Source organism: Setaria viridis, chromosome 8, assembly GCF_005286985.2.
Source record: "Setaria viridis chromosome 8, Setaria_viridis_v4.0, whole genome shotgun sequence".
NCBI classification, from domain to species: domain Eukaryota; kingdom Viridiplantae; phylum Streptophyta; class Magnoliopsida; order Poales; family Poaceae; genus Setaria; species Setaria viridis.
In genome coordinates, this window is record NC_048270.2 from 2,622,238 (window position 1) to 2,730,143 (window position 107,906).

Below are 107,906 nucleotides of genomic sequence, written 5' to 3' on the forward strand. Positions count from 1 at the left end.
ATATTCCAACATTGGAATGGGAAATAGGATCAAGATTGGATCTGCACAAAGATCTGCCTTCTCCAATTTCCAAAAGAATTTTGAATCAGATGGTAAGAAATTTGTTCCCAGATCCTTTCTCTACTGATGTGTGCACAATACAACTTGTAGCCCTCACAGTTCCTCACCCCTATTAGATGCGAATCCCCATGCATTATTCTTAATTTTGTTGTTTCCTGTGTGCATGAACATAGAAATATGCAACAAATGAAGGTGATAATCACTTGCTACATGCACAAAGGCACTGCAAAAGACTACTATACTTGATGGCATGGCATAGGTAATCTTGATTAAACTATAAGTAGTCTATGTTTAGCATCTCTTGGAGCATGAAACAGCATGAAACCACGAACGATTGAGTTCAGCTCGTTCGTGGAATCTCGGCTACAAAAGCCGTGAAGGGTACTCCATTGCCGCTCGATGCGAATGATGAGCCCTTGTTTGCAAAAGTTGAATAGACTTGTAGAGGCGCATGTTTCAATTTCCTATGGTCTCATCTCATGGGATGAGATCATGAGACTTTGTAAACATATGTGAGTGCTGAGTTCCCATTGCAAAGGTTTTTTTTTGACCACATTAACTTGATGAGATGACCTTGTCAAAAACCTTAAACATGGAGAAAGAGAAACACAAGTATAGAAATTTACACTCATAAGGCTCTTCTATTATTGGCAACAGCATATTTGCATGTATTACATTGACCAAGAACGTAATCTAGATACTTTATTTCAATGCGAATTTGTTAAACATGTGGCAGGATGTACTAGATTGTAACTACACGGGTACTGATTTGCAACAACTGAATAGTGCATGCACTGGTTATGAATTTTGACCAAGTGCACAATATTTAAAACATGACCATGCGAGTACCAGCAGGGAACCACGCAGCAGGTCCTTTTCTTAACTCAATCATGGAGCTCACCTGCCCCCCAAAGCTTTTGATAATGTAGGTTTGGTTTCTCCATGCACATGAATGATTTGGTATCTTGCGGAATTGAATACAAGATAACTCAAGACACATGCTATTGCCCCTGGCTTTGTTTATTGTTGTGGTGGTCTCGGTTCCCTTTTCGTACGGCCATGCTTGTTTCGCCAAAGTCCATGCATGTATTGGCGCTGAATAACCTCGAGCGCCATGTTACCCTCACTCTGCTCACAAATGCCGCCCGTCGAAATGTGCAATTAAGCTTTGCTGATTTTGGTCCTTTGATGTGGTATGCATTAGCTAGCCTGAAATTATACTTACAAGCTATAAGATCTATCCTTAAAAACGAAATGTGAATATCATGGAAAATGCTCATATATGCCCTGCAAAATTCTAAACTGTTACAGTGAATCCTGCTTGTTCATTGCAATCATACGGGAGGAGTGGGGGAAAACCCTCACTGTAGAATGCAGATTATATTCTGTTGCATAATTGCCATTCTTTGCTTGCCTTTTGGAAGGAGGCAAGCAGCATCCTGGTTCCTGGAGCACATCTCGCAAGATCTCGGCGGCTAAACTTTCCATCCTTTTGCGCTGGGACCATTCCTCCAACTGATGTCATTTGTTTCTTCTTCTTTTTTCTCCCCCTTCGAAACAACTAATGTCATTTCTGTGGTTGCTGTTCAGCTGTTCTACTCGATGGAGGCTCGCTCACGTTCAGGACGATCTGGAGCGACGCGTATCTTTGTGCGCAAAGCAGAGGCGCGGAAGACGATCTGGAGGTGAGCCGGGCCTTTTTTCCTCGCGCACTGAGGAGTGAGGAGTGAGGTGATGATGGGGAGAGGAACTGGTATGTTTCGCAGGCGCCTTTTTTTGCCGTCGCAGGACCTGCAGGCCGTCGTGCCGCTACACCTTGTGTGTGTATCTTTTCTTGTGTGTCAGCGTGCGTGGAGATAAAGGCTTGAGCTCAGTGGCGCGGCAGGGGGACAAAGCGGACGCAAGCAAGCGCTTGTGGCGAGGCGTGACCGTGTGAATAGTGCCCGAATCTCTCTGTGTGTGCATGAAACTGTGATGGGCTGAATGGCTGATGGCCTGCTTGGCTGTTGGCTGCTGCCGAGAAGTGAGCCAATTGGGTTTGAGGTCACGGTGAACGCTAGGAAGTTATTACTCTGTTACCCTGTTACTCATGACCGCATTATTCCTTGCCACATTTAGTTTACGTCGTTTTCCCTAGTCTTTTTCTTTTTCGTCAGCTTGTGACTGCTGGTTTAATTACTTTTACAGTGGGATGAGGTGCCAACAACACCGGTGGGCACACAACACATGCATAAGAGCTCAGAAAAGAAGAACAGGGAGGGGTTTACGATTTACCGCCACGTCAGCATCCATGCAGTGCAGTGCAGGTACGTACGTGCAGCCTTCTTGCCCCTCTCTCTCTCTCAGTGTTGACAGGCCAGAGGCCAGTGCAATGATGATCAGCCTTAGCTCTCACGGACACAGGACTACGGGAGGCAGCAATTGGAGGAGGAGCGGTGAGACCGAGGCGCTGGCGTAAGCCGCGGGTAGTGTGCGGCAGGTGCCTTGTCCAGGCCGGTGTGCGCCATGATCGGGGTTCAGCTAGAACAGGAGCAGCTCGCCGGCCACTTGGCTAGCTCTCGGCGCAGCTCCTCGCCTCCTCGCCATCGTCCACCCGGCCCCCCACCCCACGGCGGATCATCAGGAATGATGCAATGGAACGCTGCTGGTGTCTTGCATCATGTGCGTGTACCGTGTGTGACAGCATGATCCACAGTGCCTCAATCAACTGACCTTGCTGCTGCTGCGACTGCGAGGTGACTGTGTGTGTGAGAGTGACCATCAACCATTGGCCGGCTCGCCTGCTCTCCGGGAGGGTGAACACTGATCAGGACAGGCTACGCTACGCTACGCTACACAGCAGATGATGGCACATGCGCCTAGTCTCTGATGGTTCCCAACAGGTGGTAGGGGCTGCGCCAAATTCCCAATCAGGTGACACTCCTGACCTCCTGAACCAACCAACCTACCAGGCAAGCGGCGGTGCGTCACCGGATTTCCGTGGTGGGCCTGCCTGCCGCCTGGGCTGCTGCTGATCGGCGCATGCCATATGGGCCTCTCGCATGGTCCCTCCCGGTGGTTTCCCATTCGCCATTCCATTCATCATGCATGCGGCATGTTTGTTTGGAGGAGAGAGCATGAGCATCCGGTGGAAAGCAGAAAAGGTGGCATTCAAACTGTTCTGGTAGATCCGGCTGATGATTGATGCATGGAGACTGGAGAGAGGTTAGTTATGGAGCTCGTTATTGTGCTAGCTGCATCCTCTGCCCTACTCTACTCTATCATCGTGCATCCATCATCTGCCGCTGGAGGTCAGGTCAGGTGCCCATCGATTCTTCGTCCTTCATAACGTGTCCTTTGTGGCTGTGCTGCTCGATCATCGGCTGATGAGGTCTGTCCACTCCAAAATGTGATCTCTTCCCTCATCAATCGCTCACATGGCGCCGCCGCCGCCGCAACTTGCATTGTGATCTAACATGGTTCGATCCAGGCCCCTGACTCCTTTTAGTTTCTCTTCGCATTCGTCGCAGAACTTCGTGGCACAAGTGATAATTGCCTTTGGGCCAGATGTGGCGCCTGCATGTTCCGAAACATGGACGTCCCATCCCCTGGTTCCTTTGCGGCACAATACAGGATTAGATCCGATGGAAGCTGATCACGCGACAATCAGTTTGCCCAATGCTCCCTAGTTTTTCTATGAATCCCGTGTGCAATTTGTCACTGCTGGGCTAAGCTATCTACATTGGACAAGGATCATGGTTCTCTAGATATGCTTAGGGGCGGAATTAGAAACTCACATTTCTCCTTATTAGGTGGGCAATAGCTTTTTAAAATAAACTTAAAATTTGAAATTTTCCAGTGGAAATGTAATAAGTTCACGTGGTCAATATCAGTATATCAGTAATAAAAAATTGTTAACTTGACTAATACTTTACATATAGAATGTCATTATCAGTACAATTAGCCTGATTGCTGGATCTTTGTCGTTGGAGAGAGAGATGGAGTGCCTCTGAACGGAGGGTAAATTAAGAACGTTTCTACTTTTCTAACCAAACTCTGTTTTACACAAACTCATTCCGTACTCGGCGATAGCCAAACAAGTTTTCAGTTAAACACACGCTAACTAACTTTCTGATCTAAAACTGATTTTCCTAAAATCCTGGCTAAAATGCGGTTTGTTAAAATGGATTTTTATTAGAAATCCAAACACTGTTTGTTACAATGGATTTTTATTGGCTGTGTCCCTATGCTCATTATTACTATGTAATCTTCATATACTGGGACCTCCGAGACAACAACATTATTGGCGCAACTGACTCTTAAAAATCTATTTGAATTTGTTTAATGGAAATGTACTTGGCTTCAGGGGGCACAGGCCCCTATGGCCCCGTGGCTACGCCCCTGTGTTCACATATTACTACGTGTTTGGTGGTGCAATCTATGAGCTAATATTCATATACTGTACAAGAACCTAGGAGATAAACAACATTGCTGGAACCTTCGTAACGGACTTCTAAAAATGTTTTTATTGCTCTCAATCACACGACATAAGAGAGAGTAGCCTAATCTGTGTATGAACTAAAGAGAACTAACAGAGGAGATTAAATGGAACACTCTACTTCAAGTCGAGATGGCCTCGTCGCTGTAGTACTGCTTGAGCCAGCGTGCTATGATCCTCGTCTCCTTGGCCCGCACTTGCTTCAGCCAGTCGGGGTCGTCCTCGCTGGAGAATCTCAAGTCTACGTGGTGTGCACCTGATCATCGCATCGTGTACGTAAAGATCCAGGTCTTAGATCGAATACAAGCATAGTGGATGGAATGCATGCGTTGCAGTGAAGAGGAAAATGAGCAGGAATACACAATACATTATTATTACAACATATATTGGTAACTCAATTTGAAAAAAAAAGGGGAAGTTTGTATGAAATTGACTGACCTTTCGGCTCGACCAGCGCAATGATGCTGTCAGAAATGCTCTTCAACACGCTGGAAATAGGCACAAGGGAAAACATGTAAGTATTTTACCTCAATGGTTGTTCAAGTACCAACCATACATATTTCTATATATGCTATATGTAGCTTTCTTTGCAAATTGATCATTTTTGTATAAATTTGATTTTAACTTGGAAAAATCTACTGTATTTTCATCGACTCCAGATTATTACCCGCCAGTGCTCCACGGATCCCGCAACCCGTTGAAGAAGATGATGTTGCTAGCAGATCTCTTCAAGACATTCCCAATGTCCTGAAACAATCAAATAAAGAAGACATTATTTCAACAAACAAAAACAAAAAAGAAATGCAAACCGGGCCATCCATGTTGATCAAACAGCAAAAAAAGAAGAGCCCAGCCCAATCCACGGCCCAGTAGGTACGAATCTGCTAGCAACCAACTTACGTATCCGCCGAACTCGGTCTCGATCCAGAATGGCCGCGGCGGCAGGCCGGTGGCGTTGCGGCAGCTGGCGATGACGTCGGTGAAGTTGAAGGGCCACGGCGGCTGCAGGATGCTGTCGTTGCTGAGCCCGTAGGTCATGAGCACCATCTCCGTGCACGCCTGCCAGTTCCACCCGTCGTACATGCCGTAGGGGTCGTCGTCCTCCTCGCCGCGGAAGCACGCCGCCGCGCCCGTGTGGTTGTAGTAGACGTCCATGGCGGCCCGGACCCTAGCCAGCGTGCCGTTGCCGCCGGAGCTCGGGTCGTCGACGGCGCGGCACATCTCCCGGACAGGGTACGCTGGCAGCGCTGTCAGGAACCCCGACGGCGTCGGGTAGTCCGTCATCGCCGCGTACACCACCGCGCTCTCCAGCAGCGACGGGATGTCCTCCACGCTGCTACCACTGCATCCATGGATCATGCATGCGCCATTAGTATTCAAATCATCACACTTTAGAATATGAATAACATTGTTTCTATGAAATCCCTTCAAATTTCTTGCATGCATGTTTTTGAATCTACTGTTCTTTTGTCCTTTTCTTTGTGAGCCTTACTTGCACATGTTGAATGTACGTTTGAGCAGTGCCGAGCCTTCTTTGGTGGCGAGCAGACTGTCGAGTACAGCCCACGAGTCACGAAGCACTTCGTAGCAGTGCTTGCTCTCGCTCTAGAAAAACAAAGATCGTCATGCAAAATTCTTTGTACGTACAAATTACGAATAATACTGCATGCAGTATACCTTGAAGTCGTCTGTCATGCGGTCGTAGAAGGCGTACGGGTCGGCGAGGCCGTAGAAGCTGAGGATGGGCGCGGACGACGCGACGGCGCCCATGACGATGTGCGGGTACTTGATCCGCATCCACGCCGCGAGCATGCCGCCGTAGGACCCGCCGAGCACGAGCACGGGCGCCGCCGGCGCGCTCAGGTTGGCCTTGAGGCTGAGCACGAACGAGGCGTAGTCGGCGAGGGCCTGCGGCACGGTCAGGTAGCCCTTGGTGGCGGCGTCCCTGTACGCCGCCTCCTTGCCCCCAAACGGCATCGACTTGCCGTAGTACCGGTGCTCGATGAAGACGAGCATGGCGCCGAACCGGGGCGCGGCCTCCCACATGAAGCCGGTGTTGTTGGTGAAGAGCTCGACGTCGCCCTCGTTGCCGGCGTACAGGAAGATGGGCGACGTCTTGCCGCGCCAGAAGGTGCCGTTGATCAGGTACCGCTGCTGGAACGTGGCGTAGCTTGACGGCGCAGAGTTGAAATGGTCCAGGCGCTGCGTGTAGTGCCGCGTCTCGTACTGCACCATCGGCGGCACGGCCACGCCGCCGCCGCCGTCGCCCGCCGTCGCGTGCTGGCGCCGCAGCGGCGAGGTATAGCGCCTCGCCGGCACCGTCGGCGGCCGACTGCTGCCGCCGCTCCATGCGGCGGCGGCCGCGGCGGCTTGGCACCAGATGAGGAGAATGAAGCCGGCAGCGATCATCGTCCTCTCCATGAGCAGATTTGATTTGATCACGCGTGGTTTGTTAGATGAAGTACAAGAAGGGGAAGAGGATAGAGATATACTCCCCGTTGCGAGATGATCGGTGCATCAGTTACGTCAATCGGCAGTTCGTTGGCACGCGTAACGCGGTGGTTTTAGTTTTCGGGAAAATTGGATCCGCAGCACCTCGCGAGGTGCTTGACGTCCAGCACCTTGGAGGCTTGGACCCAACGAACCCCTGCACCAAGACGTTCGCGGATGTTGAATTGAGACGGCCGCGGCGCCAGAAACACAGGGGCTGAGACTAAGCGCTTGTTTAAATCTGAATCTTTTGATGGTGTTTTTCTGAATTCAGAGTCTTTTAATGGTAAGGATCTAATTTTCCCTTAGTTTTTGGACGCTGATGATGGCATGTTTTGACGGCCTGTTCGGCCATTCCCATCCAACGTGGCATTTTTTCAATTACTCCTTACTTTTGGTTGACCAACACCTAATTCCGAAGACGAAGAGAACGCCGTTACTTCCCTGTTTCCGTTCCAAGATCCACCCCAATCAAATGAAGCGACTGCACTCGCTGGACCGAAATTGGTGGCCCAAATGGACCATGGAAGCTGCTAATGGACTCCCACCATCCAATCCAGTGCTTCTCAAAAGTTAGGACTCTCTCGGCTAGCTTCGGGCTGCCGAGGCCCAACAGTTAGGACCCGTTTTAGAGGTTTATTTTACACACATTAAGATGAAAATAAATTAGAAGGCGGGTGAACTTAACTTCACCAGCTTAGGTCTTATCACCAAAAAAACTTCCTAACAGACCGATTTACTATGTCTCTATCATCAGTTCATTGACGAAGCTATTTTGGGAGAAATCCTCCCAAACCGCCCCTTAGTTCTATTCCAGCACTTTGCCACACCCGTGCATATGTGCCTCACATTGCGGCCACTGTCACGTAGGTCTAACATTCCCTCTCAATGTCTACAAAAGTACCACGCTAATAAAAAAGGGGAAATATCACATTTTTTTATCACCTAATGATCTCAAACGCATGCCAAATGCATTAATAAATATGTAAATGCATTAATAAATATGTAAATTCAAAACTAAAAAGTAAAGAAAATAGTATGTTGGTTCCCATGTGAATTCGGAAGCTTCAATTATTGTCATCTTCCTATATTTGTTTATAGAACATTTCAAGTTGCTTTCGGATTATGGCTGCCATAAAACATATATGATTTATTTGGAAATTGGTTACAAGGAATAGAAACAAAATTAGGCCTTCCAGTTTTGGTGGGGCATGTTGGTCTATTTGGCTTTCTAAAAAATTAATCCTTCCGTCCTGAAATATAAGGCATCCTAGAGATTTTAGGACATATTAGTAGTAGTAGCAAAAGACGCACGTACCCCTAACTTAATGGTAGTTGCAGATAATAAGGAACTTATTTTTAGTAATAATTCACCAATCAGCCACCCTTATGTTGTTAATTATAGAAAGAATTAAATGGAAATCATCCAAATATGTGGGGGTCTTACTCTGAAGGTTCCGCTGATCGGTTGTATTAGTCCTTGGATCAGAAGGCTAATATAGTTATCAACACAATTCAGTATTAAAGCAATAAAAGACGTATGAAATCAAATTTACCTTAATGCAGCGAAGGGAAGCGTAGGTGCCCATCCACTATCAAGATGGTTGAAACACCTGGAGACCTATACCTGTATAATGAAAGCAAGGCTGAATACACTTATGAATGGTACTCAGCAAATACTAGCGTTGAAATTATATTATATGCTGGGGAGATCAAGGGAAGGGTATGAGGTTTGATAACAAATCTATTTAACGCAAGGTGAGGTGGAATTTCAGAAAAGAACAGGAAGAAGCTATTTTTATTATGTTGTTAGCTCTGGAGGGGGAATCGTAACTCCCCTACCAGTTCCCAAGTTTTAAAGAGCACCAGAGGTTGTCAGGATCCTTCTGGGCCGGCTTATGCCTTATTTCAATTTTACTCTCTTAGGGCCACGACCCCTTTTCACCATACCTAAGTTATGATATGATTGCTAATCAACGGGAGCTTTGACCATGTTGACTCATGATCGTGAGCTTCGGCTATCCAGATAGATTTATGACTCTGCATAGAGGTATACACTTTACCCATACGTCCGATCAGCCCATACCTTCGCGAAAGGCGGTACTGACCTACGAGATCCATAACCGCACGTGCCTATCTCTAGGCAGTGTTGACACTCGTTATTGACACACTTTTAGTGCTATTTAGCTAGTGTTTTCATGCTTAATCTTATACTAACCTGTCACTTGGCACCTGAAATAACCCCATTATTGCATATGTGTTGTATTTTGGAGTATATGGAATTATGACAAGAAATATGATATAATCAAGGGGGTTTGCATAAAGAGCTTAATGGATATTTGGACATGGGTCGTTGAGGGAAGCCAGTACAAGGAAGGAGAGGATCGGAAGGGCCAGGAAGGGCCCAGGCTGATCGGTCTAGGACCCTCTGAGCCGATCGGCCTGGTCCATTCCAGGACCCGGTCGACCTCCCATTTCTTCAGCGTGAAGTCTACGATGATCTCTAGGATTTTTTCACCAACATTGACCCAGAGCCGCCGCCTATGAGAGCCTATAAATACCCCCTCATGGACTTCAAGGAAGGAGAGTCGGGGAGAGAGGAGAAAACACCGCGTAAACAACCTCTACCACCACCACAAGGAGGAAAAACGAAGAGAAGATTGGATCTATAAGAAGCCACGCGAAGCGGAGGACTAGAAGAGGAGGAAACCCTCTGAGCCGATCGGCTCAGAGGTGCCCAGGGCGATTGGCCTGGGTCTTCCCTGCCCCCGTTCGTCATCATCTTCGGTCCAGTTGATCTGGAGGGCATCCTTTACCTCAAAATTCGTCAACATGTGTAAGATCATGGGGGTAATACCTCTATTTGTCCTCAATGTTGTATGGAGATCTTGATTTTTAATCACCGAACCTCTTGTTTAAGATCTGTTTGTTATTTATCATATCTTGATGATGCTCTTTCATGTAAAGGCTGGCTAGCGCTACTTTGGGTTGCTTATTTGCTTACCTAGAATGATCATCAAGCTGTGTTCTTATCGCTCAATATTTGAGTACACTCGTGTAGTGACAACGTGCGAGAGGGAAAGTGTTGGGCATGGTTCACATCCACTCACAATAATACTTAGATCCAATTCTTTCATGCATGGTGACTACATCTATAAGTGATCCTAGATCTCTAGAACAAGCATTTTATCTATCTTGTTACATCCATACTCTCTATTTGTTTTAGTCTAAGTCTCTAGTTCTTTTGTTAGATCAATCTTATCATATACAAAGAACCTCCGATTACATAGATTAGTACTTAGTTAAGAGTGCAAATCAACTTGTTCCATGGATTGATAAACCTTGGAGATTACTCTAAGGGAAGAGTTACAATTGATCCGTACGCTTACTATTCATAAATTGACGTACTAACTGCCGTCAACAGACAACATTCCCTAGGTCCATCCACGGATATGCTGGGGTCTAAACAGGGATGACTAACATCCGTTACGCGTGGATATCAACCCAGGAAATGTGCACAAAGTAAGCAGGGCATCTTCCCTTAGGGTCTTCGACCCTCTTAGTCAACCCATGCCAACCAGACCTAGGACTTTGCAAAGGTCCTGCTCCAGCATCTTCGTTGCCCACCGTGGCCCCTTGGGATGGATTTTTAAGTTTAGCTAGCGGGGTGTGAATCAAGGCCTCACATAACAGCCACTCCCGAAGGTTGTACCTTTTTGGCACGTATGGTTGCACGTTTCACTAGAAAGACTTTCCCGTGAGCCAATCCTTATGTGACCGAAGTAAGCTTTTGGGATAGGATCCTCCACCGAGGCTGCCCCCTTACTTCCTTGCCCTGTCCTTAATGGGTTCTAACTTTTTAGTTGGTTGATTTATTACTAAACTCTCACCTTCTAGTGTTTCCCATAAAAACATAATGATTGTGATATTCTTAAAAAAATTTATTTCTAACTGATGCTCAGTCATTGATCTAGTCGTGACCGGGGTCATTAATAGAATTTTTGGTTGGAAATGACTTCAAGTCAAGGTGAAGGAGGAAATAGAGGGGTTGTCCCTATGATTTTCAGAAATCATGCAAGTCAAATTATTATCTCGGTATATTTTATTATCTACAATAATAGGACAAAAATATGATCAAAGAGGTTAGTGCTAGGACTTGCCTTCATTGATGTTTCCTTAACGTTTCCTAGAACGACCAGGGTGTTGACTCCTCGTCCTTCTAGATCCTTGGCTTTGGGGTGGAGCCTGGTCGTCTACCGGCAAGGCAAAGACGTATAAAATAACAATCAGTATAAGCAATACACCAATCAATATCTAAGGAATGAAAAGGAGGATGAGGGATATTTTGGGAATTACTTGGCATTTAAAGGTGAATTCCCGAACAAAGGATGAAAGGATTATTAATTATTTAGAAATAAGTTTCTAAATAATTATTGGATAGAATGGTTGCGGCCTGTTCGCTTCAGCTTATTCGGCTGGCTTATCAGCCATCAAACAGTGTTTTTCTCTCACAACAAATCAGCCGTTTCATCTTTTCAGCTGGCTTATAAGCTGAAGCGAACAGGCCCTTGGATTTTCAAAAGAATTGAACGAATTTCCTAAGGTTTTGAATAGGCAGTATAACGGCTGGGTTTGGATGATAATTTGGGATTTTGTATGGGCGGCACTATGGCTAGATGGGGTTACATATTAGGGTTTTGGTTGGGCATTATAACTGGGATGATATTTGGGGGTTTAACTTGTGCAGCACAATGGCTATAAGGAGGAATAGACCGGAGTTTCGAATAGATCCTTTAGGGGTTGGGGTCACTAGGGGATTATAGAATGATACTTGAGAGCTTGTGCGACAATTGGTCTGTCCTGGTACTAGGGGATAGTACACATGGCGATAGACGCAGTCAGGCAAGATTAAGCAGATGCATGGCAGCAATAGGGGTCAACGGCCATAATAGGGTAGCGAGGAACAACCAGCTGAGTGTTGTTAACAACGTGGGTAAAGTGGTTAGAGGCCGCACGATACACTCGACTTCAACCCGTCCAGTGCCTAGGAGTTAGGGCACGACAGCGGGTGGAGACGGTGCAGCATCTTTCCTAAAAAGGTTGGGGTTCTAAGACCTTAGTATAGCAAAGCGACATTTGGTGTACACATAATAGGGCTTTTCTATTATGTGGGAGGATGGTAATTTTGGAAAAGGTCTTGAATGGGATGAGCAATGGGAAAGGAGTGCATGGATAGGCTTAGAATATTTTTAGTATTTTCGGAAATTTTTGTGGAATTTTTGGAGTAGAAGAAGGGCTCTAAGTGAGTTCCTGTTTACACTAAGCGGGTGGATCTAGCACGCAGGCTGACGCAGGGGCGGGGTCCGCGCTAGCACTGTTTTGTGGACCGTTTCGTTGGATTTTGTGGACCGGAGCAGGGTGTGCCCTTGGTCTATTGGACCAGGTGCACGGAAGGTGGGGTTGAGGAGATAGACGGGTTAGGCAATGGTGTCATGGCTGGGCCCGCCTGTCGGGTTTATGCGGAGGGAGTGGGGATGACGGAGGGGATGGCAGGGGTTAACGGAAGTGGCAGTTTGCCAGGGCCGGGCGGCGCCGCCGGGCGAAGCGCCGGGAGCTCGCCGGAACAACGCTCCTGGTCGCCGCCGGCCTCACGGCCACCACCAGCGGAGAGAGGAGAGTACGGGGAACTCGCTGGTGGTGTTGTGGGGGTAGGGAGAGGACAGAAAAGAGGGCGCTAGCGACCTCTAGGGGACAGGGCACGACCCGGCGAGATGTGAGCGAAGAGAGGGGGGTAGGGGGCGCTATTTATAGGCGGGAAGGGTGGTCGGAGCAAGTGCCACGTCGTCGGGAAGGTGGATGAGGACGGCCGGCTTGCCGTGGTGGCGAAGAAAGGGAAGGGGGGAGCTCTGAAACACCAGTAATGGTGGTGCAGAGGTGAGGCAGCCGGCGACGGGGTGAGGTGGTGGGACGGATAAGGGAGGGGGGGAGATGCTTGATTAACGGCGAAGCAAGGGGGGGATAATGCACCGGCGGCTGGGGTGGAATTATTGCGGTGGCGTTGAGTGCCAGCGGGCGGCGCGTGTGCGTGCACATGCGTGCGCGTGCCATGGCCGGATGGCTTGGAGGCAAGGCGAGCGAGGGGAGCTGAACCCGACGGGACGCTGCGCGGAGGGTGGCCGGAGCGGTGGCGGGGAGGGAGGCCGGCGACGGTGCTGGCGTCAGCGCAGGGCAGTGCTGACACGGTGGAGAGGCAGGCCGCGTGGGCCGAGCTGGGCCAAAGCGGGAGGAGGTGGACTGGGCTGCATGCGGAGAAGGAGGCGGAGGCGAGCCGGGCTGAAAGCAAGAGTAGGCTAAAATGGAGGTTGTGGCCCGTGAATGTTTAGGATAGTTTCTGATTTGTTTGGAATAGGTTTTGAATCCAAATTTGAAATGGAATTTGAAGTGTGGCTTGACATGGGTGTAAAATTGAGACTTTTTCGAAGGGGTTTTGAGGTTTAAAATTGGTTGGATATGACTATAATTGAATAGAGGCTTTACAGGGTTTGGGTTGGGAAATTAATATTCAAAGTAAGTTCGAATATTAATTTTAGAGAAGGAACTATTATCCTTAGGTTTGAAGAGTTGGATTTAGCCTGAGTTTCTAACAGCAAACAAATGCATCACACATGTGAGTTAAATGCATAGCTTGGTTTACAAAAATAGGTTTGAATATTTCGAGGAAAGGAGTTTAGTTTGTATTTAAAGAAAAATTTTAAAAAGTTCGTATTTTTAATGTTTACAAAATATGCCTACAATGTCTTATATTTGAGGATAAATTTTGAAGGTTTGGATGCAGATCATCTAAAGAGCTATGTAGTGGATGCGTATTTGGTTGCCTTTACAAAGGAGAGTGTTCGTATAACAACGAAGCGGCCCATGATCAAGTCTAGTGATGGTAAAAAAAGAACCACAATCAATGGAAAGCTATCATCCTGTATTACTCCCTCATTGCAAATTATAGATTATATTGAGTCTTCTATAAGTTAAATTTCTCTAGCTTTGATCAAATTTACTGAAAAAGAACACAAACATATACAGTATCAAATTTACTTTTGTTGAATCTACGATGAAATATGTCTTTATAGTGCATTTATTTGTTATTGTGGATGTTAATATATTTTTCTGATAAACTTGGTCAAGTTCAAAAAAAATACTTAGGATAGTGTTAAAGTGAAGTATAATTTGGAACTCAGGTTCTTCCCTACATTCTAAATTACAAGTCATTTTAATTTTTTACAAAGTCAAACTTTTCTAACTTTAATTAAGTTTGTTGAAAAATATATTAACATCTATAATACTAAATAAATATGCTACCACCATATATTTCTTAGTGGAATCAATGAAACTAATAGGATGCTATAGATGTTGATGTTTTTTCCTATAAATTTTGCAAAAATTCGGGAACATTTACTTAGAACAAAACTAAAACATCTTTACGTTTGTAATAGAGGGGGCATGGTACTGTTTAAGAGTCAAACCCAAGTACCATGTTAATAAAAGAGAAAACAATCTACACAATTGATTTTTTATGATTGTCTGACAATCCGTTAAACAAAGAGACCACACCAAAAATGTTAATTATCTAGTTTGAAAACTAAAAGAACAAAGACCACAATATTCCAATTCATACATGACTTTGGTAAAAAAAATTAATAAATTATGAATCAATGTTAAATACAGGTGATAAATAGCTAAATTCATAATGAAAATAAATATATTAATTTTCATTTGTACTGGGAGGTAAATCTAAAAAAAACTACCATGTAAAACATAATTATTTAATAGCTATAATCTTGGAAAAAAGAAAAATTGCATTCTTTTTATATTAGTTGAAAATAAACCTAATAAAATTTCAAGCAAACATAAATTTTAAAACTAGCTGAAATCGTAGGATTAAAACTTATGAAAAATTAGTCAGTCAATTTTAATCACTTGATTACCAAAATAAAGTTAAAATAAATCACCACATTCGTCTAGACTCCTTTAAATGACCATCTTGACTAGTGATAAAAGAAAGATCTTCAATATTATATTTGTGGATCCATATTATGCCAACATAGATTGATTATATATGCAGTAGAGCTTGCAGTTTGTATTGAACCAAAGATTTCCTAAAGAATACAAACCAATGAACCCACCATCCATAGCATGTCTCCTTATGGTCCGTACTAGCATCCCAAATCGAATGGAATGGAAAATAGTATTGTAAAATAAAATAAACACGTCAAATATGTTGAATGACATTCTTATGCTTCTACGAGACAACAATCGGTACCTAGAATTAATTCATCTAAGATGCCCTAGCAACTTACAATATAAGTTGCAGAAGGAAAGAAAATTTACTATCAAGTATCAAGAAGAAACTTATTAGTTCGATCGAGTCTGACTGCATATTCAAAGTTCAAATTTGAGTATGTAGTTAGAGAAATTGGTCAACATCGATGTGTATAATTAAGGAAAAAATCTTTTAAAAATAAGAGAAGGACTCAAGATACAACGATCCACATGGGAAAGATAAGAGATGCATCAAACAAGTGAAAGATTGTGTATAATGTGTGGGATATATTGCTTGAGCCCCTTGGGCTGATTATATAGAAGTACATGGCTTGGAGGGCAAGTAGTCTCTCCTAGAGATAAGGAAGGTTATCCCGGGATTACAATCAATCCTAAACTAACCATATCTGGAGTTACCTAATATACTCTAACATCCCCCCACAGTCACAATGGGAGTGCGCAGATGATGAGACTGGAGAATAAGCCGAAGAGATGACTTCCCCCACGCAGTCGCAACCGTTGATGCGTCGTAGATGTTGTGGCTGGAATGGGAGCCAAAAAGCTTTGTCAAGCAGATGGTAGCCTCTTAGTGCCGAAGTAGCCGAGGTCGAGGTGGGTGTGATCCAAGCCGTGGAGGAGGGCGCGGGTCCGAAGCGTCAGTGAAGGCACTCGAATACACAAAAGCAGTAGCTTTTTGTCAACAGGGTCAGCAAGACGATGAGCCGAGCCTGATGGTAGATGGTGCAGCTAAAGAGCGCAAATGAATCTTCCTTCAGCAGTGTCGGCGGCGATGTCCACGAGCGTGCGACAATAGGTGCGGACTTAGACCGAGAGCCAGCGTGATGAGGACTAGCAGCATGGGTGGCGCCACCGCCTTAAAAAGGCGGCGGCGACGACGAGGATGGCTTGATCACAAGCGGTGCCTCTGCAGCCTGAAGGGCGCAACGACAACCTCGTCGTCGGAGTGTCGATGATGAAGCGACGACGGGACGGCAGGGCGACGCAACCCGATCTCTGATCGGGAAAAAGAAAAAAAGTAGCAGCAGGAAGAGGCCCACGGAGAACCGGTCTGACCTCCAACCACGCTGGTCAGAGCGGTCGGATGCGCCGGTCGGAGGTGCCGACGGAGCAATCGGGAGCGGTCGGGGCGGCTGGATGCGCCGATCGAGGCACTCGCCCGCGCAGTCGGGCGCTTGCCGTTGCGGTCGGAGCGCTCGCCCGCGTGGTCGGGCGCTCGTCGGAGGGCGCCCGCCACCGCCGGGTGCCGCTGCTGCCTGGAGGAGCACCCGCCGCCACCGGGACGGTCAGGGGCGTCGAAGACTGCGCTGGTCGGAGCGGTCGAATGCGCCGGTCGGAGGTGCCGACGGAGCAGTCGGGGCAGTCGGATGCGCCGGTCGGGGCACTAGCCCGCGCGGTCGGGCCCTCGCCGTTGCGATCGGGTGCTCGCTGTTACGATTAGAGCGCTTGCCTGCACGGTCGGGCGCTCATCGGAGGGCGCCCGCCGCCGCCAGGTGCCGCTGCAGCCTGGAGGGGTGCCCGCCACCGTCAGGGCGTCGGGGCAGTCAGGGCGGCCGGGGGCGGTGCCAGGTTGCGCCTGGAGAGGCGCCCGCCACCGCCGGGTGCCGTTGTGGCCTGGTGAGGCAACCGCCGCCGCGAGGGCGCGGCCTGGAGGCGCACCGGCCACTGTCGGGGGCTGCCGTGGCCTAGATCTGCTTGGTGCTTGACCACGATCGGCACGGCGGATCAGAGGGATCGGCTGCGCATCCTACGAGGGCGCTGCTCCCGGCGGAGATTGATCTCCCCGGGGGCGGCACGATGGCAGCGGAAGTCGGAGACCTAGGGTTTGCAACCTAGACTCGTGATACCATGAAAGATTGTGTATAATGCGTGGGATACATTGCTTGAGCCCCTTGGGCTGATTATATAGGAGGACATGGCTTGGAGGGCAAGTAGCCTCTCCTAGAGATAAGGAAGGTTATCCCAGAATTACAATCAATCCTAATTAACCATATCCGGAGTTGCCTAATATACTGTAACAGCAAGTTTTGGGGTAGCAACAACACACACGACTAGAGATGATACAATGGTAAGAAGATGCCACATATTAGTTGGACAAATGGACTTGTGGTTGATATATAGTTGTTTGCTGACGTAGTTTGCCACTGTCGCGTTGAAGTGATCCGATCAATGTGTATTAACTCCTCTCGTAGTGCACCATCGATGAGACGGCCACACCAGCCTCATCCGTCATTATCACATGCCATGCTACTACGTAACACCTCTCTAGCATTGGTGCTTGCCTTTTGCTGCCATCACTGATTGCTTGTTGGCACAAAAGATGAAGAGTAAAGCGGCGAGGACCACTCTTTTCATGGCTGACATTTGATACACATATGAATATATATGATACAAGAAATAAGAAGGAAGTGTGATCGATGTAGCTTTTGTTCTTGTGATTTATAGAGACATTTGTAGTTTGGTAGAATTTATCACTATTGGATCAAGTAATCTGGTGCCACCACTGAATTGTAATAAGTTTGACTAGTTCAATTGATTTGATAGCCAACTTGTGATGTGATGAGTGATCTAAGAATAATTACAAAAAAGAGCCAAGCACCCAACAATTATGTACTACGGGCTTCTAGGCCTAGATGTCCATAGCTCAAGTCGAACTAAGACTTCGCAGCTCAAGCTACAAGTGTGGGTAAAGTGTGGAAATAAAAGACTGGTGTTTCTATCCATGTAATCTTGCTGTATTTCACTATTTGAGATGAGTGCGGAGCATGAGAAATGGACGAGAACGAGATGAAGGCGGGTGGGACAAAAACGAGATGGAAGTGGGTGGGACAACTATTCAGCCATTGGATTGTAGTTGCACACATATGTCAACACACTTGTGGCCGAAGCAAGATTCAGTGGTGTACCTTCAGCAAGACACCATGTACTTTACCTCTCCTTTCCCGTCATCCAAAGTCGACCTAAAGGTTTCCGTGTTTCCTAATTGTGGCGAATAGCTAAAGGCTTATCCTTTTTAGCAACGAACGGCAGTCCACAGCCTATGTGCAAGGCCGTTGTCGGGCCCTTAATTGAGAAGGCTTTCGGGCTAGGCTGCTACTAGGTTGGAATATGAAGAAGCTATCTTACTAGTTTACTATTGCTAATTGGAGGCTCCTTTTAAATCTTCCACATGAAGCCACCTAGGATCCTAGGTGAACACTCTAGAAAAAGAGGGAAATTCTAGAAATTCTTAAAAAAAAAGCAAAACATCTAGTCATCAATTTGCCATAGCCATTGGATCTATTACTACGTTTTCTAAAAAACTACACACCTCTGCCATTATGAAAATTGCCCAAAGTAATCCCTAAATCTATATCTAAATTACCCACCTCTTCCATTATACAAAATAAACTAAAGTAACCCCCTAATCTTCATCTAAATTACCCACTCATACCATTATAAAAAATTAAAATAACCCCATAAATTTTCATCTAAACTATCCAACCGCTAATATATAAAAAATAACTTAAAGTAACCCCTTAAATTTGCATCAAAATATCCACATGTGCCATTATTAAAAATAACGGTAATACCAAACTTTAATTCAAATCACCTTCATTAAAAATATACCCCAAGGTACACCAATATCTGATTATAAATTATCTATTTCTTACACTGTTGGTATAGAAAATAATACTTAAGGTATATATGAATGACATGTATCACCATTTATAAATATATAGAGGAAGTGATGAGAATATAAATTTCCAAGTTAAAATATAGCTCAAACTTAGGATCTATTAAATTGAAGTGCATACCTGTGGTGCAAATTGAAAAAAAGTAAGATTATAAACATGGATGAAAAGGTGATAGAGTAATTACTGACTAAAGTCTATCATAATCAGATAAAGATAGTAATATTTTATTAGAATATTTGACAAATGAGAGAGAGAGAGAGCTCAAGGTAATGGTTTTGATTGTTAGCCATATGGCCTCATTTTTTTCAATTGAAGGCTCAATATTAATAATTACAAGAGCACACTAGAAGAAAAGATAAATCTTAGAAATTGTCAAAAATCAGAAACATCTGGCCATTAATCCAGTAGACTTTAATAATCATAGCTATTGGTTTATTATGTTTTCTAGAGAATTACCCACCTAAACCTATATCTAAATTATCTACCTCTACCATTATAAAAAATAATCTAAAGTAACTCAATAGTATTTATCTAAATTACCCATACATATCATTATTAAAAAGAACTTAAAATATCCTTCTAAATTTGTATATAAATTACCACATATGTCTCGTTATTAAAAATAACTTAAAGTAAACACCTGAATCTTAATCTAAGTATCTGGACATTCATTATAGAGAAATATCCAAAAGTAAACCAGTATATAATTCTAAATTACCCATTTATATCATTGTTAATATAGAAAGAATAAGTTAAGGTATAAATGCATGATGGATGACCATTTGTACATGTATGGGAGGAAGCGATAAAAAATACCGATTTTTCATGTTAAACACAATATATGGAGGTGTGATGCAATATGAAAAAGTATGAATGTGGATGAAATAGTGTAATGTGTAATTACTAATTAAAAGTTAATAAAATTGACAAAGATAAGTACACATTCATATAAGTATTGTATTAGAATATTAAATAAAATAGAGAACCATGCATAAACAATTTTGATTATTAGCTAGGGGTGTAATTTTTAAATAACTCTCTGATACAATGCTTTTAATTTTTTTGGCCGTGCGAGAGCATGGGTTGCTGAATTAGTCTTATTATAGAAGGAAGACAGTTCTAAAAAAAATTATAGAAGGAACGCTGATAGGGTACATGGTACAGTCTACGGTAGCAAAGCCCATAGCACAAACAGCGTGACATTCTTTTACTACGTGAGACGGGCACGACCTGCTTCCTGCCCAAAGAAGGCTAGCCGAACTAGGATCCGACCGTAACAAAATCATATTCTTGGACCTCTGCCGAGCTCTACCCTGCCCGCATTTATTTGGAAAGGGCAAAAAAATATCTCCACCTGCTGACAACAGTTTGCCCTTCGAGCGATGGAGAAACTGCCTACACATCCCCACCTTAATAGCTCAATTGCAAGAGGAAGAAAAAGAAATCAATCTGACAAGAGTGTTTACATTTCTAGTATATATGGGCACATGGGTTTATACCCAACTCTGTTCTGCGTCTCCACATAATCACTATCGAGTGTTCCTACTGAAAATGTCTTCTACAACTCTATTAGTATGGTCCCTACCCTTAGTTTTGAACCGCTGATCAATCATTATGTCATCATCAGATCATCAAGCCATTGGTATACTCCCTCCCTCCGTTCCAAATTATGAGTCATTCCAACTTTCTTGAAGAAAAACATCTCAAATTTAACTAAATTTATACAATAAAGTACTAATATTCATGATATCAAATAAATATCATTAGTTTCTTCATTAAATATATTTTCATAGTATATCTATTCGGTGCCATAAATCCTTAGATCCTCTCTATAATTTTGATCAAACATAAAATAGTTTGACTCTCCAAGAAAATTGGAATGACTTATAATTTGGAACTGAGGGAGCTGTACTTACCAGTTCACTAACATTCTAGCAAATGCTCTCTCACTTCCTGAACGAACCTGTGGGCTTGAAGGCAACTGAGACGGAGCAATGAATTGCAGCAGCTCTGAACTTCTGATCCACATCACTTACTGCATCACCATTGTACTTGCATTGGTTTTTACTGCGTGATGGGAGTGCAACCTTTGACCGCGCCCTTTAATTAATACTAGCTAGGTTTATTGTCACAGCAGTGGGCTCAGTTCATGGATCATCTCGCCATCTCAGAAACAGGTTAAAGATGGGAGCAGCACGCGCAGCAGCAGGTGTGTGAGGTCTCTCCCTCGTCTCGAGTGCGAAATCATTGTCGTGGAATCCCATACCCGAGCACGACTGGCCACGGATTTATAGCGTTGCCTTGCGCTCGCAGTTGCAGCGCAGGCAGGCGTCTCCCGGCCAGTTCGGCTCTTTGCTGTACACTGTTCATGTCTTTAAAACAGCAGGGGTCTCTTGGTTTTTCTTTTTTTGAGGAACCAACTCTTGGTTTTTTGCAAGTGTTGGATCTAAATCTTATCGAAGCTGATCTTGCCATTAACAGTACATTATAGGATCGGAACCAACTCACGTTTAAATTATTGTCTTGGCAAACTGATTTCGCCAACGTTATAGCTGCCCTAATTTCATCTGATCTTGTTCTTTAGGTAATACACTTTTCCTGTCGCATCAGCTCTACAATGCAGTAATAATACAAGCTTCAGAATCTCTGGTATTGTCAGGTGCTGTTCCTTTTTTCTTTACTCTGAGTCAACCCAACAATGCCGCGAAAGCTTTTTGTCAGATCACACTGGCAAGAGTAAACTTCTACTTGACTAAACGATCAGAGCCTGCCCCCGTTTCATCAGCAAGAGATCGAGGAGCAGAGCTGCACGCAGCTAGATACTAGCAAGATACGTGCTCCTCCAGGAAACCAAAGCTGCAACGCAATGGATCTCCGATTCAAAGCTTGCTGGTGACTGGTGAGACGTCATTTCACAACTTACACACCTGTTTTTTTTTGGAATAAAAACTTCTGAACCGAAAGGAAAAACAAGAGTGTTGCTTTGCTTGCTTTTGCTGTGTGTGAGACATCAAATGTAGTGAAGTTAATGTGCTGCTGGATTCCTATAACTTCATTGCATGGCAAAGGGGGCATTGAAGGTGTTAGGCCTGCGATGCAAAGACATTGCACGGCATCGCCGTTCAATTAAAGCATGTATTTACCTAAAGTGGCACACCTCCTATTGGAATCCATTTATTCAGAAAAACCAGTGGCTCATTTGATGCACATTTATTTTGATAGATGGAGTCCTTTAAGCCTCTGTGGCTACCTAGGCCATGAATTCTGAATTCTCTATTCATGAAGATCATTCAAGGTGCTGAGATTATCAAATCTTATGACAATAGCTATGAATTATCTATTCATGAAGATCATTCAAGCAAGGTGTTGAGATTATCAAATCTTATGGCAATAGCTATGAATTATCTACTATTCTGAAGACTATTCAAGGTGTTGAGATCATTAAATCTTATGGCAATAGCTCTGTTAAATGGATACTCATGCTGTCTGGTACTGCTAGCATTAAAAAAATACCAGTTTAGTTAATATAATATTCCTCGCCGATTTCTAAAATAGTATTGGAGGAAACACGAATCTCTTGAATTAATTCAATTATAAGCTTGTTGATTTGCCAAAACCTACGTTGGCATTGGTTTCCTGTGGAGGAAAAAAAATCACTTCTTCCGTTCATACTTCTAACTAAAGCATGATACTACTCATGATAAGACGTTATTCATCAAACCTTTATTTTATCATGATAAAAACAATTAAAATATGATGTCGGAGGCTCAATTAATTTATATGACTTGTGTGGTAGTAGCCGAAATAAATCTTGGTAACCACACTTTTCCCTGGGCTTGAGGGTTTTTTTTTCTCCTTTGGTTTATATTGCTAATAATGAACTAGTTTAGCTAAGAAAATATTCATTGATCTTTAGTACTCTCCCCTTAGTTTATATCATAGGAGATACTGATCGAATACTACTCTAGCTAAGTTGAGTTATTCATTGATCAAAATTTCTAAATACAATTATATGTTACTAAAGCTAATATGATAAATTTTAATTATGGATTTGTATCCTCTCTTGGTTTATTTTGCATATATTGAATATACTCTAGCTAAATTGAGATATTCCTTGAACAAAATTTCATGAAATAATTATGTAATTAAAACATTATAAATTTAATTATGAACTTATGTATGAGGTATAACTAACACTATAAATTTAATTATGAACTTATGTGAAAGCCGGAAGTCTCAGTTACGAGCGTCACCGCTTTTGCTCCTTAAGCGTAAGATACCACTTTCCCCTCGGTTTATAACTTGATTTCATCACAAATATTGAATGCCACTCTAGCTAAGTCGAGATATTCGTTGACCAAAATTTATACATGTAATTATGTACTGCAACTAACATATGGTACTCTAAAAAACATAAAAAGGGACAGAAGCATAAATGAGATGTGAAAGAGAGAGGGGGAGGAAGTGATAGCAAGGGCCAGAGGAGCAACTTTGTTTCTATGTATTTATACGAAGTAAATAACAGCATTGACCTTTCCTTCCTCCATCCTCCTATATAACAAGGCCCTGGAACCCCTTGAAGCCCCACCACCACACATACCAGAGCTGCAAGCCTGACGCACCTCTCCTTGCTTCCTCTTCACTTCTCAACGTTCAGGTAAGTAACTTCTGCCATGGCTGGACTTCTCGATCTTGTTTCTGTTCTTTCTCTTGCATGCCTTCTTTACCAAGCACTAGTCGATCTTTTGACCGTTGCAAATCTTGCCGTGCAGTGTAGGCGAGCCATGAGCAACGGCAACGGCGGCAGAAGCGGCGGCGCGAGGGGCGCAAGGCTGGAGCTGCAGCTGCACCTGTCGCCGCCGCCGGCTGGGAGGATGGAGGTGGACGGGGGCGACGGCAGCGACTCGTCGTCGTCCCCGAGCTCGTGCGTGTCGTCGGACGGCAGCCCGGGGAGCAAGTCGCCGATGGTGATCGGCGCCTGCACGCGGTGCATGATGTACTGCATGGTGGCCAAGAAGGACTTCCCCACCTGCATCAACTGCAAGCAGCCCTCCCTCGTAGACCTCCTCCACTGCGCCGGCGGCAGCGGTGGCGTCGCCGGAGACGACAAGAGGCGCGGCAAGGGCAAGTGAAGGAAGGCCGGCCGCCGTGCCCCGTCCAGTGATGCTCATACGGATGGTTAGCTCAGGTTGTTCGGGCACTGATCTTGAGGCGCTCTGGGGGAGTGATCGCCGTTGGATCATCCACTGGACGGACATAGCCTACTTGGTTATGTTGTAGGCTAGTAGAATAGTTGCTGATCTTAGTTGTTGTCTTTATGACGTTGTTGTGTTGCTTACCGTAGTATGGGTACCATGCGACTGCAGGTGGTTCGTGCTGTTGTGGTAATGGTTTTAGTTTTAATGACAATGCTCTATTTAAATAAAGATTGAGCAATCTATGAATTATTTTCTAATGAGATGATGTTGCTTAAAACCGGCTAGTATTACATGCACATAAGAGTTTAGACTTTAAGACATCTATTTGCTGATGTTGACTGATCAGAAAGATCAACAAGCCATTCAATAATTAGTTAAAGTTGCCTTCATAAAAATCACATGTGGTGTGGTTGCTATAATAATAACTTATAGCCAATATTCTTTCATGTATTGTCACGGTAATCTATAGTTTGAATATATCTCATCTAAGTATAAATTGTACTGTTATTCTTTGATATCTTCATCTCCACCTTACCGTGCCTCCCACACCAACCACCACTAACCACTAGATTTATGCTAATTTAGGCGCTCCAATGAGCCTCCCCTGGCGCCAAACCTTCCCAACCCGCCTTTCTCTGCCACCACGACAGGTGGCACCAACTCTACTTTGGCTGTTCATCTTACACTCACCACCATTGTCAAGCCAATATAATATCCCAGGCTTTCTTTCTAGCCCCGACAAAAACTACCCAAGCCAAAACAGTGAAACTCTAGCTTCACCAAGGAACTCCAACTAGAAGTTGTCGGAGCATCGTCTAAGTCCCACCACCATTAGCGAATCTAGAGATTGGACCGCTACCACCATCAATAGATACTAGTCAGATTTTTGTTTATTATTTCATCCTTCCTTCAAATTAATTAATCCAAATATTGATTGTTACAACCATTTGTTTTTGAATATGTGGAGCTCTCGCGATTTGAGCTAAATTCAGATTGTTTGATTTTTTGAAACACATCTAAGTATAAATTCAGATTGTTTGATTTTTCGAATATCTCTACTAGTTTACTACTGATATGCCTTACCCAGTAGAAAACACTTATGGATCACACACATGCCTCTACTTGTTTAACATAACTAAAAAATAACTTATGGTTCACACCCCACTGGCCATAAATAGGTGGCACTTGTCCTCATTGCCTCAACCTAGCAGCCATCGGAAGCCTCCAACGGGACCATCAGTCTGTTCGCTTCAGCTTATTCAGCCGGCTTATCAGCCACCAAACAGTATTTTCCTCTCACAACAAATCAGCCATTGCAACTTTTCAGCTGGCTTATAAGTTTTCTTCCGACAGTGCCACGGTCCATGACTCAACAATCTACTTGATGCAACTCTCCTCCGATCACCGGTGCTCGTCGGCGCTGCTCGTCGGCGCTGCTCGCTCGCGCCGGCGCTATTGCTTCCTCTTAGCTTCTCATCGTAATATGAGGATGAGGAATTAAGGAATGAATAAAGAACCGGGCTCCAGTGTATAAATCCACTCACATTCCCTATCTCAGACATGCAACACATGGCCTCTTTGCCACAATGGCACACCAAGTCGGCCGGACTTAAATACACATTTTGATAGTAACTGGATCTCGATAACATCGCAGGAATAGCTTAGATTGTTTACATTTGATAAAACTATGTTATTCAAAAAAAAAATATGGTTCACACACATGCCACTACATTTTAACTCCTGATTTAATTGCCTTACCAAAACATTTGTTATTCACACAGAAACTATCCGTTCTTTCATGATGAATCGAAATAGCTTTATCTAAATTAACTGAAAATCTAAACTACTCTAGAGTCTTTTTTTGGAAGCACTCACAACGCCCGATTTTTTAAAATATAGATCTAACAAATATCCTAGAAGAAACCTTCCATATTACACATTAGGACCCGAGTAGAAATCCCCAAGATTTATTTCCTTCGATTCGAAAAAAAAGGATTTATTTCCTTCGTTTAGACATGCAGGTGGCCGTTTCCAAAATCCTTATTCGGCGCGCGTGCGCACGAATGGACACGCGGCGCAAACTGCTTGCTTACACGTGGGGGACGGGCAAGTGGGCAACCTTATCTCTTCCGCTCCTACACTGCGTCCATTTGCCTCTCGGTCTCCCCCAGTCTTCCCTCGCCCGGCCTGCACTTCTGCTCGCCCGCTCCAATGCCCTCCTCCTCCCGATCTCCCCCAGTATCCCCTAACGCTGCACTACGAGGCGCAGTTTCCGCATCCAGAAAAGCAAAGAGATTAGAGCTGTTAGGGCTTGGGGCTGCTAGGGAGAGCGCCAGAATCGGAGGTGGCATCCTGTAGGGACAGACGCGAACGGCGAGCCGGCGACTGGCCTAGAGGTGGTGGCACCTCAAATCCACTCGATTCCTTTTCTGCAAGACGTGCATTCCAGGCGAGGACACCCTCCTGCATGCAGTTTGAGGACTTCTTTATGATTCGATCGGTGATGCATCAGGTTGCTGATTTCTCTTTTTCCTTGAGTTTATTTTGCAGGATTCACTTACATCTGTGCAATTTCTTGTGCACAGACAAGTCCACATGAGGTGAGGTGAGTCTGTTGTACCTCGTGGTGGTTCGATTTGAGGCGCATCATGTTTATTGATGTGATTTTAATCGTATTTTTGTAGGTGTTTGTTCAAGCCATGTTGGCCTTTTTACTTGCTAAATGCTGGTACAGATTTACCCATTTGAAATGTGGAAACCATTTTGTGCTTTCGGATTTTGTCAGCACCGGTGTTTCAATTGGTTATCAGTATTGCAAAAAAGGTTTGCATAATAGTGCCATTATGTTTTTATATAGTCTTTTGCTAATACTTCTCTCAATAACCAATAATGTGAAAAAGTGTGAAGGTGTTATTAACTGGTTCTTTTGTTAAGATAACATAAAAATATTAATGTTATATTTGTGATTTGTCCATGAGTGTGCGCCGTAGCTATAAGTTATATTAAGATTGTGTGTCAAATATGATATTGTCAGTAGATAATTATTGAATAAAAGGCATACTTGAAGTTTCTTTATATGAACTTGAAAGTTTTAACTATCTGAATCCAAAGTTTTGAATATCTACGCCCAAAGTTTTTTCCCCGACATGACATGAAAGGTTTTAGTCATATCAGTTTAAAGTTTTGAATTTAGGTGTTCAAAGTTTTATCTCATGACGTCAATATTTATTTTTTTGGGTTCACTATATTGGAATCTTTTACCAATGGTTTTTTTCACATGATTTGAAACTTTGTATGTATCTACATTCAAAGTTTTCAATTGATGGGTTTGGAGTTTTAGCATGTGACTTTAAAGCATGAGGCAGAAAGTTTTAAATATGAGATATGAAAGTTTTTTAATTTCAGGTACAAAGATCTTGATATGTGACATAAAAGTTAGATATGTATAAAGTTTTGAATGTAGGATTTGGAAGCTTCTGAATTCCTAGTACAAACATTTTAGCATTTGACTTGAAAGCTATATGCACAAAGTTTTGAATATATGCTTTAAAAGTTTAATTTTCATTGAGATGCAGCAAGTTTTATTTTCGATAGCTGATGCCTTTTTAAATTTTAGATAAAGTTGATTAGTACATAATTCATTGAGTAAAAGCGAGCTGCATGTCATTTTTTGTGCTGAAGTTATGTAGCACATAATAGAACAGTGGCAACAGTTGTAATTCAAAATAGATTTATTAATTCAAATGAAGTGGTTAATCTGTTGGTATAAAGTTATTTATCAGTTCGTATAAAGTTTTGAACCCATTAGCATAAAGCCTTTTTTATTTTAGAAAGTTTATTCGGTTGGAAGTTTTTTATCTGTAATTATAGAGTTTTATAGCCGAGAATACAAAGTTTCGAATATGCCTGTACAGCGCTTTTGTTTTTTGGCATAATGTGTTTTTTGATGCACATGATATATTTTGATTTGGGTTTCTCATTTTTTTCCCCTGATTACATGCAGAGTTGTAGAGTTTTATTAACAATATGAAGTTAGGCTAGTCAGATATTTTACTGAAGAACCTGAACAAGGACCAAATGGATCTTGTTAAGTCGGCAGATGTGACAGTATTCTTGAGTCTCATTGTTTTGAAGCTTCAAGGTCTGTATCTTTTTGACTTGCAAAGAGATTTTGATATGCACTCAATGTTTGATGTACAAAGTTATTTTTAAGTAGGGTCAAAGTTTTTAAGAATCAATTAGAAAGTTTTGTTAATTTAGATTGAAAGTAATAGCTTGCCTTCACATGATTTAAAAGTTTTTTAACATTCAAATAGGAAGCTCTTGATTTGCAGGTTAAAAGTTTAGATGTATACAATGTTCAAACTCGGAATGGGGGTAGATAAAATTTCAAATAGAAAGTTTTTATCGACAAATTCTTTTTGGAAGTGCATGTATTTCTCTCATTGAGTCATACTTCTTTTTTTTTTGCAGAATATTATTAAGGATTGAACTTTCTCTCTACGTGCTTGACGAAATCATGCTGGTCTTTCATAAAAAAGGGACAAGCATCCTGTCTTTATATTTAACATGGCTGACGATAATCTTTTTTTTTATTGTCCAATGTATTCAGTTTTTAATATAAAGGTGTTTTGCATGGTTTTATTTATAGCATGATGCATTACTCCTGTTAGAATAGCTTTTGTTTTTTTTTTTACCCCAAACACAAGTGGTAAATGATTAAACTCATAAAAATATCATATAAAATAGTAGCTTTTGCATGCATATGAATGTCAAACTTACAATCCCCCGTCCATTCATTCACCCACACATGCGCTGTCCCGAGAAATCACGAGCAGAGTAGAAGACAGAGCACGAGAAACGTAGAGAATCGTACGCGTGCAAGTAAGAAAACTGAACCGGCGTCATAAAAGCCTGACTAGGGAACACATGCATAGAAGCCCGACCAGGAACCGGAAACTACTGGTGCGTGCATGCAGTGGTCGATGGATAAGTGCCATTTAGTGCTTGAGTTAAAACTGTGTTCGCTGTTACCCGGTATGTATGTTGTTCGCCGCAACAGTCCCCCGGCGAACGATCGCCCACTAATGGCCGCGGGCCTTTTCCTGTACAAAAGCAGTGTCATCTTCAGAGAACCAATGCAAGTGCCCAGATCGATCAAGTGCCACAGATTTTAGGAAACGGCCGGCATCAAGGCAGAGATTACAAGTGCTCTGCATTTCTGCAATTAGATATGCTGAGGCCGGCCGGGACTAGCTGCTGGTCTCGCTGCGCCAAGCAACCCAACGAGGCTCGAAAGGCCACAGAGAAAAAGCTGTGTCTGTGGCGGTGCGGCAGCTGGACCAGGAAAATCTCTCGCGCGAACAGAGGAACACACAGGGTGGCGTCCGTGTTGGGGGCCACGAAGAAGTAGCAAGCATCCGCGTCAAGGGCTCTCAAGGCACGGCAGGCATTGATGCTGCTGGCCGTGTCGAACGCCATTGCCACGCCACCAGCAGCAGACTTGGCTTTGAGGAAAAGAGGTCGTAATTACAACAGGTGAGCTTGAATGCGCACAGCTGGGGGAGAGTAATTACTAGTGCTGCCTGGAGGAGGACGGGGAGCATAAAGCCCGAGAGGTTTGTTTTACTTGAGTCGTCGACTCCACGTCACCTCGTCTTCAAGCTCCATCACAGCCCTGCCGTCCTGCGTCTGCAAAGCCTTTCTTACAATGTCCGGCTGCCCGTGCCGGCCGGCCGTGTTTTAAACGCGACACACCTGCTGCCTGGGCTCTCTGCTGAGCGCAGGCTGAGGCTCTCGCTCTGACAAACCGCAGCGGAGGCGATCATGTTTGGATTTGGATGGGTGCGTTCTACTGATCGGGCTCGCGGTCTGGGAGATCGATGGGCGCCACCACCGCGAGCCTGCGACTGCGACAATGCCGCCGCCAGGACAGCAACGCCAACGGGGAGGCCGGCGCCGGCGGGAGAAGCAACTGGCGGCTCTCAGGCTCTCACACCTGCAGTCATCATCAATTAATCACCGGGGACAACTTCCCGAGCCCATCCGACGAGCCGTTGCTGAGGGCCGGGCCGGGAAGGCCACTAAAATGGCTACATGGATAGGATACTTGGAGAATGAATTTTGAGGCCCAATAAAGTTGTTGGTACTAGTACGTTGTGGGCCGAGGGAGAATAAGGTTGAAGTTAGCCCAACTAAAAGGATCGGGACGAGAAGCTAGCTGATCCATACACAGTCACAGTCACACATCCACACGGGTGAAACAAGCTTGGCCCTTTGAAAGCAGTGGTCAGTGAGCATGCTGCAATCTGTCCTTCCATTTTGTTTCTTCTAATCTCGCATGACGTAGTGTAACAAGTGATGAATGCAGGACATGCTCCAACTGCCTCAAGCGTTAGTTTGAGCTAAGTTTGGCGTAACACGCAGCAGCATTACTACCTTGCCCGTTCGCGCGTACGTCTCCATCGTCAAATCCCAGATGATGTTACCGCCAACCGGCTGGCTACGACCAGAGTCTACAAGTCTAGACTGGACACGAGCACGCAAGTCCATTTATATACAATGTTGCCGGCGTCACAGCTGACAGTATCTCTCTCCAACTCACCATACAGCCTATCAACTCTTTATACTCTACCTGCTCGCGTATATGGCTCCAAGTGAAAAGATCACTACTGCAATTAATCTGCATGCATGCCTGACTTCTGAGATGTGTCAGCGCAACAACCTAAGCAAACGTACGTACGTACGTACGTCGTCCGACGAGGCACCGGCCGGTTTCTCATCTCCAGCGACCATGCGACGGTGACTCGACAACGATTCGCGTCCAACATCATGCCGCTACATGCATCCGACAAAGGCATGCGCCAGCTTCCTCCTGTAGCGTCGCGACCGTGCGACGGCAAGATTACCCAGCTACTCCCTCTTAAGTTAGGTATGGTTCTAAAACAATCTATAATTTGGAACGGAGAAAGATCTAAAACGATCTACAATTTAAAACGGAGGAAGATGTACATACATATACATATGAGACATACATATAGTAGTATATATAGAATACAAAGTGAGATAGTATTATATATAGAAAACAAAGTGAGTACGCACTTCGTGGATAGTCCTCATTTCTAACCTTGTAACCACTCCGTTATTCCATTTTTAGTTCCATTTTCCCTTATTTCAAAACTTATATTAGTTTATTTGGACGAGTTTTTCGTCGACCCGATAACTCCTCGGTACGCTACACCATGTTTGGTTGAGAACTAAGTTTACATCGTATTTCTGTCAAAAAAATTTAAGTTGTCATCTATCAAAAACTATTTCGTCATCCCTTATATTCCAAATAGCCCAAGCTGAAAGGCAGTCAAGATAATCTGCATATCCTTCAAATAGTTGCCTTGTTGGTTTTGATGAGATGACATCCCAAATTTTCATTATAATTTCACTACTGGGAAACTGAGCATTGGTCCTAACCCTTAATACCGATTGGGTTTTGACCCGGTACTAATGTGAGCATTAGTACCGGGTCTAACGGATAGCTCCTCGTGACCCCCTTTAGTACTGGTTGGGGGCTCCAACCGGTCCAACCGGTACTAAAGGTTACCAATTACCAATTAGTATCCACCCGGTACTAATGTGCCTAAGGACCTTTAGGACCGTGTGGAGTCTCCACCCAATATTAATGAGTGACCTTTTAGTACCGGTTGGAGGAGCCCCAACCGGTACTAAAAGATCACCCATCTCTACTCCTCCACCTGGCCCATCTTATCTTCTCACACGGTCCTCTCCCTTGGTCCCTCCGCCCTCTCCCTCTCCTCTCCATCTTATCTGTTTCTCACCCGGCCCTCTCCCTCTCCTCTCCGCTCTCTCCCTCTCCCCAGCCCCCTCCCTCTCTCCCTCTCCCGCTGGCGCTCCCTCTCCCGTTGCCCCTCCCCTCCCTCCTTCGCTCGCCCCTCACTCGTGACAGTGAGGAGCTGCGGTGGCGCGAGGAGCAGTGGCAGCGCACAGGGATACGCCCGCCCGCACGTGTGGCTGCGGCGGCGGCAGGTGGATGCAGTGGTGACAGTGAGCCCCCTCACTCTCTCTCCCCCTCCCTCTCTCCCTCTCTCTCTGATCAAGGATGCGGCGGTGGGAGAGCCCGGTGGGAGGGCGGCAGACAGCGTGGGGGCTAGGGTGGGGGGGGACGGGGGGGTGCGGGGTGCGGGTCGGGCTCGGGCTCGGCCGGCGGGGTGGGATTTTTTTAATTTTTTAATACCCCTTTAGTTCACCCAGTACTAAAGGATCCCCTTTAGTACCAAAGTAGCAATACCGGTTGCACAATCGGTACTAAAGGGGGGTTAGCAACCGGTGCTGAAGGGATTTTCCCTAGCAGTGTTTTCACTATAACTTATTTTAATATTCTAGGTGTACGCAAATAAAAATTTCCCAACCAAAAAAACTGCATTAGAGATGCAAAAATCGAACCCCCGAACCTTTATAAAGCTTTATCTTAATGCTCTGCCAATTGAACTACATCCCCAACATTTATTACAATTTTCACTATAATTAGTTTATAATGTTTCTTTGCGCTACGCTAAATGCGCCATTATCATGCGACCCTGTGTCTCGACAAGCTCATGCCGCGCGCAAGAGGTGCGGGACATATCGAGGCGCATATATTGGATAACACTACGATTAGTGATGAGTTTATTATCGAGATCGCTGAGGCATCGTCCCGCCGGCCGCCGCCACGACGACCGACACAGGCACCGGCCGGTTTTTGGTGCAGCGACAGTGTGCGACGGCGACTAGAGAACGGAATAACACTCGGCGTGCTTTTTGTCGATCGTGGCCTGGCGCCATGGCGGCCGGCCTAGCTAACTAGCTTGCGTGTCGAGCTGACGTTGGTGAGATGGATACCTGGTCGAAGTGCAGCAAGCAGAGCACAGGCCAAGGGCGTTATTAGCCTGGTGCATGTTTGCAGAGACATCAGGTACTGTGTTCCCTCTGCAGGGGGTGATGGATACTTCGTCTGTGTGCATCATCATCGTCGCTCGTCACCCGTGCCGGCCGGGAATCCAGGGAACCCTATCACTGATCACATCAATGCTGTTTTTGCTTAACCCCTGCTGAATTTGCATGAGACTAGCTAGCTAGCTACTCAACGTGTCGATCTATCGTGGGGATGGATATATGGGACTCTACATTATTCCATTAGCTTTTCGATGCATGCTCAAGTGGCACCTATAGCTAATACTACAATGCAACATGCCTCATCTGCTGAGGCTTAACAGTTAACTTAGCTTGTACACACAGATAAAAAAAAAAGAATTGGAGGGGAGATGCGATGAGTTGAACCTTTAGAAAGCTTTTTCATAATGCTCTACCAATTGAGCTACATGCCCAACTTTTATTACAAATTTCACTATAATTCATTTTAAAATTCTAGGCATACGCAAATAAAAAAAGAATTGGAGTGGAGATGCAAGGAGTTAAACCCCGAACCTTTACAAAGCTTTATCATAATGCTAGCTACATCCCCATTTGTTGTTACAATTTTCGCTATAATTGATTTTAAAATTATAAGTATATGTAGATTAAAAAAAGAATTGGAGTGGAGATGCGAGGAGTTGAACCCCGAACCTTTAGAAAGCTTTATCATAATGCTCTACCAATTGAGCTACATCCCCATTTGTTGATACTATTTTCACTACAATTGATTTTATAATTTTAGATATATGCAGATAAAAAAAAGAATTGGAGTGGAGATGTGAGGAGTTGAACCCCAAACCTTTAGAAAGCTATATCATAATGCTCTACCAGTTGAGCTACATCCCCATTTGTTGATATTATTTTCACTATAATTGATTTTAAAATTCTAGATATATGTAGATAAAAAAAAGAATAGGAATGAAGATGCCAGGAGTTGAACCCGAACCTTCCCCAATTGTTATTGCTTTTCACTAAAATTAATTTTATACTATATATTTTTCGTTCTAGGCTAAAAGGTCGTGTAGAAGCAAAAGATATCCCAGGTTGTTACTGCGTAGAGCGGTGGAGCCGATCTCGGGCCACTGTCAGTTTGTCACACGACCTCTGGCATGTGTCACGTCCGGCACATGTCTTCACAATCTCATGCCGCAGTGTAACGACTTTGACCCAATAAGCGGTAACGATTTTTTCCTTTTATAGCTAGCCCGCGGTGTAACGACTTTGAGCCACGCATACCATCAGCTCCTGTCGCTGGAGTCGTTGCTGTGCACCGGCCGGCCGCCCGCCACGGTGCACAATATAATATACAGTCTCGTTCCAGCTGACGTTATGCTTGATCGCATAGCTCCAAGTAGAAAGCTCACCGCATCTGCAGCAAGCATGGCGCCTGATGTGCGAGCGCAACAACCTGAGCACGTCACGTCCGACCATGGCACCGGTCTCTCGTGTACCGACCGTGCGACGGCAACTGGAGAACTGAAGAGTATATGGACGTATAAGCATGGAAGTCAATGGTCCACGCGTCGCCGTCCTGTGGCAATGATCGATCGCCACAGCGAACGCCTTCGTCCATATCTGATCATCCCGGATGCTTCTGCGAATTCTCAGCTCAGCTTCCTGCTGCGATGGCTGATACGGTGTACGTGTGCGTACCGTACAAATGATTTTGCTTTGCTCCCCATTCATCTTCCTCCACCGTCAGTAGCTGCATGCTACGAGTATTATATAGTAAATACATGTATATATGGTTACGGACTTATGGTCAACTATGCATGTGACCACGTGCATGGCGGCGGTTGGCACGATCGTATCATGCCATGGCGCCATGGCGACCGGCGGCCTCCGCGTGTTGAGCGTTGGGGTCTTGGAGAGACACGCACGCATGCATCAACTGCCCTCAAGAGACGATGCCGCGCGCGCGCTGCGAGCGGTCCGAACCCCGCCCACGTGCCGGTGTTGGCGGGCTGCGCCCGCACAGAACAGCTATGCGCTGCTGCACACTCACCTGCGCATGTGTGTGTTTTTTTTTCTTCAATTATTTTTCAGACTATTTGTACCTAAGTAAATATTGCGCAAGTTAGATGTATAAATTGTTTAACAATATTCTTGTAAAAGTTATGATAAATATTTATGCGCATATGTTGTGCATATTAGAAAAGCTGTACTACAAAATTTATTACATAATTTGTTGTTAGGAAAGAGTTATACATAAAAATCATGTGTATAAGTTATAAATTTATAAAAATAAAAATTTAAAGTTGTTTTTTAGAAATTGGACGTATAAATTGTACGCATAAGTTGTATCAAAATTGTGCTTAAAAAATTATCTTAAAAGAAATTATTAGAATGAATTTGTGTGTTGAAGTTATGTGCATAAGTTATGATATTTCAAAATAGGAATATTGTGGGAATCGAGACTTTCCAAAAAATGGAAGTTCGGAGGAAGTGGAGTGGGCTGGGGGTTTCAATGGCTGGAAGCGCTGCTGGCGCGCGCACGGAATCTGCTTCATCTCCTAAAATTCAATTCGTTGGCTTGGTGGATCGAGGTGCTTGTTGCTAGGCAGGAACAACCAAAATTGATGATATGATGATCGCGAGGGACAAGGAATTTCTTGCTCTCTCGAGCGGATCTGATCGGATGGGATCGCACGATGGAATCGATCAAGGAGAGGAAGAACTCTGAATTGAATCCACGGAAGAAATGGTTATCGGGACACCATTATAGATCGCTTCAAGGCCGAATAAAGCTAGGCACGGACACCTCGTCTGTTTGGTACTATCACACCATTAACGCTCATCACCGGTGCCGGGAATTCAGGGGGAACCAGATGCACATCGCATGAAACGAAACGCGACAGGGCTGTGCATGCATTCAGCAATCGGCCTAGTAGCTTGATTCTCACGGCATGGGCAGGCAGAAGTTTAATACCGCTGCTAGTAGTACTAGGAGCGAGCGAGCACTAATCAATGCGGTTTTTGGTAGCTTAATTAATCGTCCCTGCTGATTGCTGAAGATGATTAATTCTATTTATTTCTAGACTCCACTGCTCTGTGATGCTCAAGTAGCACCTACTGGTACAATGCAACATGCCACTCCTGGTCCTAGATGTATAAGGAAAAGAGAATGCTTGATTTTTGAGTTTGTCTCAATCACTTTTAGCTGATCCATTGGGGATTTGGGGTTAGGGTTTTGCGGTTTCAGGGTTTGGTGGTTTGCCTCCATCTCCGGCTGTAGAGGAAGCTCCGGGGGCAGCTCGCCGGCCGGCGGTGGAGGCGAAAGAGACGGCGGCGGAGCAGAGGCGGCTTGAGCGCTGCTAGAGCCGGGCGGCGGGGGACCTCCGGTTGGTGGTGGAGGCGGCGGGGGCGTTGAGCTCTAAGAGATTAGCATCAACGGCGGTTCGTCGGTGGTAGCGGAGGTGGCGAAGGCCGCCGGAGCCCAGCGGGGGTGGGAGTGGCGAGGAGCTCGGGGGAGACAGAGGGGAGACGGAGGTGGCATTGGGGGAAGAAGATAAGAGGAGGGGGGAGAGAGAAACAAATCTGAATTTCCAATCGGATGGAAAAAAAAAGGTGGTTGAGAGGTACCTAAATCTCAAACGTTTGAGGTATAGATAAACCCGAAGGAAAATTAAGTTCTGTTTCTTTTTATGTAGTATGAAAAAGGAAATCAGTCAGATATGTTAAATCTGTAAGCTTTTTTTCCTTCTTGTATCACAAAAACCTGTGGTGCCTCAAGTCTGACGGGACAATGCGCAGTTCATGTTTCTGCTTCTACCAACATATTTTACTCTGTGGCAGCAGAAATATTCAAACGAGAATGCCGTATGGACGTATGGTTCGTGCACGGCATCTCGTTCATAAATGCATGCCGCCCTGTTACTAGCCGTTGCATCGTTCGGCTCCATCACCAACCTTGCTAGTGCTAACCCCCCTCTTGAACAGTGACAGTCAAAACGAATTCAGAGTTTCCAAATGTTTTTTTTAAACGAACGGTACAGGATATGAAAAGGACAACCGAAATGGAATTTCTCAGAGTTTGCGAAGGGCGCATAGGCTATGCCCACATGGGGCAAGTCAAACCTTTAAAATAAGCACTTGTTCATCTAGAACTAGGAGTAAGTACTTCACTTGTTGACAAAATGATCGCAAAATAAGCCTGCTTGCGACTCCCTCGGATGGAGTATATAAACATATAGCCCCCCAAAAGAAAAACACTCTCACCTCGATGCACTTTTGTCTTGGCTACGCTTGCCAATTGCCATGCCACCTCAGCTCCTCCCTGCGTGCGCGCTGGAACGAAACAGGGGACCGGAATCTTCAGCAGCAGTAGACGTTGCATGTTGTTCTTTTAGATTGTAGCAGCTCGTTTACCGTTCTATGCTCTTCTTATATTTCTGTTCTCTTTACCGTTCTGATGAAATGCAGGAGCTAGCTAGAACTAGTTTAATCACAACTATACTCTTCTAATAAGAAATGAAGAACCATGGATCATTTGATCCTGTAATTTCAGTTCAATTACTCCACGCGATGGAGCTGTTTGGGCATCGCGCGTGATGGCGTCACGCCCTCTCGTCTCTCTCTGATCTCTTCCACACGGCCGGCCCGGCCAAAGGCAGAGTACACGGTGACACCTGCTGGATCCCCATGACATGAGTGAATGAATGGAAGTCCCTTTCCCTCCATGCCCTGCAGAGGTGGGAACTCAAGAGAGGATACATAAATACGAGCACATGAGGCACGGCCCCATCGATCCCCATCTTCTTCCCCTCCCCCTCCCACACAGCTCTGCGTAATTGCTTGCATAGCAGGCAGCAGCATCACCGTCCACCGGCACCACTGACCACCCTCCCTCCCTCTCTCCCCTCAACCACCTTCTCTCTCTCTACAGGCGTACACCTCCAGCTAGCTTCCATCCAGAGCCTTCTAACCTCGCTTACTCACTCACCAGTCACCACTGATCCAACCAGACATCCATTAAATACTCCACCGCCGGTGAGCAAGCGGCAAGCCGGCAACCGGGGCCGACGACGATGGGGAGGAAGGGCGGCCTCGCCGCTATCTTCTCCTCCAAGCCCAAGCTCGCCGCGGCCGACACGCCGTGGTCGTGGCCCTCCTGCGCGGCCAGCCCGCAGACGGCCTCCTTCCGCCGCCAGGGGCGCCACGACGGCGACGACTACCGGCCATGCACCACGGCCGGCCGCCACCGCTCCTCCGAACCCACCGCCGCAGCCGGGAGGCTTCGGCCGCCGAGGAAGGCCGCGGCTGCGGGGGGCGACGACGACATGTACAAGATGGTCAACTCGGTCTACTTCGACGCCACCGACTCGTGCAGGTTCTTCTTCGACGATGACGGGGACGGCTGGGAGGCGGGCGGGGACGATGAGGTGGAGGATGGCCTGGACGACGGGAGCTTCTCCACGACCACCGCGTCGGAGGAGTGGTCGGAGGCCGTCATCCGCAGCCTCGGACGGACCTCCACCGACCGCTTCTTCTTCGACGCGGGCCCGGGCACGGCGCCGGCCTCCAACTCCATCCTCGCCGCCTCGCCGTCGCCGCCGCTTCCGTGCAGGACGGCGGCTCGGGCGACTCTAGCGCCGCCGCACGAGGAGGCGCCCAAGCAGCAGGCGCTGCCGTCCGAGGTGGCGGCGGCGGCGTCAGTACTGTCCGACGACCCCGACTTCTTTTCCGACTCGGAGGAAGAGGAGGCGCCTGCGTCGGCGTCGCTGGTGGAGGAGAGCGTGGCGGTGGCGCTGGACTCGGAGGACCCGTTCGGCGACTTCCGCGCGTCCATGGAGGAGATGGTGTCCGCGCACGGCCTCCGCGACTGGCCGGCGCTCCAGGAGATGCTGCTCTGGTACCTCCGGATCAACGGCAAGCACAACCACGCCCTCATCGTCGGCGCCTTCGTCGACCTGCTCGTCGGCCTCGCCACCGGCAGCAGCGCCGCGGCGGCAACGACGACGACGACCACCACCACCACGACGGCGACGATGACGGCGACGACCACGACGTCGGCGTGCAGCACCAGCAGCAGCAGCTCGAGCGCTAGCAGTAGCGGCGGCGATGCTATTACTACTTCTGGTACTGCCGCAGCAGCTGCTGCTGCTGCTGCGTGCATTGAGGAGCAATGCGGCGGCGGGAGTGCCGGTGCTTCGTGCTCATCGTCCGATCTGGAAGTGGATGACGGAGAAGGCAGGTGACGGCCATTGCACAGGCCGCGGCGCACTTGATTCTCCGTGTACGTGCTACCACGGATCAATCAGGAGCCTAATACGAGCACTCGATTTCGATGTGGATCGTTCTTCAAATTAGTTCAGCATTCCATCGTGTATTACGACTTCATTTTTTTATTTTTTGGGAGTGATCTGATGCACGACGCATTAATTGCAGCGTTGTGACTCTGATGAGAGGCAGACGGTTGACACTCTATTTCAGTGTGGTAGCAGCTAGCTAGCTTAAAGAACAATGCACATATACACACCAATGCTTTTGTAATTTTACTTTTTCTCCTAAATGCAGTGTTTTGCTAAAAGCATCTGTACATTGATTCAAGTACACGTCACATGTTTTTCCTGCATTATCCTCTCAATCCAACCGTCCATTGTAATGTCACTTCCTCCCATATCTCTTTTCTGCTGGTTCCCATCTATTTTTTCCACCCCTGCCAGTGGACTCTCCTCCGTGGTTGCATTGCGTCCTCGTTCGTCTCTAACACCCTGTACCTCTAGTCGTTCCTGCCGCCATAGACGAAGACTCACTGCCATGTAGCATAGTAGGTCTCGTTCGGTCAATCTTTCCCTGTATTTTTTTTTCTTTTTGATGAGGAAGGAGTAACCCTTGTAATTGAACAAGACCTTAGCACGGATCAAGTGCAGCTTATCGTGGCTACAGAATTTCTAATCTAAGCTTGTATCTTCAGATCCGCACGAGGCCGGTGGCGGCGACCTTGCATGGTTGGTCTCAAGGTACTGCCGGACGCAGGTGTCCGTCGTTTTCACCCACGTCCCTGTTGGTGTTGTTAATCGCGGCTGTCTCGACGATGTGCCACCAACGGCGTCGTGTCTCACCGACCGACCGCTGCTGGCTAGCTAGCTGCGTCGCCTGTTTCCCGGGCGCTATGGCTGTGAGGCTGCGCCGTGAGCGACGGCGACCGGCCGGCCGATAATAGCAGTAGGCAGCTGCATGCGCGGATCCGTCGCCCGTCCCTTTCCCGCCGACGAGACATGCTGCTTCCTGTACTGCTTGCATGCGTCCTCAGCACAGTGGTCTAATTACTCATCAGCTAATTGATGGCGTGGTTAGGATGGAGCTGATTGGGCGCGTGCTTTGCGTGAGCGGTGGAAATGAAGGCATACGGTATACCGTATCCCGTATCATGTGACCCGTCGGCTTCGTATCCGTGGGCGGCGGCGACGGGGCGACGCCGACGTTACCTCTCCATGGCAGGTCCTCGTCGCCGTCCTCGTGAGGGACGGCCGAGCTGACCGACGAGCCACCCAGACGTACGGCGGGGACCCCGGCCCTCCCTCCGATTCGAGATCTGCTCGTAATAAATGCCGCATCAGCAGCTACCGGCGATGGATCGACTCGATCCAGCGCTTTGTTTTGTTTCTTTGCTGCCTGCTCGTATGGAAGCCATGTACAAATCTGGGGCCGGCCCCTGCAAGGTCGTCTCGTTTTCGGATGTTGCTGGATGGCCCAGATGTGTTTTTTTTTTTTGAATTTTGAACTTTTGAAATTGAACAACATTGAGGCCGGATCCATGCATTCATGATGGCGGCCGTGCACATGCATTTGACGACATTGCGATTTCACCGGTAGGACAAACCGACAAAGTACCAACGCCAGTGAATGGATGGATGGTTCCTAGATACGGGCATCGTTCTCAGAAAGGTCAATGTCGTTTTGAATTTTGGGATTTAAAGTTTAAACTAGAACGCCCACGTGCTGGAACAAAATCGCAAGACAGCACTTGTTCCGATCCCCGTGCACAGGGAAAGATCCTCCCATTGAAGACGCATGGGTCGATAACGTTTTTCCATTTCACATTTTGCATTTGTGCCTTGCATTGCGCGACGAGGCAGGGCAGCTTAGATCAGCGCCCAATTGCCGTACTCGCAGTTCTCAACTCGAGAGAAATCTGTAGCGCCAAGTACGACAGTGAAGAATATTGTTAAGCCCTAATAATACTCGCCATCTGTGCATCACGTTAGGCCATGTTTAGTTCACCCCCAAATTCCAACTTTGACACTATGCAAAAAGAAGATTCCTCATCATATCAAACTTGCGGTACATGCATGGAGTACTGCATATAGACCAAATCAAAAACTAATTGCACAGTTTCGTTGTACTTTGCGAGACGAATCTTTTGAGCCTAATTAGTCAATATTTGGACAATAATTCACAAATACAAACGAAACGCTACAGTTGTGCTACAGTAATTTGGGTTGTCTATAGTTGGGCAACTAAACAAGCTCTTAGTTTGTTCAGGTTGACTCCGGCAGGGGGCAACTGCACGACTGTGAGAAGACTTTATTACAGTAGCCTGTGTGTTGTGTTTGAGTGAGTGCAGCAGCCAGCCTGCCTGCCTGGGCTGCGTTGCAGCATCGGATTTAGGGCGTTGGGCCTTCCAAGGGCGCGGCGGCTGACACCCAAATTATTGTGGATCACCAACTTGGAAAAAGCATCGGTTCCGGTGGCAGCATTAAAGGCCCTGGAGCCCAAACCGGAACTGAGTGCGCGCAATTCCAAGATTTCAAAACATTTGGGCTGGCTGCTGTGCACGGCCTACGACGACGACGGGCGGTCCGAGGAAACCCGTCACCAGTATGGGCCGACTTTACCGTGAGGCCCGTCATGCATGTTTCGGGGTGCTCGGCGGCCCAGGACGCAAACCTATCACCTATACTACATAAATAATAGCCCATCGAGGCCCAAACCTCCTCCACACGCCGGTCTAAGCCTCCCAGACAACAGGGGAAGGAACATGCACAGCAGTCAGCAGAGGAAGCCTAATCACTCAAAGCTCCACAACAGTTGGAGTAAAACAATTTGGATCAAATTTTGATCTCTCGTTCCCTTGGACATCTTTACCTGACCAAGCTCCACCATCAACTCCCTGCAATCCTGAACAATCGCTGCCAGCCTAGATCGATCTGTTCCTGACTCTGTTAGTGCTCCAATGACCAACCGGAAGTTGAGGCCTTTCAATATGCAGGTCGCCTCACCATCGATTTTATCCCTCCCGTGGCAGTTTTGTGCTGCCTGAAACAGTCAAACATGCTTAAACTTTGGCCGCCGTACCACACCAGTTTCTTATTTGATTGCTTTTATTAATTGATTGAAGCTGAATTGAACTTTTTTCTTCTTCTAAAAAGTGCTATGTTTACCTTATAAAATTTAATTTCGATTACTACACCCTCGCTATGTTTCGCGAAATTTTGCATTAGCAGCAACAGTTGCCAGAAAATGATGTCTTTGCCCGTGACCATGGTGCCACATCCGAAACGACACTCTTTCAACCTCAACGAAATAGCAGTTACAAACAAGTCAAAAAAACAAACCCCACCAGACTGCAGGCTTGTAATACGATGACGTGGCGTGATAACGAAGCCATGTAGTACATGCCCCTAGCGATTAGGCATTGTGTAGTATGAAAGCACCCCCCCCCCCCCCTCACCAGCATCCGCCACACATGTGCGTCAGGCGGCAAAGACGGACGCCACATAGCATTTCATTTCAACTACGCCATCCATGTGTTCCGTAGAAGAGAAGAATTGCCATGTAAAATAATCAATTAGTAGTAGTAGAACGCTACTGCAGCTAATCTCATTGACTAGCATCATATATCAAAACCAGGTCCAGTTTTGAACACGTACAGATTCAACAAGTCACACGCGCACACACATACGTGTACACAGTACAGCTACAGATCGGTAGACTCGACGAATAATCCTACCACTTCCACACCAATGGTCTATGATGGATGGATGGATGACCTTCGTGCAAAACCAAAGGCCATGCACAAACACAAGCAACCACATGTACAGCTAGCAGCCTCACTAGATTCTAACTGTAAAAATGTAAACTTTGGGAGCACTACTGCAAAGACTAGAGTTACGTACTAAAAACTACGGTAGGAAATAAACCAAAAGCAGCATCAACTCAACTACATACTCAAAACAAACGACATGGTAGTCTGATTGATCTAGCACACCACTTTATTAATTACGATATGTGCTTAGCTTAATTTTTTTTGATTAACCAGTTAATTTGTACTTGCAGCTAGCTGCTGCCTGTGCTGCTGATCCTTTTCCTCGGAGATGAGATCCTGTCACCAGCTAGGTCCATTACAGCAGCAGCAGGATCTCAAGGGGGGCAGCATACAGGGAGGTCGACGCTGTGGTCACAGCCGGTACTGGTGGTACGCCGGCGGCGAGTGCTGGTGGGAAGGAGGAGGGGCCGCGGCGGCAGCGGCGGCGCCGGCGAGCTGCGTGCAGACCTCGGCGAAGGCGGTGAGGATGGCGGCGTGGTGGCGCGGCGCGTTGAGGGCGAGGAGGCGGCGGAGCATGCCGCGGAGGCCGTCCCAGTCGCACAGCCCCATCTCCACCACCATCTGCACCATGCTGTCGCGGAAGTCCGCGCGCGGGTCCGACGACTCCTTCTCCACCGCCACGCCCACGCCGTCCCCCTCCGGCCCCGCCGTCTTCTCGTACCTCTTCTTCTTCGTCTTAGCCGCCTTCAGCTGCCTCTTGCCCGCCGGCGCCGGCGCCGCCTTGGTCGCCTGCTGCTGCTTGGGGCGCGGAGACGGCGGCGCCTCCTGTTGTTGCTTGGCGGCGGCCGCGGCGTCTCCGTAGAGGACGTGCGAGGAGGGGTGGTGGTGGTAGTAGTAGTCGGAGGAGTTGGCCGACGAGTAGCCGGTGCTGCGCGTGGCGGCCGACGAGGACGAGAAGGAGGCCGCCGTCGATGTGGACGCGCACGACGAGTACTGCTCGCCGCCGGAGCCGCCCCTCCGCGCCGCCGCCTTGTTATTATTGTTACCTCCCAGCTGGCACGGCTTGAGGAAGGACGGCAGGCTGAGCAGCCTCGGCCGGCGCGGGCGGCACCCGCACCCGGCGTCCACCACCGGCACGTACCGGCGCCGCCCCACCGGGAACTGCCTCCCGCCGCCACCGCCTCCTCCGCGCGCCCTGGTTGACATCGCCGGCCGGCCGGTAAACGCTGGGAGCGGATGGTGTGTGTGCTCTAGCTGTGTAGCTGCTGTTGGGCCTGGTACTCTTGGAGTAGTTGCTTGCACGGTGTGTGTGTGTGCGTGGAGGTGGAGCTGCAACTTGAAATGTGGCTGCTGCCTGCCTTGCATGCAACTATGCAAGTGTGCGATGGCGATAAGGCAAGAGGGAGCGTCTGTGGTTTATATATATGTGTATACTTGATGATTTGACGAGGTGGCGGATTACCCCTGCTGCCCCAATGGATTGACTTTGACCGTCCTATCTGGTGGTCTTACTGTAGCCCTCTAGCAATTTCTTGCTCTTGGCAACGCATACGGAGTCGTAAAACCTAGAAAGGACAAGAATTAGCTTGCAGGTACGCTGCTAGTAGGATCGGTGCAGTTGTTTCAAGTCATGGGAAACAAATTACGGCTCGATCATTTCCCAACGATTGACGAACCTCCTTTTTAATTTACCTCGCAAGTGAGCCGGCTATTTTCTTGTGTTCCCAACAAGTAGAACCCTGTGCTACTTGCAATGGAAGTTGGAACACAGAAAACATTACTCGAGTTACATATATAGTTTAAAAAAATGGTAAAGGTAATTTTTCGGGCCGCATCTATCAACTAGGAACGCATACAAATTTCATTTTGTTTTAAAAAAAGGCACTAGCTGTCTCAACCTCCAAAAAAAAAAGAAAGGAAAATTACTTGATACTGGACGTCATATATGTGTATTATCACTACCATCTCATGTTGAGGGATCACTTACTTCACATACACGTTCCCAATGAATCGCATGTATAGGAGTGCAATCTCATATCGTGCAACCAATTATGCTTCGGGTCATCATCAGTTATCACATCGATCGATTAGCACATGGATGGCTAACCCATTTTATTTCTTATATTTTATGTATTTAGTGCGATACGGGGCGGTGGTCAGTGATCTTCGTAACGTATTTCCTTCGTCGAACATGTTTCACATGTATTACAAAATAGTATTCTCGTCAACGCTTGAGAAAACCTCTTTCGTATTTCCGTTTAAAATTTCCAAGGTGACACAACTAACGCGGTCGACACTGATGCAAGCTTGGGCGATAAATTGCCACATCGGTGATGAATCGATAAGGCCGCGTATATAAACTAGTCGAAAGGGGAGTATGAACTAGACAGATCGGCTGTGATGGGGATCACATCAAGCGCGCGTACGTGGCTGCGATGGGGATCAGGGGCGCGGCAGCTAGCGACAGGGGCAATTAGCGACTTCTTCTCTGATGGCCGTCGAGGTCTACACGCTACGGCCCCGAAACCTGCAAGCCAAGGATTGGCTGGTACGCAAGGGAGTTTTATTTATTGCACTTACCGTGCGATAAACGTACGTACTCGCTGGATTTATGGTTCTTTTACCGTGAGGTCGATGATCATGAATGGTTTGTTGCGATGTTTCTACGCAAAGTGAGGCAGTAGCTACGTACGTACCTCTGGGACGAGACGACAGACGAGAGAGATTAGGCCTGCTAATGGGTTGAAACTTGCTTCAAACCCGTCCCAACTCGTAATAAATTAACTCATTCACCCACCCGTCTCGCTTCATAATTCTATTATGTAAATTCAACCCAACCTGCTCCACAAATTGATATAACCCGTGGATTTGGTACATGAACCTATAAGTTTATACAAACCTTGTGTTCACACCTTAAAAGTTTAGAGAAATTGTCTAAAATTTGTTGCAGATGAATTAGTTTGACAAAACTAAAACTCGTGTTCACACCTTAAAATTTTAGAGAAATCCACCAAAATTCGTTGCAGTTGAATTAGTTTGACAGTCCGTTATTTTGTACAAAGTAGTGCGACTGGACTTATATGTGGGCCCCATGTCAAGAGTCGGACCCTAAAATTAAAACCTCACGTTCAGACCTTAAAATTTTAGAGAAATTGACCAAATTTTGTTGCAGTAGTTTGACAGTTCGCTACTTTGTGCAAAGTAGTACGGCTGAACTTATATGTGGGCTCCGCATCAAGAGTCCGACCCTAAAACTAAAACTTTGCATTCACACTTTAAAATTTTGGAGAAATTAACCGAAATTTGTTGCACTTGAATTAGTTTGACAACCCACTACCTGGTGCAAAGTAGTGCGGCTGGATTTATATGTGAGCCCCGCGTCAAGAGTCGGACCGTAAAACTAAAACATCGTGTTCACACCTTAAAATTTTAAAGAAATTGACCGAAATTTATTGCAGTTGAATTAGTTTGCAGTCCACTACTTTTGTGCAAAGTAGTGCAGCTGGACTTATATTGTGGCCCCACATCAAGAGCCGGACCTTACAACTAAACCTCGCATTCATACTTTAAAATTTTAGAGAAATTGATCGAAATTTGCTGGAGATGAATCAGTTTGACAGTCCACTACCTTGTGCAAGGTACTGTGACTAAATCTACATATAGATCCCACGGCAAGAGCGGAAACCTGAAAGTTAAACCTATGAGTTAAACCCATACAAACTCAAATAAAAAAACCACTTCCAACCTGCTCCAACCCGCATTTGTGATATACCCAACCCGTCCCAACCCATTAGATACTAAAACCCATTTTAACCCATTCAAACACATCCTGTGTCACAATCCACCCCATAAAACCCATTTCAACCCACCCCACTAGCAGCCCTAAGAGAGATCGACCGATTAGAGGAGGAGGGGGCCGGGAGATCAGAGGGCCATTATAATTAATTAGATTTATTGCAAGTAGTTCGTTAAAAAAATTCTACTATTAATGAGAATGAAACTCTCACCAAGAATAATGGATTAATGCTAGTCTCAATGGGTTTTCATAGAGAATTTCATAGGCATTAAATGATAATGGAACTCATCTACTCACTCTCTTTCCATAACTTCCTTGTCATGCCACTGGTTTCGCTTATGTGTTATCTCGTTTAATGAGAATGAAACTCTCATCAAGAATGGACTAAGGCTAGTTTCAATGGATTTTCATGAAGAGTTTCATAAGCATTAAATTCTATACCACGTCAGCAAAATTTTTTGCAAACTTGGTATAAGGTCATTCTAAAGGACGTATGAGAGGTAAATTTCATCTTCATAACACCAACCAGACTTAGTTACCAACATGACTATTTTAGCAACAGTGCAATGAAATTGTGCATAAGACTGACCAGCTTCCAAGACTATGCAAGCTAGTTATTGACAGCTGAAAAACATAGTTTTGTTGTGTGCTCTTTTCTAATAGTTACGTTTCAAGTAAGTCAATTCATTACATTAAGCATTTGAACTTACAAGGAAAACACTTACTGCGTATGATTTGGAAAATATTCCGAACATATTTCATAAGTTTACGATACTGAGCTGAGGGGGGAAAGTCTTTGCAGCTCTCAACGAAAAGCTTCCCACGAAGTTTGGTTACCATACATGTTCTTTTTAATTATTTTTTCTCCTGATTTACAAGATGACGTACAATCTTTTATACTTTTTTCCTTTCGTCTTTATTGATAATGATATCCACTCCACTTGGTTAGTGGGAGGCTGCGAGCTTTCCTTTTCTTTGTAGCATTTTTATTTAATTTTTGTGATGGTAGCTCACTTCATGGTACAACTGGATACTGGATACTCTACTGACCAATCGTTTGTTGGCTTCTTTCATAAACAAAGGAGCGTGATTCGTCCACACATCACGACCTGGGTACACGTCTTCAGAAAAAAATGTTGCTGGATGCAGCATCTGGTAATTTTTCAACCACACGTCTACTATGTTGGATTTGCAGAGAAAATAATTTATTAGGTGTCTTTTGAGTGTGCCCACTATACATGGTTGTTATTTACTTTGGTCTTTATGCGTTCGACATGACATGACGGTTTGTTCATCTCAGCATGTATTATGTAGCCAATGATTAGTACATGCTAGACTTAAACCTAATTTGACGCTAGTACATAGGAGAGCTTTCCATTAACATGCATACTAATATACATTGACAATACATGTAAACTGCAACAATAATGATATGATAGTTATCAGGCGATGCGCGCCTATACGAAAGATGTTAACCTCAAATAATAATGAAATATTATCTTACTATGCTTAGTTTGCTAGTGGAAGCAAAGCCCAAAATTAATGTACAAAGTTTAGTTATTATTTTTATATATAGGAAAATAATGATATTTTATATTTTCCATGCTAAATAAGTAGATAGTTTTTTTATAAAAAGGTTATGGAAACTGTGGGTCCCACCTAATAATATGTGGGTCCTACATTGGGTTCCATGTGGAGCTAGATCGAAGTCCTGTAAACTTTAGTACATGCATAGATGTATCCATGCATCTACCAGTCCACCGATCGAAAATCTTACACGGATCACCGGCCCGTCGAGATTGATGCCGCTGTGGATAGATATAGATCATGACGTCAGCACCTGGCGTACATACCAGCTAGTGATAGGTAGGCCAGAGCAGGAGACACACTACTGTGCACCACCAGCGAGAGATGCTGTACGCCCTGGTCCGTAGGCGTACGAACGCATACCGGCCGGGATAGGATCGGACCCGGACGGCGGCGGGCCCGGATCGGACTTCCACTCCAGCAGTCGAGAGCGGCAGAGCGCGGCGAGGAAGAAGGCCGGCCGGCCAGCTGGCGAGAGTTTAACCCCCCCGCATCGGGATCCGAGGTCGAATGCAATCCGGCCGGTCCCCTCCCCTCCATCGGGGTCGGCGTCGCGATCATGATCGAACATCGATCGCTGCTCGTCCTCCAATACTAGGCTCACCAGCTGCGCAGCTACGTAGTTTATCCAACGGAAAAACGTGGAAACATTTGCACGCAAGTCCGTTAGTTAGGATACTAGCTAGAGCTTGCAATATTTCTACGCTAAGATTTAGTAATTGTGCCACAGTCTGAGGATCTGATCGAGCATAACTCCCAATAAGCTGTAGCTAGCTGTACATCTTACGGAGTTACGGTCACGGTGAGCAGCACACGCGTACGGCGTGACGCGCGTAGTCCAGGATCGTACGTGCACGGTGGCATAGAGCATCCACTGTGCGGTAGTATTCATGCGTCAGCAGCAGGGGCGAGGATTTGGACCAGTAGTCAAAGCGTGTCAGGCGGTGGGGCCGGCCCTGGGTGGCTGCTCTCTCCCCTGCTAGGCTGCTACGGTGGCAGTGGGGCAGTGGCTGCTGGGGCCTGCGGCATTCATCATCGGATTCAGGCAGCAGCACAGGGTTTTGGCAGCGGCTCCATCCACCATCACTGTCACTGCAACAGCAGCACTCGCCGCCGCGGATGGATAGCTACGGTACGAGCTGGGCCAGGCTGCCAGGCATCGTCGTCCGGCTCCGGCCCAGCCGCCCAGGCCCATCCATCCTCCCGTTCTCCCTCACGCGGTGAAACTCTCGTTTTCACCACAAACTCATCCAGCAACGGAATCATGGTTGTGTTGTGAGCAGCTGATCCCTGTAGTTTTGCTCAGTACATACGTACGAGTTTACGTTAACCTTGGTCGACTGTAATCATGGCGGTTTTGCTCGCTGATCCTCCTCCAATTTGGTAGCAAGCCCGTGCATCATTGCTGTCCGAGAACAAGATCACCGTACGGCAGCTCGCATCGACCGGCCGACCATCACATGTGCGCAGGGCGCTCGACCGACGGCCCGGCGTCGTCGTTTATCCCGGGCGGCCGCCTGCATGCACGGACGCACGCAGCGCGCAACCCGCTGAACATTCTCCGTGAGAATAGCGCAACCAGGCGCGGCTTCTTGTAGCACGTTTTTTGTGCTCCGACACTCTCATCACTGAGAGTCGATCAGGCCGGCAGCATCATTGGCCTTTCCGAACATAGATCTAAAAAGGTTGTCAATGAATGCGTTTTGATTATGCTCCGTTTGATTTTAATTTGATACTACTCAAAGTTTCAGCTTCCATTCGATGTATTTTTTTAAAATTCGATGGAAACGGATCAAAGCCTTTTTTTTTCCGTCTACTGAACTTTTACGGAAGGATATATATTGCTCGTTCGACGGGGACAGCTGTAGCGGTGGGGCAAGCGGGGCTCAAATTCTTTGTACCGCCGCTCGGACAATGGAGCTCCCTTAGCTCCTTCTTGATTTTTTTAAAAAGAAGGAGGTAAGGGATGGGAAGGAAGGAGAAGAAGAGAGAACTTCTCCTAACCTCATGGACTGGATCCGCCGGATGTCCCCTGCTCTGCCCGGGCCAAAGCTTGGTGGCGGTAATAATAATGGATAAGCACGGCGAGATCAGATCTGCCCGCGCGTGACCGTGCGCCTGATGCGCCTGGAAAATAACCATGACGTTTCCCGATCAGAAAGCCCATGCATGCATGAGACACTCAGGTGACCCTGCCTGCATTTGCCAACGTTTCACCTAAAAACCAGGGCATGGGATAGATCTACCTATATCCCAAGGGAGAGTGACAGCTCTATGCTGTGGGGTCATTAGTTTTGTCTTTCTGTGACACGGTGCACGACGTCGTATAATACGATGCCATCGCCATCGCCATCGCCATCGCCATCGCCTATTTGCCATGCAGCCGAGAACGGAAGATCAAGTGTTCCCCACGCACGCTTGTACTCTTACACTACAGACATTGTAAATTTCCCGCGACTGAAGTTATACGGCCGTTCGTCTGCGCCTGAAATCATAAGGTCTCCTTAGCAGCTCCATGAGTGATGATGGCTCAGGTGAGCCTGCATGCTAATGTTGCTGGAAAAAAAAAGGAAGAAATCTACCACACAGAAATCAGCACGGAAATATACTAAGCAGAGGGACGTCAGTCGTCATTCAGATTCAGGGCTCGCAGTCGCAGAGCGAGCAGCAGGGCCAGCAGGGTGTAAAATTTGTCCGAAGATCCCGGGCCTGGTGCAACTTGGAAAGCATCTTCAGGCAGCCTCCGCATTTACCCCCTAGTACGGCACTGTTTCGCCGATCCTTTGCTGCTATACTCTTGAATGCCTTTGCAGATGGTATTGGTAACTCTCCATCGCCCCAACCACCACTGTGTGCAGCAATTTGATGCGTCGTCGAGCTGTGGATGTGCGCCTTGCATTGTTTTCCTGCCATCTTCGTTTACACTACAGAAGCACTGCTTGATATTATTTTCTGAATCCTGACAATCTTTCAGAATACAAAGCACTGTATTTTTTTTTTCTGAATCTAGTAGGCTAAGTCTAGTGTTTATGTGACCAGATATGTTGAATTCTGCACCAGTCATCATTGGGGGTAAAGAATTGTAGATTTCTGCGCCTGGCATCCTCGCTGCACCTATGGTCTATGGCTCATCTTCGTTCAGATCGATTCCTGGTGCAACGTTTGCAGTGCAGGAACATGGGTCGAATAAAAGTTCTTATTCAGCAAACAGACGATGACTTTGTACTAGCGCATCGGCCAGGTGACTTAATTTAGCGCACCGAATGCCACTTACTGAATGAGAATGAGAATTACTGCGCCGCTGCCTTAGTTTTACTGGGGCACACGGCCTATATACGCTTCGCTAAACTGATAAATGCTGAGCAGTTTACCATCCGTTTTAACTGACAAAGGCGTGGCCTAGGAGCAGAAGTGATCAATATGTAGCAGGAGTAAGGAGAGGAAGTAAATGAAATCTCATTGGCGGGTGATCATTCATGGTGACTGAATGTGGCCTCTGACAGGTTTACCACTTGCTTGGGCAAGTGTAACTGGAGGCAGGCGGCAGGCCTGGATGACTGGGATCATCCTGATTCCTGACGCACACAGGGCACACACAGCAGCAGGTAGATGCATGCCAGAAGACAGAAAAAGGCTTTGAATCTTTGATTGTTTCTGGCTCCACCTCAAAAATTAGCACCCAAGTGCATAGACAATGATTCCAACCTAGGTAATTTTCAGCCCATGCTGGTAGCTGGAATCGGCGGGATAGAGGTCGAATCTCCTCCCCCATAACTGAACCCGCACCGCCGGCCCCCCAGTGCGAGGATTTCAAACACGTAACGGCCCATGCCAGTTTCCAGTAGCGCTCTCTCTCTCACAAGTCACAACAGCAGCCGTCGGTAACGCTAACGGGATACAACATGCATCCAGAATCATTTACAGACTCTGCTAAATTATTCAGTATAATACCATGAAAGACACATCATATACCGAATGACCTAAACTAGTAACACTAACGGGATCCATACGCAGTCTCACGTGTACATAAATTGATTGGTGATCTAGTAATGTTGAGACCTCTGCGTTGCCCGCACTGACGCAAAATAATCCTTCTTGATGTCCTGGAGCTTCGCGACTACATCATTCATGGCCATCCTCTGCCCAATTGACTCGCTCGAACACGTAAGGCCCAGCTCAAATACCGATGCGAGAATGCTCTTACTAGGTCGCTAATAAAAAAGCATGAAGCCTCCGTGGTTGAGCCAACCTAGCAGCAATTTTCATCTTTTAAAGTGGGGTTTTGAAGTGGAGCTCGTAGTTGTTGTTGTTTTTTCCTTTCCCCCTAGGAAGTGCTATTTAGTTGGTGCAGTGAGAGCCATGTACATAGAGTTGTTTTTTTTATTTTTTTGTCTTGTTTCGGCAAAGCTTTTGCCATCCGTTAAAAAAAAAAAGAGCTAGTCGACGAAGATCCATAGCACTGTCGGTCTGGTGATCAAAGCAAATGCGTCGGATTTCTTCATCTTGCCATAGCCTGGCATCTGCAATGTCTATGAGCCTTGCTGGAAACGCTTGAGAGATCCACTGTCTCAAGCTCAATCCTTCCACAAACATGAGATCCGTAGGCCTCTTCCCGGTAAAGACCTCGAGCAGCATGATTCCGAAGCTGAACACATCGCTCTTCCGTGACGCCTTTCCCATGAACGCAAATTCTGTCATAGAAAGCTTTGAATAACTTAAGGGTAATGTGATATGAGAAAGAGGGACCGCATATGTATTGCAAAAGAAAAGGTGGCTCCAAAATGATGCGATCAACTATACCTGGCGCCATGTTTCCAATTGCCCCTGGCATACTTGCTGAAATCATCGAAGTGTTGTCTCCTAAGAGTAACTTGGCGATGCCGAAGTCCGCCACATGAGCAGTCATCTCTTCATAGCACATTGCTAGGTTTTAAGTCGCAGTGCAGGACAACCTCATGGTGGCCATGGTGCAGATACTCCATCGCCATCCACACGCCTAGCATGACGCCCAGCCTCGTGAGGAATCCCATGCAAGGCCTGCTTTCATTCTGCAGGTGTTCCTCCAGGCTACCGTTAGGCATATACTGTAGCACAAGTGCTCTGAAATCCATGTTGGAACAAGTGCTAAGTATTCTTATGAGGTTGTGATGCCTGGCCATCCGCAGCGCCTTACATTCAGCATTGAAACTTTGCATGGCCTGCTCGACTTGCATGCTGAACACTTTTATCGCGACAATCTTACCATCATCTAGTTGGCCCTTGAAAACTTTACCAAAGCTTCCAACCCCAAGTAGATTTTCCTCGCTGAATGTATCCGTGGCACGGACGATTTCGTAGTAGGAAACTGGCCTATGGCTAATCATACCAACCATATCAATAGAAGCTTTAACATCTGGCTTCTTTATTCTCTTTCTTCTCAATAGGTATAAGCAAATAGTGATGGCACAAAATGCTATTGTGACAGCAGCAAGTACAAACTTCAGGAAGTTTTGCCAAAAGGTTCGACGAGACTTGTGTGAACACGGTGAAAATCCTAGTTTTGGAGGACCTCCGCATAGCCGAACATTCCCCATCAAGGACTTCAAGGTCAGGTTTGAGAAAACACCACCATTTGGTACCTGACCTTCTAGTTCATTAAAGGAGAGGTTCAGATTAGAAAGGCAGGTGAGGTTTATGAGGTAATTAGGTATAGGACCTGAAAGATTGTTCGAAGAAAGGTCCAATGTTTCTAAACTGTTCAAACTGCGAAATGAATCCCCAGGATTGAATCCTCCAAGGAGTTGTGCGAAAAATTCAAGTAGGTTAACATCTGAAGGTTGGCAAATGAATTCGGGAGACGACCAACCAATTGGTTATTCGAAAGATCAATCATATTTATTGTTGGCAAGTATCTGGAGCTGCCGACAGTTGCCAAGGCTGGCCAAAACATCAAGGTTTCCTTCGAGATGATTGTACATAATAGAAAAATACCAAAGAGACCTATGGTTTCCAAGTGTAGATGGTACTGGTCCAGTCCGCTGGTTTTTGAATAAATCCAGATACTCCAAATTAGATAGGTTTCCAATGAAGGCTGGAAAGGAACCTGTCAGCTGACTAGACATAAGATGTAGATGGGTGAGTTGTCTCAAATTTCCCAGTTCCAACGGAATCTGTCCACTTAGGTTGCAGCTTCCGAGATCAAGATGTCGGAGCACGGTGAGGTTGCCGAATTCACTGGGGATGCGCCCAACAAGGTTGTTGTTGCCTAAAAGAAGAAAAGTGAGCTCTGATAGCTGAGCCAACCATGCCGGCACAACATCGACGAAGAGATTTATATATAACGAAAGTATTTGGAGGTGCTTGCATGAGGCCAGTCCCAATGGAATCTGACCCATGAATTTGTTCCTCGACAATCTTATCTCTTGCAACATTGGGAGCTTGAAGCTTTCGTTGCCGGGTAAAGGTCCGTACAGATTGTTCTCTCGAAGATTCATCCTCTCAAGGTTAGACATGTTGAAGATGGCAGGAGGTGCTGGGCCGGTGAGTTGATTATAGTCGTTCAAGTACAAATGTCGAAGCGTGGACAAGGAACCAATACTATGCGGTATGTGCCCAGAGAGACTATTGTTATTACACAACAAGAAGATCAATGAAGGCATGCTTGTGGATGAGAAGTTTGGTAGCTGGCCGTTGAGGTAATTTGCTTCCAGAGAGAGGTTTCTAAGATTCTGTAGGCTTAGCAGCCCATTTGGAATTGATCCACGCAGTTGGTTCAGACCTAGATCAAGAGTTTGGAGCCTCGTGAGATTACCTATAGCGGCTGGGATTGTACCTGACAAACTATTGTTCCGAAGATCGAGAGCTATAAGGCGAGGCAGTCTTCCAAGATCATTCGGGACGGAGCCTGCAAGGCCTGTGCCCGTAAGGTTAAGGACATGTAAGAAAGGTTACCAAGGAGCGGTGTGATCTCTCCTTGGAGAGGCACACCCGGCAGCTCGAGCTTGGTGACCCGCTGTGGCCATCGCCGGCTGCAGAACACGCCGGTCCAGTGGCAGAAGGACGTCTGGTTCGTCCAGTTGTTGGCAAGGAGGCGAAGGGGATCGGATAGCTGGGATTTGAAGGCCAGCAGCGCGGTGAGGTCGGTGTTTAGGGAGTTTACTGAATCAATAGTCAAAAAAAATATTCTATGCACTAATTTGGCTTTCTCAGTTCTCACTGATTTTGTGCCCTTATTTGGCTTCTCAGTTCTCACTGATTAGTGATTAGTTGTAGGAACACTAATTTAGTCATGGTGTTTGATTTAGACCCTTTCCGATTTACAAAGTGTGGCATTGTAGCTTCATCCCTCTTCTTAATTACTTTAAAACTAGCAAGATTCTGGATTTGACCTTGTAAGCTCCAATGCTCCAGTTATGCTTCTCTGAAAAAACGGACAGAATGCAGCAAAACCATTGGGACCCTTGGCTGTATTATTCCAATTCATTAATTGTTTCTATACTGCAGGTACGGCAGGCACATCTATAAGCGAGAATCTTAATTGATTTTCCTTTGTGATGCATTGATCAACGCAAGAAAGCAGGAGGATAACTCTGCAACAATTTCCCCCTTGATTTCAAATAAACTCTGAACTGGTACCTCATGTTCTTTGCTAAACTCTGAAATGTTTCATGCTCATATAGTTTTATCGATGAAAAAGTAAAGTCATTGCGTTTTGTTACAAATCCATGTAGCCGATGAGTTTTACCAGTTTTAGAGCAACTCGAAAAGACTGCTAATCTTACCCCCAATATCCTTTTTAGGGAGAAAAAGAGAAAAACGAACTCCAACAGTTCACCCAAACCTTTCCCAATTTTTTAGCGACGCTAAAAAACAGCCTGCCACCGCGTATATTTTAGCGTTGGCGTTTCTCCCCCAATCCTGATTCCGCACACCCGCGTGTCCCTTCTGATGGGCCCAATACGATGGCGTGGCTTGTTTTGAAATATTGGGAGCAATTTATTAGCGATCTGCTATAGATTGATACGTTTTTGGGGAAAAAAATTTTTAGGTGAACCCCCAATACATAGTTTTGGGAAAAAAAATTTTAGATACTCTTGGAGTTGCTCTTAGACCTTGGTTATGAAACTTTTTTTTTCAGACCACGAGTGCACTCATGCCTGATAGCCATGATATGAGTAGCCATTACAGCCTCATATTAGGATCAACTCCCTAGAATTTATTTTCATTCCTAACAATTCCAAGTGCATGTTTATATAGTATAATAATGCATGTGCTTCAGTATGTAATTTCAATTCCAAATAATGCATGTGCTTCAGTATGTAATTTCAATTCCAAATACATGTTTATGTATAATTTCAGCTTATTTTCTCCTCATCTGTCTACCAGGTTTTGGTGGTGCCTTTAAAAAGAGAACATATAGAACGTCACTGAAGAATATCATCATAATCGGGTGCATAGATAATTCATGAAGTTCTGAAAGTCATTCTAGGTACTGAAATTCTTGCAATTACAATGTGCATAATTGTTGGCAAGTTGTGTTGTGGCAGTCCAGAGATACCTATGAATGATATTGTCCCGATTTGTTATTTAATACATGTGGCCAATTATAATATGTTGGGGGATCCTTCCCTTGGTAATGTTGCAAGGTTTATTTGAGATGACCAATTGTCAACTGAGATGATGTCGCTACGTGTCTTCGGATGTGATGCTAGCTCTGAGAGAGGCCTTGTTCTTAATGAATTATTGCTCTTTATTTGCAACTTTCATGTAATATATATTGTCATATGTATATACAACTAACAATTATTTTTGTTGGACGTGGCTAGGGTAGTGCAGCCCTTGCAGCCGCCGGCGGACTCGGTGCGGCGCAAGCGGAAGCGGCGGTGGCAGGAGCAGGCGAGCGGCTGATGGAGAACCAGGAGAGCCTCCACCGCAGTTACAGGACACCATGGAGCGGCGCTCTCAGAACATGGCAGTTTTGAGAGCATATTTTCAAACAGCCTCTTGCTGGCAGGTACAGATATACAGCAAATAGACTCTATGGCCTTGTTTAGTTTCCAAATTAAAAGTGGCAAAGTTTGCATTTTGAATAAATACGTAACTGTAGCATTTCATTTGTATTTGTAAATTATTGTCCAAATATTGACTAATTAGGCTCAAAAGATTCATCTCGCAAAGTACAACAAAACTGTGCAATTAGTTTTTGATTTCGTCTACATTTAGTACTCCATGCATGAACCGCAAGTTTGATGTGATGGAGAATCTTCGTTTTTATAGTGCTAAAGTTGGGAAAAAGAGAAGGCCTGATCACTTGCTTGGTCGAGTGTAGTTGGAGGCAGGCGGCAGGCCTGGATCATCCTGATTCCTGAAGATGCCAGAAGTCAGAAAAAGGCTTTGATTGTTTTTGACTCTACTACTACTCAAAATTGGTACCAATCCACCATAGACAGAATGGGCAGGGATGATCCAGCCTATGTCAATTTTCAGCCCATGGTTGCTGGCTGGACTCTCGGCGGCTTTTGCCCAGCCTACAAACTCAGGCCCACCAAAAGCCGACAGTGAGGAGGAGCCCATGTCGTCCACTTGCAAGATTTCAAACACGTAGCAGCCCATGGCCACTTGCCACGAGAGGAAAAGAAGGCGAGGAAAAAGCGGATGCCTGCTCTACTCCAGTCTTAAAATTCTGGTTGAGGAACTTGAAGCCAAAGATATCCGGATCACTGACTGCTTCGTGACAGTACCTACCAATTGCTGCTGATGCCAACGGGTTCCCGTGACCCTCACGACCCGAAGAAAGGAAGTAAACTGTCTCCAGCTGCTAAATGTCCCAGCAGGCACCAGCCATGGGAGGCTACACGAGGTCCGCCTCCCGCCAGGTCGCTGCCCCCACTGGGACAGACAAGGTCCGCCGTCCGTGCCCGTGACATCTGCCAAAGTCAGAAAGGGAGGTCCGGAGGCGATCCTATCCCAAATCCGAGCAGAGTTTTCTCCGGTTTCCTTTCCGCGCGGCTGCCACTGTCCGTTCTCACTGCTTTCGATCGGCGTCCGGCCCCGACCCTGGCCCACCCGACGGCGACAGCTGCAGTTGACGACGTCGCCGTGCGCACGACGCGACGTGCCTGCCCTGCCTCATGTTCCGGTGAGGAGGTCGGAGCGCCGAAGCGCACACACGCAGACAGCCTTGAGCCAACCGAAGCTGTGCCCGCGCTGGACGACGCGCCGCGCCTTCTCCGCGAGCTCAGCCGGTGTCGCCCACGCCCAGGCCCAGTGTCACAGAATCGCAGGCTCGCATCTGCAGATCTGCTCCGCCCTCCCCTGTCTTTCCCGGCCGGGCGCCGTCGGACACCACCCCACCAGGCCACCAAACCCAACGCCGGCGGGCATGTGCACCGCTCCGCTCCCCCATCACGCGCACGAATACAGGCGACGCGCTACGGACACCGCGGCCAATGATTGGGCATTCTTTGCGCTTCCCCCGCGCATGTGCGCCAGGGGGGGACACAACAATGCAACAGGTAATCAGGGTAGGTGCGCCACCAGACGCCGCAGCTACCCGCGCCGTCCATCTTTGACCGCCGCAGCCTCGCCGCCGGCGACGTGTGTGCCACCGTCGTTGAGCAGGCTGCAGGCATTCAGGGGGAATGATTCGCGAAGGAGAATGTCTCTATCTGACAACCGCGAACGTGTAAAGAGAGGACTAAAGAAAGCTGTGGGGGAGAAAACAGAGTGGAGTGCATGGCATAACCAAGCAACCGAATGTGGACATGTATGTATGGAGCATGTTGGGATGATCAAAAGAAAGCTGCTTTTCTTTCTTTCCACCTTTCCTTCCTGTACATGATCATTTCATTTGCCAATTTTTCATTATCATGAGTTCATGATTCCTGTATCATCTGTTTCTCCTGTGTTTAATCCCTACTGAAATATTTACAAAAAGAAAAGCAAAAACTCGAGAAGTCAATTCTGTTCTAAATACACCAAAAAAGGAGCGAAGAAAGTAACAGCGAACTATGGAGGGGAAAAAAGAGCTGAGAAAAAGAGAAACAAATGTGACCCAAAACTGTCCGGTTCTCGCCGGCGGACAAGACGTCACCGCCCGAAGAGCGCCCCGACGAAGCCGAGGCACCCCTCGACGAGGCGGCAGAGCGGGCCGCGCCTCCGCCGCAGCCTGGCCTTCTCCTCCCGCGCAGCCGGCGTCAGCTGGAGGTACGCGTACGCCGCGTGCTTCACCAGCGGGTGCCGGATCATGTGCACGTCCCCGCAGCTGCCCGTGGCCTCGTCGGGGGAGCTCGCCGCCTGCTGCTTCGCGTACTCCGGCGACGACATGATGTCCCGCAGGCTCGTGTACGACCCCCGCGGACCGCCGCCGCCGGCGCCTCCGTTGACGCCGTGGCCGTTCGGGATCTCGATCTCCGGAGGCGCCCACCGGCGACGCATACCGGTGACGCGCTTCACGGGGCGCCAGTGCCGGAACTCGAAGTCGCCGCCGCCGCCGCCGCTGCTGCCGAGCGGCGACCGGAGCCTCTGCCGCTGCCGCAGCGGCGACTCCACCACCGCCGTCACCATGGATGGCGCGATCGCCAGGACGAGATGGATGAATCGGATTGAGCAGCTCAACGGAGCCGGGGGAGCTCGTCGAGGTGGAGGGGAGAAGACTTCTGATTGGGGGAGAGAGAAAGAGTCCACCACGAACTTAAACGTGCAGTTTGAAACATGGCAAAATGTTCGCGGGGTGGGCCCACAAGGCAGTTGGAGGCATTTTTTAGAGAGAGAGAAAAAACAGAGAGAAATCCGGGGAAACAGGAATGGAATTTTCCGACGCGCCGCTCGACGTGAGCGGCGATGCTGGGTGGTGGGACCCACAATAATTGTTGGGTGCCACGTCAGCACGGCCACGGCTAGTTGTGTTTCTCCTCTGGTTGTTTTTTGCCTCTTCCTTTTTTACAATCCTTGGTTGATCAAGTAAAATGGATTTTTTTTTGGAAGGGGTAAAAGGGATTCCAAATAAATAAAAGGAGTTTGTCCTTTTCTGAATCAAGCCAACTTTATTAAAGGTCCGTTGGGTTCCTTTGCTTATTTTTAAGCAAGTGTCACATCAATGTTTAGATACTAATTAGGAGTATTAAATGTAAACTATTTACAAAACTCATTACATAAGTGGAGGCTAAACAGCGAGACGAATCTATTAAGCCTAATTAATCCATCATTAGCAAATGTTTACTGTAGCAACACATTGTCAAATCATGGACTAATTAGGTTTAATATATTCGTCTCGCCGTTTAGCCTCCACTTATGTAATCGGTTTTGTAAATAGTCTACGTTTAATACTCCTAATTAGTATCTAAACATTCGATGTGACGGGTGCTTAAATTTAAGCAAGTGAACCAAACCAGGCCTAAAACAAACTAATCCAAATGTCAAAAAAAAGATGGATAAAAGTGAACAGCCCTACATGCTTGCTGCATCTTTAACAGGTAGTCATTCTAAATATTGGAGCATTGGGAGATGTATTGCTGCAACCATAAAAACTGAGTTGCAAAACAAATTACCTACCCTCTAATATGATTTGTGGCGTACGTCAGAGGGTCAACACTATTGCTGATGATGCTATTTCAGAAAACTTTCTGTAAATGTCCATCGAAAGCACGGTGACTTCTTAGGGGAATGTACAATATTGATTTGCTAACAATGGCGTTAGCTGTACTTGTAAAACCCACGTCATATCTCCTGATTTGATCAGCTTAACTTTGAGCAAGCTGGCGTCATATATAAACAACGTTGATCAGCTTAATTTTGAGCAAGCCGGCGTCATATATAAACGAATGGAGGTAGTATGTTTTAGTTAGAAAAATATTTGTGGACAATATCCACAAAAGCAATATAGACATTTTCTTTTTTTAGGGTCAACGGGGGAGCTCCCCTGAATTTCATTTCCAGGACCCGTTGGAGGCCAAAAACTTGTACATCTTTTGCAGTTTAGAAATAGAAAAAAAATGGGTGCAGCAGTTCTAGCTATGTTGTTTATATTGAAGAAAACACAGTACCCAGGATTCAGCAACTACTCGGTCTGTCGGTGGGAACCTATGACTCCACAAGCGTGAAAACAGTCATAATGCTTCGCAGGATTGTTGCCGGACAGGGAATAGTCCATAGACTTTGGACGGCAGAGCCTGAAGTGTCGATGCCTAGGATCCAAGATGCAAAAGGGCAGCGGAAGATGATGTGGTTGCAGTCTTCTATTACTTGGTCGCACATGACGACTCGTTAAAAACATGTTTCTTCACTAGGTTGGCACGGCACTGGATGCACTCTTGGACCAGCAGCCATGCAAAGAATTGGATACGGGGCGGAGAACGATTACCCTAGACGAATTTGGCGAAAGCACAGAGAGGGGCGCTGGTGGACGACATAAGCTTGTTGTAGACTGCTTCGGAGTGCAGCACATCCCTTTTATCAGCTAGAGGGGAACTACGGTGGTCTGCCCCCTCTCTGAGCGAAACTTGTGCAAGCAGGCTGCTCACCTTCTCCAATTCTGTGATTTGTGATGGCCGCGCGTGAGATCCGGGGAATGAGGTGCCGGTCAATCCCCTCTTGAACTACCTGGGCCACTGAGACATCCACATTGGTGGCGTGCGTGTGGAGCAGAGGGAATAGCTCGCACAGCCTGCTAGCAGAGAGCCACTGATCCATCCAGAAGCTTGTTGATTCCCCATCAAAGACTTCGCAGACGGTGATGGCGCGGTAAATCGGTAACAGTTCCTCCAGGTCTTGCTAGTGGGCGCCCACAATGTTGCCGTGCAGGGTCACTAGGTTGATTTGGCTTCTGACCAAGGCTGCCCACACCGAGTCCCCTGGATGGTTGAGCCGATGAAGAAGCTAGAGGAGGCTTTTGCTTTGGGTTGCCAGGTCCTTAGATCCCTAGGCCGGCCTGATCTTTTGATTGGCATGCAAGTTCCCACGCGATGAGGCATTGAGCACCACTGACAGTTTCGTTGCCAGACCATAGGAAGCTCCAACGTCGACGGTTAAGAGCATCCAGCGTCCCTTGCGGCAGTAGGAGGATGGACATCGCGTAGGTCAACTGGCTGTCCATGATGCTATTCACTAGCACCGTGCGCCCCATTTGATTGAGTCCATCGCGTAGGTCAACTGGCTATCCATGATGGTGTTCACTAGTACCGTGCGCCCCATTCGATTGAGCAGGGAGGCGCGCCATCCGCTGAGGTACTTGTTTGACTTGGCGATCAGTGGGGTGAATGCGGAGAGGCGGAGCTTCTCGCTGTGGGAGCCCCCAAATACGTTTGGGGGAAGCCGCCTATTTGGCACCCAAGGATTTCTTGTAGTGCTGTCACCGTTGCGCTTGGCTATGCATCGACACCATGGTGCTTTTGTTGTAGTTAATATGGAGCCTTGTGGTTGCAGAGAAGCGATCCAGCACTTCCTTCAATGCTCGTAGCCCTGCCTGGCGAATAGTCCTTCTCTATCCTTGAGTTAACTGAAAAGGAAAATGAAATGGTTAATTGTTTAGTTCGTAATGAAAAGGAAATGGTTAATTGTTTAGTTCGTAATGGGACGGTGACTTGGCGAAGAGTCCTTCTCTATCCTTGAGTTGTCCTTGATCGAGTAAATTTTTTTTTAAAAAAAAAACTAAACGGAGATATGTGATTCGATCCATTCTTCAATGTCAATTGCAATTGTTTAATATTGAGACCAAGCCAGCGTTATCGAACACTCAAAACACAAAAAGTTTTTTTTTGTCAATTGTAATATAATTTTTTGCATTCTATACTGGAGGATAAGCAACAATTGTTGATGTACTTATGAAACTTCCCGTAAAACTTCATTGAGTCTAATACAATGTTCCTGAGCTGTTTGGTGTGTCAACTGTACTTGCAAAAACCACAAAACATTTCCTCTTCTGAAGTATCATAATGGTGGAAAATGACGCTGGTCGGTATTCACGCAAGCGGCATATATTTTCCTCAAAAGAAAGCGATGCCCACATGGACAAGAAAAAAAAAAGAAAGAAAGATCAGAACTGTTGGTTGCACGGACACAGTACTCCCTCTATGAATACAATGAATGGCTACATTGTACAACAAGGCAACAAGCAACTTCAAACGGCTTCAGTAGGATCAAACACAAATGATTTAATTTGTTTGCAGTTGGTGATGACTAACCATGTGGTTCAGGGTTTTCGGAAAAAAAAACCATGTGATTCGGGAAAAAAACACAATACTGCACATGTATCCAACTCGGCATTTTTTTTTTGGAAACTTTGATACACTGCCACTTCATGTGGATAGATGAAGTATGCATAATCAATCATTTAAGGCTATTGCCAAATTTGATGCTGGAGACAAGCCAAACTAGCTTATAGTTGCACATAAGATTTCAAAATATCGGAGTAGTGGACAATGTATGTGGTCGATACATGTTAACAGGCTACACATTTTTCCCTTGGAAGAAAGCGATAGCCATGACCACGATGTAGCAGTAGCACTTAACTAAATGCACTCCCGTTTGGAGGCTTAATTGAGAAGCCAAACTTGGTGTGCTTATCTTTCAGAATTGGTATTTATTAATGGATCTTAAGGATGAAAGGCAAGTGATTTATTAGCTTGTTATTAGTACTATGTGGACCAGCTTTGATTGGTGATATTTGCACCAAACCAAAGGTTCTCATTTTTTTTACATCAGTGTCTTGGATGATCAGGTGCATGGAAATATTAAATAAAATAATTACAGCTTACTCCAATCTTTACGTATGCGGTTTGAGGGAGGCTGCACGTGAGGAGGAGTGTTAGAGTATAAATGAATTGACCACCTCTCCCATCAGCTTAAGTTGAACTGATTGGTGCGTACAATTGGTTCACGTACTTAGTACTTACAACAGTGGATACACATGTCGGCATCGTCGTATTGGTCGGCCATTCGGGGGGAATTCAGACGGTTTCTTCGTCAAAAAGCGACCAACATTTTTGCAGCAGAAGCGGATCTTTCCAAAAGAAAGAGCTGCCCGCACTGACATCTTTTGAATCTGCGGCGAGAGCGGGAGGCACCGATATGGGAGGGAAGCCTTGTCTGTAGCTAGCACAAGCGGGCAAGGAGACGACAAACCCTATCTTTTCCTTGCTCTCCATCCACGGCCTGGCCTCCACCTCATTGTGAAGATGAGCAGAGGCGGCAGCTGAGACGACGGACACAACAGTCAGAGGCCACAGTTACAGTCACGGTCACTCGGTGACTCACTTGGACAGCAGTGAAGAGTCACAGTCTCACAACGTTGAGACAGCGCGTGAAGGATAGGAGGTCACGGAGCAAGCGACGAAGCTGGAGCCTGGAGACGCTGCGCCGCCATGGCCGTCGTCATCGGCTCCGGGAGCCCCAGTCGCCGGTCGGGAGAGGTGGGCCGTGCCAGGCTCGTGCGCATGGGCCTGACGGGTAGACCGTTCTGTCTGGCCCAGCAATTCCCTCTCAAAAGTATCGTGTGCCGGCCCACCTGTAGCCCATGGTCGTTGCTACCCCGTTTCCACTGGACCGTTGCCAGTGGGCCCGGGAAGTTCTCTGATAAATACTCCCGGGCCCACTGGCAAACTCTGAATTAAAAGAAATTGAGAATGTCCTAGTCAATGGATAAGATTTCAAACTCTGAAGAGTTTTTTGATAATTTGGTGCAGTAGCTTACGTAGTTGACGAAATTTACTGGAAAAATAAATCTAACCAGACCACAGGTCATTTTTAACCAGAAAAGGGAGAAAACTGTACAAAGGAATTGAAATTCAGCTAGTTTAGCTCATTGACATCTCCGAAACGAGTACCGAACAAAAGACACCATCTTGACGTGGATCCAGGGGCAAAACTGGAAAACGCAACAACCTGAGTCCTGAGCGCTGAGGTCCTCGTCCTCTCCCCCCACCAATCAACCGCCACCGCAATTGGTTGCGCCGCCTCACCATCACCGGCGACCTCACCGGAGTCACCGCTGCTGGGCGAGCCGGAGCTGCCCGAGCCTCATCCCATTGAGTCCTATCCCGTCGAGAGCCCCGTCCCTTCCCTCCTCTTCCTCACCGTCCGCGCTTCGATCGATTTCTTCTGTTGCCGGTAGGTAACCCGAGCTTTGCTTGCACGGATTGTCCTATGATTTCGATTCGTTCCTGGGAATCTTTTGGTTTCTATTTGCTAGTTCGATTCGTGAGCAATCGAACCCGAATATTCCTTTCTCTCCATGAGGTTAGCTGTGGGTTCGCTGGCTGCTAATCCCAAATCCAACCATCCAGGATTGGGTTAGGTTCTTCAGCGCGCAAGAATCAATCTTGGAGGTGTATGCTCCCATGAAATCCAATAGGAGCAGCGGCGGTGTGTGCCCCGCGAAATCTGACAAGAACATCAGCGGCGTATGCCCTGTCACTGGGAAGAATCACGGTGCTGAGGAGCAGGGCAGCACGGGCAATGCTGAAGGGAAGAGCTCCGATCCCCGATTGGTGCCGGCGAAGTGCCCGTTCGGCTACGACTCCGGCACTTTTAAGTTGGGTCCGCTCAGCTGCATGATCTGCCAGGCACTGCTCCACGAATGCAGCAGATGCAAGCCCTGCTCCCATAAGTTCTGCAAGTGCGTCTTGTGCTTTTCATCCATATAATTAAACACATATTGTATTCCTTTCCTTGTCTGAAACTAGTCTTTCACTGGATTTCGTTGCAGGGCTTGTGTATCGCGTTTTAAGGACTGCCCGTTGTGCGGTGCTGATATAGAGGGCATTGAACCTGATTCTGAACTTCAGGCCCTTGTCAATCGCTTCATTGATGGACATGCCCGAATCAAAAGATCACATGCCTCAGGGGATGTGGAAGTATTGGGTGGCAAGAACAAGGTCATTTATGAGGATGTTTCAATGGAGAGAGGAGCCTTTCTGGTGCAGCAAGCTATGAGGGTCAGTGATTAAATTAATTGCATTTACATCTTAATATGAGCTCTTAACCTGCCAAATTCTAGTAGCTAATTATTCTGCGGTCTGTACTCTGTACTACTGTCTTTTGATGATTGTGATGTTTCAACATGCATGTAACTTCTACATTTCCAGGCCTTCCGTGCTCAGAACATTGGAAGTGCAAAGTCAAGGCTTAGTATGTGTGCAGAAGACATCAGGGAGGAGTTGAAATCTTCAGAAGATAATCTAGACCTGCGTTCTCAGCTTGGAGCTGTTTTAGGAATGCTTGGGGATTGCTGGTATAGCCCAGTCTCGACTATGTTACTCCTAAATTCCCACTTTGGCAAACTAAGCATACTACTGGCAGGAACCCAGCCAAATATGAATGCATTGTTTGTTCAACCCAGTAAACTTTACCAATTGTTAGCTTTATGTGTATATAAATGTGCGATTATATTTTCGGATATCGAACACTCTAAAAGAGGCAACTTTGACTACTAAATTTCTTGGAAAATATGTTCGGACAAATTGTGAAATATTGTACAGTGAAAGTATTTTGGTCACTGAACCAAGTGCCCCCTGTCACTTGGTTAATCTAAATATATTTTCTCATGTTACCACTAAGTTTGTGCACCATGTCCAAAAGGATATAATTTGTATACAATAAATAATGTTCTGGAATTTGGAGGTCCAGTGCTTTCACTCCCAAGAGTAAAGGCCCATTCTAGTCCTGCAGGCTCATTCCAGTCTTAGACAGTAATGAGACACTGCAAGGTTTGTTAACTTTCCACTGATTTTGGGCAAAAATCTAGTTTAGATAACAGTCCTTATGAACGTACTGGAATGTGAACTTTCTTTTTTCTGAGGTCCATCATTATAAGGCAGCATCCGCAAATCAACAGGAGCTTTCCTGTGGCATTAATATTGATACTATAAATGTATCAAGCTAGGTTCTCGCAAATAAATACTCCCTCCGTTCTTAAATATATAACGTTTGGGACAAGCAAATTAGTTCATTTTTGAACTAACTAGCTTGTCCTAAATGTCATATATTTAAGGACGGAGGTAGTAATAGCTTGTGAAATTAATACTGATACTGTAGTAAAGAAATGAAAAGTCTCATAAGGCTTTTGTTGTTCCCTCCAGGCTTTCACTAAATGCTGCATCTTTCACTAGGCTTTCACTAAATACTGCATCTTTCACTAAATACTGATACTGTCTGCTTTTGGATATTTTTTCTTATCAATCTGTTATAACAGTCAACCACAAATTCATCTGAATGGGGTTGTACTTGTTTTAGTATGTTTATTACACATCCACCCTCTTTATAACTGTTTTCCAATTGTTTCTTTTACTTAGTTTGTTGATCGCTGAACTCACTGCACACTGTATCCTTACAACTGTACCATGTTTTCAGTCGGACCTTGGGAGATTCTCCTTCAGCAATCACTTACTATGAAGAAAGTGCTGAGTTCCTCTCGAAATTGCCCGTAAAGGACCTTGAGGTTGTATTCATTTTTACTATGAGTGTGATAGCATGGAAAATTCATTTTGTTAATTTTGGTTATACATCCATCTACAGTTGGTGCATACTCTCTCAGTTTCACTAAATAAAATTGGCGACCTTCGGTACTATGATGGGAACCTGCAATCTGCACGAAGTTATTATGCCCGTTCATTGGATGTTCGCAGAAATTCAGTGAAAGAGCACTCAGCAGTGGCCTCCCAGGTAATTTCTATGCTATCAGTTATGATTAAGCATAAATTTATAAAGATAATTATTTCTTGATCTTAAACAGAAATGGAAGGAACATTATGCATACTTCCCTTTTGTCCCTTCTCGTGGGAAAAGGTATAACTGGGGTTTTAAAATCTTCTGGGAAAAATAAAAATACAGTGCCAGCCATTTCTTGGTGAAACTGTTTTGAGTTTTAGTGTTTGGTACAGCTTCATTAAAAGCTGCTGCAGAAGCCGGTGAATAAGTTGTACCAAACGGCCCCTTCATTTGTTTTTAAAATCAGTGATTGGTACCCCACATATTAGTGCTTGTATGGTATAACTGGGGTATACATGAGGCAATTATGTGGCCTAACTGCTTATTACACGGTAAAAGGTAGGGGCATCCATAGATTATGTGGCCTAGTCATCCCTCATTCCCTTTTGTGCTTGACCTTTTGGTGTTGAACACTTGAACTACACTAAGTGGAGGCAGAGGCAGCTCTTGTCATATTGGGCAAGTACACCCTCTTGTCAGAATGGCATGATGGTCCACACCATGTGCACCAGCATGGATAACCTCTTAAAAGATGATATGAAGAGATGGGGTTGCATCTTCGTACCATGTTCCATGCATCTGTCCAAGGTGATTATATTGATAATTGACTATTACCATCACCTGAACCCTGGCAAATGCTTTGCTCCATTTGAGGAGCATTTACATATGGAAGCCTGGAACCTGGCAACCTCATGAGTCATGAACACCAATGTTTCAACTGAAACCAGCTGCTAAAAGTGGGCCAAAGTGCCATCCAGGGTTGTTAGGAGATGTCAATAGTGGGTGATTGACATAATAATTGAGCAAGCGAAATTCCACTTGAAGGTGGAGTGCCCGGTTCTTGTTATTATCTTGGAGGAGATTCTTGATGTTGATTGGTCTTTGGCTATTGCGCTTTCTGCATCACGATATCAAGGATTTCAGATGAGATGGAGCTGTACAACCAGTTGAGGGTGACATAGTCAAGTTGCTACCAATGGCTATTGGGTGTGATCAGGATGAGAAATATGCATTGATCTCTAGTTAATTTGTACTATGCTACAAAATAATTGATCGCAAAGAGAAACGGAATAATGATCTGGAAACATGGGAAAGATAGACTTCTATCTGTACTTCTAAGATAGTGCAAGCTTCTGTTAGATTACCGCAAGCGTTTGTATTTTCTTTAACATATTCTCTTGAGTATATAACTTTTAAATCATTTAAATTCAAGTTGATGAAAGATATGCTTCACTGCAGACATGTTATGAAACTCAGCCTTCCTAGGATCCAAACGTGTCTCCTTATTGTACAAACTGCTGCCCTAGAATGACTATAGTAGATTCCTTTGTGTGCTTGCTTTTGGTATTTTATAGAATGCACACTGCACTTGTCCAAATTGACCTTTTGGAGTTTTGTTTGAGCAGTCAAGCTTGATTTAGTCCGCTTGGTTTCAATTGTTTCTCTTTGAGCTAAGCTGTTCCATAGAACAGATAGATGATTCATACTGTGGTTTACTTAAGATGCACATGCGATCATTTGATAATTTGACAACTGTTGGATATAGGTAATTGATTTAGCAACTTCTCTTGCAAAAGTTGCGGATGTTGATAGAAACCTTGGGAATGAAAGCACTGCAGTCAAGGGTTTCAAAGAAGCAATTGAATGCCTTGAGAAACTGAAGCTTGGTTCTGAGCAAGCTAGTCTTGAGCAAAGGGTAACTATTTTTTTTATCCCCCATCATGTGTCCTCTCATCCTTGCGCTCTCCCTATGTGTTGCTGTGAGCTAAGCTTGATTCTGTATTTTGCAGCGCCTCTCTGTTTTAGACTTCCTACACAACCAATTAGCAGATAAGTAATGTACGGTGGCATCCTAAAATCATACCCATAAGAAACATATTCAGCATGATGGTGTTGAAGAACTTCAGTATTCATGTATGCATACAGAAGGAATTTCTCTATGGTAATTAGAGGGTATACTTGAAGGCTGGCGACCCAGAATAAGAGCTCTGGCTTGTAAATATATCTTCCATGTGCTGAACATGGAGAGAACTCTTGATGGCTGCCCATATGCGCTGCAGTCCAACCCTCTAGTTTGTTTCCGCAGTTGGGCACTAACCTGAAATGGTGCGGTGCTGAAGATTAAACTTCTCAGAAGTTCCTTGTTCCTAACTCATGTGTGAATGTAATCCCTTTGTATATTGACAATAAGATGAGGGAATACTAATGCATGACCGTTGACCGTTGTGCTTCTTTAGATTCTCCCATATCAAGCTGTTTGCATCTTAGTGGATCAGGAATCTACAAGTTGAGAAACGATCTATGTCTTATAACATTAGTACATTTGGAACAAATGGATATTTGACCAAAGTCTTGCTTTGCAAAGATCTACAGCTAATGCAAATTTCATTTGTGCGGAACATAAATGGTCTTGTCACTTGCAAGGGTATGCTTACAATTTGTTTTTTTTTTGTCAGCGGTCAGTGACTTGACTAGTTACCAGCATATCCATTAGATATGCTGCAGGTTCTATCGAACCTGTTGGAACTGAATGATTTTCGTGCTTACTGATGCATCTGTATATCTTCATCTTTTGGGCTTTTGATTCTTCAAAAAAAAAACTTTTGAGCTTTTGGTCTGATCAGATAAATCGAAGTGGACAGTAGGAACCGTATTACCAAATGGTGAATAATCTTACTACTGTACTATATGTATAACATAAAAAAGGTGTGCCTAAAACAAGCAACATACTTTTTCTTCACAGAAAAAAGAAAAGAAAAGAAAACAAGCAGCAATGCACAGTTTGATTCGGGCTGTTTTCTTTTCCAGTTTGATCAGGAAAATGCCACATTAGTGCTTTCCATGACTATATTCCTTCACTTTATGAAACGATGGATATATCACACCTAATTAAAGCCTTCCATTCATCATGAAAGGGGAAAACAACTAAAAGAGACAGCCTTTTCTCCTCTAAACCTGCCATGGCCGATCAATGCGCCCAAAACTTGTCATGAGGATATACACACACCATATATAAATGTGACTCCGATTTCTTTAGCTAGTAGTATATATCTTCCTCCCTTTTTTTCTGCTTTTCTGATGCTTTTCCCACATCTCTCCTCTTTTCCTCTTTCTCCTCCAGGCACTTCTTTTGTAGCGTTTGCTTGGCGTTTTTTAATTGCTTTGTGTTCTAATCATGAACACCGTCTTTTGTGTAGCTTTTGGACCAAATATAGGGCGAAGAGACAGGCCAAGGCGGCTTTTGACTGCAAATGCTTCAGGACCAGCAATTTTGACCAAAAGATTTTACCGCCATGGTGGCCATATGCATCTGTTGAAAACTTGAAATGTTTGTCTCCTTAATTCATTTTTTTCATGGATAACTTTTCGTCTCATTGAACATGTTTTAAAATAAAAAAAGAAGAACCATTATATTGAATCAAACCGGTGACTAATTATTTCAATTTGGCATGTACATATATATGAAACGATAGCTGAATGAACTGAGAAAATAGAGAGAGGGAGAGAGAGGGAGAGGGAGAGGGAGAGAGAGAGAGATTGATGCATCGGGTAGAGATGGATCGATATGATGACAGCCTACTACTTTGGATCCAGAGTACGTAGCGATCGAGAGAGCAGACAAAGATCGGTGGATCACGTACGCAGTTCCCGATGCATCCTGCATCTCGTGGCCGTGCCATGACCCATGCATGACCAGGGGGCCGGAGATCAAGCTAGAGCTAGCTAATATAAACCGCATACATACGTGAATATGAATGTCACTGGTTCGATATCAACAGTTGCATGCGTGCTACAAGTGGACCTCCAAAAATACGCGCATGCAGGCGTGCATGATGCACAGCGTAGATCGATGCTGATGAGGTCCACACGACACAAGAGTATGCGCATAGATCAAATGAAACAAGCTGCATGCCACACATATCAAAATGCTTCTGATGATGGAGTAAGGGCTAAACCCATAGGGTAATAGATTCTTGGCACACGCCATCGTAAATTTCCTTATACCTTATCTACCATCGATGTGTCTGACATGTGGGCCGTATACTGGTGGTAAATAAGGAATTTTATGGATTGCGTAGTTACCTATCACAAAATCTAAAAAAAAAACGCAAAATCACTTTTTGAACCATTAGATTAAAATCTAAAAAGAACCAAATCCATGGGCGCCTCTCCTTATAAGTCTGCACGGTTCTCCATTCCGTACCTCCAATGCAGTATTGCTGCCACTAACTACCCTTTCCCCACCTCGCATCGTTATGTCGCTACCTATTTAGCCTCCCTTCACCCCCCATAGATCTTTCCCACCATCGACTAGAAGGCTTCTTACCCATCTCTGACGAGAAAGCCGTGCCCTACCACCCCTCCTCTGTTTTCGCGATTTCCGCCATCAAATCTGTGGCTGAAGACCACCACAACCCATATATCTTTGACAGCTTGTTTGTCTTTTATCCTCGCCACCATCACCGCCGCCACCCCTTGTGTCATCCGCTTCTTTGACAAGGCCACCTCTACCCCTGGCGTTCCCAAAGCTCCGAACATTCCACCTTGAACCCTTACCAGAGAAGATGACAACTTCGCTGGAGAAGCTTTTCGATTGGTAAGCAAAATCTCTACACATATCTCGCGGGTAGAAATCCAATTGATATTCCCTAGATAGATGAATTTCAAAGTCTATAATGTATTGTGGCTGAATTTCTCCAAATCATCAACAAGCAACTTGCTATGTAAGAGATCAAGAAAACACTTTTTTTTTCTCACTCCATATATAGAAAGTGCCTCCTATGCTCTAGTTTTTTCGAGATATATTTTTTAATGTATGTGTCCATATGCTCATCCTGGTCTGTCATAGAGTCTCAATATTTATTTACATCCAATGGTGTCGACCATACAGGACATTAGTTTCAATTATATCAATGGAGTAGGGTTTACTATATTGTAAATTCTTATAAAGGATATATAGAATGTACTCTACATCCTTCTAAGTAATAAGCTATAGTCCTAAAAAATGGAAATGCAAATGCCCCAAAATGTGCTTGTAAAAAGAACCTTTGCTATGTGCATACACATGGAAATGATGTTTTCTTTATACATGTGGCGCCACATCATCTTTTCCATGTATATCTAGTTCCTGAGGTTGAGTGCAAGGGAGGGAGAGGAATATGAGTGCGTGTGCATGGCTTTTCCCTCCACATGCACTGCACGCTTCACAAACACAAGCGCGAGACACACCACCAGCCAGTTTGTCTTGCCTTTCTTGGGCCCTAACCTACACAAAAGCAAGAGAACATCACCAAATAAAACTAGGTCACCCAACTCACATAATTCTTATATATAAGTTTTTATATATGGGTCGCCAATATGCCACCGATATCTCAATGACATGTGGGCCAGGGATCGGATCCGCACTTTAGCCTTGTGTAGTAGTGACGTGCTCCATATCATAGAACATGCTCTTTCTCAGTTTCATCCTGTTGGTTTTTCTTATAGAAGAGATGTAACTGGAGTAGTATAATATGCAGGTGTGTGTAACCAAGAGACACCTTCACTGATCCACTTGACTACTAAAGGGGTCGTCAGAGGTCGCAAGAGGATCCAGCCTTGCCACTGCCAGGCACTTGTGTTGCGCCCGCACGTTGCTTGCAAATTGCAGAGGAGATCTCGGCAAGCAAGCGCAGGATGCGCGCCGGCGGCTGCGCGGTGCAGCAGGCGCTGGCCGCGGAGGCGGCAGCGGTGGTGAGACAGGCCGTGGCCCTGGCCGGGCGGCGCGGCCACGCGCAGGTGACCCCGCTGCACGTCGCCAGCGCCATGCTCTCGGCGGCGGGGCTCCTCCGCGCCGCCTGCCTCCGCTCCCATTCCCACCCGCTCCAGTGCAAGGCCCTCGAGCTCTGCTTCAACGTCGCGCTCAACCGCCTCCCCACCGCCGGCCCCGCCGCCGCCGTCATGTTCCACCACCGCCACCACCAGGGTGGGCACCACCACTCGCCCGTGCTGTCCAACGCGCTCGTCGCCGCGTTCAAGCGCGCGCAGGCTCACCAGCGCCGGGGCACCGTGGAGGGCGGCCAGCCGCCGCCGCAGCCGCAGCCGGCGCTCGCCGCCGGCTCCAAGGTTGAGATCGAGCAGCTCATCATCTCCATCCTCGACGACCCCAGTGTCAGCCGCGTCATGCGCGAGGCCGGCTTCTCCAGCTCCCAGGTCAAGGCCAACGTCGAGAAGGCCGTCTCGTCGCCGGAACGTCACCCGAACACGACGACCAGCCACGCGGCGACGGGCTCTCCGCCAGGTTCCGGCCACGCGAGGCGCCCCAACGCCGACGACGACGCCATGCGCGTGCTCGACTGCATGGCGAGCGGGAGCAAGCGGTGCGTGGTCGTCGTCGGCGAGAGCGCGGCCACCGCGGAGGTGGTGGTGAAGGCGGTGATGGACAGGGTGAGCAAAGGCGAGCTGCAGCAGCGGCACGAGCGGCTCAAGAACCTCCAGTTCGTGCCCCTCCCGGCGGCGTCGTTCCAGAGGATGACGAGGGAGGAGGTGGAGGCCATGGCCGGCGACCTCCGTGCGCTCGTGCGGCAGGGCTGCGCCGCCGGGAAGGGAGTCGTTCTCGTCCTCGAGGACCTCGCGTACGCCGCTGAGGCGTGGGCCGCCGCGTCGGAGCGGAGAAGGCGTGGCGGCCGTGAGCCTGGCCAGTGCTACTGCCCCGTCGAGCACGCCGTCATGGAAGTGAGCAGCTTGGTGTCCGCCGCCGGCGGTGGCAGTGGCAGAGGCCTCGACAGGTTCTGGCTTCTAGGGTCCGGGAACAGCCATGCTTACATGAAGTGCAGGGCAGGACAGCCATCTCTCGAGGCCGTCTGGGAGCTACACCCAGTCGTCGTGCCAGACGGCAGCCTCGCGCTGAGCCTCAGCTGTGACAGGTGATTAAAATCAATTGATACTAATTGTCACCTGCTAGTTTGATCATCATGATATAAAATTGCATCAGGTTGTCGAATGCAGCTATTTGTTTACTTTTTTAGAAAATAGATTTGTCTCCTACCTCTGCAACCGCGCACAATCAAGTTCTTACAGCAAATTCAGCTTAAAAGCTGATCACTAAATGAAAATAAAAGTAGCTATTTGTTTACTAGATGATTAACGTGTGTCAATGCTGGATTTGTTTATCTTTTTTGTTCTTCCAGTGATGCTGAACAACTGGCAAGTCAAGAAAGATCAAGGAGGCCATGGCCCTTTGTTAACAATGGCGCTGCAGCCGGCGAGAGCGAGCCAACTTCCTCCTGTGCCGCGACAATGACAACGCCTAGCGTACCGCCATGGCTTCACCGCTACCAAGAACCAGATATGAACAGACTAGGCAACCGCAGCACCAGTTTGCAGGTACATTTGCGAGCTGAAGAAAGTTTAGTTTGAGGGGGCCAATCCAACAAAAAAACATGTTTAAGCAACTTATTAGTAGGAGGGGGCTATGTTAGTATCTAATTGGAATTTAGGTAGCAAAATCAAGCATTTTAGAGTGTTTGCCATCTTTGTTTTGATAATTTGATTAGTGTGTTTATAAAGTTTAGAAATTTAGAACAACTTCGTTTCTAAAAATGAAATACCAGCTTTCTTCTGTGCAGTTGCCAGATTGGAACCCCAACTATGGATTAGCAGCACACCACACCTCGGAGCTCACACTGAGCTTTTCCTCACCGGCTACTAACTCTCCAGACACTTCTTCCATTTCTGGCTTTGCCCCAAGCTTCATCAATGCGAACCTGATGATGAGCTCCAAGCCATGGCAATTCAAGCTGATGCAACCTTGGCCAAACCATCAACATGATGATCCATTGGCCAAGTCGTATGACCATCAACCATTGCATGCAAACCCTAGTCCAGAATCTTACTCAGTGTCCAACTCATCAGTAAGTGGCTCAGCGGAGTCGCCAAAATTCATGGAGCTCACCGCTGAGAATCTAAAAATCCTTTGCAACACGCTCGAGAATCGGGTCCCACGTCACAAGGATGTGGTTGCAGACATTGCCAGTGTTGTGCTCCAATGTCGCTCCGGAATGACAAGGAGGATGAGATGGTGCCAAGAGAAGCCAAGTGCAGTGACATGGTTGATCTTCCAAGGAGGGGACAATGATGGCAAGGAAGTAGTGTCTCAGGAGCTTGCAAGGCTTGTCTTTGGATCCTACAGCAAGTTCACCTCCATCTCACTACCCGAGTTCACCCAGGTTCACACTGATTCCAGCTCTAGCCTGCTCACCCTGAAGAGGCAAAGATCACCGGACACTGGGCATGGCTACCAAAGATTGTATGAAGCGATACTTGAAAACCCTCATCGGGTGATAATGATTGATGGTATCGAGAAACTGGATTATGACTCAGAAATCAGTATAAGAAATGCGATCGCAAATGGAAGAATTAAGGGTTGCAATGGTGATGAGATCAGTTTGGAGGATGCCATTGTAGTACTGAGTTGTGAAGCACTCGATTCAAGGTCTAATGCTTCCTCCCCTCGGCTCAAGCAAAGGGTCATTGATAATGGCGGCAAGGAAGAAAATGGCATGAACATAGAGAATGGGATGGAGTCATCTGGTTTTACCTTGGATTTGAATGCATGTGCTGAGGATGGAGAAGAGGACGGAGTGAGTGTTTCTGATAATATGAGGATCCTCAATATTGTGGATGGTGTGTTCTTCTTCCAATTAGCAGAGGATTTGTGACATTATCTTTCCTTCACTTTATCAAAAAATTAGACTAGAGATCTTAGTTAATTACTTATTTTTCTTTGTATTTTTTTCCTTTTCCCCTAGTTTTCTAGCTAATGCTGACTTTAATGGCCTTTTGTAATATATATGTTAATTCTGTGACGAAGCGCCAGACTTATGTGTAGAATTCAGGAGCTAGTTAAGAAATAAAGGAAAAATATGGTTGTCAATGGAAATTACCTTAATTTTATTTTATTTCTGTCAAATTTATTATGTATTAATATTACTAGACCAGCATGTTGGGATTAATTGACTACAATAATGTAGCAATAAGAACACTTAATCATGTAGTAGAGACATTGATTTAGTTGTTAGGTCACTAGTGCGTGGGACACTGATGCCTTATATATAGACAGAGAGAATAGTTTAATGCTGATGTGGTTTGTGGAAACATGCATTGCAATCACCAGCCACAAATGCTGCAATGTGCTGCTCCCCACAAGGTGGAACGAAACAGATCTTTATATTAGTGTTGCCATGGCATTATTACTACATTCTTATTACTGAAGCTACTAGCTGCCTTTTCAGAGAGAACAGAACCCAAAACACCTTTATTTCAGATAACCATGTAGGATGGAAGTGCTTACCACGACATCACCCATTTTGACTATTATTCTACCATAGTACATAAATCATTAGAACTTGGGAACAAACTACTAGAACTTAGGTTGGAACTTGGAAACAAACTACTCCCAAGGTAATAACTTGTCCCTGTTAGTAGAGTTACCACTACATCAAACTGGATTTACCTTGGTGGCTAGCAATTATCTTGGCAGCCAAGGCAATTCCGGATTCTGGTAGTGTACAACATCTAAAGACCAAAGAGCTAGATCATCGTGACAGAGCGTGGCCAGTGACTTGAGAGTTTGCTTCATCTTCATGTCTGAATATTTTTGGCATTTGTACACTTCCATATGTTAACGTTCCAGAGGATACAAATCAGCACAGTGCTTCTTATTTTCTTGTTTGCTTCTTGGAGAGGGTTCACGTTGATAATGGAGTAGTCCCAAAGTTTCTTAATGCTGACAACTGATTGAAGAGAGTTTGAATCAAATTTAATTAATGACGGACCAAAAATCAGAAACCCTTGGACATCCAAGAGGTGATAAATAAAGCAATCTTCAGTTTGCGAGAAAAATGGGTTTGTACGTGCAAACGGTTTTATATTACAGTAGTTGAGGTGGCATTTTTGCTAGTGTTCAAAACTACAAAGGAGATAAATTAATGATTCAAGAGTTAGTGAGAAGCTACATAAGCTAACCGTGGCCGTAAAGAGAGACGGAGTTCTGGGCATGAGATAGAGCACCCAACAAACCACCACATGCTTGTCTCTATGTACGTTGACGCAAAAGTTACAGCCATAAAACTTACGGTGAACAAAAAAATTCAAACAGTATAGTACTAATTATGTTATCAATATGAATAAAGACTTTGGGGTTGTAGAAAGGAGAAGACACTTTAGAAGGCAAGAGGAGCAATCTTTACTACGCGTATGATCAAAAGGCATATGCTTTTAGTGTATGGTGATGCCATTTGAGAAAAAGAGAGGAGCTCCTTTCTGAGCTTTAGATTTCCAAATCCACATTCCCATCTTAAAGTAGTGGGTGTGAAAAGCTAGCTTAACATGAGGGATAAAGAAAGGTTTACTAGCTAGAGCTAGAGAGATAAGCCGCATCCTTTGGTCGTTAGACCCTAAAGCATGCTGCTTTAGAATCTTGGAAAGATAACATATCTCCTGCTAGCAACCCTCAGCGTCTCACTAAAATAGACGGAACAAGTGTAAGTTGGGAATTTGTCGTGTACGACTTTTCTTTGATAAAAAATGACGACACATCTGTTGAAACCTGAGAGAGAGATATTGTGGTGCACAACTGCATGTGTATGCATATGTTGTCTCTCTAATCTTTATCACATGCTGATCTCTATTCTTTTCACAAGCATTTGTACACTTAAATTACATCGTACGTGTATGTATCCCATAATGCTCATGTGGTTTTTATCTCCCTCCCCGTCTCACTCCTTTCGTCTTAAAAGGGGAGAAGTGCCATACTACTTTCTTCTCAAAAGCATAACTTACTAATTACGTGTATGCCATGCTTCTGCAGATATCTTTAATTTGCACCCTACATACTTTCTAAACAGTACAGTGATGTACAATAATTTAGTGTTATGCATAATTACTATTTAGCTAGCATGAAAACAGTTCTTGTAAAAAAAAAGAAACACAGAGAACAATAAGAAAATGGTATCTATATCATGTGTACAGGTACTAGGGTTTGTCCAGGGGCAAAAGGGATGTATGCGTGATGCGCGTCTGGTCCAAAAAGGTAACCACGCATGCATGTCATCCTCCGTCTACCATACGTACGCTGTCACACAGCTGATAGGACCTTTTAGATCGATGGCAATATGTTTGGGTCCTGGGATATGCGGCATGCATGGCCTAGAACTTCGTGGGCACCGTACAGTGGCAAATCCAAAGTTTGCCATACCGCCGTATCTTGTGGTATTGGTACCACATGCTCCCAAGAAAACGGCATGGGCCAGTGCTACCATGCTGGGACTTGCTCTTAGAGAGGAGGATTGCACGTACCTGCTCTGGAATAATCGGGCCAACTCTATAATTTTAAGGTCCTTGGCAAGCAAAAAGCCAAGCATAAAGATAAAGGTCCGTTGAACTAATTTTTAATATTAAAATTAAAGTATATAGTGCGAATAATAAAAATTACTTTGCAATATATGTATAGCTCATAAAACATAACAATAGTGTAAAAAAACTAAAAACAATAACCATTATAATTACCTCAAATAAAAATATAATGCTTTCGTGCTTGGTAAAAAACCATCTTCGAGCATCTCTTGATGCAAAATCTTCAAGAACAGTATCAAGATTAATGTCGTCCAAAACATCCTTCTCAATGCTGCACATAGCCAAGCCATTCAATCTTTCTTGTAACATAGTTAATCTCAAACAAATTTTTAGTAGTTTCAATTTGCAGAAACTTTTTCGACTGATGCTACTGTCATTGGAATAGTTAAGAGAATCCGATATGCAATGGAGATATTTGGGTAGCAATCTGCAGCTTTAACAAACTGAAGAATCTCAGGTGCTGACATCAATTCTTCGGATAAAGATACTTGCAACACTTTTAATTCAGAGAAAAAAATCATCCAACTCAACATCAGACTTCTTGTCATGAGATTTTTTTTTCAAAAGTAGTGTAGCACTTTCGTAGATCATTATCATCCAAGAACTTTAGATTTTCTGAGTTGAATAAGAAACCAAATATTTTTTCAAATTTCTTTAGTTGTTCAAATCGACTAGTCAATGAAGCAATTGCAGCATCAACAATAACTAGGAAGTAACTAACTTTGAACTCATCTATAGCTAAAAGTTGTAATTCTTCAGTTTCATCATTTTGTTCATCAAAATGCTTCTTTCATTTACCTTAACGTTTTGTAGGAAATTTCAGCTCTATGTCCATACTAGATGTAATGGATTTTGCAGTCTCAATACTAGCATTGAAGCCTTCTTCTCTGTGCTTCTAGAAATATGAGATGACCCCTTCAATTTGTTTGAGAGTAGCATCTAAGCACACAGTCTTAGATTGTAACTTTTTGCTCATCATGTTGATAGTAGATAAAATATCATCCCAGATAACCATACCAACTATAAATTCAAATTTCTCAAGTGCAGTTACCAATGATTGAGCATCACTTACTGTTTTTGGGTCATCAGTAGATGTTCTTTCCACTTCCTTCAATGCTGATATTATTTGTGGGGCTTGATACCTGATAGGTTGCACACTATTTATTCGACTCTCCCAACGAGTATCAGACAAGGGTTTGACAGTAAACCTCTTAACATTATCAGTCAAAATTTTTCACCTTTTAGTAGAGCATGCAAACAAACAATATATCCTTTGTATAACACGGAAGAATGAAATAGCTTTCTTGCAAGATTTTGCCATATCACAAAGAGTGAGATTTAGACTTTGACATGCACATGGCATATTTAATGCTCTTGGATTAATTTCAAACAAATGTGTCTGCACACCTTGATGTTTTCCCTTCATATTGAAACCATTGTCATAACCTTGACCTCTCACATCATCAATGTTCAAATCAAGAGACCGAAGTGCATCCAACAAAACATTAAAAAGCCCCAATCCGAAGGTGTCATCAACCTGTAAGAACTCCAAGAAAAATTCCTCTACTCTTGGAATGGTACTTGACATATTAACACAATGCACAATTAATGTCATTTGTTCTTTATGGCTCACATCTGGGGTACAATCCAAGATAACAGAGAAATACTTGGTATCTTTGGCAGCTTTGATAATCTTTAAGATCTGATTTTTCACAGCATCAACAAGAATAGTAATTAACTCATTTTGAATATTATGGCCAAGATAATGATAATGAATTTTATTACTTTGAATGCGCCTAATATGTTCTTGCATTATAGGATCAAATTCAGCAATCATTAGAAATTTTAACCCTAGCACAATCGGTATAAGCATAGCGCATACAAAAAAACAAATAAGAAAAAAATTGGAAATACTAATCAATCGGTGTGTTGCTTACTGCGATGAGCGAATCGGATCGGTGTCCTTGCCATTGCCGGTCACCGCCTTGCCGGGTGAGGAGCCAATCGGATCAGCGCGGGCGTCTCCTCTCCTCAGCCAGAGCACGTCGATGGGCAGGCAGGGTCGCGGCGGTAGGAAACGATCAAACGAAACGTCGCTTGCGGCCTGCCCTCTGCTCGAAGGATTAGGTTACATAGAACAGGACCAGAAGAGAGAGTTACCTACGGCATGGGCTGCTTTGTGATGGGCTTTCAAATGCTTATTATGCCAAATAGAAAATTATATGTACTAATTACCTATATGGTCTTGGGCCCCCAGTCCATGGGCTCCCGGCGGTCGCACTGCTTGCCCCCTCCCCCGCACCGCCCCCCCCCCCCTACTAGAGCCGGGCCTGGGAATAATGTACAGTTCTTGAATGTTTCTCTGCCTTAGGGTATACCCCTAAGCATTTCATTCGATCTGCACTCTGAACTAAAATTAGGTTGCTATAAACGTCGTAGATTTAAAAACTGAGAGAGTATAGAAGTGGGGCCGGCGAACGCACTATCACTAGCTAGCTAGATCAGTTCCATGTTTTGTTTTCCTTGTTATACTGTCTGCCAATAATACTTATGCGACGAAATTTCGTATATACAGTTAGTTATTAATAAATAATAAGCTGCACTAGAATGAAAAGGGTCCCTCTCCATGATTCCGTTTGAAAAAGGATGTGTCCTAGTCCTAGTTATGCTTGTTTGATCAATCGATCAACTCTCTTTAGGGTAGGCACCTCTTTTCTTTGGAGAATTTTAACTTTTCTATATATGGTTACATAGCAGATCAGCTAGCTTCATAGTCCTCAACAAGCTGGCTAGCAGCTCCAGGGGTTTTATTTAAAATTAAAGGCCTTCTAATAAATTAGCTCCTAAATGTGTCTTATCCTTTCGCCAGCCTAATTAAGGTAGCAGTGGCTGTCATGTGTTGTCACGACGATGGCCTCGAGTTTTGTCCAATCCAACGATAAAGTGAGACGTCACAAAAGTGCCGGTCAGCATCTTTAACGTGCCACGAATTGGGAAAAAAGGGGCGCACATTTGTGCTTCCGTGGTACAAAGATGACAATATTATAGAGCGACTTGACGGATGTATTGTTCCCCAGCCTCCAGCTTTAACAAATACCACTAAGATATCGAGTTTCATAATTCTGCCGCTGAACAGTTATGCAATTATGTCAATTGACAAGATTTATCATCAATGTTCTCTCTATACAGATGTTAGTGACATGCATATCACGATCAATTTTACAAACAGATGTATACGCCGAGATTAATCCAGCATGTGTTACCTTAGAAACAGAGGTTGATTTTTCTTTTTGACATGGACGCAACCTGAAATACAAATTTATGTGCCATTGGTTTATATAAAAAAGTTAAGGCCAAATAAAATAAACCAAGTTATTGTATAAAGATATCTTTTCATACGAGTCTTTACAAAAATACTATAATATAAGTGCAGATCCCAATCATTTCCGACCTTTTGAAATGAAGGACTATTCATCTTCAGTAGCTAACATATGATACATTCTAGCTAGGTTTCATGTGTTAAAGTCACATTGACATTTGCTGTTACCTGTAAGTAGTAAACGGCCAGTTACTGAGCTTATTACAATGCTGAGTTCTGACAGCAGTCACATCAAAGTGACTGCAGAAGGGCCTAACTTGCACCTACATACTCAGAATATTTTACGGTTAGGATCAGGACAATTTGGAGATAATGGTTGCTGTATCAACTTTCATGACACTTTGCCTTTCCCCCATACCTTTCCAAAGTGCTGCCAACTTTTTACAAACTCAAGACAAGTGCTTTTGCAAAGATAGGCCACCTTTCGCCTGCTAACCTTAGCAGGAAACTTCAAACATGCACACATCATGCAAGCGGCAGTATAAAATTTTTCTTATCCTATCTGTAACTACTATTCTATAGGATTCATTGGTGCTTCTTAAAGCATTTCAGTGTGATCATATATCACTCGGTAGGATGGAAACCAACACCATGAGAGCCTGTGGGGTTCCCAAGTAGCAAGCTATACAAATTCGTGTTTGTTATTCTCTAGTTGTTCTATTCGCCAATTTAAAGGCCACATCTTTCATTTAGCAATAGGTTTATATAATAAAATCCTGTGGCCACCGAGAATATGTGCGTATAATTCCAATAATTGTGTTAGTGCCTATGGATGTTGAATAAGTCATTTGGTATTTTAACAAGTGGGTTATATATTACACCTTCTACATTGTTTCTCTTCGCAGAATGTTGTAATGCTAGATAACTAAGCAAGTGATCCGTCTTTTAAGATGGCTTTAAAATAGCTATTTTAATTTAAATTACTTTTTTTTGTATATTGGATCTTGATCCACCAGTAGTACCCTATTCAAGTTTTTATTTATTTTTTGTGATTTTAACCTAAATAACTACACATGAATCATACCACTCTACCAGAATCTAGATAATTAAAAAGCATTTTTTGTAAACCTAGACACAAAAAAGGAACCTTGGTGAAGCTCACATAATAAAGATAAAAAATGGTTTCAAATCTAAGGAAAAATAATAGACATTGACGAATCATTAATTTGAAACCATAATGGTTTAATAAGAACTAGTGATGAATTGGCAATCTTGAGGATTTATTTGTCGGCTCAGGCTTTTGGAGGTGCTCGTAGAAGTGGGGTTGCGTGCGTGTGTTTGTAGGGGAAGTGTGCATACATGTATATGAGTGTCTGTGTTTGTACTATGTGATTCGAAAAAAAAATAAAGTAATCTTAAAAGACTAGGAAATCATTATTATTAAGAAAAATATGAAAGTATACCAGGGTTGCAAAGATCCAATTTCTTAAAAGCCTTAAGCGATTACAATAATAATCCATGACGAGAACCATTACCTATCAAAACTACTTGGTCGTGGTTCATCCTTTTTTGTGGCCACTAGATCTTGCTGGTAACTTGCACAACAGTTCATCATTTGTGGCCACTGGGGAAGTGGGGAGTCCTAAGGCCAACCACAATGTATTTGGACCAACTAGTCTAAATAGGTGGAATCAATGTCAGGTGGACTTTAGTTATGGAAGCTGCACAATGGTTAAGGTCTAGATGGGGTCCATATGAAAGGAGAGAGAAGAGAGAGTACTAATACTTTATTCCATAAGGACAACTGTCGGTGCAAAATCTGGCGAACAAGTGAATATTTGTAGTTTTGTCGTGCGTTAAATCGGATATGGCCTAGCACACAATGACATATGATGTATATTGGTTCGGGCAACGTGCCCTAAGTTCAGTCAGAGTCAGTCAGTTGACTTTATTCCTGAGCCTAGGTGCTCAAAGTTTGCAGTGGGGGTACAAACAAGAGGAGTATGAGAGGGGGGGGTGCCTGAGTCCTGGCCTTCTTCTCATCTCAGTGGAAGAGAGTGGCAGGAGCTCAGACGTGCGCTAAGTGTGTAAGAGTGTGTGTGAGAACGTTCGTCCGAATGTCTCCGTGTGTGTGTGTGTCCGAGAGTGGGGGTCCGTCCCCTTTTATAGTAAAAGGGAACAGCCTTACAGGTCGGAGAGGATAAGAGAGTGAGTGTTCAGGCGCTGCATAGTCTTGTCGGGGCCCACATCATCTAGTGCGGTATGGCCTGATCCTCGGTCCCTATTCTCCTTGTCAGGCCACTCCATCGTAGCGAGTAGGTTTATGACGTCACTGTGCAAGGCGTGGTGCGGTACGATTCTGTGTATGGTTGGCTAACCCAGGTGCTTCCTCGTTATCCATCCCACCTGCTCCCTGGGCCCACACCAGGCGGGCGTCCTCGGTCTGTTGTCCCAGTCGGCCCTGACTGAGTCGGTCAGGAGGAGCGGTACGAGCAATACGGTGCATCCCCAGTCGGGGGGTCTTGGTCGGAGGACTCAGTCGGGAGAACCTAGTCAGGGTCGGGCTGCAGCCCAACCCCTGACCGGCTCCTTCTAGTCGGGGTGCCGACTAGGCTTCCTGGTCGGAGAAGACAGCCAGTGGCCGGATCGAGGCCTCGGCCTGGCCACGCGTAGCTAGGCTGGCCCAGGTGTACGTTGTGGTTGTGTCCTTTGTTGGGCTAGGTGTCGCGGGAAGGCAGTTCCGTTGGGGACCCCGGGTCTACGGACCCATCAGGAGCCCTCGAGCCCCTTTGGGGCTTTGCTGGAGCCGTGAAGGGGCTTTCGGTCGGAATGTTCCGTCAGGGGGAACACACGGGGGTGTTGTTTGTTTTTGTCCTGTTTGCGAAGTGGGCAGGCCGCATTGTGGGTCCAGCCCCGTATCCGAGACGATAAGGACGGGCTCCCATGTGGGGATCGTATCATTTCCTCGTGGCCCGGTACCTTCGCCTCGATTTCCGGTGTCGTTTACAGCCTGGTAGTCGAACCGTTGCCTCAAAGCCAGGTGCCTTTAGTGCGTGGTTGCTGAACCGTCACTTTGATGCTAGGCGCTTTTATCGCGCGTCCATGAACACGCATCCTAACCATTCGTGGACGGTTGTCGGCCGCCCGGTTATAAATAGGATGTCTTCCGCATCTAGAGTCCCCATGGCTCGGGTTGTAGATCCAGCAGGTTTGAGATTGTTGCTCTTCACCATGGGCGGCTTTGGCCGCTCCTCATGATGCTAGAAGATCTCTCATAATAGGTGTTCCTCATCCTTATCGCAATTTCCTCCGGCATGCCCGGGTGTCATGATGTGAGAAGAACTCTTGTAACATGGATCTGTCGTGCAATGAGAGGCTGGATGAGAGGACGAGGGCACCACCTCGGGAGGAAGGGGGAGCATGGCCTCCTTGTCCTCCATGTTGCGCTCGTACCCTGGGCCACCAATCGCTGGAGGTCATCATCCTGGTCTGCCACGTGCACGGGGGATTAGGTGGCGGAGGGCCAGTTTACCTAGGTGTCCGGGACGCGGCGCTCATACTCCCTCCATGCCTTTTCTTCTTCGTCCATGTCAGCACAGAGGGAGGAGAGAACTTTGCAGTTGAGCTGCCTTGGTTCTTTTACCTTCCTCTCCTCCTGGAGCCCCTTGTTCGGGGGAAGGAGATTGATGAAGAATCAGCGAGGACGGGTCGACGAGTGAGGTTGATAGCGCAACTTTGTTGCATTGCTTATGCTCTTTTTGTTTCTTTCGGTCCCGAGTCGTAGGGTAGTCCCTGGGTTATACTCACACGCTTTGCATGATATTGTAAGGCCTTTAGGGCTCCTGTGTTCGCACCTTTTGCGTGATATTGTAAAGCCTTTGGGCTCCTGTGTTCGCACACTTTGCGTGATATTGTAAAGCCTTTGGGCTCCTGTGTTCGCACGCTTTGCGTGATATTGTAAAGCCTTTGGCTTATGTTTTCAGCTTAATGAAAGCTTATATTCGACATGTGAGTCTTGCGCCCATCGCGCCATTGAGGCGGGTTGTCGTCGGGACTTTTGGCATTTTCCCTTTGTTCGCCGCGTTGCGTAAGGTAGCTGAGTGGTTCAGATGTTCTAGCCCCCAAGTAGGTGCAGGCGCCCAGGTCTCGAGGAGATGACTGGCAGAGGTCGCAGGGGCACGTTAGATAGATACTGACACCGAGCTCTCAAGGAGATGGTTGGCATGGGCTGCAGGGGCGCGCCGAGTTGTAGAGGGTGCCCGACTCCCGAGGAGGGGAGTTGTTTGTAATCCGTCTACCACCGGGATTGCGCGAGCGGACCTGGTTGGTCTAGCCCTCGAGCCTGCGGCCGACTAAGGAGTTGGTCGGAGGCTGAGCACTTTAGTACTCCTTCGACCAGGAGCGAGAGTGGACACTAGCACCCTTCTCCCGAGGAGGGGATCTGATGTCAGTCTGGCGCATGTGGGTGTAGCCCCCAAGCCTGCGGCCGGCTGGAGAGTCAGTCGGAGGTTGAGCATTTAGGTACTCCTTTCTGGAGCCGTGGACTTTGGCATCCTCGTTGGTCGGGATGAGGTGGTCCTTCTTGCAAGTCGGGGTGCTTGCCCATTTTCGTTCCGACCACGACTTGTGTCAACGGTCGCATTCCTGAGTCGGGATATGGCGGCCCGAGCCCCCACGTCCTGTTGGGCTCGGTCAACATTGGTCGAGTTTCATGCGTCACCCCATCCATGGTCTCCGCGATCGGAGGGCTGAGCTAACGTCGCTTGACTCGATGGCTCGAGTGACGCACTTGGTGAGCTCACTAACGGGCATGTCCGAGTGGAATCCAGGTCCGTTGTTCATAGCGGGGTCGGCATAGCCCTCATGTGGCATTCCATTGCTCCTTAACCTGCCTCCCAGCAGTTGCTCAAGCCGTTCTGGAGACCGACTCAGGTAGCTCGCTGTCCTCCCCTCGATGGAGAATCTGTGGGCATGGCTCGAGGTCAAAATTGCATGAGAAGGTCGAGATGATCCTGTACGCTTCTGAGCAGGTTGGGTGAAGGCCATTGGGGCTTCATCTGCATTTTCCCCCAAGCTCTATTTGACGCGAGGTGGCCTCAAGCCCTTTGCGGGCCGGCCTTCGAACCCCGGTCAGTTGCAGCTCATATCGGATGAACATGACACGACACAAAACAATTGAAATGCAATGATTGCATGTATGGGATGAATGTACAATGTATGAATGAATGCATGCATGCATGAGATGGGTGAATGAATGAGTACTTGTTTGCAGAGCGAGTAAATGGGGGGGGGGTGTCGGTAATGTTACCTCGATCGAACTCTCGAGCATCACCCTATCCGCGGTTTTCGCAACTGGAGGGGCTAAGCTAGCGTTGCATATCTCGACAGTTCAAGTGACAGGATCGAGGCACCCTTAGTAGATACGGCCAATCGAGTGGAATCCGTATCCGTCATTCATGACGGGGTCAGTCATGTCCTGTATGTTAGTTTGTCCGAGTGACAAGCTCGAGGCACCCATAGGAGGTGCGCCTGAGTGGAATCCACATCCGTCGTTTGTGACGGGGTCGGTCATGCCCTACATGTTAGTTTTCTACTGCTTTTACCTGTCTCCTGTCGGATGCCTGAACCGTCCGACCGACTCGAGTGCCTATCGGCCTCGATTCGATGGAGGCTTTGACGGTAGGTCCCCTCGCTCCATCTGATTGACCCGAGTTTCTACTAGCCTCAGTTCGGTGGAGGCTCTGATGGTGGGTCCCTCCACTTCCCTACCTCGCAAGGCGAAGTGGAGCTTGTGTGCAGTTGTGCCCCGTTTTTTGCGGCTTTGCTGCAGAAGTAGGTGGGCCCATATCGGGCCGCGCCCCATCTTGTAGGTTCATGTCTCGTCAATTGCGTCTTGTCCGCTAGGGCTCCGCGCCCCCTTCCCTATTAAATAGAGGGAGGGGCGGAGGTCTTTTGGCCCGTCCTTTCACCTTTCCTCATCGCTACCACTTCCTCTTCCGCTCCTCCACCAAAACTTCCTCATGCACTTTGGTGAGTTCTGAGAGAGAGGAGGGTAAAGGGTGGGAGCGAAAGAAGTCTTACAGATCTGTTCATCACCTCCCATTGCACGATGTTAAACTGGAGGTCGTCCATCGTGAGGAAGGAACTGCTGGAGGACTTCGTGAGGAAGGGGTTGCTGCCGCCGAAGGCAGTTGCAGGTTGGAGAGCGTCGGAGGCGGGGGACGTTGTCCCACAACCCGAGCCTGATGAGGCCATATCCTTCCTCACTTTCCACGAGCGCGGGCTTGGATATCCCGCACATTGGTTCCTGCATGGGCTCCTTCACCGTTGGGGGTTGGAGTTGCAGCACCTCAACCCCAACGAGGTGTTGCATATTGCCGGCTTCGTCACTGTTTGCGAGGCCTTCCTCGGGGTGGAGCCGCACGTGGACTTCTTCGCAAAGTTCTTCTCCGGGCGAGCCTGGTCCAAGGAAAGGGGGAAGGCGAGCCTGCCAGCCCCGGTCATAGGGTTCGTGCTTCAAAGGAAGCCCAAGGTCGCCTACCCGCCATACACCCCCAACGATTCTAATCGGGGATGGCATGGTGAGTGGTTCTCCATCCAAAACCTGGCCGAGGCGCCGTTCTCGAAGTTCACTGGAGGGAGGCCGACGAGACAGGAGAGCTGGGTGTGGGGACCCGCTTCGAAGTAGAAGAAACACATGGAGGTTCTCGAGCTAGCGCTGCGGCAACATGTGGAGGAGGGCCTTAATGGGCTGTGGATCTTCGACACCTTCATCTGTTGGTGGATCGTTCCACTGGGGCAGAGGGCATGGCCGATGTGGAAGTATTCTGGCCCGTCGGATCGTGATGGTGTGTCGTCAGTGGAGTTGACGGAGAATAAGATCGAGGCGCACCTCAATCAAGTGTTGCAGTTAGGGGGTGATGTGACCCTCAGTGGGACGCTGGTGCCCTTCCAAGTTGGAAGGCGGCCCGACTTGGTATGTCTCTCCCCTTGTGCCATGCTTCTTCTTCATCCAGTCCCTCCGATCGATTTTGAGCCATTCACCTCGCAGGGGCTGGAGCGTTACAAGTCACGACCGAGCCTCCCGAAGGGGCCAGAGGTTGCGGCCCGTCAGGCTGCCTAGAGGATGGCAGCGGATGAGAGGAAAAAGAAGAAGGTCGCAAAGGCCCAGAGGCAGGAGGCCAGGCAGCAAGGAATCAGCCGGCAGGTTCGCGGCGGCGAGAGCCCGTCGACTGTAGGGGCGGAGCTCAAGTCTTCCAACCCCTCAGGGTTAGGAGACGATTCGGACTCTTCAGGGGACGAGACGAGCGGGAGCATCGTTGCAGTTTTGACTGGATGCCGTGAGCCCGCTGTCGCACTCTCTGTCGGAGCGCGTGGTACGGAGGGACCTTCTGGCACCCCCGAGTCAAAGAAGCACGCCGCAGATGGGGACGTCGCTCGCGAGCGGGAGGCAAAGCGGGCGCGGCCGCCGCCACGCTGTTCGGAGGTGCCGCCGGCGTCGGAACCCCCAACGTCGAGCGCGACGGTGCGCGGCGGTCGGCTAGAGGGATGCGGTCATACACCAGTGGCCCAGGAGTCGGCGGACGCACCTAGTCCTCGGCAAAGGGATGCTCCGCCGGCTACTCCAGTAGATCCGCCACGGGCCGTGGTGCCCCCGTCCTCGGTCGTCCTGGAGCGGCTTGGGTGGCAGCCCCCGAGTGGTTCTGGTCTAATAGACTTCCTGGTTCCTCCGATCATGTACGTGATTGTAGCTTTTCTCGCCCGTGTGGACGTGTTTTTTGGTGTGAATAATCCGTTCCCGTGTCTTTCTTTGTAGTAATCCGTCGTCAGCTCCCCTGGTCATCGCGTCATCTCTAGTACACACGGAGTAAATGCCCAACTTGCATCGGGTCATGGCGAGCAATGGGAGGAGTGTGTTGGAGTCGGCCCGATCCATGTTGATGGGGCTCGTCCCCCCCCCCCCCCCCCCGGCTGCGACGACGGCGACCCCTGCGGTTACGATGGATCCTGCGGCGACGGCGGATCCCACGGCAGCAGTAACCGTGGCACTCCCTCCCCTACCAGTCATGGAGGAGGTGAGGGAGGAACCCATGCTCCCCGTATCACCCGGAGGAGGGGCGCACACCGTCGGTTCGCCCTTCTGGTCGGACTTGGAGGGAAGCGGAGAAGCCCGGGTCGAGGTCACCGATGAAGCAGCAGAGGTTCAAATGTCCCCCGAGCTAGCCCAGGCCCACACCAGGTTGGTGTCCCCGGTTGGTTGTCCTAGTCGGCCCCGACCGAGTCGGTCGGGGGGAGCGGTACGGGCGGTACGGTGCATCCCCAGTCGGGGGGTCTTGGTCGGGAGGACTCAGTCGGGAGAACCCAGCCGAGGTCGGGCTGCAGCCCCACCCCCGACCGGTTGTGCCGACTAGGCTTCCTGGTCGGAGAAGACAGCAGTGGCCGGATCGAGGTCTCGGCCTTGCCATGTGTAGCCGGGTCGGCCCAGGTGTATGTTGTGGCTGTGCTCTTCGTTGGGCCAGGTGTCGCGGGAAGGCAGTTCCGTTAGGGATCCTGGGTCCACGGACCTGTCAACAGTCCATAAGCATATGGGTAGCTAAAGCTATGGACGGGTATATGGACCACTTGCACCATGCTTATGGACTGATTGTAGAATTGTTTATTCACTGTGGACTGCTTTTGGGCAACATTGTGATCGTCCAAGATACTTATATATACCTGACGCACAGCAGCTCAGCCCGTTGCCCTAAAAACACAGTTCAGCCATTGAAGATTTTTTTATATGATGCTTAAAAAAGCTCTGCAAATGATGGCGTCATGTACTCATATGTTCTCTTCGTTCACCTCAGTGCCTCACTGTCGCAAGCACATTATCCAAATAAAAACCTTCACAACAGTATAAAACAGTTCCAGGTCCCAAGCTAATGGGCCCACGAATACGGACACTAGCCCTTTGCCCAAGGTTTGGAGTGGGTGTGAAATAAGGCTCAAGGGAACTTCAGTGGCCCATCGGAGAGCAAAGAAGCAGAGTGGAGTCAGTTCAAAGGGAAAATCCCGCGCAATGACCTGATGCCACTTCAAACGTAGAACAAAATGCCAGCTCTGTTTGAGAAGTAACTTAACGCGGTCATGTTTAAACATGGGGGGAGAAGGAAAACTTTTGTAAGCTTTCTCATACCATTCACGTAAACTCTCGTATCAAAATAAAACGATTTGTTCGTTCAAAAGGAGTATTGGTCATTTCCCTAACAAACATGTCCACCCGCTAGTGTTTAATTTCCTATATGCCTATTTGTTACAACTCTCATTTGCTAGGTTATGGTTGCACAGTTCCAAGCTTAAACAGATCACCAGATTTGCAATATTATATTACAACAGTCTTGCCCTCAAATCCCAACAATCTAGCAGTATGAAGCTGAAGCAAACGTGCCTTACTACTTCCAGGGAATTGCTATACAAAAGCCAGGCACAAACGGGAGGAAATCGAACAAGCAAACCCAGAATTAGCAGCCCTGACAATCATAATGCATCATCTATCAACAAAAATGCGCCTCCAATTTAACAGATCACAGAAGACGCAGAATTTTCGATCAACGTAGCATCGCTGAAGTTTCAGAGAAAATATGGTGAGGCCAGTGAGACCAAAAACCATGTTGGTTCATCATCACTGCATTGCATTCCCTCTGATACCAATGCTCTGTTCTACCAACCACGTGTCTGCGCACTCCCACCATGGCCACCTCCATTCTGACTACCACCTCTTGCCCACGACCCAACTGGGCGCCACGCCGCCTGCTGCCTCTGGAATGTGCCACCATACTGCCCTCTTCCTGCACAAGCTCTTCCACCCGGCCAGAAAGTGTACGCACCGGCACCGCTGCTGTCCTACCTGCCACCATGGCTTTGCGCTGTGTCAGCCCCATGGAAACTTCTCCTATAGTTGCTGCCACACTGCGATGTCTCAGCGACGGTGGCATTCCCTCTTCCGCGTCCAAAGTTGCTGGTCATTGGCTGCGCCTCTGCTGTGGCAGTGATGGTTACAGGCGGTCGGGAACCCGGGTAGGTGTGCCACAGCGGACTCTTTGAAATGTCAGCTTCAGTTAAAGTCTGCAGAACGCATGAGTTATTTCAGAGATGATGGTGATTATGATGGCAAATGCCTCAACACTTATGAAATGAGCAGCTCAAGAAACGTGCGAGGCTACCTTTTCAATTTTTTCGACATGTTCAAGTAGTCTTGGAATGATCTTCACTGGCTCTGGGTTGAAGAACATGAATGATCTGAAACATACACAAGATCATGAAGCAAAAATAATTTCTAATTCTTAGGAACGTACCACCTGAATGTGATAGGTTCAAGAGAAAACATACACGGTCTGGTCATTCGTAATGTCCTCTAGATCTCCTATGGGCGAACGGAAGAATCCACAGTTCATACCATTGTCATCAACAGGAGATAACCATCCTCCAAGTTCACTACGAGGAGTGAAATTTTAGCATCATTTTGACAATATTGCTTAGTACTAAAAAAAGGCTTCAGAATGCATCAATGTAGCATCAGTACAGATGTGATAATGTGATATACCTTGTAGATGGATTTATTGGAAGCTTTTTCGATGAACAGTCAGATATTTGCAGAGGTCGTGCATTGTTAGCCAGGGTATTTGAGTTCTTCATGAAGATCTTATCTTGTCGAACAGTGTTCCTGCTCATCTCATGCACCTAAAACATAGACAAGGTAAAGCACCTTCGTGCAAGACCATTTGAATAGAATATATAGGCAATATTTTTTACTGCAAGTTCGTTCTCCACCGTCTTGGTATCTGAAATCAGCAGCTTTTCATCAATGAATGGCAACTTTGCAATGCCCTGAAACAATTTATTTCAGAGAAATGAAGAAAGCTCTTTAATTACTTTTTTGTAACTATTTGCTGGGGCTACATGTAGTGATCGAAAGGTGAGGGCTATCTACACTAGTGCCCAGCCAATGTGCCAGAAATCTGAGTAACCTAGTTTGAGATTATCAATTCACATATATCAAATAATGACTTACTTGCCACAAGAACCGTTTCCCATGGGTATCGATCTGCAGATCTGGTTGGAAAAATAAATTCCCATATACTTCAGTAATACACTATTCAGATTATATGATGATTCTAGAGTAATAAACATACCTGATGGATAGAATTTTTGTATTGGAGACTCCTCATTTTCCATTAGTTTTCTGTAACACTTCGGTAGTGCACAAGAGCTACAAAAGAAAATAAACTCAGAAAATTTCAATTAAAATGTTGCAATGATGAATGTGCATTATAAAACAAAGAATGGTTAATGTGCCTTTCTTGTGGAAGGACTGCCATGAGCTGATCGAATGGTCTTAGGGGCTTGTCCATGGTGAAAGATATCTTGAACTGAGAGAGTCCTTTGAGATCAGATGCAAAAGGAGCATAATAGAAAGGGTAGTACCTGCAGAACAGAAACAGACATGTTGTGCCTAATGGTATAGCATGGAAATATTTGCTAGCACATATCCATAAGCATTAACAGTCATATATGGATATCCATGTGGCACTATTTATCATGACTAGCAATTATTTCAACTATTCATCATCAGATTTTAAAACAATGAAAGCATACTAGTACAATGTATAAAACAAAGTTCAGAATGTGCTCATCCTACCAGCTCCATGATGGCACATCTGCAAAATAGTACTGCAGCACCCAACAAAGCCCTTCAAGATACTTTTGAACCTAAATTAAGCAATTGACAAAGAACGTTAAAACAATATGTTGTTTTCCCTTCAGGGCACCCAGTCATGAAAATTTTATTTGCACAGATAAACAAGAAAAATCATAACCATGTCGTTCTTCAGTTTCCCAACTTTGTTATATCTTTCGACATCAAACTTTTCCCTGTAGAATCGAGATTTCCACCCTGCTAATCCCAGTCTTATCTGCAATAAGATATGTCAAAAATTGGCAGATACAAAATATCTGTTGAAATAGGCGTTGGTGCATTACTAACCTTGTCTTGTTTACAGGCTCCACTTTTTATAAGGTCTTGCTTATTACGAAGAGTATCCTTTAAGCTTTGCTTCAGCTCTAAGGTATTTGCAGTTCTCTAAGCAGCAGAAGAGCATCAAATTTGACAGAAAAAACAAAATAATACGTACAACTTCTACGAAACAAGGTAGGAAATTAATAAGGTATTTCAAGTTCTAAAAAAGTAGAGAAAATAGGTTATGTCTTCCCTACATCTGAGTTGTCGGCGCTGCAGGTGGAAATGCCACATTGCGTTGAGAAAGACTTGACTGTCAAGTCTGGACCATCAGGATTTCCTTCCTGAGTAGAACAAAGGTTGAGATTAAAAAAAATGAGTGTATCTATAATCAGAGCAATTTTTTTAGATGTATCGAGCCCTCACCATACTGTCAAAGTTTCTTTCATTCCATTCCTTCTCTGCAGCTTGACGCAGTATATTGCGCTGCAGCCTCTGCATGTAATCACCAAGTCCCAATTGTCACTAGTGTACACTTCAACCAGGATTATAAGTTTTATCACATACCTCTCGCAGATCATATCTTTTGAGGAAAATTTTCTCTTCATACAAAGACAGTTCATGAAAATACTTTTCTAACCTCGAGATTTTAAGATACGCAGCATGTTTGTCTTTCAACTATTTTCAGTAGCAACAAAAAGTACATCAAAACATAATTCAATAACTAATTATAAATGAAATTAAGAGTTTGATTCTGCAGGTACCTTTTCCGTGTTCACAATATAGCCCCCCATTTTGTTGAACGTTTGTTTGTACACTTCCATTAACAGATCAACTGCGCACTGTCACATTGAAGATAAATCAGAGGCAATTCAATTTTTTGCAGTGTCGAACATGTGAAAGAATGTGCCAAAAATACTGGTTCCTGTTAAGCTATCATAATGTGATAAGAAATGCATACCTCATGTGTCTCAACTGAAGGAATACGCGGAATGAAATCATTTCCTGTCAGGAAACAAATAAATATGAAATCATCTATAAGCCTCTCAATATCCGTTTTGACAACTGGGTTTGGTATCTTCAGGTCAAGCTCCAGGTACTCCCTCAGAACCCATATGTTCAGAAACTGAAAGAAGATGGTGTTATAAAAAATTTAACATGGAAAGGCCATATTACTATATCTGATGAACAAACCTGATACGGTTTCTTGAGAGACTTGCCCCTAGGAGTAGTTTCTGTTGCTTGGGGGAACCAACCTCTACATTTTCTTGTTTCTTCAGTTTTGAACAATTCTTTAGCTAGAGGGATACAGTTTTCTGGCTGATTTTGACGTAGCACATCCTGCTCAAGTTAACAAAATACTCTGAATCCAATAATTACGAAAAAAAATTTGGAACTGCATTTGTCAACTAGGAGAATAGAATAACAGACCTCACGTAAAATTGAAAAGTGAAGTTCATGAGATGCCAAAGAAAGCATTATTAGGTCTGCATCCTGCAATATTCAGAGTAAATGTGAAATAGACGTAATAACAGAAAATATTTAGAAGTTCAGCGCAGCAGAAAAAAAGTTCAAATATTTTGTTCAACCTACCAGTCCATACAAGCAGTGCCATGTATTTGGATCATAGTTCTCCCTGCTGCGTTGTGCCCGGATGAAAGACATTATCTTGTGCTCACCTTCTCCAGGTACATTTGAATCAGATAGTAGTACCTTCAGAAGAGACATGTGAAGCTTATAAAAGAATGATCAAGCTGACCAAATTCAGTTACTTCACTAAAATTCATGCTCAAATAGGCCCTCATAAATACCATCAGTGCTAAAAAAATGTCGTTTAGGACTCCTGCCAGTCAAGCTTCCTTTTTTGAGTTTGACCACCAGCATATGAAGAATTACATAGATGTACTATGTAAGACAAATGTAGCTAGATTGATCATGAGAAGTATTTCTATCATATTTACTTATCTTTATTTAAAATGTCATGTTTTCATAGAAACAGTTATTCAGAGTATAACCTTTCATGAACTATCATATACTACCTTAGAGCTTGAAAACAGAGGGAACCATTATTAAAGTCGATCGGTAACCATTATTTGAAAACAGAGGGTGTATTTTACACTATGAAACAAAGATCTTGACATGGTCAAGGCTAAGTATAAGGAGCCACCAGATATTTGATTTTCCGCATTACTGCCAATGAGAAACTAATTAAAATCAAGTGCCCTATCTATCAAACCTTGATGCCTTTCCATGCTGGGTCATTATTCAACCGGGCACGGATGTAGTACTCGAGCGCCTTGGAGAGCTTCTCCATGAACTCGGTCCCTGGTGTAATGACATTTGGATCTGAAACCTCATGCGTCTCGCGCGGTTGCACCTCCTTCCCTTCTGCTCTGAACCTATCTCTCAGAAGTTTCTCCTCCATTTCCTGCAAAATTAAATCATGCACAGTCGAACATGCACATGGTTTCTACGACTTCATTCTTGCCGAGCAAATACATGGAGAGGATCGTGAAGGATTTACCGCATCTTTAGCGTCCTTGGCAGCCTTCAAGCGCCTGGACCTCTGCTGGTTCATCTTGGCGCGGGGAGCAACGCCATCTGCAGTTCAAATAAGACACGCGTGCATCTAAAATGTCACTGATCAAAATTGTAAAGAAAAAATCAATTGGGGAGGAACATTGGGGAAAAACTAGCCCACAGACGCGAGAGAATGGTGGCGGTTGTAAGATTATTGCATCGATCAAACGCCATGGACGAGGGAGAAGAAAAAGGAATACACGGTTGGAACGTGGAGTAGTATACACACGCACCTACTGCCAAGTAGAGCAGGTTGGTAGGCCTGACGATGCGGAAGAGGCGATCCATGTACTGGAACATGGCCTGGAACACCTCGTCGAACGTCGTCGGCGGGCACACCTGCACCGTCCATGACATTATTTAACAGCTCATCAAGAGATTCAGTTGAATAACTCGATCAATCAGCACGATGACGGGTGCGTGCATTCTAGTGCGCGCTCATGGATTGGATCGAAATGTGTGTGTCGCATACGGCGTATATACCTGGTCCTCCGGGTGGAAGCAGGGGTGGATGATGCCGTTCATGTCCAGGCACAGGTTGTGGTAGACGCCATTGGGCCCGGCTTCCCCCGCCGCCGACGACTCGTCGTCGTCCTTCGCGGGGACGACGATGTTGGGGTACTCGCCCACGAGCCACTTGTAGAAGGAAGGCACCCCCATGGCGTTCTGCAGCTAGCTCGAGCTCCCGCCGGGAACGAAAAGGCACCGCGGCACCGCGCGCGCGCTCGGTGGTTTGGTCTTTGGTGGTCACCGATCTAATCGCTCTTGTGCTGCGTTGCGTTTGCAAGTGACTCCTACTATGGTGCTACCAGTACTAGTTTGGTGTTGAGAAGACGGAGCGGCGGGTCGGGATAGGTGCATGGGGAGATGGAACGGCCGTCCGGCCGGGGGCGGCCATGACATGAGTACATGACATGCCATGGCAATGGCAAGGCGCCGCCCGATGCGTCCACGTGTGCCGACATGCACGGCCCGCCGTCGCCGACGCCTCGCACGGCCAACGAGGCTACCTGAGCTAGCAGCAGGAGTAGCTTGCTTGCTCCGTTGCTCGAGGGAGTGCACGGGGAAGACAAGTGCAAAATGATGGAGGCTCAAGATTGTCCGGGATACTACTCCAACGGAGTAGGTACTGTACTAGAGATTATCGTCTCGCAGAGTATAGGAGCAGACCAGTGACAGATATAGCAGCGGATACGAGTGGCTAAACTTTAGAATGTAAAATCGATGTTCGGATGCTAATTAGAAGAACTAAATATGAGCTAATTATAAAACTAATTGAGAACCATGTGCTAATACGCGAGACGAATCTATTAAGTCTAATTAATCCATCATTAGCAAATGGTTACTGTAGCACCACATTCTCAAATCACGAACTAATTAGGTTTAATAGATTCGTCTTGCGAATTGCACTTCATCTGTGCAACTAGTTTTGTAATTAGCCTATGTTTAATACTTTTAATTAGCATCCAAACATCCGATATGATGAGTGTTAAACTTTAACATCCTGGAGCCAAACAGGCCCATAGAGAGTTTGCTGGTACGATCACCACTCACAGCATGTACAATGATTTAGACAGCTGCTGATAACAGAATATGCCACTGCAGATGGCAACACAGGCAAACGGTACAATTACCTATTTATTAAACTATCTGTAAATTAATTAATTCATATATGTAATCATAAATCATGATGATCCAAAGTAATTTGATCCTTGTAGATCATTTTGTGGCTTGTTTGAGGCACTGTATTTGTTATACAGTATAATACCACTAGAAAGGCTGCCTATTTTATTTTCACGTTCTTTTTCCCAGCTAAAGGGACTTCCTGTGAAAGAAATATTTGGAAAGGGCTGTATTGTAATAATGCAAGTGAAAACATCAATCCCACGAGAAGCCGTGAGCCCGTGACTCTTGACAGGCGGGTTCTTCCGTAGTTCTCTCTCAGATGGCGCAGCGTTTTCTCTCATCTCTCGATCTCTCTCTTTCGTCTCTCTCCTGCGGATGGCGCAGCGCCGCGGGGAGGGACATGGCGCGAGCCGGCCGCCAGCGCAGTGGGAGAGGAGCACAGCGCGAGCGCTCCAGCCGAGGAGCAGCCTGGATCTGGGCAGGGAGGAGGAAGACGCAACGGCCGGCGGGTAGCGCGGCGTGGCCGGCCGGCGACGGGCGGGGAAGCAGCTGGTTAGTATCCTCGCGCACCAGTGCAGCCGCCCTTCAGCTGCTGCGCGGCCATGGCCTGTTGCTCCCCCCTCCGCAGCGGATCACCCGAGGCCGTCGTTGGCTGGGGGCAATCCGTACCACGGTCGTCGACCCGTCGGTTGGTTCTTGGAACACGAGCCGCGGCCGTCATCTCGTGAGACGACGGCAGCGTTCTCTCTCCGCAATAAATCGTGCACACGTAGGATGCAGAAGCTGGCGTGGCAACATAAAGACAACGGTCGTCTGTGGGTTATACGTATCCTCGTTAGATTGACTAATAACATTTATTATTTGCTTCCACGTGTCAGATTTATTTAATCCTTCCCCTCTTTTCCGTCCCTCCCGAAGTCCATCGGGTCGGCGACGTTGTTGGTCGTCGACACTTATTGACACACCCTTCTGGTTTATCTTCAATAATAATATAAATTTAATGTTTAAATTATTGATCACATCTAATAAACCGATTATTTTTACATGTGCACGATTATTTTCACATGTGCAATATATTTTGAAGGATATTGAGTTTTTAAAGGAAATTGAACCTAAAGGTACATCTAATAAACCGATTATTTTCACATGTGCACGATTATTTTCACATGTCCAATATATTTTGAAGGATATTGAGTTTTTAAAGGAAATTGAACCTAAAGGTACATTTTTGGATAAACCTCGAAGCAAGCAATAAACCAGTTAAAAACCCCAGAAAGAACTTAGGCCAATCAACCTAGAGGAGCCTAGGCCGATCGGCTCATCTTTAGCAAGCAATCCTCCCAAGTAACTTAGAGGCTAAAAATTTAAAGATATGGCAAGAACCACTTCGGAATCAAAGATGAATAAAAAAGGATCAAGTGAAGATTTGGAAAGTCAATGAAGATCAACCTTTCCCCGAAGCTATCGACGTGTCAAGCCCACATACAAGTGAAAATAAGACTTTAGAGCACCTGATTAGACATAGGGACGAAGCTGACCGTGAGCGGGCAAAAGGAAGGCCCAGACCGATCGGTCCGGTGGATTCCTTCGCCCTCTCGCCTTCCAATTTTTACCACGACCTCCTGGACTATAAATACCTCCCAAAAATTATCGAGGAGCATAATTGAAGTCGACGTAGGCGGCGTGAAGTAGCAGAGAAGCATAAGGAGCTTGAGGGATACCACTTCGGAGAGCCGAGGGCCGTGCAGTTGTCAAGGGTTAACGTAGGCGAAGCTCTGCTGGCATGATCACCTTGCGAGGAAGATCACGTTGAAGTTCTGATGCTAGGAGTCATCAAGATCATGGTAGGATCCCGGTGGTGATCTTGTGATGTACAATCATTCATGGTGAAGTAATGGATCTATTCATGTTCTTAGTGATCTAAGTATCTCCTTCTATGGTTTCATGCTCTATTAGGTTTGCTTACTTTTCAATCTATGAATCGATGATACATTGCTTAGAATGTTCTTGTGGTCGTGGTGACTGGATTTTCATGCCTGATCTACTGATGAGTATGACAAGTTCTTATGATCATGCCCTTAATCTACCTACGCTGATAGAGAGGATCATGACGAGGTCTTTCTTATGTAAGGTGGGGGTTTTCAGAAGTCAGACTGGAGGTGTAGATTTAAATATGCTTTTTACTAAGATCGATCTATGTTGCTTTGCTATCTATGCTCGAAATTACAACATGCATAGTCTAGGTTGCTCTAGATTGGTTATCTCTACTCTATCTGTTATCTGTCTGTACATGCCTAGTAGATTAGATCTGAATCTCTCATAAACAACAAAGTTCATACTAACAATGCTAGTTGAAATAGATCTTGATCTATAAGTTCCACGGATTGATAAACCTTAGGAGAGTACTCTAAGGGAAGAGCTATGATGATTCGTGTGCTTGCAGTTCACAATTGACGTGCTAACAACCGTCAACAGCCTCCACCGGATCCATCCTGCGGAGCTCGGCTTCGCCGCTATCCACGGCTCCACCCATGTGGCCGTCATGCACCCCACCTCCGTCCGCTCCGACCCGCGGAGCTCGGCCTCGCCGCCAACCATGGAGCTCCGCTTGCCGCCATCCATGGGCAAAAATGATCTGGACGTGCCACCTGCGGCGAGCTCCCCATGCTCGCGTTCGTGCGGCCGCGCCACCATGCGCTCGCCGGCGGCGGCGAGCTTCCCCACCCGCGCCAAACGGGCTCGCCACCCATGGGCACACCGCCGGCGGTGAGCTCCCTTGCCTGTGCCTGACGGCCTCACCACCCGCATGCTCGTCAGTGGTGACGAGCTCCCCTCGCTGCCTCCCGCCTGCGCCTGACAGCCTCACCACCCGCACGCTCGCCAGTGCGACGAGCTCCCTGCCCACGCTCATGTGGCCGCGGCAACCTCCCGCGCCCGTCGACCCCTCACGTTGCCAGCACGCACGCCGTTAGCTGAACCCGGCCCTTCAGTCTTGCCCCATCTCCACCGAGCCAGTGGCCAACAGTTCAAGAGGGTGCATGAGAGAAGGATGACGAGACACACATGGTGGGTCCTGCTCGCGTGTGGAAAGACACGTAGCGGCTCTCGCCAGGCGCAGCGATGTGCGCTTATCTCTCCTGCATTTTCTTTCCTACGTGGAGCCCTTATAGAGAGCTTAACAGCCCCGATGCGGGTGCCCAAAGGCCAATCTCAATGCATGAAATGAGCAATAGTTCTGGTTGGGAAACCTCATAGATCTCGACAGTAACTAATTAATCGGGACTAAATATCCCCATCTTTAGTCCTAGGTCTTACCTTCCTCAAGTCACGTGATTTTTCATGCGAAATATGCGCGTGCGCGGTGCATGGGATTCGAACCGATGACCTCAAACCTCGCACATAGCTTCCTTACTATCTCACCTACACAAATATCTGACTGAGTAGGGTATGCAATCTTTTTTAGTAACTTGTGGAGGACCCTTTAGTCCCATTTGATAACACCAACCGGGACTAAAGGGACGAAAGCCCTCGGAGGCTTTAGTCCGAGTTTGTAACACCAACCAACCGGGACTACAGATGTCTCCACGGACTATGAAATTTAGACCTGAGACTAAATTCTCTTTAGTCCCGGGTTCAAAAATATTGAGATTTTTGTTGAGGATGGAAGATCATTTTTCGACTAGCGATAGTTTCATTGCACTGTTACCTAGACTTCCATGTCATCTTTTCATTGAAATGAAACTAACACTCTTAATGAATAGTTTCATTGCACAATTTCATAGAGAGCCTGCAACATTTAATTTTTACGTGGAGTTATGATCAAACGTGTCTTGCGATGAAATACAATATTCTCAGTGCAAGTTTCATTGGGTTTTATAGGTCTTGGTAAGTGTGCCATGTGGGTTTCATGGGATGAAACTCTCCTCTCCCCTCTCTTCATAATTAGGTTGCCAAATCAGCAAAACTTTAATGTAACATTATGATTTAATGCTCCTGAAACTATCGGTGACGCGAGAAAAATCTCGACACGTACAGTGGAATATCATCCGTACGTCGGACTGGACGGGGTTCTTCACTTGGCCATGTTTTGACACGTTTGATACGACTGGCTGCAAATATCGATTGTGGCCACTGCCATGTCTTGTCGAAGATCCTCGCTGCCTGCTTCAATTTCTTTTTCGAAGTCTCATTTCTAGCGAGATTTCTGTTTGGCTATTTCTTTTCGAAAGCGAACCGATGGTTTTGGAACTTCTCTTTTTCGCGGCAGCGGTGAGGGACAAACATGCTTCTCAAACAGTATTCCGTTTGCCTTGAAAAACACTTCTATATATGGTCTCATACCTTAGCTTAACTCACGTTTTTTGCATAGAGCATGTTTGGTTTGTTCTCCAATTCACTTTTTGAAAATTTTGTCATGACCAAAATGATAGCTACACCAAATCGGTGGCAAAAATACATTTTAATTGTAACCTTACCAAATTATTACCAACTCCTTAGTATGACATGTGAGGTACATGAATTCTTTTTATTTTTAATACCATTTTTTTCAAAATTACAAAATGGTACGCTAGAATTCAAGATTTTCAAAAATGTACCATAATCGTCTACTGGTTAGACGAAATATTGATTTCGTCTGACCAATGGCCGAAATCAAGTAATTTGGTCCGCTGGTTCGACGAAATCCATATTTCGTCTAGCCCGTAGATGAAAATAGATAGGCCGGACGAAGATGCTCTGCGGCTCGGCATATGAAATCAATGGATTTCGCCGGCTTGCTAGACGAACAAAATCTCAACCCTATCCGTTCGACTCGTCCTCTCCCTGCCGACACGCACTTTCTCTCCCTCTCTCCGCATCCCCTTCTCTCTCTCTCTCGGTCCGGCGGCGGCTGGCAGGCTTGGGTGTGGTGCAGCCGGCGGCGGGCGCGCGCCGGGCAGGGGCGAGCGCGCGAGGGCCATGGGCGCTGACCGGTATGTAATTTTTAAAAAAATAGATGTAGGGATTAGGATATTATTTTAGGATACAAATTATACCTATTATTTAGGAATTTTTGGAGGATTATAGATAGGAAATGTAGGTAATATTTAGGAATTATACTTATTGGATTCGACACTGATGGCTATGTGCTTCAGCACGTTTGCTTTTCGAGTACCGAATCTCTCTGTAGCCTTTCAGTATGATGGGACTACACCACCTACTTATATCTGCACGTCTAGCACAGCCTACCCAACGCTCTGCACCCTGCCATGCTGCTTCTACCACAAGGCTCTTCATATACCGCCTCTCTCCTCCACTTTCACCAACACCACCACCACTCAAAGAAGCACCACAAACAATAGCCGCACCAGCAGGGAGAGATCGAGGGAGAGGCCGAGGGAGGGGCTCCTCTCCCTACCATTACATGGCCAAGTTCGTTTGGCCCAATGGGGTATGATCCTCCATTGGATCAGGTCCCTTTGGAGGAACGCCAGTCGTTCCTTCCGCCACAACTTCTTAGGCAACGATGCATGGCCACAATGTCACCACAAGAAGCCCTGCGTCGTGCAGATGTACGATGACGGGAGCGATTGGTCGACGCTTCTTCAGATGCCCTATAGGATTGCTGAGTAATACTGTCCCTCTCAACTATTCGCATTGCATGGGCTAACACAACCTTGTATGCAATCCTACCTTGATGAATGGAACTGCCGCTTCACTAAGTGGGTCGACCCTCCCATTTAGGAGTACACCAAAGAGTACATCTACTACCTGAAATACAAGATCTTCGATCTCTAGCAAAGGGTGGAGACCCTTGAAGCTGACGCGAAAGCAAATGCTTGGGTCATTAGCATCGAAGGTGACCCTATTTGTCCAAATCCATGGTGCAATTGACCATACCACCGCAACAAGGATCATCCTCCATCTCCACCATCCTCTGGTGGAGCTGGATTCTACGAGGTTGGCCCCTCGCAGTTCTCCCAGAGCCAGCACTACTAGATACTGCTGCTTTGGTTTTTAAACCCGGCTCTCTAAATTCCATAAGGCATGTTAGATTTAGAAACTACGCATGTTTAGATTAACACATAGCCGTACATGCCATTGCAACTTGTGGTAGATTGTTTCGTCTAACCTGTAGGCGATTGAGGGTACATTTTTGAAAATCCCAAGTTCTGGTGTACCATTTTGTAATTTTGAAAAAATGGTATTAAAAATAAAAAAATTATGAGGTACGTATGTCATTTATATCAAAATACATTAAAGTGAGAGCTTGTTTTATATGTTTAATTGCAAGGAACATATGTGAAATCATATTATAAATTAGATTAACCATTTGAGAGCTATTAGCTTATTTTGAGTGTTATGAATTAAATAATTTCATACTTCATGTAACTATTGAGGAGCTGACACCTCAGCATGCATCACTCAATTAGAAGCTTGGAGAAGATTGGTAGTGTCATGGTGCTTCTAATCTTGTTGGTTCCGGTCTTAATCACCTCCAAATCATCGCCTTCTGTGAAGAGAGGGCCTCCAATCGTCCCTCTTTGTTGACATGGTTGCTTCCAACACTTGTTATTTGAGCAAACAAATCTCCAAGAACCACTAGGTTCAAAAATAATTAACACAGTGGCATACCTCGCTTATCATCATTTGTATTATCTTCATCACTGTAGATTCAATAGCAGATGATGGGCTACTAATAGAGTTAGCACCTACTGCTAAAGAGCTAAGCTTGATGTTGTTATCATCTTATCGGAGTGAATTGAGACTTGATGAAGTCCATGTTCGATCATCTGGCATCTAGTATTTACTTGCTTTCAAAGATGCAAACAAGAAAAATAGGGTATATGCAATAAAAAGAACTAGGGTTAGCCCAAAAAATTAGATAGATCAATCTAGGGTTCGAGCTGCCGATCCGCAGGAATGGTGCTAGAAAATCTTGTTGACGGTAGTTAGCACGCCAAGTTGTGAACCACAAACACACGGATTATTGTAGCTGTTCCCTTAGAGGATTCCATCCAAGGTTTATCAATCCGTCGATCGGCAGCGAACTAATTATGATTTTCTATCTAGCTTAACGGATCTAATCCTAACATGAATCATTGATTGCATATGAAGGGTAACTTTGATGTAAAGATGAATATCATGAGTAAAAGTAGATCTCATCCACATAAATATATATGATAATACCACCAAGGATTGCAAGAGCCTTTCATCTTCTAGTTGCAATTCTAGCTAATAAGCAAGTACAACATGCATCCCATCCAAAGCAATCTTTAAATTACTACATCTGATTAACCTCCTAAAACCCCCTACCCTACATGGAAGCAGACCCCGTCACAATCCCCCTATCGGTGTAGGCAGTTTAAGGGCACGATCACAAGGTAAACATGTCTAGCTATCAAGAAGGATAAGCACACTAGATATAATCACCATTATTACATAAAGCATGCTATATAGTCTAACCATGATTTAGACTAAGGAACAAGCATATTCATGATAGGTAAAAGAGCATAAAAGGAGGCATTGAGTCGCTAACAGATCGGATGACATGAAGAACATTGCTCAAAAGATAGATGTATTTAGATCATCACCTCCGAGTACATATCAATGATCTACTCCTTCTCCTAAACTCCACCATAGCACAACCACGCAAGGAGGCCATGGCGGCTAGGTCTGGCCTAAGCCATCTCCTAGACAACTTCAAAGACTTGCAGCACCCTCAACTCCCTTTGGTGTGTCCCCTTGGTTTCGTCGAGTTCTAATGGATGGATCTTGTGTGCCGATAAAAATTGGGCATATTTATAGTCTGGAGAGCGCGTGGTAAAAAAGGAAAGCTGAACGGGCGAGGGAAAGGCCTAGGCCGATCGGTTGGGCCCTTCCTTTTATCCCCTCATGCCCAACTTTGTCACCAAGTCTTCTCTGATGTTCTGGAGCCTTATTTTCACTTGCATGTGGGCCTAGCACGTCGATAGCTTTGGGATGAGATTGATCTTTGATAACTTTTCAAATCTCCACTTGATCCTCTTTGATCCCAAAGTCATTTTGCCATATCTTCATAAACTTAGTCCTAAGTAATCTTGGAGGAGTGCTTGCCAGAAATGAGCATGATCAGGGCCCTAAGGACCCTAGGCTGATCAGCCTAGGCTCCATAGGCCGATTGGCCGAGGCCGTTTTTGGACCTGTTGGCCTTCATCTTCCTCTGTGTTGTTGCTTGTCAAGGGTCTTGTCCAATTATGCTCCAATATAGTCCAATTTCTTGCGAAAACAGAATGTCCTCCAAAATACAATGCATATGCGAAAATGGGGTTATTTCAAGTGCCAACTGGCAGGTTAGTATAAGAATATGTTGAAAACACCACTTAAATGGTACTAAAAATATGTAAATAACGAGCGTCATCAGGTAGCAAACCAAGTAGTGGCCAAAAGATTTGCTTGCCAAAACTTTGGCAGCAAACCAATCAGGCTCTAAGCTTGTCACCTATGTATGAACACAATAACCATCAAGATCGAGCTAAGTGCTTAAATCGGAAAATAGTGCAACTGTGACGAAAGTGCTGTAAGTGTCAGTCTAAGTGTAGTCGGTCTCGAAATGAAGTTCACTTTACCATGACATATGAAATGCCTTTCAGACCTAGTAAAGGATCAAAATGTTGAACTGTTGCATATGCATCACGTGTAGAGGTCAATCTCGCCAAAGGGACATACGAGCTTCACGCCACTCAGGAAGAAGGGCCCCCGGTGGAACTACATCACTTGGAGGC

General features: G+C 46.0%; 8 protein-coding genes, 2 long non-coding RNA genes and 1 pseudogene across 14 annotated transcripts in view; 6 read left to right on the forward strand and 5 right to left on the reverse strand.

Annotated features, from left to right (window-relative positions):
• Window positions 1-3,901, forward strand: part of LOC117866470 (uncharacterized) — a 6,367-nt gene extending 2,466 nt beyond the window's left edge. Inside the window, exons 2-4 of the long non-coding RNA XR_011899079.1 lie at window positions 1-92; window positions 1,651-2,366; window positions 2,464-3,901. The exon at window positions 1-92 is cut by the window's left edge and continues 98 nt beyond it. This is a non-coding gene — a long non-coding RNA (uncharacterized lncRNA). The remainder of the gene's footprint in view (window positions 93-1,650; window positions 2,367-2,463) is intronic.
• A 457-nt stretch (window positions 3,902-4,358) lies between these two features.
• LOC117834059 (uncharacterized) lies at window positions 4,359-7,465 on the reverse strand. The gene is made up of 6 exons (XM_034713677.2): window positions 6,215-7,465; window positions 6,030-6,142; window positions 5,438-5,879; window positions 5,205-5,284; window positions 4,976-5,025; window positions 4,359-4,793 (listed from the first exon to the last, which is right to left on the reverse strand). The coding sequence occupies exons 1-6, from the start codon at window positions 6,956-6,958 to the stop codon at window positions 4,660-4,662; spliced, it is 1,563 nt and encodes a 520-aa protein (XP_034569568.1). The 5' UTR covers window positions 6,959-7,465; the 3' UTR covers window positions 4,359-4,659.
• A 16,146-nt stretch (window positions 7,466-23,611) lies between these two features.
• Window positions 23,612-24,493, forward strand: LOC117833651 (protein GL2-INTERACTING REPRESSOR 2). Its single transcript, XM_034713228.2, has 2 exons — window positions 23,612-23,692; window positions 23,808-24,493. Exon 2 carries the CDS (start codon window positions 23,820-23,822, stop codon window positions 24,165-24,167), a length of 348 nt encoding a protein of 115 aa, XP_034569119.1. The 5' UTR covers window positions 23,612-23,692; window positions 23,808-23,819; the 3' UTR covers window positions 24,168-24,493.
• Window positions 24,494-26,349: 1,856 nt separating this feature from the next.
• Window positions 26,350-28,881, forward strand: LOC117834199 (uncharacterized). Of its 4 annotated transcripts, XR_004635737.2 has the most exons (5): window positions 26,362-26,682; window positions 26,784-26,838; window positions 26,918-27,056; window positions 28,237-28,374; window positions 28,707-28,881. It is a non-coding gene; the product is annotated as an uncharacterized lncRNA (long non-coding RNA). The 4 variants fall into 4 exon arrangements; XR_004635738.2 differs by having other exon boundaries at window positions 26,350-26,682; window positions 26,784-26,833; window positions 26,918-28,374; XR_004635736.2 differs by having other exon boundaries at window positions 26,351-26,682; window positions 26,918-28,374.
• An 8,386-nt stretch (window positions 28,882-37,267) lies between these two features.
• On the forward strand, window positions 37,268-39,806 carry LOC117834119 (uncharacterized). Its single transcript, XM_034713739.2, has one exon. The coding sequence runs from the start codon at window positions 38,225-38,227 to the stop codon at window positions 39,392-39,394; it is 1,170 nt and encodes a 389-aa protein (XP_034569630.1). The 5' UTR covers window positions 37,268-38,224; the 3' UTR covers window positions 39,395-39,806.
• Window positions 39,807-42,970: 3,164 nt separating this feature from the next.
• On the reverse strand, window positions 42,971-44,594 carry LOC117834120 (uncharacterized). Its single transcript, XM_034713740.1, has one exon. The coding sequence runs from the start codon at window positions 44,551-44,553 to the stop codon at window positions 43,600-43,602; it is 954 nt and encodes a 317-aa protein (XP_034569631.1). The 5' UTR covers window positions 44,554-44,594; the 3' UTR covers window positions 42,971-43,599.
• An 8,020-nt stretch (window positions 44,595-52,614) lies between these two features.
• On the reverse strand, window positions 52,615-58,162 carry LOC117833249 (uncharacterized; annotated as a pseudogene).
• A 1,175-nt stretch (window positions 58,163-59,337) lies between these two features.
• Window positions 59,338-60,271, reverse strand: LOC117866962 (uncharacterized). Its single transcript, XM_034751268.2, has one exon. The coding sequence runs from the start codon at window positions 60,113-60,115 to the stop codon at window positions 59,639-59,641; it is 477 nt and encodes a 158-aa protein (XP_034607159.1). The 5' UTR covers window positions 60,116-60,271; the 3' UTR covers window positions 59,338-59,638.
• A 5,118-nt stretch (window positions 60,272-65,389) lies between these two features.
• LOC117834051 (protein NCA1) lies at window positions 65,390-70,483 on the forward strand. The gene is made up of 8 exons (XM_034713668.2): window positions 65,390-65,653; window positions 65,830-66,161; window positions 66,252-66,480; window positions 66,631-66,776; window positions 67,895-67,982; window positions 68,060-68,206; window positions 69,798-69,947; window positions 70,042-70,483. Exons 2-8 carry the CDS (start codon window positions 65,884-65,886, stop codon window positions 70,087-70,089), a joined length of 1,086 nt encoding a protein of 361 aa, XP_034569559.1. The 5' UTR covers window positions 65,390-65,653; window positions 65,830-65,883; the 3' UTR covers window positions 70,090-70,483.
• Window positions 70,484-73,624: 3,141 nt separating this feature from the next.
• On the forward strand, window positions 73,625-77,165 carry LOC117866244 (protein SMAX1-LIKE 3). Of its 2 annotated transcripts, none has more exons than XM_034750404.2 (3): window positions 73,625-75,156; window positions 75,421-75,616; window positions 75,844-77,165. In XM_034750404.2, exons 1-3 carry the CDS (start codon window positions 73,928-73,930, stop codon window positions 76,948-76,950), a joined length of 2,532 nt encoding a protein of 843 aa, XP_034606295.1. In that variant the 5' UTR covers window positions 73,625-73,927; the 3' UTR covers window positions 76,951-77,165. The 2 variants fall into 2 exon arrangements, with proteins under 2 accessions (XP_034606295.1, XP_034606296.1); XM_034750405.2 differs by having other exon boundaries at window positions 73,630-75,156; window positions 75,859-77,165.
• Window positions 77,166-91,942: 14,777 nt separating this feature from the next.
• Window positions 91,943-98,439, reverse strand: LOC117833250 (5'-3' exoribonuclease 3-like). Its single transcript, XM_072295660.1, has 24 exons — window positions 98,023-98,439; window positions 97,773-97,878; window positions 97,484-97,560; window positions 97,196-97,387; window positions 96,553-96,672; window positions 96,322-96,453; window positions 96,154-96,279; window positions 95,921-96,085; window positions 95,724-95,801; window positions 95,527-95,637; window positions 95,386-95,454; window positions 95,217-95,303; window positions 94,983-95,082; window positions 94,820-94,899; window positions 94,642-94,712; window positions 94,281-94,427; window positions 94,136-94,212; window positions 94,015-94,055; window positions 93,756-93,830; window positions 93,547-93,683; window positions 93,333-93,437; window positions 93,167-93,242; window positions 92,891-93,068; window positions 91,943-92,791 (listed from the first exon to the last, which is right to left on the reverse strand). Exons 1-24 carry the CDS (start codon window positions 98,197-98,199, stop codon window positions 92,664-92,666), a joined length of 2,655 nt encoding a protein of 884 aa, XP_072151761.1. The 5' UTR covers window positions 98,200-98,439; the 3' UTR covers window positions 91,943-92,663.
• Window positions 98,440-107,906: the final 9,467 nt, after the last annotated feature.

Excerpts from the sequence above, each read along its gene's own strand:
- LOC117833250 (XM_072295660.1), bottom strand. The coding sequence starts at position 98,199 with ATGGGGGTGCCTTCCTTCTACAAGTGGCTCGTGGGCGAGTACCCCAAC. Across the intron at positions 97,561-97,772 it reads CCTGCTCTACTTGGCAGTAG|ATGGCGTTGCTCCCCGCGCC; the intron begins GTGCGTGTGTAT and ends TTTGAACTGCAG. Across the intron at positions 96,280-96,321 it reads TCGTAATTATTGGATTCAGA|CCAGAAAACTGTATCCCTCT; the intron begins GTATTTTGTTAA and ends CGTCAAAATCAG.
- LOC117866962 (XM_034751268.2), bottom strand. The coding sequence starts at position 60,115 with ATGGTGACGGCGGTGGTGGAGTCGCCGCTGCGGCAGCGGCAGAGGCTC.
- LOC117834051 (XM_034713668.2), top strand. The coding sequence starts at position 65,884 with ATGAAATCCAATAGGAGCAGCGGCGGTGTGTGCCCCGCGAAATCTGAC. Across the intron at positions 66,162-66,251 it reads TGCTCCCATAAGTTCTGCAA|GGCTTGTGTATCGCGTTTTA; the intron begins GTGCGTCTTGTG and ends ATTTCGTTGCAG. Across the intron at positions 67,983-68,059 it reads TGCCCGTAAAGGACCTTGAG|TTGGTGCATACTCTCTCAGT; the intron begins GTTGTATTCATT and ends ATCCATCTACAG.
- LOC117834059 (XM_034713677.2), bottom strand. The coding sequence starts at position 6,958 with ATGGAGAGGACGATGATCGCTGCCGGCTTCATTCTCCTCATCTGGTGC. Across the intron at positions 6,143-6,214 it reads GCATGACAGACGACTTCAAG|AGCGAGAGCAAGCACTGCTA; the intron begins GTATACTGCATG and ends TTGTTTTTCTAG. Across the intron at positions 5,026-5,204 it reads GATCCGTGGAGCACTGGCGG|CGTGTTGAAGAGCATTTCTG; the intron begins GTAATAATCTGG and ends GCCTATTTCCAG.
- LOC117834120 (XM_034713740.1), bottom strand. The coding sequence starts at position 44,553 with ATGCAAGGCAGGCAGCAGCCACATTTCAAGTTGCAGCTCCACCTCCAC.
- LOC117833651 (XM_034713228.2), top strand. The coding sequence starts at position 23,820 with ATGAGCAACGGCAACGGCGGCAGAAGCGGCGGCGCGAGGGGCGCAAGG.
- LOC117866244 (XM_034750404.2), top strand. The coding sequence starts at position 73,928 with ATGCGCGCCGGCGGCTGCGCGGTGCAGCAGGCGCTGGCCGCGGAGGCG. Across the intron at positions 75,157-75,420 it reads CTGAGCCTCAGCTGTGACAG|TGATGCTGAACAACTGGCAA; the intron begins GTGATTAAAATC and ends TTGTTCTTCCAG. Across the intron at positions 75,617-75,843 it reads ACCGCAGCACCAGTTTGCAG|CTTTCTTCTGTGCAGTTGCC; the intron begins GTACATTTGCGA and ends ATGAAATACCAG.
- LOC117834119 (XM_034713739.2), top strand. The coding sequence starts at position 38,225 with ATGGGGAGGAAGGGCGGCCTCGCCGCTATCTTCTCCTCCAAGCCCAAG.